At 32.4% G+C, this 132,068-nt stretch overlaps 11 protein-coding genes across 16 annotated transcripts; 7 read left to right on the top strand and 4 right to left on the bottom strand.

Moving 5' to 3' along the window:
• Positions 1–2,220: 2,220 nt before the first annotated feature.
• On the top strand, positions 2,221–5,195 carry LOC148226919 (inactive fucosyltransferase B-like). Its single transcript, XM_088202202.1, has 5 exons — positions 2,221–2,464; positions 2,532–2,674; positions 3,647–3,904; positions 3,987–4,220; positions 4,301–5,195. The coding sequence occupies exons 1-5, from the start codon at positions 2,264–2,266 to the stop codon at positions 4,746–4,748; spliced, it is 1,284 nt and encodes a 427-aa protein (XP_088058328.1). The 5' UTR covers positions 2,221–2,263; the 3' UTR covers positions 4,749–5,195.
• A 1,665-nt stretch (positions 5,196–6,860) lies between these two features.
• On the top strand, positions 6,861–9,930 carry LOC148226917 (inactive fucosyltransferase B-like). Of its 2 annotated transcripts, XM_088202195.1 has the most exons (6): positions 6,861–6,938; positions 7,578–7,946; positions 8,008–8,150; positions 8,208–8,462; positions 8,520–8,753; positions 8,816–9,930. In XM_088202195.1, exons 2-6 carry the CDS (start codon positions 7,731–7,733, stop codon positions 9,267–9,269), a joined length of 1,302 nt encoding a protein of 433 aa, XP_088058321.1. In that variant the 5' UTR covers positions 6,861–6,938; positions 7,578–7,730; the 3' UTR covers positions 9,270–9,930. The 2 variants fall into 2 exon arrangements, with proteins under 2 accessions (XP_088058321.1, XP_088058320.1); XM_088202194.1 differs by having other exon boundaries at positions 6,861–7,946.
• Positions 9,286–9,838, bottom strand: Lamtor2 (Late endosomal/lysosomal adaptor, MAPK and MTOR activator 2). Its single transcript, XM_088202246.1, has 2 exons — positions 9,718–9,838; positions 9,286–9,651 (listed from the first exon to the last, which is right to left on the bottom strand). The coding sequence occupies exons 1-2, from the start codon at positions 9,783–9,785 to the stop codon at positions 9,342–9,344; spliced, it is 378 nt and encodes a 125-aa protein (XP_088058372.1). The 5' UTR covers positions 9,786–9,838; the 3' UTR covers positions 9,286–9,341.
• A 2,635-nt stretch (positions 9,931–12,565) lies between the features above and the next one.
• On the bottom strand, positions 12,566–17,136 carry LOC148226916 (uncharacterized). The gene is made up of 7 exons (XM_088202177.1): positions 17,053–17,136; positions 16,422–16,486; positions 16,281–16,356; positions 15,261–15,346; positions 15,098–15,173; positions 14,405–14,496; positions 12,566–14,336 (listed from the first exon to the last, which is right to left on the bottom strand). Exons 1-7 carry the CDS (start codon positions 17,078–17,080, stop codon positions 12,669–12,671), a joined length of 2,091 nt encoding a protein of 696 aa, XP_088058303.1. The 5' UTR covers positions 17,081–17,136; the 3' UTR covers positions 12,566–12,668.
• A 2,126-nt stretch (positions 17,137–19,262) lies between these two features.
• LOC148226915 (uncharacterized) lies at positions 19,263–22,602 on the top strand. 2 transcript variants are annotated; one of them, XR_015811978.1, is made up of 3 exons: positions 19,263–19,469; positions 19,535–20,447; positions 21,138–22,602. XR_015811978.1 is itself a non-coding variant. In XM_088202238.1 (3 exons), the coding sequence occupies exons 1-3, from the start codon at positions 19,277–19,279 to the stop codon at positions 21,571–21,573; spliced, it is 579 nt and encodes a 192-aa protein (XP_088058364.1). In that variant the 5' UTR covers positions 19,263–19,276; the 3' UTR covers positions 21,574–22,602. The 2 variants fall into 2 exon arrangements, 1 of the variants encoding a protein (XP_088058364.1); XM_088202238.1 differs by having other exon boundaries at positions 19,535–19,832; positions 21,486–22,602.
• Positions 22,603–22,635: 33 nt separating this feature from the next.
• LOC148226914 (uncharacterized) lies at positions 22,636–26,437 on the bottom strand. The gene is made up of 4 exons (XM_088202229.1): positions 26,016–26,437; positions 23,863–24,102; positions 23,663–23,793; positions 22,636–22,938 (listed from the first exon to the last, which is right to left on the bottom strand). The coding sequence occupies exons 1-4, from the start codon at positions 26,328–26,330 to the stop codon at positions 22,863–22,865; spliced, it is 762 nt and encodes a 253-aa protein (XP_088058355.1). The 5' UTR covers positions 26,331–26,437; the 3' UTR covers positions 22,636–22,862.
• A 7,447-nt stretch (positions 26,438–33,884) lies between these two features.
• On the top strand, positions 33,885–93,789 carry LOC148226913 (uncharacterized). 2 transcript variants are annotated; one of them, XM_088202192.1, is made up of 4 exons: positions 33,885–34,148; positions 76,628–77,902; positions 92,136–92,270; positions 92,961–93,789. In XM_088202192.1, the coding sequence occupies exons 2-4, from the start codon at positions 77,414–77,416 to the stop codon at positions 93,726–93,728; spliced, it is 1,392 nt and encodes a 463-aa protein (XP_088058318.1). In that variant the 5' UTR covers positions 33,885–34,148; positions 76,628–77,413; the 3' UTR covers positions 93,729–93,789. The 2 variants fall into 2 exon arrangements, with proteins under 2 accessions (XP_088058318.1, XP_088058319.1); XM_088202193.1 differs by lacking the exons at positions 33,885–34,148; positions 76,628–77,902 and adding exons at positions 50,743–50,938; positions 82,341–82,701.
• Positions 93,790–97,243: 3,454 nt separating this feature from the next.
• Positions 97,244–101,496, bottom strand: STUB1 (STIP1 homology and U-box containing protein 1). Its single transcript, XM_088202213.1, has 7 exons — positions 101,319–101,496; positions 101,046–101,244; positions 99,070–99,211; positions 98,897–99,002; positions 98,776–98,832; positions 98,591–98,707; positions 97,244–98,532 (listed from the first exon to the last, which is right to left on the bottom strand). The coding sequence occupies exons 1-7, from the start codon at positions 101,436–101,438 to the stop codon at positions 98,407–98,409; spliced, it is 867 nt and encodes a 288-aa protein (XP_088058339.1). The 5' UTR covers positions 101,439–101,496; the 3' UTR covers positions 97,244–98,406.
• Positions 101,497–102,803: 1,307 nt separating this feature from the next.
• On the top strand, positions 102,804–107,718 carry Shmt (serine hydroxymethyl transferase). Of its 2 annotated transcripts, none has more exons than XM_088202186.1 (8): positions 102,804–102,881; positions 103,481–103,734; positions 103,837–103,952; positions 104,016–104,176; positions 104,247–104,442; positions 106,755–106,885; positions 106,946–107,306; positions 107,379–107,718. In XM_088202186.1, exons 2-8 carry the CDS (start codon positions 103,532–103,534, stop codon positions 107,615–107,617), a joined length of 1,407 nt encoding a protein of 468 aa, XP_088058312.1. In that variant the 5' UTR covers positions 102,804–102,881; positions 103,481–103,531; the 3' UTR covers positions 107,618–107,718. The 2 variants fall into 2 exon arrangements, with proteins under 2 accessions (XP_088058312.1, XP_088058311.1); XM_088202185.1 differs by lacking the exon at positions 102,804–102,881 and adding an exon at positions 103,139–103,214.
• Positions 107,719–110,724: 3,006 nt separating this feature from the next.
• Positions 110,725–121,935, top strand: LOC148226910 (neprilysin-4-like). Its single transcript, XM_088202167.1, has 13 exons — positions 110,725–110,851; positions 110,920–111,023; positions 114,510–114,980; positions 115,271–115,380; positions 115,445–115,613; positions 115,757–116,412; positions 118,690–118,840; positions 118,904–119,209; positions 119,280–119,672; positions 119,739–119,978; positions 120,040–120,157; positions 121,492–121,635; positions 121,702–121,935. The coding sequence occupies exons 2-13, from the start codon at positions 110,941–110,943 to the stop codon at positions 121,876–121,878; spliced, it is 3,018 nt and encodes a 1,005-aa protein (XP_088058293.1). The 5' UTR covers positions 110,725–110,851; positions 110,920–110,940; the 3' UTR covers positions 121,879–121,935.
• Positions 121,936–121,986: 51 nt separating this feature from the next.
• Positions 121,987–131,369, top strand: phtf (putative homeodomain transcription factor). 2 transcript variants are annotated; one of them, XM_088202175.1, is made up of 14 exons: positions 121,987–122,058; positions 122,414–122,496; positions 122,566–122,702; positions 126,281–126,489; positions 126,557–126,654; positions 126,710–126,784; positions 126,843–127,567; positions 127,632–127,739; positions 129,607–129,788; positions 129,855–129,964; positions 130,159–130,387; positions 130,446–130,541; positions 130,607–130,846; positions 131,152–131,369. In XM_088202175.1, exons 2-14 carry the CDS (start codon positions 122,477–122,479, stop codon positions 131,299–131,301), a joined length of 2,379 nt encoding a protein of 792 aa, XP_088058301.1. In that variant the 5' UTR covers positions 121,987–122,058; positions 122,414–122,476; the 3' UTR covers positions 131,302–131,369. The 2 variants fall into 2 exon arrangements, with proteins under 2 accessions (XP_088058301.1, XP_088058302.1); XM_088202176.1 differs by having other exon boundaries at positions 122,036–122,309.
• The last annotated feature ends 699 nt before the right edge of the window (positions 131,370–132,068 follow it).

Below are 132,068 nucleotides of genomic sequence, written 5' to 3'. Positions count from 1 at the left end.
AACAATTCTGTTCAGTGGCGTCCTTTATCAAATTTCAAAAATCCATTCTTACATTTTTATATTAAAGAATTATTTTAGTAATGTTTTTTATATTTTATTCTGTTTATGAAATTGAAATAAATGATTTTAATTACAATCGATAATCATAAATGAGGTTATTCAATCTTTTGCTTATATCATGGATGATTATCGAGTTGATTAATTTAAATCGTGTCAGATTTTATTTTTAACTTACACGCTTTTATAACATAAATTACAGTATTTTGTGCTTTGTGCAAGCAATTTTCACTGTAGGCTAAAATATTTATCTATAGCAGTGTACAGCACAGCTTCCATTTTTTATCCAAAAAACACGGACACTGGAACAAATACATTACGGTAGCAGTTGATAAATATTTTTTATTTAGTTTGTGCGAAATGTGCAAAAATATTATTTCTTATAGCCGGAAGTGATTAAGACGAAAAACATTGAAATGAGCATTGCCACTTCAACAAGTGAGACAACGAACATTCTCACGCGCATGTATCACTTCTCCTTCGCATACGTATCTCTACGTAAGCAATGCATTCACAAAAAGAATGACGATGCACGATTGCAGTACGAATTTAGTGACTTTTTGAAAATTGAAAATGAACTTCTTGAAAATTGAAAATGAATTTTCTTCTTGTACATCATTGGAAAGTGTTAGTCTTGTTATAACGAAACCAAAAAAACTGCCCAAAGGTGGTTTGTGAATTATTTTCTTCTTATTAGCTAAAACTTGTTTTTATTCATTTTAAGATTTAATTCCGCTTTTATAAAATACGGATTTCTCAATATCATACGATGAATCCAAAAATGTTATGTCAATAGAATAAGTATGGAAGTCATTTGCCCCTCTTAAATTTGACCAGAAAAATTTAATGAATTTTTTGTATCTTCAGGAAATATTTAAAAAAGGACCACTGTCTGGCGAACTTTTGCCCTTCCCCCTGGAAAAAGATGGAAAGACATCCCTGATTCTAAACCAGAAACCTCAGCTAATCTTCAAAAAAAAATAAAAAAAAAATAGTTCAAACCCAAACCAAACCTCAAAGAAGTTCAAAAACTAATTATAGTTCAATAAATTTTATTAGGTCAAGTCTAAAATACAAAATAAGCCAATTCATATTTTAGGGCAAAATAAACGGAAGAAGTACAGACAAACCTCGCATCTCGCACATTGCTCCATAGTTAGTCTGCACTTTGATATTACACTATGTTTTAAAAATATGATAGCTATCCTTGCTAATATTACTACATATGAAATTAGTGGTCAAAATATATTCAAACCGAATTTTGGTCAATAGGAGGGCGCAAAAACAATTATCACTTCTCAGAAGACAAAAATCCACGTCAAAGGCAATAAAATCGTGCCGTCGCAGTGGAAATGCTTGTTTATATTAAGACTGAGAATCAAATGAAGCACTTCTAAACCGAATTTTGACCAATAGGAGAGCGCAAAAAACAATTATCCCTTCTCAGAAGTCAAAAATTCACATCAAAAGCCATAATATCGTGCTTCTAAATTCGGTTTAGATGTGCTTCACTTATTGTAATATTGTTAGTATAGTTTGACCCTGCACCTGGAACATGACGGCACTACTGTATTGCTTTTGACATAAAATTCTAAACAGGGACCACTTTGAATTTGGCCATAAAAATGCATGTCATTTAATAACATATTATGAATCTTAATGGAATAAAAATATTAGTAGTGGGGTTGGAACGCGCTGGAACGCGGATCCTGTACATTTTTATATAACCGGAACGCGCTTCGGTAGGATTTGCTGAAAAATTTTCTTTTAGTTTAATTTAATGTCATAGACAATATATGTTTAAACAATACATTGCACAATCAAACTACAATGTAACAAACAACGTAACCAAGGTAATCGTCTTTGGCTTCACATCACCCTGAAGGAATATAGCGTTCCGGTACTTCTTTTTTTACCACAACACCACTGGAATTAATTAAGTCAGATTTGCTTATTGTAGAAGAATAAATGTATTCCAGGTGAATATATTTGTTTCAATCAAGCAGCCTTTCATTGTGAGTAACATCAATAATCAATAATATGATTTCGAGTGGATTTCGTTGGCCTTTTTTTGCCACATATTTATAAAATTATTTGTTAATCAATACAGTATTATTATCAGTGCTTTGATAAGAGTCTCGGAAAATATGAATCGCTACAAGCACGGGACGACAGATTACAAGCAGTGTGCACGTCAACTGCCGCAATGAGACTGCTCAAGATAAACTCGCGGAGGATGAGCTTCGTGTACGGGATGCTGATTGCGTTAACGATCGTCACCATCGTGGTTACCGTGGACAAGAAAAATTTGCGATTCGGCACTCCCTTGCAACTCACTTTCAAGAAGATGTTCCAGTTGAATGGAAATCACTCATCACTAGTCGTCAAGTATTTTCAATTGCGGGAGGTTTGAATTCGTTTTTGACAAACGGCGCCTGTGCATGACGCTTAATTTTATAAAAAGTGCATTTCAGAACGTCACCATGTCTCTGCTGGGAGATATTCTGTTCAGAAATATACCCACACCGGAGCCGGTAAAAAGGACATTTAAAATATTGCTTTGGAGGTGTGGACCGCATCTTGAAAACCGGCATATTAAGCGGTACTCGCAGGAAAGGCAAGTGGAGGACATTATTGAAATCCTTTAAGCTAATTATATTATTCTAAAAAGCTTTCACTTTCTTTAAGTCATACATACATTACATAATTTTTATACATAGGTTTCAATTTTATTTGAGAATTCTCCAGTACAAATTTAGCCGTGCAGTATGATTTTTTTTAATATGTTATTATTATGTTGAATAATGTACAAGCAAATTAAAAATATAGTATTGTAATTCCAAATAAAATTTTAAATCATTTCAATATAAATGGTTTATCATCAAATCACAAGTAAATTAATTGCGTATACACAGTGGAGTAGCTAGGGTATGTGCCGCCCGGGGCAATCCTAAAAATTGCTGCCCCCTCCCCATACATTTTTTTGCAGGGTCATAAAATCAGCATTTCTTAAAATAATAAATTGATTATTGTTAAGCTCTTGCTATTCGTAGATTTACATAAATTTTGGTTTATTCAGGGTTAAGAACCACACTAGACGATTCCATCGCGAATATGCCGCCCCCAAGCAAATTCCGCCCGAGGCGGCCCGCCCCCTCTGCCCCCTCCGCCCCCCCCATTGCTACGCCACTACGTGTACATCGTGCAAAGTAACTAGACTACACAAACTGCAAGGTAGTAGATTCCCTAGTCGCTATATTATACAGCGACTTGGGAATCATTACATTATAAAATGTTAAAAAGGGGCTTGACATTAAAAGTTTTCGAATAACTGCTAACAAATAACGCGTGTTGAAATTTAAAACGTCTATTATTTCGGAAATTTTACATTTTATTAAAAAATAATTTTAATTAAATTTTTACTTTGAGCGACAGGCCCTACGCAAGTGAATCGGTTGCGTATGCTCAGAGCCGGCTCTGACCGTAACGTAAGAAAGTTTAAAGAGATATTATACCTTTATGGGCTCTAGATTTATTATATTCTGCGTTGTTTGAGTTAACGGTGTGTTAATTTATTGTTTTTCTGTAGATTCGATCCATTCGAAGAATGCTTAGCGAACAACTGCAAAATCACTACAGAAGAATCCGAACTGGAATCTTCCGACGCCGTCCTGGTCCACTTGCATCGCCTAAAAGGCCTGAAAGACTTGCCAGATCCGAAAAGGAACCGTTCAAAAAACCAGCGATGGATTTTCATGACTGACGAAAGCCCTTATAACACCTTCATGATGTCCAAAGACCACTGGAGCAAATACTCCGGTATTTTCAACTGGTCCATGAATTACAAGCGAGTACACTCTACATGAGCTAAGCTGATTACTCGGCTACAGTTTGGTCTTCTGTTAATTCCGTGTTCTGTTCATTTTCAGGATGGAGAGCGACGTTCCGGTGCCTTACGGAAGAACGGTTTCTCTGGACGGCCCCAACATGAGTGACATCGCCAATCTGGTGCCGTATGCAAACGAGAAACAGCGAAAAGTTCTGGTGGCCGCCTGCATATCGAGCTGTGGAAAGCAAAACCATAGATTGCAATATATAAGAGAGCTGCAGAAGCATATGGATGTAGACCTGTACGGAAGATGCGGGGCTAAATTAAGATCCGCGTAATATATTATTTTTTGGTAAAACTTTCTGGACATAATTTTATAAAATATGGTCGTGATGGGACACGTTTCGTTTTCAGATGTCCTGGTAGGTTCAAAGCGGACTGTCTGTTGCTTAATAAGTACCATTTTTACCTGGCCTTCGAGAACTCCAACTGCGAACAGTACATGACTGAAAAAGTGTTTTGGAATTCGTATCACAAAGGAGCCATTCCGGTGATCATGGGGACCAAGAACAGCATTTGCAAGAAGGTACTGCCACCGGATTCGTTCATCCACGTCGACAATTACTCCAGGCCGGCTGATATGGCAAGGCATTTGCTGTATATGAACAGGACGTGGGGTCAAAGTTTCTTCATGTACCACGAATGGAGGAGGCATTTTCGAGTGCTGAACGAGCACGGCTACTTTGGCAGCAGATCTCGCCATTACTGCCGAATTTGCGAGGCTCTCAACTTTAACGATCCGAGACCTAATGTCTATAATAATTTAACGTCCTTCCTGGACGTCGATTTTAACTGTAGATGAGTTATAACACGTGACATTACATTTTCCGTTACTCGTGTATTTATTTCTGTACTGATTAAGGTCAGCCAGTTTATATTAAGATATTTACAAGAAATCTACATCTCAATTATCGTTTATATTTGTATTTAATAATTAGAAATATTAAAAAAAGGGCCACTGGCACGATTTTATTGCTTTTGACGTGGATTACAAACAGGGATCCCCTTGATTTTGGCCAGTTAAATGCATGTCATTTAATATAATACTATAAAATAACGACCATTGACTAGCCAACTCTTGCCCCTCCCCATTGGAAAAATCTGAAATGACGTCCCTGTTTGGACAGTATGTATATCTACGACTATTTCCGCTAAGTTGAAAGAAAAGCTGTATACATTTTTGATATTTTTTTGACACCCATATTATTGTAATTCAACTCTAGTCTAATTTCAATAAAGAATAAAATATTTCCCTCCAGAATTTCTCTTGTAGGACGTCTCTGGTTCTTGTGTTATCTCCATGTCTATTCTTGTAGCATTCGATAACCTTTGAGTTATGATATTTTTTAATGAAACGCACACACAAGTATCGAGTGATAAAGAAAACGTGCTGGAACAAATAGCAGAGCTACCAGAAGCCTATAAAGTTTTCACGCATTCGAACTTGATAACCGTGAATTCAAGAAGTCACGTTTAAAACTACTAAATGCAAATTTATGGCGCCACTTATCTGCCATTCGAGGGTCGACATTAAAGTTAGCAGTAAAAAATACAAATAACTATTCTTGAAATTGTGTATTTCTAGTGTTATCGAAAACACGTTTTTTTAGATATGATAAGAAGGAAAAACTTCAACGCATACTTAAATATATTATTATACGATTAAGCCACAGCTTAATGGTCTGATTTTTGAAATCTTACTACTGATTACTTCAAGTCTTATCTATTAAAGCCAAACCATTCACTCTGCTTTAATTAATAATGTATATTGAAATAGAAAAACGTTTTTCACGAAATGGTTAATGACATGCCTAATAATAACTATAATGCTATAACCCGGGTGTGTCTTAATTTTAAATCATTTAACGTCATAATTTAATCGTAAACTTATTCTTTTCTCTCTTGTTTTTATGTAGAATAAATAGCGAAAATATAATTTAAATTATTTTATAATTTTTTATTTAGGTGTTAATGAAATTATGTGCTGTTCTAAAATATCAATGAAACTCAATATTATAGTTGCGAAACATCTATTTCCAGTTCAAACCCAAACCTAACCTAATGAAACTTTCAAGAGACTAATTAGTTTTAGAACTTTCATTAGGTGAAGTCTAAATTACAAACTAAGATAATTCATCTCTCAAGGGAAACATAAGTGGAAGAATAAGTACAGACAGACGTCGCATCTCGCACATATCTATAGTAGGTATATGTTTTAAAATATTATAACTATCATTACTGATATTTAATGATTTCTGATATGAGAGTATAGTTCAAAGTGTATTCAGACCAAATTTTGGTCAATAGGAGGGCGCAAAAACAATTATTATATTAAAAAATCATTTCAAAAGTAATAGAATCGGGTCGGTGCCGTTGCAGTGGGAACACTTGGTAACGAGCGTTCCTACTGCGACGACGCTGACACGATTTCATTGCTTTTGACGTAGATTTTTGTTTTTGTGCTCTCCTATTGGTCAAAATTTTGTTAAAATGTGCTTCACTCGATTCTTACTTATTGTTAGTCGTAATATTGTCATAAATTTTTGTTGTTATTTATTTATAATTATTTTATATTGAATTTATAGTAAATTATAAAAAAATCAGTGATTCTTAACGTTTTATTGCTTTAATTTATTTTACTACTTTTTTGTATGTATACGTTTTAACTATTGATTTGAATACTTTTCTGTTATTAAATGTTGTTAATTTATTTTATATATTGTTTTTTTATATCAATTCAGAGACGTAATATGATTTTATAAAATGAATATAAAATATGTTCCTTTACGACCTATCCTTTAATTTATTGATATTATTTCTTAAAGAAATCGTTCAAACAAAATCAATTAAAAAAAATCATTATATAAATACAATTTATTTTATTTTAACGACGGATGGTGACTCCAGTGTTACCAGTTAAGTTTTGTCCATAATAAAGATGTATACATATAAAGGGCTCCTCACATTATTTATTATTTCTTCAGTTATATATGTAAGTACATAACCAGGCCTGCCGAGAGGGGGGGGGGAGGGGCGAGGAGACAAATTACTGAGGCTCGACTCTGGAAAACATCATAACAAGAATATATTTAAAAGAAAAAATAAAAACTGACCCAAACTTAACTATTCTGTATTCGAATTTAAATTGATTTCTGATTTATATTTATTGATTATTTGACATTTTTAATATTTGATAGCTGTGTTTAATTTCCTGATACATATTATTTCTGTTTATTGTAAATATTTGTACATAATTCTACACATAAATACATATGCATATGTATCTATTTCATACCTATTAATATTTATTTAGGAAATTATATTACGGTATTAAAAAATATATAAAATGCCTTTATTGCCATGGAGCTCGGAATTCTTGACGGCCCTTTATGTAACTATTTAGGGTATTTAAAAATAGTGAAAAATCAACCACTGTACATGTACGGAGATACCGTACAAAGAATTAAGAATGGAGCAAATATCGATTTAAAATCATGCTGCAATAGACCGGTATATCGCGATTGACTGGTTGGGCAGCCCTGATATATAACAATGCAGCGTTTGGAGTCGAAGCTATAGCTGCAACATAGACGGTATTTCATCAGTGAGTTTTTGATTACCTCCTCCAAAGTATTGAAAAAACACTTATGTTTAATATGTGAAGTAATTTAGACACGGTTAAATGGTTAGTCAGAGTCACATAATGTGGAAAAATCTATAAAAATCAACGAAGCATTTTATTGAAAGTGATATACGCAGTGAACGTTTCTTGTGTTGTATAACAATGAAAGTAACTTATAATCTTCATCTCGAAAGTCTCAAAAAAAAGTATATTTCACAATTAAAATTAGTAGTTTCTGGCTGTATTATAGTATGCGTCGTCGCAACGGCTGTCATTGTTTATGCAGCATTTTGTAAATCTCCCAAAAAGGAATTCATAGTTGTTCAATATCTTAATAACGACACGACCAAAGTCGACGAATACTCTGCTAAAAAACAGGTAAGTCATATAATATAAAATATTGTAATCTCAGTAAAGTCTTGATAGTATCTCATCGTAGAACATAAATCTGTCCAAATTGGGAGATATTCTCTTTAGAAACTCACCGTATCCAAAGCCAGCATCTGAGAGATTCAAAATATTGATTTGGAAGGAAGGTCTGACGCTGGAAAGGAGACATATATACTTTTTTACATCACAGCGGTATTGATATAGTGCATTATTAAATAAGCAACGGCTGCAACGGTCTGAATATTGCAGGCACAATCCTTTCGAGAAATGTTCAGTCGACAATTGCGAAATTACTTATGACGAGTCCGAGCTGTCGAATGCAAACGCTGTGGTTTTCTTCCTGCAGAGATTTCTAGGATTAGAATACTTACCGAACGGCACTAGATCGCCATCGCAGCGATGGATCTTTTTGACCGACCAAAGTCCGTTTAACACGTTTCGAAATAGAGACGAGAACGACTGGCGGAACTATTCCGGCGTGTTCAATTGGTCCATGAGTTACAAGTGAGATTTTATTAAATATTTATTTCAGCGGCGGAAATACATTTGATGATATTTTAGAATGGAGTCTGACGTTCCGGTGCCATATGGCAGAACTGTAATAAACTCGAATGAATCTTCGGAAGATGTTAAGATGTTGATCCCGAATTATGAAGTCAAACAGAGAAACATCCTCGTAGCCATCAAAACGTCAGAATGCGGACAAAAAAAGAAGAGAGTTCGCTATGTGGAGGAGCTGCAGAAGCACATGGACGTCGATGTCTATGGAAAATGTGCACAAAACCCTGAAGATCTGTAAGTTTTGATCGGCATCGGAAAGACTTATTTTTAAATAACCGCAATAATTTTTTTTTCAGATGTTCCAGTACAGTCAGAGAGGACTGTCCGCAATTAAATAAGTATTTATTTTATTTATCGTTCGAAAACTCCAATTGCGACGAGTTCATGACGGAAAATTTGTTTCAACTCTCGTACAGTAAAGGAGCAGTGCCCATAATCATGGGACCGAGCGTCGAAAACTGCGAAACGACGCTTCCTCCTAATTCGTATATTCACACGAAAAATTTCACGCCTTCTGAGTTAGCGCAGCATCTTTTGAACTTAAACGATACGTGGAATGAAGAATTGTTCGACTTGCACGAGTGGAGGAAGAGATACGCCGTACTGAACGAGCACGGATATTATGGCGGACGTTCCTTTCATTATTGCCGAGTTTGTGAAGCTCTGAATTACAACGACGGTGGCTCGAAGAGTTACGAAAGCTTGTCGGAGTACTTGAGCGTGGAGGACAACTGCGGAGATCGACGATGATATGAATGAAACGATATTCAGTTCTTAATAGTTATATTATTAGATAGATTGCTTTAAACATATAATCTAAGACTAGGAGTTGGCCACTTGCTTGAGCGGGTTCTCGAGATACTGAGCGAGCGCGTTGGCTTTCTCCTTCAAGAGTCCGAAGCCGACGTTGCGCTTGGCGTAGAGGCACAGCAGCAGGTTGGCCACTTGCGTGACGACCAGCTTCCCCTCGGCGCACTCCATGAAGACGAGCTGTAGCCGGTCCTCCTTGAACGCGTTGCGACCGTTCTTCTCGTACGCCGTCCACACGTTGCTAGCGATGGCGGCAGTCACACGGGCGTCCTTGTCGTTGTAGCCGGAGTAAGCGAGCAATGCGCCTTCGTGATTCAGCAGTCTGCGAAAGAAACGATAATTGACTCGACCGCGGGAAGGGCTACCGAACGTCGCGACGGTCACTTACAGCGTGTTTTCGATACCGCCGGTGTTAGCCTGGCTCAACACCTGCGTCAGCGCCTTCGGTTTCAACATCTTGGTTGTCAGTGCCGTATCATGTCAAACGTCACTTTGACGTTAGATCACTCGGGGTAATACCGAACGTTCGTTATGTGTATGATTGTAAAAATATTCAATTTGTCAAATTTCTATTAAAAACAAATTGCTTAAAATATAAAAATATTTAAATTTTATTTTATGCTAAAAGTAAACACATTATAAGACCAATTTTATTATTGATTAAAATTCAATAATATATTAATCTTTCACCAAAACGGTGACAAAATCTCTCAATACAGGAGTTCAAATAAACGTTGTATGTACAAATTTTGAAAAGCTTTTAAAAGCAGGGCTGTGGAGTCGGAGTCGGAGTTGGAGTCGTGGAGTCGTGGTGTTTTGGCCGGAGTTGGAGTCGGAGTCGGAGTCGTGAAAAATGAGCGACTCCGAGCATTTTTTTAAATTATGAAATTTATGAATTTTTAATTGCGTAATAATGAATGTGTCTAGCGTATGAATATTAAACGTGTAGAAAAACACCAAAAATACCTGATAAAATTAAACTTTTTTGAGTCGGAGTCGAAGTCGGAGTGGAGTCGTGTTGTTGGTAAATATCGGAATCGGAGTCGGAGTCGGAGTCGTGTTTTTTTTAACGACTCCACAGCCCTGTTTAAAAGGCACTTTTTTATTTTGGCGTAAAAATAGTATATTTTCTTATTTATACTGTTTTATTTTCTAGCTTTTATTTTAGCCCAATAATGACAAATAGTGTTGAAGATATTTTAAATACTCCATTTTCAAAAATAAGTTATGAGATTAAATTGAAGATAATTCAAGATGGCAACCCACGCCCGCCTCTTCCAAATTTATTTATAAATCATAAAAACAATAAATGTGAATATACAAGACATTTTTCATTTTCAACATATGAACGAACTGAGTGGTTGACAGGCTGTGAAGTTCGATCCAGACTGTTCTGTTGGCCATGTTTATTATTCTCCAAAAAAAATAGCGTGTGAGATAAAAGTGGGTTTGCTGACCTCAATCATTTGATAACGGTTTTGCCACGGGATGATGACGGGTGGCAATTAGACACAGATTGAGCCGTTGCAGTTATGTTTTATTGATGATATGAGTTGCTTACATGTTTACAAAGATGATGGCGCGCGTCCGAATCGCCTGAAGATTGCCAGTTGAGAGAATAACCGTAATGTTTAATCAGTCGAGCGAATAACCGTCAATGTTTACCCAAGTGCCACCAAGTTTTGGTCATAACAAAATCTAGGTTCTCACGCGACTCCCGCCCTAGCGATTTACAATTGCGATATTCAACTAGGGAGAGAGAATGGGCGCCTTGGCACTGCTGATAATTAAATGCTGGTGACACAACAGTAGCAAAGTCGTGACGTCTGCATTCTTTTCGAAAACGAATATATATTACAAGAGTTTGTAGCTAGAAGACTTATTTCTGTAGAGCCTACGAGATGGAATTATACATCAGGTTTAAGAATGCTTCGCGTTCGCTTTTCTGCGTGACGAAACTCGAAGGGCTCGGTGTATTACAAAATAAAAACGCTTCGCCACGCCTTCGCTTCGCTCTCTGTTTGACAAGGTCTTTAAGTAACACAGTTCAACAATACATAAATAAATTTATAGACTTATTTCGAGACGTCCTGAAAAAACGTGAGCTATGGGACCCCGATACCGTAATAAAAGCAAGAGGATTTCTTAGCGTTTTGGAAAATTTTCAAACAAGAAAACTTCTTCATATATTTTCAAAACTTTTTGAAATAATTTATGTATTATACAACATTCTACAATCTTTTGCAATAACCCAGGTATAACCAGGATAATACAAAGTGTATTTGAACGACAGGAGAACGTTTATTTGCATAAACCGCAGAAGTCAGCGATATAATTATTCGTGAAAACTTTTGCCCCCGAAAATCTTCTTACGTCGTCTTCGCCAAGTAGTACTCGTAATATTGGATGTAAACGCACATTTATTAATGTAACTTTAATTACAAGTGTATCATGTTTTGTTTGTCGCAGAGCTGTATGTCAAATGCATAAAGTAATAAAATGTCCGGATTGCTGGGCATTAAAACATTTTTTTTATAATTTTTGTATGTTATATGTTTATAAATGTATGTTTTATTTTAAGCAATTTGTGTTTAATTTTTATAGATATTGTAGGGGGCCTATTTATATATGTATTTATTTAGGTTTATTATGACCAAAACTTGGCGATACTCTGGTAACACTGGCGTAACGAACTCTCTTCTCTTGTCGACTCTGGCGGACCCCGTGCACTTAAATAAAACACTACTGCAGCGGCTCAACCTGTATCTATTTGCCACACATCGCCAAAACAACTCTCTGATTTACATTTCTGTCAACATTGGAATTCGATCAGCGTGTATAAAAATGCGCGAATAATACTATTAAAATCCGGAACAGTACTCAACCTTAAAAAACTCAACATCATTCAGAAATAGTTGGACAATTAGCTAGTAACGACGAGTTCCGATAAAATCGTTTCAGTTATTTGTTATCAGTAGAAGAAAATTGGGTAGCTTCTGTACATAAGTGTACACTTTTTTATTATATCTATTAGAGAATATTTACCTATTCACATTTTTTTAAAAAGATTATCGATTTATCGTAAATCTTACCCACAACGATCAACTAAATTTTCATTAAAATAGATATTAATCATGGTTCAAATTATCTATGGGAAATTTCCAATAAATTTGAATTTATAAAAATAACGTAAAAAGCTTTATTAAATAAGTTTTATATATATTTCTTTTACATTATTATGTATAACATTTAATAAACTTATTACAATAAAATATGATAATTTAATAATACATATATAGAACAGTATTTGAATTTTCATACATATTTTTACATTAATATTTATAGTGATTTGAGGGCATGACTATGAATTTTCGTATGACGTGAAAGAACTTTCTGGGTTTTAAATGTTTTTTCACATTTACTACAACCAAAACTGTAAGAATCAATATGAATCTTTATATGCTCTGAAAGATTTTTTTTACTTTTAAATGCTTTTTTACATTGATTGCATTCAAAATCAAAAGTATCTCTATGAATTTGCATATGTTGTAAGATACTGCTTTTTAATTTTAATGTTTTTTTACAAATTTCACATTCAAAGTTACGAGCCTCGTTGTGTGTTTTCATATGACGTGTAAGAATGCTTTGATTTTTGAATGTTTTTATACATTTTTGACATTTAAAGTTACGATCATCACTATGAGTCTTCATATGATGCGAGAGACTGCATTTAGTTTTTAATGCTTTTCCACATTTACTACAACCAAAACTGTAAGAATCAATATGAATCTTTATATGCTCTGAAAGATTTTTTTTACTTTTAAATGCTTTTTTACATTGGTTGCATTCAAAATCCAAAGTATCTCTATGAATTTGCATATGTTGTAAGATACTGATTTTTAATTTGAATGTTTTTTTACAAATTTCACATTCAAAGTTACGAGCCTCGCTGTGTGTTTTCATATGACGTGTAAGAATGCTTTGATGTCTGAATGTTTTTATACATTTTTGACATTTAAAGTTACGATCATCACTATGAGTCCTCATATGATGCGAGAGACTGCATTTAGTTTTGAATGCTTTTCCACATTTTTCGCATTCAAAGTCACGACCATCAATATGAGTTGTCATATGTTGTGTAAGATTGGTTTTAGTTTTAAATTCTTTTCGACACTTAAAACATTCAAATGCGAATGAATCAATGTGAGTTTTAATATGTTGAAAGATATTGGCTTTAGCTTGAAATGTTTTACCACAAATATCACATTCGAAGACAGAATGAATTTTCATATGTCGCATAAGATCAGATTGAAATTCGAAAGCTTTTTCACATTTATCACATTCAAAGTCACCAGCGTCACTGTGAATTTTCCTATGGCGTGTAAGACTGCTCATAGTTTTTAATGTTGTTCCACATTTTTCACATTTATATGCAAAAACATCACTATGAATTCCCATATGGTATAAAGTCGTAGTTTTGGTTTTGAACGTTTTTCCACATATATCGCATTCAAAGTTACGAACATCGCTATGAGTTTTCATATGGTGTGTAAGACTGCTTTTAGTTTTGAAAGCTTTTACACAATTTTTACATTCAAAGTCACGACCTTCACTATGAATTTTTATATGACACAAAAGACCAATATTAGTTTTGAATGCTTTTCTACACTTTTCACATTTAAAGTCACGGTTGTTATGACTTTTCATATGGTGTGAAAGATTAGCTTTGGTTTTAAATGCTTTTTCACATTTTATACATTTAAAATCTCGAGAATGATTATGAATTTGCTTATGTCGTGATAAACCAGATTGAAATTGAAATGTTTTTTCACATTTTTCGCATTCAAAATCATATGAAAATCTATAATTTTTCATCGAGTGTAAAATGTTGCTTTTAGCTTTGAATGTCCTTTCGCATATGTTACATTCATTTTTGTTGGAATCACCATGCATATTTAGATTACCATGTTGAAAACAAGAACACATTTCATTTCCTTTTATTCGTTTCTAAAAATTAATTATATTTATTAGATAAGTTGTAGATTATTAATATAGTAAATTCAATTGAATATTACTTCTGTTTCTATATCGGCATTTGAACTAGGTTGAAATGAAATTTCCACTTGTATAATATTCGCTTTAGGTCTATCTTTATTATTGTGTATTACTGAAAACAATCAATAAATACATATTAAGATATTTGCAAATTGACAAATATTTTTTATAATTTATAACAAAAATGAAAAGTTTTATTATGGGAGTTATGAAAAACAGAATTTAATCTATGATATAAATTTATTCGACTTTCAGCTAGAAAACTGTAGTTGATTCCAAGACTTGAGCTAAATAAATGTGTAATTTAGTCTCGTTATTAATTAGACATTTAAGCATTTTTTTAAATTTAAAAAATTATATTTAATTAAAAGTAAAATATATTTTTTCGAAGGGCTCGTGTGACATAACCCTAAATATTTTTATTGTGTAAATAATTTCAAGTCAATAATTAAACTAAATATATCTTAGTCAGTTTAATATAATTTAACAAACTAAATTTATTCTGTAAGATAATATGTAAACGATGAAAGGAAGCAAGAAAGAAAGTCGCCGGATATGCCCGGTACATATGACCACGTCTGTCACATGTGATTTTAGTAGGTGCTAATAACTCTAGATATTCTAGGTGTTTTTAAAAAGCAAACGAAAGTACAACTAATTTCTGACAAAAGTCTATTCAAGTTCTTGACTTATTGTATAAAAAATATACAAACCTGCTACTAACACATCGTTAACATCTATAATATTATTATCTTCACCTTTGGTATTTTCTTTTTTTATATCTTCAAACTTGAAAATAAATGTAATTTTAATTGTATTTTTTATATTAGTTATAAATATTAATATATGTATAAAGCAAATATATTTTACAATTACCTTTGTTTCCATATTTGATATTTGGTGGGACGAAACTTCCATTCCTATATTATTTGCGATAAGAATATCTTTAACATCGTGCATTTCTGAAGTCATAAAATTATCATAAAAAAATAATCGTTAACTACACTGTTCAACAATTCTTTTATGTTATCACAACAGACGAAATATTATCACGTCATAATATTAACATTTATATATGTAGAATAAGCAGTAGGATTAAGGCCGGTTTCACACGTGCCGGATGGATTTGCCCGGCACCGTTTACAAAGCTTTCACACGTGGCCGGTTTCTTTCCAACCCGACCTATACCCCGTCAACTGATGCCAGTCATTTAAGATTAACGGCTTCACATAAGTCCTTCCACGCATTTCGCGTTAGGATTTTATTTTTGTATGCATTCTATTAAGATAATTAAAAGATATTATATTCATATAATTCAAATTTCGAGTTCTATTTCTTCCGCTATTGCCTAAACATGAGGAATATATTTAATAATTTTCTTACAAGCTACCACAGTTGTAGTGAGCGCGGCCGGCGACAACCCGGCAGCCAGCGTCGGACCGGCGCCGCATGGATTCATCTGGCACGGCTGAAATGGTAGGTACTAGCCCATACAACACCATCCCCACTACACGGCGTCGGGTGAATCCATCGGGCACGTGTGAAACCGGCCTAAGTTAATATATTGGGTTATGGCCAACATAAACATTGTCAGGGCTCTCTTGTTTCTATGGCAGCCAGCAATCGTGTGGTGAGTAATTTATTATTAATTTTTGTCTTTGATGTTTATATTATTATTGTTTTTTTTTGAACTGATAAAACTTATTTGAAATAGAAAGATTTGGAATTTTGACTTTGAATTATTTTCATTATAAAGTTTTTGTGTAATACAACACTTGTTAAATATAAAATTGTAAATTTTATAATATTATAGAACACATGTTTATTTATATAGTGGTTAAGATTATGTCATTAACGATTTGTCTGTTAAAGTTTTGTCATAACACCGTTACTAACCTATTTCGAACATATCTTTTACATTTTCTATGTTTTCCTCTTCACCTATGTTATATTCTCTTTTGATATCTTCAAACTTGAAAAAAAATATAAAATGTATTTTCAAGTATACAGATGAATTAATATGTTAATTTAATTTACCTTAACTTTATCTACAATTCTATTACCAGAATCAAATGTTTCTTTGGTGTCTTCACTGTAAGTTTCTAAAAAGAAAAAATGTAATATTACGCAAGAAATTGAATTTCGACAATCTAAGTTACTAACTAGTAATGATAAAAAAGCTAGATAGCAACAAACGATTCAAAATAATTTTTAATGAATAAAATATTGCTCACTTGAAATAATATATACCAGAACGATCATTTAACAAATTTTTTTTCACTAGCTCCGTTCTAAATAACAAAGTAGTCAATAGAAGTCGCATGTTGATAATTCTTATTAAGTCAAACCAATATCAATATTTATGGCCATCCTGAGGATGACCTGAATTATTGCAAAACGAAAACATTTGTTGAACACTCGCGCAAGATAATTTCCATATCACTCATATCACTCAATGCAATTGAAGGGTGTAAATTTTTCTTACAACCTAATTTACGAATAACAACTCCGTACTTCGCATTACTTCCAACTTTACTTCGTTACAAAAATTCAAAATTCACTCACGTTCTCTCTACTTACGAGACATCTATACCTGCATTTTGAACTTTTGATCTGTACAAGATAAACTCCCAAACATGAAATGTAATAATATAGACTGGAAACATACCAGGTATAAAACTATGCAAAAATTCCATCGCAGCAATAATGCGTTACGGATTGTAAACGTCAACTGGCGTTATTTTTTTGGTCTAAGCATTACATGTTTTTAGCAGAAAAATAATAAAAATATCTGTAAGCAATTAAATTATAAACTCAGATTATTTATTTTATTTTGTATTTGTTTTTACTTATTTTTGCTTACTATCGTTAAAAGAAAATTATCTCAAATTTAAATGTAAATTTTATATTTTTTTATTTACTTAACTCTAGTTATAAAAAACTATTATGTTTGATTATTGTACATACATTTTTTTAAAAACCTTGGAAAAAAAGTATAAACATATAAATTATGAAGGAAGTAATACTAATTTCCATCTCCTGTCTTATTCATATTATAAATACTTTAGTTTATTTAGAATATGGTCTAGATGAGTCAGCAGCATCTCGTGCGCTAGAATCGTTGTCTGGCAGCAGTCGTTGCGACTGGTTGTGGAGCTGCAATCTCACTTGATGGTTTTTATTGTAAATCATCGAGTGAGATTGCAGCTCCACATGTAATCACGCAGTGCCCGCGCGCACCTGGCTCGCATCAAATACATATTTTCGATACGGTCGTTATGGTCTCGCATGAAGATCGAAACAATGCGTCTAGACTTATACAGGAACATTTTAATAAAATTCAAAAATGGCTACAATTCTAGAGAATCAAGGCAAACGAGCAAAAACCCATCCATGTGACATTTACCATAAAAAAGGACACATGTCCACCTGTCCAGTTAAATAATATTATATTACCACAAGTAGGTAGTGACATATATCTGAGGATGCACATGGAAAAAATACGCATAGAAGACATAAATGGACTAAACGCAAGCGATTAGGATTTGCTCTAAGAAAATACTATTGGCTACTAGGGAGAAACTCTCAGTTACCAGTTGATAGTAAATTGCTCGTATACAAGGCCATCATAAAACTGATTTGGATATTCGGAATACAACTATTGGGCTCAGCAAGCAACTATAATATAGATATAGTTCGAAGATATCAAAATAAAATGCTAAGAATGATATTGGATGCTCCATGGTTTGTTCCAAATTCATACATCTACTGGGACCTGAATATAGCAATGGTAAAAGAAGAGATCTACTAGACAAACATAAAATATAAAGAGAGACTGACGAATCACCCTAATCTAATATTATGATGTAAATAATACAATGATTTCTTCAATTGCGAAGTGAATTGCTGATAGGCGACTCACCACCTACCTGCTACTAAACGAAGAAACAACTTGTTTTATGTCCCATAAGAACAGATTACAACTTTTATACAAAAAAAAACTTATTATTACATGTTGACCTCTACTATGAATAATCACTAATTTTTGCATGCGTATAGACTACACAACACAGTAACGCACGGATTTATTTGGCACGATTCTTGAGGGAAGAGGTATTACGATGACGATATTGCTTGCTAACGAGAACCCGCTTATTAACATTCACACGCCTATGCTACACTAGGTTGTCAGAGAATTTCGCAAGAGAGAGATGGGTGAGTATATTTTCCTTTTTCTTTCGCACGGATTCACTTGTACGCGTGCGAGCGAGATGCACAAGTGCGTGTGACAGAGCAAGAGAGCTAAGGCAATGTAACTCACGACGGTGTTTCAATCATGTGTCAGTATTTGTTTGCCTGTCGTCGGGAGAGCTACGTCAAAGCGCAGAATATTCCTGCGTTTAATAAAATTAATTTATATACTCTAAAAAGATTAGTCTACCACTGTTTATTTATTTTTGATTTCTATTCTTTGTAATAGTTGCATTAAATAAACAAAACATGCAGTTGTGGACACTGGTCGATATTGACCAAGAGGAGCAAATGCAAAATGCCGAAATACAGTAGAATTTTACAAACAATGTGTAAAAATTTGGTGTGGTCTAATGTTTTAATAAGTAAATACTTTTTGTATGTTTTTAATTGAAATATATTTGGTCGCGTTCTGCATGATGTTGCATATTTACGATAGTCATTTTTTATAAATAAAATCCACAAATAAGCGTAAATATTTTTATTTTTGAATTTGGAAAATTTATGCATTCAAGGGTTAATGTTAATGGCATAAAAAGAGATGTGAGTGTTTTTGAAATGATAGGCCGCTCTAGAATCGAATTACGACGTAAAAGGGAAAGTAGGCGTGCGATGGCAACACTTAGTAGTGCGTCGCGAGCATGGCGGTGGGCGGAGGCGTGTATCAGCCCACGACGGTGACGTACGAGCAGGGGGCGCAGGGGGGCGGAGGCCTGCGCTGCCTTGACTGCCTGCGCTGCCCGCCGAGGGCTCCGTGCCGCGGCGCCCACCGCTGGTCACCTTGGCTGGTGCCGGCCGCTCTGGCCGTCGCGACGCTCATCTGCCTGCCCCTAGGTGAGGTACCCCTCTTCCCTCATTCCCCAAATCTATCTGTCTAACCACCGCTTCTCCTCGCGCAGGACTCAAGCTGCTCGTCGACGGGGCGCTCGGCGCAATCGTTGTGTCGATCTTGATCGGAGTTCTCTTCACTCTGGTCGGAGCCGCCTCTCTGGGCTTCCTGCTGAGGATTTGGTTGCGGAGACGAGGAGGGTGGCCGGAAGGGAAACAGGGCATCGAGGCGGGCGGAGGCGTCGCCGGCGCCGCCCTCGGAGCCCCCAACCCGTCCACGGATCCGCTGGTCGCGGCGCAGTACGCCCCCGTCAGGGACGCGCCGCCCGCTGACGACGAGCGCCGTCAGCTCATGGACAACAAAGAGTGGTGAAAACATTACCTTACATTACATTAGATTCTAATAATACCTTTTTAAATTTGATCATGCTATTTTTTATAATACTTTTGAAAATCTGAAACAGCTTAATAGCATTATGCGAATTGCTCGTCGAAATGTATATATTTTGTCTCTTATTTCTGTGATACGTTCGTAGACCTTTTAAATGTGTAGCAGTCAACTTCTCGTGCAGTATAATTTCTATTTACCGTGGTTATGTTACCCAAAAACTGACCCATAATTGTAACAATGCCAACATGAAAAATACACTTAAATTATTACTTTTTTGCTTTCCTTCAAAAAAGATAAACGTTTACTAATTGGGCTGTGATTACATCGGAAAATATGATGACGTTTCATATTAATGTTTTACCAATACTTATGAGAAAAAAATGTTTTCTTGCAGTTTTCATTTAAAAAGTAATTTAGATGTTTTCGGACACCATCTGTTGAATTGAAGTTTTTTTTTCCAAATTAATGTTTCATATTTGTTGGATTCGAATCAATGAAACATTCGATTCGAATCCAACAATGTCATGTCAGTAGAATAAGTATGAATCTTAAGAATTTTTTAAAAAAACTTTCCCCATGAAAGCATTTCCACTGTGACGGCACCATCTTATTGCTTTTGACGTGGATTTTTTACTTTTGAGAAGTGATAATTGTTTTTTGTAAAATACTATGAATATGAATGAAATTGAAATATTAAAAAAATGACCACTGACTAACCAACTTTTACCCCCCTATTTATCTATTTTATTTTAATAAATATAAAATACTTGGTTTACTGAATAATGAAGCTAATGCAATAATATTTGCTAATTAATTTGCTTAAAAAAATAATCATCAAAGGACTCACTTGTGAGTCGCTGGCGTTTAAGTGGTTAAAAACAACATTTCTTTTCGCTTAACCTAACATAAAAAAATTGAGTCAAAATAATTAGGTGTCAATCATTTCCAATGACTTAAGAAAATATTACAATCAAAATCGAAATGGTAATTTAAATCCGATGGATATTGAAGGTGCAAGAAATATTTTAGCCTAACACTTGAAAATTTTATATTTGCGAAAAATCCCCAGCTTTTATGTAATAACGCTGGCGCACAATTAAGTGCTTATCACAGTCGATCACTAGTTATTATTTTTTTAAAGATGAACAAAACAGGAAAAGATTTAAGTAATTTTAATGTTAATATTGTCTGTGTGCGTACATCCGTTCAACATTCTTATTACAGAATCATAAAAAAATCTAGAACTTCGATAAAGCAAAACCAAATCTCATAGAAAAGTTCAGTTAAAACTTTCTTTACATGCTGATTCTACATCTCAATACTCAGCCAGTTTTTTCCAGGAAATATGGCGTATTTTATATAAAACAAGATTATCTGTTCACATGTTTTGGGAACTTTTACAAAAAAATTTAAGGATTATGATGCTTTTATATTAGATTATAAGAATCATTTTAGATTGCCTTAATCCCTAAAAAATGTGTACTTTGATGTAATTATAAGACAATATCATCTATGTTTTATGTACCACTGCAATATTTCATAATTAGTTATTCTTTATTATACATTATGAGTCACAATCTCACTTTATATTTTAATTAAAAACCATAAATAACATAACATTCTCGTTTCAGCTTGAGCAGCGCCGAAGAGAGCGACAGAATGCTGGAGCCCGATCCTCGGATAGTGTTGCGTCCGTTGAAGAGCGCGGACGACGCTTAAGTCGTAACCGTCCCCGAAAACAACACATGCATATAATCACAAAGAAATATATTTTGAAAAGTCGAATATAAATTTTTACGACACGTACGTACGACGGGGGAAAGGCGCAGCGCAGTGGATTTAGTATTCTTAGACACATTCCTAATTTTAACGTGCACAATTTTTCGTTAGTCCGTTTCGTTTTGACTGATTTTCTTATGATTTTACACGTGTTATTATAATATCGTAGGGCGCACACCGGTGGTGGTGATGATTTCGGTTTATAGTTTTTGCAAAATAGATCTCGACGGCGATTTTGCATAGGTTTTTTATTAATTTTACGTATCGATCGCTACGATACGTCGTTGCCATAGAACAACGTGCGGACGCTTAGGTTATAAGTTCTCTTAAAAGTTAATTTACGGACTGACGGTGCAGCGTTTCACCCGAGGGCGCAATCTCAAAAGAGGAAAGAGTATATCTCGGAGTTGTGACATATCGCTTCGCGGAACTAATTATTTTTTCCGACATCCTACGATAAGAGAAATTATATATTTTTATATATCGTCAATATAGAGACTCGATTTATTATTATTTGCTGCATTTATTTATGTGAACTTTATTCGAGTTTATTGTGTTTATTTATTTTTTTATACTCTCTTTTTTATTTTACAATTTTGTATCTTTTTAAAAATATATTCGATATGTTTATTTATTGCTTTATTTTATACGAAAAATATTAATTTTAATTATACAGAGCCGTTTATTTCGATTTGAGGAAAAGTAAAACCGACTAGTATTAAAAGTGACATATGCTGTTCGGAACTGCCAAAATTATATGTATATATATATATATTTTTAACGATGACTAACGGACATATGATATTTAACTTATGTTTATGCAACGATAAAGTTCCGATGCAATAGCTAATCGGAGTCTCTACACGGTCGACGTACCGGTCCGACAGTTTTAAAATACAAAATGGAGCTTAACGTGTATATTGAAAATGTAACATGTATAAATTATCGTAATAAATAATATATATGCAATTTCGGTCGTTTTTTTAGCAATAAAATACCAACTATCTGTTATTTTTCAATTTATAATACAGTAATAATAAAATTACACAATCGATTCAATATACATACAATATTTTACAATAAATATAATTATATATAAAAATAATGTCAAGGTCGCGCTAACGAGAAATGTACCCGTAAGTTTTAATATTAACAGTCTGGCTGAGATATAGCCTTTTTTGTAAAACAGTATCAAAAATAGTGCACGAATATGAGTATTCGATCGATGGTCATTGCCTCCGCCACCAAGGGACTCCGTTGATCTCTTCGCATTGGATCGAATCTGCTTCGCGCCGTCTCTCGGGCCTGAAAAATGTAAAATTTGGAATTTCGGCATTACAGTGAAATTACCGTCACACTCGAGTCGATCACGTTTTAGTAGCCAATTTGCGTGAAGTTTGAAAGTGGTTTACTTTCGTTTGTGCTTTCACAATACTATTACATAAAATATCATAATTTAGTTCTATTGCAAGAGATTTGGGCATAAGTTACAACTAATATGTGACGTTAATTAACCTTTTGAGCGGTGGTAGATTTTTCAGTTTTGTGCTATCCCAATTAGTTTATTTACATAACCGAAGAAATAATGAATAAAAAAACATTGATTTGAATTAATGTAAATGATTTCTATAGAAAATAATATCAATAAAACAAAGAATACGAAATAAATTAAAATAACAAAAAATATTTAAAAAAGTTTTAAAACAAATTATTAAAACATAGGAATACAAAAATAGTAGTAAAATAAATGATTTTTTCTATAATTTACTGTAAATGCAATAATAAATAAATAAAGACAGAAATATTTTTATGGAAAAATACCTACTAAGTAATTAACAAATGTGTATAATATACAACTCACTATTCAAAAGGTTAATGACATAAATTACCCAAAGAAACTATGGAACGTTTCAACACTATTATAATTAAGACTTTCGTGTTGAAAGATTCTCAATAAAAATACGCCAATATGTAACGGAAAAGTCACACGAGTAAGAAACATTGTAGAAATATTGCACGCATGTCTCACCTTATATAATAATTTCTAGGCAACGTAGAAGCAATCATCGGAGCCGACGGATGCAAAAGAGGTTGCATCTGTCTCGAACCGCGGTCACGTGGCGGAATCGGCATCGTATTGTGCTCGCCGACAAATATATTCTGAAAACATATAATCTAACGTACTTAGGATCCGTTAAATTGCATGCGCATAGCTAAAAATTTACTCACCGGAATAGTGTCCAAAGGTATACAGTCGGGAGGGGCAGTTCTCATCCGCATTTGTTTGCAGCGCTGCTTGTTCTTCCGTCGCACGCAGCATTGCACTCCGAGCAGAACGGCACATACCATGGCAGCCAGACAACCTATGTACACTAAAACGCCCAAATCGCCCCCGCGATTGCTCCTCCGCAAAACGCTACCGGCGATGCAGAGCGATATTCCAGTCAGTATTCCGATAACGAATATGATCTGAAACAAAAAAGTCAGAGTTGATATCGTAACGTAGTATTAACGAAAATGAGCGATTCAGTTTCGAGGTACTTATTTTATATATTATATGAAAACTTCTTTAATTCTGTATATCTTCGGATGTGATTATTTAGGAAAAATGGGGGATAGCTAAACCTACACCGTAAAGTAAAGTAATTTATGTCATGCAGAAGATTATGAATCTTTAGTACAATTTATAATAAAATGATGTACAGGCGGCCCTCGACTTTTGCACAATTCGCTATTTCGCACATTTAAGAAAAAGATTTTTTTTTTAAAAAAACGTTCTGATAGCGGTGAATCTTTTGCTTCAATCGGACGTTCGTATGATACAAACAGGTCTACGATATGTTCAATTTTGCAAAATAAAAATATAAAAAAAAGAATACGTTCAAAATTGTGGAAAATAAAGATATATTTCCACAATTTTTAATATGTTTCCAAAAAAACACAGCAAAAAAAAAACATGGATGAAATGGAAAATCTTTGTCATCGTAGATCGATGACTAACATTAAAAAGATTTCCCTCTGAGTATTTCAATTATTCAAGCAATAGCTCTTAATTTGCACAAAGATTGGAAGGATAGATTAGTAACGGTTGGTTTTACAATTTTAAAATGAGGTATTCTTTTCATAATATTAAATTTACTGGAGAATCGGCTGATGCGGATAAAGATGCTGCAAAAGAATGTATTTCCTAATTATCCAAAATTTTGAAGATGTAGAATATTCCTGTAGCCAAATATTTAATGTAGACGAGACAGGTTTATTTTGGAAAACTTTTTAACAATGAAAAATATGAATGAAGCCTTCACGCACCTTGACAAATTTTTGAATATAATGGAAGATTGTGATCCCAATGGAGAACGCATATCTCTAGTGCGTGGGGCGATCAATAAAAACATAGCATGTTATAAAATAGTATATGAAGAAAAGAAAAAGAATAGTGAAAAACAGCTAACTCTTGATAACTTTTCAAAGGAAACACCCGCATACCCCACTTAAACGTGTCTCTTAAACATCTTATATTTACTTCCTTCGATTTTCGTACATTCAACATTCGCACACATTTTCAGGAACCAATTATGTGCGAATTTTAGAATTTTAAGAAGATATGTTCAGTCTGATTGTTTATAAATTTTGTTCGCATTTATTAAACTTGTGATAATAGTAAAACAATAGTCTGAGACAATATCAGCTTTAATTTTAAAAGAAAAGAATAAATGAATTGTTTGGCTGAATGACGGCCAAAGTATTAAATTTTCACGTTTCTCTGAATAAGATTGCATTACGGTCTCATTTTGAACATTTTATCATTCAAAAACATGATAAAGTGTATCAAGATTCATTATTATTGTCGCCTGAAATTGTACAACAATGCGGACTGAACAATTGGTTGACGATTGTACACGCTTGTGTACAGGGCAATAAAATATAAGCCAGCACACGTTAATTGAAAAATATTGTCATACTAATAGTATATCACGTTATAGATCACAGAATTTTCAAATGTAAAGGCGAAGAAGGACATTTAAATCCAGTAAGTTTATTAATTTAATTTTTGTAAGCAATATTAAATATAGTAAATAGACTTGAGTAAAAACTGCACGTGTGAATGGTACTTTAGTAACTTTTGAATGCAGTTACTTCGAATCTATATATATATAGATATAAAAAAATTGATTTCTCAGAATAATACACACTAAATCTGTTATGGTGACAAAGGATGCCATGGTTTTGAGCAGGTATCCAAAAACGTCAACTATTAGAACCGAGAGAAAGATTGCTATTTATTAGATGTTTGTTAACTATTGGGTGAAGATTTTTGGAAATAGTTTTGGTTTGACATTAAACAAATGTAAGTAGTATGCAAATAAACAATTATCAAGTACCTGCAACACGTAGTAGCAGACGTACTCGAAGGCCGGGCAGTGGCCCCCGCAGCCTCCGGGTACTCTCACGTCCGAGGGCGCGGGGCTTCTGGCAGCAGGCGGCAACTGCGGCGGGTACTGCGGATGAGGGGGACTGGGGGCGACGGGGTAAGGCGCGTGGTAGACCGGGGAGTCGGGGCTGCGCGCGCCCCATCGCGGGGGCTCAGCGTACTGCGACTCCTCGGCTGAGCTGTTTTCGAGCCAGGGGTACTTAGGGCGCGGGGGCTGCGGGGGCGGACCCGTCGTCTGGTACGGGTGCGTCTGGTGGCGAAACATCACTCGGCGCCCCCCGAGACGGAGGGGGGCCAAGCGGCCGGAGGGCTAGCGCCCTGCATAACCGCTTTACACCGACGCTGGCAACACTGACTACACTACTACAATACTTCATGCCCAGCTATAATATTCTTATGTTCGAGATATTTAGCTTTTTCTAAATTTACAATAGATTCCTCTATTTTTTCATATCATATATAGGCGATTGTAATATTCCGCACATAAAAATATTTATTTTTTAATTTGTACAATTATTAAAAAAAATTAATTGACCTATGAATACTGCTACAAATGTAATATAAATATATAAAATATTCTCCATATTAATTTAAATATTTTGTAACGTATGAATATGAACAACAAACATCACGCGCACGTATACATGCGAGTAATAGTAGTGACCGTAATGTTATAGTTAGAAAGAGACAAAAGTTAGTAAATCCTAAAAAAATAAGTTAATATATTTACTAATATCACCTAGATAAAAGTGTGCTGGAATAATTTCATAAATTTATTTTAAAAAAAGGGGTTTAAAGCTTGCGTGTGGTGTCACTGGTTGTGCAGGGTAAATATTCGCGGCTCGTGGTGGTCATTGTTGCTGAGCTGTTTTTTTGGTTTTAGAGGCCCGACGGGTGTGTGAATTTGCAGCCAGAAATAGACGTTGAAAATTGATAACGATTTATTTTATATAACATATTGGAATAAAGTGTTATGAAAGAGTATTGCTTTTCTCAGAGCACTGGTGGAAAAGCGATGTCCTCAGGATGGTTCTCTAAAGTCTGCAGATATCTCGTTGTCCGTCTCGTAGTCTGTCTGCCGGTGTCTGTTCTTCTTTGCTTCTCTCGATCTTTCTTTGCGCCTGTTCCTCTCTGTCTGGTCGTCCTTTGGGGACCGAGCTTATACTATATATCGAAGGTTGGAGAGCTCTCCGACGAATCACTAAACGCGCTACTCAGTCGACGCCGAAAGTGATGAACTTCAATGAAGCAACACATTGGACAGTTCACAAAATATTGCTGACGGTTTTGCGCAACATTTTCGTTTTCTTTTCTAGAAATCTTTTTCGCCTTTTGATCAGTGGCTTCTTTATTCTTATTCTTGGTCTACAGTACTGACCATCAAATAAACTGAGCGTTCAGAACAATACATTGAATTGTTGATGACCACCGTGACGCATTGGGGTATCTTGTTAGGTTATGATGGTCTTAATTTAATTTAAATAAATAAATAAAATAACAATGCAGCGATCATTTAGTCAAATGTTACACTTTTTTATTTGAATGTGCTTGATGGACATTTTCGAAGGTCAAATTATGCAACGGACTGAATATTAACGATACTCTGTCGAAGTCACTCAATACGCGACGAAGAAATATTTTTTCTCTGCATCCGAGGGTAGTTACATAACGAGGGCTATTGTGGTGGTTCGTTCAGTTATATCTAAAAACGGAACAAAATTTAAAATGTTTGACTGCACTTGAGATACTACTGTCTTACTGATTTTATGTCTTTCTGTAAAATACTTTAATTAAATTCGGATAATATTTGATTGCAAAAAGATACCACCAGTTTAAATGTATTTTGCTGCCTTCGATGTATTTTTTCTGTTTTAATATTAAGTTTTGTTAATGTTTCTTGTAAAATATTTATGTTAACTTTTTTTGTTTTTCTAGTCCTAATATTTTCCTAATATATCCAGCATCTTCATAAATAATCTAAAAAGGCTTTTCATCGTCAACCTTACACACGTATATTCATTAGTTATTTTATCGCCTGAGTTGACCGAATTGGTTATAGTGTAAAATAATATCCGTTTTTTGTCACAACATGACTAACCTTTACTCTGTTAAGAGAAATACTGCTTTATTTTGCTGTGGCATAAGTGTTTGGTTAATATACATAAATGCAAAAATATACTATATACAAATCCTTATTTTGTTGGTGAGAGCTACTGGGGTGAATCATCCCTTTTATTTTTTGCTGAAAACCATTGAAAATCATTGTTGTTATCCAAAAGGGCGTTAGCTATAAGTAACGAGGTAAAACATATAGTTTGTTACACCTCTGTTGGTTCCATATTAGGATTGAACCATATATACCACTACCCGGATTTCCTGGTTCATTTCTATGCGATTGTTCACCATGAGTATATGTGCTATAGAAGAGTCATATGTTTATGCAGAGTTTGGTCTTCATAAACACACGTACAAAATGTTGGCCAATGTCCATCCACAGTTATATTTGAAACAGTGTAATTTGACTTAAAATAAATTTATTAAATACGTTACGTATAGCTTTTAATTTGTTCCTAGAAGCATTAAACCTTTTCTTTATTCTTTTTATGTCGTCAAACCGGATATTACTAAATATGTCGACGAACCAATTTTGAGACATAGCTGCAGTAAAAGATTGGAATATTAATCCGATGAATGCACACAACTATTTGACAAAAATTGATTCGATCCCCTTTTCTAATAAAGGACCTGATTGATGACATTTTTGCATGTCAGATTTCTTTCATTATTTATTCAGCTATGAATAAAGAAAGCATTTCTCTTATAGTAGTTGCTGTTCTACCATTAACGAGTCCAAGATTTTTATTTTTACTATTGCTTTTTCGATTAATTGTGAGTACTGCTTGTAATGATTTCCATTCAAAACCAGAATAAATTCTATTAATAATTTATTCATATCTGTATTATCTAAATCTTAGACAAAATCTTCGGTCAGTTATATCTTTATTTCAAATTATATTCATATCCATTTGGCAAATTTATTCCAGATTAAAGGTTATTAGCTGTTTATTAGAAATATTTATAGAGATATTCATATAATAATATGTCATGTACACTCGGTGTACATTACAGAAAGCAAAGGTAAAAATATATTTAATTAAAAAAAAACAGTATTTTTACATAATTTTATGACTTTATTAAATACATTTTACATACAAATTGAGATTAAAATAAAATAATAACTCTTATTTAAAATATTATTAAATTTATGTAAAAGTATTATAAACAAATATTTTTTTACATTTCGGAAAAAAATATGTATAAAAGTAAGATTTTAATGAAAATATACAATATACAATTTTGCACAAAACAAAAATAAATAAATTTTCTTGTTGCAATAAACCTGTTTTTTATGTTATATTTTTACTAAGGAATGTGAATGAATTGCATTAAAAATTTAATAGTTTTCCCTAGAAATTTGATACTTTGCATTATAAATTTCATACTTTGCACTATAAATATTTTAGCGTGCGGCTTACCTTTACATTTGTTGACAATTGCAAAACCAAATAACGAATAAACCAAACTCCAATAATATAATGCATCAGAGATGTCATTTGTGTGTGGATCGGGGGGGGGGAGGAGCAAGTGGAGGCACCCCCCCTCCCCCAATTGAACTTGGACAAAAAAAGAATTTAATGAAATAATATGAATTCTAATAAAATCAAAATAAAGACAAAATAAGACAAACAAATACATATTTTTTTGGTATAGAAATTGTATTTTTTTAAAAAAGATTGTGCTTAAAATTCACAAAAAATAAAACGGAAAATATATAAGAATAAAAGTATTGTAACCGTAGCTGTGGTGTAGCTAGGGTACGTGCCGCCTAGGGCGATCCTTAAAATTGCGGGCCCCCCCATATATTTTTTGCAGAGTCATAAAATCAGCATTTCTTAAAATAATAAATTGGTTATTATTAAGCTCTTGTTATTCGTGGATTTATATATGTTTTAGTGCATTCAGGGTTAAGAACCACACTATACGATCCCATCGCGAATATGCCGCCCCCCCTGCTTCTTCATAGCTACGCCACTGAACCGTAGACATAATTTAACTAGAAAATATCGAAAGACATTGGTTTGACATGTGTTTATGGTGGGCACTTCAGATACTTACATAAGCACCAAATATATTCCTTTGTGAAAGTGTATCTTTTGTAGCTATTATTACGTCATAAACTAAAAATACCCTGCAGAAAAATCAAATACTTCTAGAAGTGTTTCAATCTGAATTTTATTACATGAAATTACGAATTGGGCTGGTTATATCGGTACATTTACAAAACTATATTTAGGCACAGACATTAATACGCAGCAGACCTCTGATGATATTTATAGATAAAATAGTTTCTAGTTAATATATTACGCATTACAGCAAAGATATTGACTATCAAGAGCGACGGTTGTTGCGAAACATTCTTACTTGTACATTACTATTTTTCAAAGTCTATAGAAAAGCATGTTAAAAGCAAGTACAACTTTTTAATTATAAATTATTATAACATAAAAGTTTTTAAATTCGCCATACAATATTTGCAAGTATGAGTATGTATACGTGATTGTTCTCGTCAAAATACTGCGTCACGAGTCTTCAAGTCGTATCGAAGAATGGGTTGAACTCTTGGGATACATCCGATACAGGTGACTTCTTAGCTGGACTTTCTCTGGCTAATGAGAGTAGCTTCAGTCGATTCTTTACAACCAGTAATAACTTTACAGTTTATTACTGGTATATCCTCATATTCATTTAGAACAGCCATTTTTATAGATATATTATAATGAGTTAACAAGTATCTAATTAACAATCCACTTTCTGCTATTGAATAAAATGGCTATTAAAAGATAATGAACGTATTTCCTACAAACGATTTTTTATATAAATCAAAGTGTGAAATTGACAAGGATTTTTGAAATGTAATAATTTATTATATAAAATAGTAACATTGTTATTTAATGAATTACTATCTGGCATAACATGTGACAAAAAATTTTTAAATTATTATTAAGTGAATATATAAATATTACATAAATAATTATGTTGATAAAGTTATAAATATTTTTTATATTTTATCAATGACCAAAATATATGGAATGGGTTCCAATTTGTTAAAGGAGATAGATTAAAAACGGTTTCGTGTATTAAAATAAGTTGCAAGCAGATGATTTAGTCAGATCGCGGCTCGCGAGCCACTTACGGCTCTTGAGGTAAGCAAATGGGACCCAGTGACGCCATTATTTTCCCTTTTTCTCGACAATGAAAAGTTGTTATTTTCAATGATACTGAAAAAAATGTGGTTCTCAGTCGCTCATCGTGTGATCGTTTCGATTCGTAAGTGAAACCGAGAAATTAATTTATAATTTCCATTCTACAAAAATAAATACATTTTTCTTCAAATAAAAATGTATTTATATTTATATAAAAACGTAAAATGTATATTATCTAGTGAATGTACAGAAAATATAATTTTTTTATAAAATATTGTAAAGTAGAATATTAAAAATATAATTTCTCTTTGCTGGGGATGAAGTCCTGATCTTAATTAGTCGATAACAACCATAATACTAGCAAAACTTACACTAGACAGAAAATTAAATCTCAAGCAAATGTTTGCCATATTTTCCCCATTTTTAAATGTAAAGTTATGGATATAATTTAAAAAAATGTTTTTTTTTAAATCTAGTTTTATCGTATGTACCTATTATAAGGCAACATTCTCTTTTTTCTTATTATATTAAAATTATTACCACCACACTAATATATCAATTAAGGTGTATAACTAGTCATTTACTACTTAATTATTTGTTATGTATATTAAGTTGTACATGCATTATGTTGATTGGTTCAATATTGATTCATTTTATAAAATTTTATGTCAATGTGTTTCTGAATATTAAATTAAATGTTTCAATTTGGGTTAATTACATTAATTTTTCATAAAAATAAGTATATAAATATGAATATATACTTATAGCAAACCTTTATATTATGTTTGTTCTAAGATGATCTTAATTTATTTTCTGATATTGTTCATTTGTAGTCTGCAGTTTTTTCTGTAATTTTAATATGGAGCTAGTGATATTTGAAATTGTTTTTTTAAATTCTCCAAAGCGTTCAGATAAGGAGCAAAATTAATAAAATAAGTTCCTAGCTCTTCTTCTAAATGTAGTTTTTTATTTAGATTTTCTAAATTTTTTTTTTTTTTAGACATTTTAACCACTTTTTCCATTAAGCCCAGAAGTAGATTTTAATTTTATTGTAGACCCTCCAATAACACGGTAAATTGGGAACATGCTATTTGGGTGTGTGTAGTTGGGGGACTAAAAAAATACTCATACGTACATACATATAGTAACAAGTACCCAAATAGCACGTCCTCAATTTACCGTGTTATCATCGCTTTCATCGAATCCTTTTTTTGGAAATAAGCAAATATTTTTTAGGCTTTTTGTTTGATGAGTTGTTACTTCAACGGTAAGCTCTTTCCGTTGCAATCTTTAATCGATTGAAATAAGTTTCTGATAATATTTTTTTTCTGTTTCGTTGAATTGTAAATTTGTAGATTGCTTTATGCAGATTTAATTCTATTAAAATTACAAAAAAATTATCTTCTTGTTCTAGTCGATCTAAAATATTTATTTTTTCTTTGCAAAAAAATAACTTTCCTCTTAAATTTGTTTTTGCATGCCATTTAAATAAAAATTAAAATAAATAATATATAAAAGTTGATAATCTCTGCCGTATCATTTAGAGCCGGGACACAAGGCCATAACGGACGGCAGTTAGAGGCAAACATATAGACATGAATACAGAATGCATCGAATGCACGTGGTGTGAGAGCAAGTGAAACCAATGTACTGATTCAAGGCCATACCGCACCTCATTCTTAGCTAGCTGGTGTGACGTAGTTCGTGTTGTTGGGGATGAATCGCAGATTTTCTCGGGGTATAGTGCTCACAGGGAGCGTGTTCTCCGGGAGTCTACTATCTTGTATTATTTAAATAAATATTATAATTTATTTTAGTAAATTCTAGATTTGAGAAGCGGGCCGCTTGTTTGACTCCTACTTTTTGAGACTTTTTGGTACGCACCGTACGTTTCTTAATAGTACCCACATCAACACAGTTTTTAGTGATTTACTATAAAAATAATAAAAACGGATTCAACATTACAAAAATGTAGACTGGAAAGTAAAATAGATATTATCACGAACATAATAAAAGAAAAGTTAAAATTTATAAAATAATTTTCGTGACTATCAAATAATATGGTTTAATTTCTAAATACCTATTATAATGTTTGAGATTTGAGCTAAGATATACGTTTAAGGTGAGATCAATATTTAAATGAGTATGAAGTTTCAATTAAAATATTTTTGTTGCTGTTACTTTTATTGTATATTATTTTATTCTATAATTTGGCTGTTATTTTTAAGTACCATAATATGATAGTATATTAAAAAGTAGTATAAAGCAACCAAAACTTTATATGTACTTTTTTTCATACATAATTCTAAAAATATAACTTTTTCAAATCTGTCCAAATATAAGTAGTGTTACCAAACAAAACAATGGTTAACAGTTCATCGGGTTGCCACATGTCTGCAAATTATAAAAAATCATAAAGGTATTTTCGCTGAAATACCGGATAGATGTAAAAATTCCTGCCGTACTTTAAAAATCCCTCTTTGCATCTTGTCGTCAAATTTGATTTAATTGATAATAAGAAGACAAGCGGGATGAAACGGGAAGTAGACGCTCGCAGAGTCGACGAATCGAAATCGGGGGCGGAGGGGTGTCGAGAATTCGGGGCGCAGGCGCCTTCGTGCGAATTCGGGCCTCGTGTCAGTCGCGGGTCGGGCGCCTTGGCCCCCGCACGCCGGGCTGCGCCCTCGCCCCTAGCCCCCAGCGACCGGCTCCGATCGGACGAACGACTGAGCAGCCGCGCCTAACGAGATGGACTTCGCGTCGGTTTTCGCCGGAGCGTCCGGCGCAGGACTCCGTCACCTCGACGTCGGCGTACCGCCGTGAGTAACTTCATCCCCGAAACTAACTGCCCGCCTGTCAAAGAAACGCCCTTCGTCGTCGACCCTCCGGTGGGTGCTTTTTATCCGTTTGTCCCGTCCTCGTTATGTAAGTCGTCGATTCGCATCTATAGACTCGAAACGCTCTTCGCCTTATCTCGGAGTTTATCCCGAAACGGATGCTGTGTTTACGGACAGATTTGCAGACTATGCTCGTTAACGTGAAGATCTTCATCGTAAACAGCAAACGTATCTAAAAATTGAAACGAATCGTCACATGATTTTGCTGTCGTTCAATTTTAAACTTTCCCGCTTGAATGAAGGCTTAAAAGATAAGCTTTCTCCATAAAATTTAGAAAAATATCTCTGTGATTAGCATATATTTAAAATTGGAATAATTGTTTTCTTAATTTCATTATTAATTGATACGTATTTGTATTAACTAATTTATAACTATGAATAAAAATTAAAAGTAAACGTCAACATATTTAACTAATAATACCTCTAAAGCATAGTTTTTCAAATATTTTTAGCTTAATTTTCCTTTTAAAAGAAACTTTTTTCGGCGTGCTCCTTTAGATAAATCTTTGTCTATCTCAAATATTTCATAACCAAAGTAATGCTAAATTAGAGAATCAATAGTACACGAGGAGAAAGCCTTAGATTTTCAATTTAGTAGAATAAGTCGGTCATTAATGTCCGATAGATCTGTCCTATCATATTTGAAGATTGCATTTAGTGATCATTATATAATTATAGATTCGATAAATCATCACAAATTAAGTTTTCACAGATGTTTATAATCTCATGGATAAATATCGTGATCGTACATAGTGACATATATTGATTGTAAACTGTAATATTCGTTTTTAATTAATAAAATAAATGTCACTGATTTCATTCATGTGTTTCACCACTACTGTAGTTGATGATTGTGTTAGCCCCGTTGTAACGTATTGGGTTAACGTTGCATGTTGCAATAAAATAAATCAATAAACAAAAAATTCTATTTAGGCAAGAAATTTAATTTAATTAAAAAATTATTTTAAATTTCAAAAAGCTATTTAAGTAATACAACTTGATTATGAAAGTAATTATTTAATAAAATATATTTTTAAAGTAATAAATATAATGTAATTAAAAAATAGCAATTAAAAGCTAGTTATTTTTATTATGTGTATGAGCCATATTTATGTATATCGAAGGCCTTTTCAATATCTAGCATCAATAATACTGTATTCATTTTTCATAAAAGGTGCTTCTGTATTATCTTTTTGGATTTCGATAATTTATGTGTAAAATATTAAACAATTCTATGCACGTCCATAAAAGCATTCAATATCGACGCTTTCGTTAAATAATGTAGCAATTTATGAAAAGAATCATCAATTGAAAACGTAACACGAACAACGATGTTCGTGCAACATTTTGCTGAAAGTAAGATACAAATTTAATAGCCATATCAATGAATCATAACGATTTTTGTTATGTAATACACAATTTAAACAAATACTACTATATGTATACTATAGTTGTAGATATAAATTGTGTTTTAAGAATGACTTTGAAGTAATTTATAAATTTATTTTATATTTTTTTTTAATATGTCATTCTGGCGATTAAACTTAAATGCCAAATACAATATTACTAACAAGGTAAGAACATGTATTTTTAATTGACATATAAAAAATAGCAAACGTCAAATTTATTTTATCCTTTTTATATTGTATTTTAAAAACGTTTAAAAAAAAGTACGGATCAAGCCGCGTAGTGAGATTTTTTATGAAATGTTGCTAATTGTCATTCCATTTTCAGAATACAAAGCATATTATCATAACATAAATTGAAAAACAGAAAGGTTTATATGAACTTTGAATTGATGATTTTGTAATCCAAATATAGTATTCTCCTTCGTATGAAGAAAGAAAGCTGTATAATGTATGTAATAGAATCACACGAGGCGCGAGGAGAAAATTTTTATACGCTTCTCTCCGAGGGCGGAGCCAATGAAGCAGGTGTGCAAATATTGCAGCGCCAGCGCACACAGCGGGGGCGTGCGTTATGTTGACGAACGTTGATTACAAAACAGAAATAGAGTTGATTTCTTTGGAACATTTTTAAGTAAAAATAAAACGCTCTTTTGGTGCGAAACTTGGCGGTGCACGTTTTTATTTTAAAGCAATTATTTTTAAATTAAAGATTTCAAAATCCCTCGTACAATTTATGTAATAAAAAAAATACGTATATGCTCACACTATTGCACCAAGTCATATCTCGGAAGATCGAAAGTATTTGAACGACCAACATTTTTTTGCGATTTTTTATTAATCTAACCGGCCGGCGGATTTATCTTTGCTTTGGTGATTTAAGAGCTCGCTCTTTATTTAGGGATATTTTTCTTTTTCGATAATCTAAAAAGGTTTTTTTAATTAATTCTGGTCTAACAGACGAGATAGCAACATTATGATAATGATTTATTTCGCTATGATTATACATTTTATGCTTTTATTGCTTAGAGTGGTTAGTGAGTTGCATTACATTGAGTAGTTTCCCACGTAAGCAATTTATTTGAAAGGTATACGTACGTTATTTGTACACAGTACATATTGACGGTTGAAAGTAAAAGCAACCCTTCGGATTAGTAGACTTAATTTGTTAGTGCGAATTGAATATTTACATCCGCATCGTAAGAAGGTAAATAATAAATTTGACTCAGCGGTCAAAGCGAGTCAAACGTGGAACGATCGAACTATGAATATTTGAACGTCACGCGACTTTAGGAACACCCTGTTGTTTCGGCGAAACGCCCTCGATTATCCCCACCGGCACGCACAAACAAACGCCTTTATCTTAGCGACCCGCTTTTCTTTGGCGGCACGTTCAAGAAACCGCGGAACTGCAGCACCTCTAGATAAAATATTGTTTACGATTCAACCAATAGGTTAGGTTAGTATCTCTTCCAACTTACTATGCCCAGCGTCTTCCAGTCTTCATCCACACACTCAATCCATCGCCTTCTTGCTCTGGCCCTTGGACGCTTCCTCTGGGATTTCCATAGGATCATTATCCTTGGTGCTCTGCTAGTTAGCATTCTTATCAGATGTCTAGCCTGTCGCAGGTCCTCCGAGGACCATCCATTAGACATCATCCCTCCGCCAGCTTCTCCACTACTGCTCAGAGAAAAACAATAATCGCCCACCATAGTTTGTCGCAATATATGTAATATTAAATAATAATTTATTACCAGTTTCCATCGGCGTCTTTCTGGCTGTGAAGTCACACCCCTTAGGGTTAGAAACCTTAAAATCCAAATAGGTTAAGCTATTCACGCCCTCATATACGCGTCTCTTGGATGGATATTTTGAAGATTGATCATAAATTCATCTTGCCCTGTTTATCTTTAGCCCATATAGATGAGAAACATCTTTTATTTTTTCGCCATATCTGATGATGCTCTGTTTACTTTTCAGCCTTTAAGTGTTGTTTTAACCAATCTCACATATTTATCTGGGATGCCTAGTATTTTCAGAACATATAACATTATTTTTTTCTATGAATGCTATCGAAAGCCTGTTTATAGTCTATGAATAAGTGGTACAGTGTTATATCATATAGGTAGGATTTTCTAATTGTGTGAATATGATCTATGATAGACCTGTGGGCTCGGAATAGAAACTGATATTCTCCCAGTATTTAATTGGCATATTTTTTAGCCTTCTAAAGGATGTTATTTTTAAAGATATAGAAGTTTATATCGACAATAACGCGGCGAATGTTGGCTTCCAAGTCATCCAACGTCTCTGGATTATCGGTGCAGACTAGCGAATTCACATATCTCCACAGAAAATTCAAAGATGTTAAATCACATGATCTTGGAGGTCCAATTACGCGAAATTATGCGCTCATCGAATATTTCCTTCAATAAATTGATGGCGCGCGCTGTGTGGCATATAGTTGAAACCAATGCTCTTCCACATTAATGCCATTCATTTGGAGAACGAAATAGTCTATAGCGTTCTCCGTCGACTGTAACATTCTGCCCGCATCATTCTTGAAGAAATATAGACCAATAATTCCATTAGCCCAAAAAGCATACAAAACAGTGACTTTTAGTGGATGTAACGGCGTCTCAATAATGGCTTGTGAATTTTATTTACTCCAAATGCGACAATTTTGCTTGTTGATGTAGCCATTCAACCAAAAATGAGCATCATCGCTGAACAACATTTTGTGGCGAAAATGAGGATCAAGATTTCGACCCATTTACCGAACGTACGATAGTCAAGCGGCTTCAATTCTTGCACTAGCTGAATCTTGTAAGCTTGTAAACTGAGATATTTCTGCAAAATTTTCCATAAAATGGATACACACATCTCCACCGCTGTGTACGATGGCGCTGTGTCTTCCTTAATACTACGCTCCACAGCAGAAATAACTTCTTCGGTCCGCACTGTACGACGTCTCTGCGGATGCGTATTAGCAATTAGAGTATGCGTGGTACAAAAACGATCAATGGTCGACCGTAAAATGAACGTAGTGTACAGTAAGTTTCGTGAACTGAACCACGATTTTCGAAATAAATTTGCACAATTTTTAAGCGTTGTTCTAGCGTACATTCATAGTGAAATGGCAAACCGATCACAAAACAGCTGTCGCTGAAAAAAAACCTTTAAAAAAACACCCTTTATATATATGATATTTGAGAATACTTTGAGATCTGATTGTTAAACTTACGATAACAGAGTTTTAATAATATAAACTAGTGTAGTGTGTATAAAATGTTGTATACTGTATACCAAATACGAGTAGACGGATTTTACGAGAATGCAAAAAACATACATATAGCATAAAAAAGTTAAAAAAAAATTGGCGACTATAACTGATTAGAAACGGAGTATGACAGTTACTCACTCGACGATTTATTTTTACTGATATGGAAATGTAATTAATTCTTTGTATAATTTATACATAGAAATCGTAAAATGTCACCGGAAATTTCATTCAATCGCGAAGCAGAGCATAAAACATATCATAAACTCACCTTTTCTGATTTAAAAAATAAGCCGCAGATAACCGAAATTTATTATTTAAATTAATTTTCACGCAAGAAGCAAGCCACTGATAAAATAATTTAATTGATGTAACTCTGTGTTGCGCGAAAATCACGCAGCAAAAAATAACCCGTCAATTAAGTGCTAAATGAATTGTATTTCAGATTTTAGTCTAATATTGTCAAGTGACATAAACGGACACGAACTCTTATTATTTAAATATTCTCTATTGCTTAGTTACATATAATTTATTCAAATAACAATTTGCATTTGTTTTCAAATAAAACAGATTTTAATAGAACGCTTATAACACCGGAGAATTAAGTACGCGAATTAAATAAAATAAGTGAATTAAATAAATCAAACGATTTAAAAATAAACGAATCGAACGTGACTCAAATGTTATTAATAAAGAATCTGCATTAAAGAATTTGGCCGATTGTTTGGACGACAGATATGCAAGGTGAAAAAAAATAATTGTGGATAATTAGTGAAAATGGAAAAATTAGTTGTTTATAGTGTTGCAAAGTAAAAAATCTTTCAATGTTAAAAGTTCAAGAATGTATTCGAGGGCTTCTCAAATAAAATAACTGAGAACAAGAATTATCGATCATAAGAAAGCAAATGAACATTTGAGTGCAGATTTTTTTCAAAAAATATTTCAACAACAACCCATTGAAAAAATAATAGATACTTTGAGTAATGCGCAAAGCAAATCAACTAATAAAATTTTCATAATTGTATATTATATTGTTAAAAACAAAAGGACAATAATGGACGGTGTATTCCTTCAAATTTAAATCCACTAATAAAGTGTTTAAGAACAGTGCCGTGTAGTTCTGCAAAGTGTGAAAGAGTGTTTATATTTATTTAATTTCATGGTCCACCGATTGTGATGTGGAACCCAAAACTGTGTCAAGAACACATCAAGCAGCAGTTGAAACACAGACATCCGTTTGCAAGGTCTAAGATGTTGGAGAAGATGCAGTATGGAAGTGTTTTTTGAAATATAAAAAACCATAATTTCAACAAGTAAGAATATTTATTAAATAGCATTTTATTTTTCTCATTAACATTTAAATTACCAATTTGAGGACATTTATATTTTAAATACCAAAAAAAGTTGGAGAGGTTTTCGGGTTAAAAATTAAATACCTCACTGGTTATTTTTTGAGATCCCCCATTTTCCGTTTGGGGACAATAATTGCCGTTATTCAATCTTTTGTTATTATTTAGTTTAATTTTAATTTTATTAGTAATTTTGTCTACCCCTGGTGCTTTGTGATTTTTAAAGCTTTTCGTAGATGATCTTACTTCTTCAATAGCGTGGTCATAAATGTTCATCTCTGCTGAAAATTAGGATGCTTTTCGGATACATTTTTTTTTAGAGTATTGGTTAAAGTAGATTCAAACCGAATTTTGGTCAATAGGAGGGCGCAAAAACAATTATCACTTCTCAGAAGTCAAAAATTCACGTCAAAAGCAATAAAATCGTGTCGGCGCCGTCGTAGTGGGAACGCTCGGTAACGAGCGTTCCCACTGCGACGGCGACAGCACGATTTTATTGCTTTTGACGTGGATTTTTGACTTCTGAGAAGTGATAATTGTTTTTTGCGCTCTCCTATTGGTCAAAATTCGGTTTATATGTTCCTCATTACATTTGTAATATTATTATAAAAGTCGTAGTGTGAACGCCAGATTACCGAGCGTTCCCACTGCGACGATGTAGGCACAATTTTATTGCTTTTGATGTGGATTTTTCACTTCTGAGAAGGGATAATTGTTTTTTGCGCTCTCCTATTGGTCAAAATTGGGTTTAAAAGTGCTTCGTTTGATTCTCAGTCTTAATATAAACAAGCATTTCCACTGCGACGGCACGATTTTATTGCTTTTGACGTGGATTTTTGACTTCTGAGAAGTGATAATTCTTTTTTGCGCTCTCCTATTGGTCAAAATTCGGTTTATATGTTCCTCATTAAATTTGTAATATTCTTATAAAAGTCGTAGTGTGAACGCCAGATTAATAAGCGTTTCCACTGCGACGGCTTCGTCACGATTTTATTGACTTTCGAGAAGGGATAATTGTTTTGTGCGCTCTCCTCTTAGTCAAAATTTGATTTGGCAAAGTTCGGTCTTTCTTGCCATTTGTGAGGAAAAGATGCGCGATAGATAATGCGTTATACCACGAGCAAGCCCTTTGTTAACCAACTTTTAAGACGTAAACACATTTTATACGTTTTTCCAAGATGCGATACAATTGGCACGCCAACATTCCTACTGGCATGGTTTTATTGCTTTTGACGTGGATTCTAAACAGGAACGTCTGGGGGGGGGGAGGGGCAGGTGGAGGAACTTAAAAATCTTAATGAAGTCGAAATTTTTGCCCATCCATGGAAAAAACTGAAATAATGTATTATAACCTCATAATGACTCGTGTCTTGTGAGTGGTCAATTTTAATATATCGAACCTTATTTGATTTACAGCTGTAAATACGGGTCTAAAATATAAAAGTGTATTATTATTATTATAGTTGAGCAAAATGTCGCCCCTGTTTTGTTATATTGAAGCTTAAAAACAACTTTTTAAACAAATTTGTATTAATTTCGTGCATCCGGTTCTTTACCTATGGGTCGTGACCCAAATTTGGGTCGGTGGCATATTGTGTGAGTTGCAAAATATATTTAACAATAACACTAGTAACTAGTTTTACCGAAGCTAACAAATTAAATGTAAAAATTACAATATATATTCATGTACATATATGTATTTTAAGTTATTATTTAAAATAGTTTAATTGTTCGCATGTGTTGAATTTCGATGTAGTACTGCATTGCGTAGTTTTAAAGTCGTATCGAAGATCAGTTTGAACTCTTATGAGTGTCTGCTTCTCGCGCTTCTCAGAGTCGCTTCGGTTAATTAGGCGTAGCTCCGCTTGGTGCGAGTTCAGCTCAATCCTCGTTATTCCAAGCTAGTTATAAGATGAGAATAGGAAAGTCATTAAGCGTAGAAATTATTTGGCTTATGAAGATTCAACGTCCCTGCGAGTTTTCGATCCTCTGATTGATTTCGATGCGATAATTCGGGACATAACCAGACTCTTTGCTGTTGTTTAATATAATTTTTATTAAGCTCCTTGCCATTTATAACGGCATAACGGAGTCTTCATCTTTAAAAATACGTAATAGGATTTAACATTATTAGTGGATATTATGAATGGACATCCACACAAATACGCATAATGATTTGCTTGTCATGCCGACGATCATAAAAAAATCAAGAGACACAAATTCATTAGTTTCATGACCTTGTCATTTTTTATTCGAGTTCGGTAAGAGTTTATAATATAAGAAAATAGCAATAGTATACTTATAAATATAGTAAGCCGACGTTAAACGATATCTTACATTGTCACATGTATTTGTAAAACGTCGGCGTGACGAATAAACTTGTTCTGGAAGTCGAAAATACATTTTCAGCGATTTTACAAATTTTAATGTATGGTATTGATAATACAATACTAATTCCTTAATAACTTGAAATATATTAGAATTCAAGACTGAAACCAAATTATAATAGAAAATTATGCCATTTTCCTAATTGAGGATTATGTAATGTCTTATTAATATTTTCTTGGCTTACCAAAATTTACATTAATTTGAACTGCTACTTTAAAAGGTTATAACATAGTGTTAGGGGATTACAAAATTATATTGGGTATTTTTGTAAATTTTTGTGTGAATGTTTCCAATGTATTGGTATTTATTTGTAGTTGAATAAAGGAAATAGAGCGGTGGAGAAAGGGGGTGTAAAGGGTAATAAAATTAAGTAGCGCTTCCATACTTTTTTATTTATCGCTGATGGTTGCCTTCTTACGAGTGAGTAGCACGAGACTGTCAGTGAAATATTGTAGAATACATTTCTATCGAATAATACGCGTTATAAGTTAGCTACGCAGAATCGAGTTCTTTTACGTAAGTAAATGATATACGGAGTTAGCCTTTTATATGTATTATAAATTTGTTATATAGTATTTTTAATCTCGCCGAGTGAACTCGCACAAATAAAACTTTCCGAGTCGACAATTTAATTAACTTATTTTAGGCAAACGGACGGAAAATGCCTTTATAAATACTATTTACTATACCTACATACATAGGTATAATGTTATAATACAATCGGTGAGATCGTGTCGATAATTTACCCCGAAAATAGTATGTATTTTGCGTATAGGTAATACATATAATAAAGTATTGTTTATTTTTTGTTTGCGACAGTTTTAGTATTACGTTCAACCGGGAAACTTTGACATTTCGATGTTGAATGTCAAACGTAGAGACCTTATTATTTTTTCTTCTTCTCGAAAATGCCATGATGTTATTTTCAATGGTGTATTGTGTTTAGTTGCAGTGCTGAAAAAAGCAAAGGTCTCGGCCGTTCATCGCGTGATGGTTTCGTTTCGAAAGTGAAACCGAGATTTTATTTTGTAATTTCCACGCGCAAAGTTTGAAGATATCAATTGCACGAGCACCGTACCTGTTGAAACAGCTACGGAAATCTTAGTAAAACCAAATATTACATATACACAATATTTGAGAAACACTGGTACTGACCGCGGATCAAATCTAGAAATATGCTTACGATAAGGTCATGATATTTATACTTAAAATAATTTCTTATATTTGGAACGCATCGGCAAACCACGGCTCGTGAGCCGCAATCGGCTCTTGAGGTACGCGTGTGCGACTTTTCAATAATATTTTTTTTATTTACGTCGTTTTGTATGAGTAAGAAATAACTCATTCTATAGTTTCAATTTGATACATTAAAATTATAAATATAATACATATACATTTAAAAAAATATAATAAGTACACTTAAAATATTTAAAATAAAAATAGTATGCATGGTACAGGAAAACGTAAATAATAATTATATGTATTATTAATTAACTGAATTTTATTTGATGAAATCATTAAAAATATATTTTTTAATTTCTTTGCAATTATTCTTAGCTGATTTTAGTAAATCATTTAAGGTTTAAAAATCAATACATTTTAAAGAATTTGGGCCAAATTTCACAGAAAATGCTTGAGAGTTGTGTAAATATTTTTTTACACATCTTCAAGCAAAATTTCTAAATCTAAATTGAAATTTATTATAAATAAAAAAATTCCACCCTGCAAATTATTGTAAAAAGGTGTTTAAAATATATATATTTTAATATAATTTAAATTTTATTACCTATTTATAGAACCTTTTACTTTTTTCTCTAGGATTTTTTAACTGGAGTAAAATTTTTTTGTTTTGTATATATAGTTTTTTTTAGTTCTACTTTTTTATATGTATGTTAAAATTGTTCACCCTTGTTCTAACGCATTGCACTAATAAAAATATGTATTAAACATATAAAAGCCATCACGACGCATTAGAGTAACCTAACTAGTCATGAGTCAGACTTCTAAAAAATCACTTTTACACCCCCATCAGCTCTACTTTTTTCCATATAATATTTTATTATATAACGATATTTTTGAGTAGCCAATATTTTGTAACAATATGTCGGATCAGACTAGCTAACAAACTTAGTCGAGATATTTACGAGGTCTATTTTTAAAACAAGTTATGTCGATATATTAAATTGTGTCATTATTATAAATTATTTTTTACATTTCGTTATAACCCACAAAAATGAGAAAAAATGTTTAAAAATACATTGATATATGTTTATTTTAAAACATGTTGTTTCGTTTTTAAATTGCCACCATTTTGAAACAAGCTATCGTGTCCTCAAATTCCGTTATATCTGATATACAAAAATGACAAAAAAATAAAGAAAAAAACAAAATTTTTAAAAAAAATATTTTAATTTCAAATTTTAATTAGTTATTTTTTTACATTTTTTTAATGTAGAAACCATTTTTATTTAATTTTTGAATAGTCGCTACTTTGAAACAATATGGCGGATCAGGCGTTTTTATTAAGTTAAGTACAATCTATGAGAAAAATTATACATTCAAAAAATTATTCTTTTTCATAAAAATATGTAAAATATGCCTTAATTTTTTATGACTAGGAAAAAAAATATTTGACGTTTTTTCGCCCATCTTTGAATATATACTATGTATGTAAACTACCATTATTAAGCATGAACTATATAAAGAGTATATTGAAAAGCAAAATTACCAATGAGATCTTGGAGCCGTGCCTAAAAGTAAAAGCTATATACACACCCAAGTATATGCAAAGTTTTAGTTTAGGATCTTTTTCTGAATTTTTACTTAATTAAATCATACTTGAAGAAATATATTTATGACTAGAAGTATCTGTAATGGTTTTTAAATAAATATATTTTGCAATGAAAACATTAATATACTTTATATTTTAAAAAATAAATATCTCTTAAAAAGTGCTCCTTAATTGATGAGAATATATCACCTTCTTGATGCTGAAAAATTTTTTTAGCGAAGATTAAAAAAATAACGCAGAATTTTTTATTTATTTTTTATTTTAAATTTTAAATTTGCTTTAAAATATTAATGGGGTTCATTCAATAAATTTCAATATTCTTTTATTTATATTTAAAAAAAATATTTAGCTTGAGCTTTTAATTTTTTTGCAAAAGATTATTAAAATATGATTTTTTAATTTAATGTGTTGCGACCTACGTTTTGATGAATGAACAGAGAGTTATTCTCGAGTTTGAAGTCAAGGGATAGACAGATTAGGTTAGAGTCTCGGGGAGGATAATTTGCAGGGGTACTCTAAATTAGGGCTCCACTCGGGGATATATCGATCTGTGCGTCTGTGACCTATTTCGTCGGGTCGCAGCCCACTTTCCCATTCACCAGATCGATTTTTACACCTTTTCTAACCTATTTGCGTAACCTATTTGTTTACCGGCGAGGAGTCGACTTTCAAGGCCCAGACTATCACTCGGCTCGAGCTTTATCGATATCGTTATTTTCGTATTGTGCCTACATAATCACTTTATTCGACTTACGTATTGTGGTGTTTGTATTACTTTCGCCCCCGCACCAAATTGACCGATTATTAATTGCATTTTAATGAGTGGAATTTGGAGTGCTAGATTGTTTTAGACGTAGGCAGTGGTTTCCGACCTTTTGGGATTTAAAATGTTCAACAAAACGTTGCAATTTAAATGTTTATTTTTCAATAGATATTTATTTGTATTAAATATTTTAATGTTGTATGATAGCTATCATGAGATATTGATAAAACTTTTTAACTCATAAATGCAGTTAAAAAAATATTTTTGGTCAAATTTATCTCCTACAGAAATTTGATTAAGGCGTATTGATATTTTTATTAAATGGATAATTTTAAACGCCGCGCAGTTATTAAAATCATAAGTTTGGTTAACATTAATGTTAACTATTTTATTTTCTATAAAATTAAAATATAATATAATTCTATTGAAGTAGACATCAGCCAAAAAATACGTCTATGTTCAGCGTGCGGTCGGTTCTTAAGTGCAGGGCGGAATTACTGTCTCTATAGATCAGCCGGCAGGGAATTAATCACACGCCAACCGACCATTGTAAAGGTTCGATGTATGTGATTATATTAGTCTATCTATTTATATTTTTTGGAGCTTCGACGGACTATATATACTACTGCAGCTTTCACGATATTAACTAACGTTCTTTATTTTTGTTGGAACTGACTGATGACGGTTTCAAACCCTGAATGTAAATTTGCACGATAGTCATTTCTTAAGAATATGTTAGATCCACGCATCCGGTTGACCGAATATGCAAGATTTTGTCTCCCGAATCTTTATATGCATATTGATTGTTTATTTCTTTGATACAAAAAAATATTTGTAAAATTCCGCGTTTATCTCAAATTAGATTAGCTTAGCATGTGTATACATGCGATTTGACAAGCTTAAGGATATAGCAGTGTTATGTTATTGTATTTTGATTTTTTTGCAGTCTAAAAAATTTAAATAAGTATACAAAGAAGAACTTCCACAGATTATTTTCGAGACGAATTGCCATTTATTTTTATTTGTATGAAATAGTCGTTAGAATGAGATCTAAATTAATTGTGCAGGTGGCTGAAATCCCATAAGATAATATCTATACTTTATTTGTATATTAATTTCATTTTTATTGCCTGCTTATGTGAACGATAGCCATATTAACTGAAATCGATTTGGGATAAGTATTTGTTATAAAGATAAGCTTTCTCTCGGGTAATTGTCTAGTTAAAACGAACAATTACAAATCATTTCGGAAGGCTTGGATTGCTCTTGTATAGACTTTTTGTCTATGTTGTTTTTTCCCCTAGGCAGAATCTTCAAAATTTCGATTATATATCGTTCGATGCGTGCGTCTAACGACGTCCATTAGTAGCTTCATTATGAATGAAACTATTAGTATGAACGGTTCCAATCTGGGGGCCGCAATAAAACGAAACGACTGAAAAAGCACGTGACGCGCGTCAATCTCACGTGACGGGCGTCAATCTCGGTTCCAGGCTTTCAATTTGCGGTGCAGTAATTAATCAATCGGCGCAATTGGATATCTCGGCGGTCGCAAGCTGCGGTTCTCAAACGGTGTCTCATTAGAAAAGACGCGCAGCAACAGGTCGCGTACTATTTATAGTCTTGCAACAAGTGACGCCTCCCGTTGTGCCAAAACTGTTGCTTCTTCGTCTCCAGGCGAAACTGGAAAATTTGTTCAATTGCTCGAAAATAAATCACTCGGCTTGCCAAGTGTTTCTTTTGTTGTAGAAACATAGCAACTTTCGCGCCATATCTGCTATTACCTACTTCCTTTTGTGCCTTGTATACACAAATATCGATCGTTTCAAATATTTCGGCCCCGTAGAATCTGAAAAGACACGAAAGTGAAATATTTAATCGTTATCTGATCGGTTTTGTATGGAGCGAACGTATCGCAAATACAATATCAGGGTGCACGATTTCTATTCGGAAAATACCAGTGAGCTGCAATAAAACAATGATGGCGAGGAATATATTTTTAACATAGAACGTTATCGATCTGTTTTTGTATCAAGATTTAAAATGGGCGGGGAGTTTGTTTTTATATAAAAAATATTATTAATGAAGATAATAAACTTATCACACTACCCCCGGAATCAAGATAACAAAGATAGATCAATCGCCGTTAAACATTTACATTGTTTATTAGGTTCCAAATTGTGTACATAATGATTTTTTAGGGAATTCAAATAAACGTTATATATATAGATTTTGAAAAGGCCTTCGACAAGATATGTCATGGGTTATTATTAAAAAAATTATCAAACCTTGGTTGCTCGGATGATTTAACTTGGATCGTAAGCAGTTTGTAACCTATGGCGGTCGATTGTCGAAAGAATATTTCACCCCTTATGGAATTCCTCAAGGGTCCAACCTGGATCCTCCGCTCTTAATGTTATTTATTAATGACATAAACACGGCAGTTACAAATTCAAGTTTTCTTATCTACGCAGATGATTTAAAATTGTATAAATGCATCGATCTGTTGCAGACTCCTCTCCATAGAGTGATTTAGACTCTATGGAGACGGACTTCCGTTAACTGTCTGCCCTTTAGTGTCGGAAAGTGCCATACTGTGTCATTTTCTCGATCCCGTTTGCCATCAGTTTATTTCTACGATCTCAATGGGAACATTTTGGCTAGAGAAACTTCCACTAAAGATCATCTAAATCACTTTTGAGAGCAAGTGGAGGTTCTTTCTACACACACACAACTTCTATAATAAACGCATTACAGTTTTACGATCCATAAAATAGTACAACGATCCGTAAAATAGTAAAAAACAACGACTGAATGATATTTTTGATATTGCCAATATTTGTCCCCCCCCCTGATACCTGGAAAAATCTTAAATGACTTCTTTCACACTAAATGCATAAATGGATCGAGTGTTCATTATTTAGTGAAACAACATAGCTTCTACTTTTCAGGCATAAGCGTATTAAGCGTAGCAGATAATTAGGCGATTTGTTTTTGTGTAATTTATGAATCAAACCGTCATGTCATACTGTGTCGAAAGCTTTATCTATATCTAATATTAAAAGTCCTGTACTCTTTTTCATATTAAAATTAAAATGTGCTCCGTTAATTTTGATTTTCGCGGAAACCAAACTGTTCGTTAATATTTTTATTCTCCAAAGATTATTTTAAACGCATAAGGAACTGCGTCCTTTATATAGCCCATTGGAGACAGGACGTCCGCACTAGCCGACTAGCATATCGTGACACATTTGGGTAACCATAGGTCACAATTCAATATTAAAAATTGTATTGCATGATTTTCTATATTTTATCTAAATGTTTAAAGAATGTTATTTTAAAAATGATTGAATTTAATTAACAAATCTTGATAAAATCTCCCCTAAATATACTATATAATGTATGTGGCACAGTGTTTTGGAAATATATTACTAAGTACATACAAGTATAAGTTTAATTTTGCAATGATAATTCGTATTTATGTTATTTCTTATTCGTTCTATGTAATGGAGTAAAACTAATTTTGGGAATCGCCTTTTTTGTTATATTTGTTTGATCGAATTTACACGACAGAGTATATACATAGCTTTGTATGGTTTGTTTGGGATACGCATTACGTATTAACGCACGATAAACCATTTGATAAATTGGGAATTCTTCATAAGCAAACACGTTTAATTATTCACGCGGAAGAATCGATACGGAAACTTTTAATTCTTATCAAATTTTCAAACTAGCTGGTAGCGCTGCCATCTAGCGGCGGCGCTGTAAAGTTTTTATTGAAAATTTCATTCGGGAAAATTGCGAATGAAAATTAGGTTTGCGACTTGGATCAGATGAATAATATTTTAATTTAATAGTTTTCTTGCTTGCCGCTAGATGGTGTGAATATGTTGTATGAATAACTTTGTTTATATTGTTGCTATTTGGTTATACATTTATTGTTAATATGATAGTATTGTATGGTTAGTAGCGTAGTTGAAGTGTGTTTGTGTGTTGTTTAATTGCTCGAGCTTAACTCAATTTGTATTATATATTTAATCAAGTTTAAGCCGTAGTTATGCATAATTTATGGTTTTCGCTATGAGATGCAAATCCATCTCGTAGATGGTTACCTGCAACGGCCGTTAAGTATTCAACGTCGAGCCGAAAGCAGGGTTGGAGTCCGCCCTGTAAATTATTTTCAGTCGTTGCTTGGTCCGCAAGGCCGTTGCTCGTCTTCAACACAGACGCGAAATGCGGGAAAGGTGGAAAATCGCGGGAAACGCTCTCAACATCAAGCGACAAATAATAATCAACAAATAAAATGGCTTAACAAATTAACGCATAAGCGATTGTACTTTGTGTATATAAATAATATAATATAAGAGTAATAAAATATTAGATGTATTAATTTCCTCAACTCGTTATCTTTCGTTCTTAATCGATAAATAAATCGCTTTAATGCTTAAATCGTTCTGTGATCTATTCTAATGTCGCTGAAGTATCGCTTTCTTTCGGGGACCAAGTATTTAAACGATTACTATTGAATATCGTGTGCCTTCTCCGTTTATATAAAATTATAAACGAACGGCTTCTCTATCGCGTTTTATCGTATAAAATAATAATTTTAGTCGGATCGATAAAGCTAGTGTCTTGTGCCGTATATATTATAATAATGCAAACGAAACAAAAAATAATAAAACAACACCGCATAAATCCGTCGTTTGGGCCAGATAAGAAACAGCGATAGGTTTGTGCGATTTGTGAAATTTGTTTGTTTTGCCGCTGCTGAAAAGACCGTTGAAGCTATGATATTTCACCCGAAACCGAATTCGTCAGCGAAGCGTCGAATAAATGAACTGTACTGAACAGTGTGAGGATCGATTTTGCATATTCGCCGGAGGATTCGCCATAATTTATTAATAACTATTCGTGTGTTGTGTCATCGCCTTTCTGATTATCCATCGATCGAATGCCATTCGTGCCGTTAAAGGTTGACTTTGGATCTAGCGCTGTGTTATGGTCGTTGTTGAATGTAGGGTTTAACATCGGCTTATCGACGGAGCGACTAGTTTCAAAGTATTATAAAAATGTTTTAAACTACAGTAAAATATTCATCGGTAAATGAAAGCCCGACTTTTAGGTACTTGTCGTGTACTTAACCCAATTTGAAGTTAGATCGTGTGGCGATAAAAATATATAACGAGGCCTATTTGAGTACTTTGATTCGTAAGTCGCTCGGAAAATTGATTTTTAGTAATTTGTTTTTCAACGAAAGCATTGAAGGCAAACTATTATAAAAAATCTGTACACGCATTTTGTGTTAAATTCGATTCGTTAAATCTGATACGTATTTTTTAGTAACGCGAGCGGTGTTTTTTTTCCGGTTTTAATCGGGGAAATTTGAGTGGTAATTAACGTAAGTAGTAATTTTGGTTAAAATTAAAAATAAAGTATGTTCTTAAATTTTAAAATGTGTGTAAACCTGTGTCATTAGTAATATAAGCATGATTACTTTAAAAACTAATATATATTTATATATATAGATTGGCAAAGTACACGTTGGATTCTAAACACTTTAGTAGAAATCTCATTTAGAAAATTAAAAATAAATTATTTATTTATAAAGCTGCGATTTCGAATGCTTTCCTAGTTTAGGGATAAATAATTAAACTCGTAAGTACGCAGTAAAACAACAAACCCAAAAAAATACTTATGTTCCATGTTTTTTTCGAAACTCGATTAAAAATAGATTATTTTACAGACTATTTTGATAGATAGATAAATAATATAAATATATAATACATAAAAATAAATTATTTGAAATTATCAATTTCTAAATTTTTTTGTAGAAGTTTATTAAAATTAACCTTATCTACGAAAAATATTTTCGTACTCTTCTCAATAATTCATTCCTGATTTATATATTTTAATTTAACATCTGTATTAAAATCACAGCACTGCAAAGCGATTTTTTTATTTAATTATAAATATCTTATTTCCATTAAAAATACTGCATATTTGGTGTATAATAGTTCCATTATTTTCTCATTTAAATATACTGATACAATATAAATTCTCTCTGTTCAATTGACACTTTTTCCTTTTGCTAATATTTAAATTGAAAATTTACATACAATTCAATTATTGGAGTTTCATAAGTAGCACTTAATATGTATGATACATATATTTGATATAAAAGTGTTTGTTTTGCTTATATGAAAATATAATATACAGTAGTTTTATTCGAGAAAGAACACTCAAAATTATTTAAAAAATAAAATGTTGCTTTTCTTCTTTGTTGGTTATCACAATAATAAATAATTATTACGGGATTAAAAAATCTTTCTTTTCTGATTATACAATAGTTGTGAGTTTTCAATACGGCAATTTTGATTTGATTTAATATAAAAGTTTTTGTTAATACCTCAGCTAAGTTTGATCCATCATAATGTTTAAAAATGGTGGCTATTTAAAAAAAATTGCGTTGAAAAAAAACAAAAATTGTTTTTTAATAGAAAATATAATCAAGTAAATTTTTTTTTTAATTTTAAAAAAGTTTTTAGCTAATTTTATATTCCACCTTAATTTAAAATATTAAGAAAGTACAATTTCGTTAAGATTAACGTAGAAAAAAATAAGAAATTAATATATATTTTAACGAAAATAAAAAACTTTTATTTTTGTATTATTTTATATTTGTATGGGATATTTTGTGACTACGATAAAAACTGTTATAAAATTGACTTTGTAAAACTCTCAACTATTTTTTTAGCTGGTTTGATATGTCATCTAATTCAAAAATGGCGGTATTTTAAAATAGTATAGCTCCATTAAAAACAACGAAAAAAAGTTTCGAATCTAATTCTTTTTTAATAAAAATTTAAATAAAAATAGTTTAATTTTTAGATATTTTTATGTGATTCAACTGTTTTTGTGACGACGGTAAATGGTGTAATTATAATTAGTTTTGTTAAAATTGACTTTGTAAATATTTCAATTATGTTTTTAGACAGTTTGATAGCCGTATTGTTCCAAAATGGCAGTAATTCAAAATATTTAACAAATTAATTTTGTTACAAAAGATCCTATATATGTATATATAAATAAGAATTTAAATAAAAATAAAAATTTAAGTGATTATTTAAATTTTTAATTAAAATTATATGGAATATAGCCGTTTTTGTGATTATGATAAAATCATAAAATTGTTTAATAAATTTACATAAATTATCTCAACTATTTTTTAGTCAGTTTGATATGCAATCTATAATAGTTTAAAATGGTGGTAATTTAAAATAATAATAAAATTATATCTTCGTTAAAAAATATCGAAATAAAAATAAGTAAAATAAAAAGTGATTTTTCTCGAATTGAAAATTATAAAAATACGTGATATAGCGGTTTTTGTGACAACTGTAAATGCTGTAGTTTTAATTACGTTTTCATAATATTGCTCTGTAGAATTTATTTTGTAAATTTGTAGTAGTTCCAAAATACCAGTAATTCAATTTTAATATAACTAAAACTATAAAATATTAACTTTGTTACAAAAAATCTTATAAATAAATAAGGACATAGATAAAGAGAACATTTATTTTTTTCGATAGAATTTAAAAAAATAGTATGTTTATTTAATTATGTAGAGTGATTATTTAAATTTTTAATTAAAATATATAAAATACAAAAATATTTTCTAAATAGAATTTAATATAAAATAAAAGTAGAAGTGATTGGTAATTTTTATTTAAATTATAATTATATGGTATATAACGGTTTTTGAAACGACTTTGATTTTGTAAATATCTCAACTAAGTTTAACCCTTTGAGTAGTGAGTTAATTTATACACATTTGTTACACCTAGTATATGGGAGTGAGTTAATTTTACGTATTTTTTCATAATTATTTATGCTAATATTATTTTTAATTTCATTTCTTATAAATTATACAAAAAACTAGTAATTCTCAACGTTTTATTGCATTGATTTATTTTACTATTTTTTTGTATTCGTGTGTCTTAATAGTTTATTTTAACACTTACCTATTATTAAATTTCGTTAATTTATTTAACATATTTTTATATATTATTCGACTTCTATGGATTTTTTTAATCAATTCATAGACTCTCAATATTCTTTATAAAATTAATACAAAAAATTTATATTTCTTTTTTTATTTCATACTCTTTAATTTATTAGTATAATTTTCTATATAAATCATTTATTAGTTCTTAAGTTATATATGTAAATATGATATATAACTATCTGCAGCACCTAAAAATAGTAAAAGATCGACAACCGTACATGTACGGCGATGCCGCTCAAATGGTTAATAGCTGTATTGTTTCAAAGTGGTGGTTTTCGAAAATATTAAAGAAAAATATAACTCCGGTAAAAAACATAATAAATATAGAAATAAAGAAAGTATAAGTTTTTTCAGTAAATTTAAAATAAAAATAAAAATTAAAGTAACTTTTTTTTATAATTTTATATCACAAATATATGAGATATATATTTTTTGTGACGATGATAAATACTGTTGTTTTGATCAGATTTTAATAAAACTGTTCTTTAAAATTAACCTTGTTAATATCTCGCCCAAGTTTTTTAGTCTGTTTGATATGCCTTCTTGTTTTAAAATGGTGGTCATTCGTCATATTAAAAATCACTGTTAAAAAAAGTATAAATCAAAATATGTTTTTTTTTTAATTTTATGTAACTTTTTAAACACAATAAATGTCGTATTCTCAATTCAATCTTCATTAAAAAGTACCGTTTTTTGTAAAAGTACCGTTGGCCAGTCCGACTTGTCTAAAAATTAAAAAATATAAAAAAACTGCAATTCCGCTATAAAAATAAAATAAAACATTTATAAATACGATAAAAGCAATAGTTTTATTCAGATTTCCATAGAACTTCTCTGAGGAATTGCTCTTGCAAATATGTCAAATAAATAATTTTTTTTGTTAATCTAAACTTCTATATTGTTGCAAAATGGCAGCTTTTTACAATATTTAATAAATCATTTATAACCGAAATTAAAATAAATAGCTTTTATGTCACACATATACATGTATATGCTATATACACTTTTTATGATCACGATAACAGCAATAGTTTTGAAAATCATAAACATCTTGGCTTAGTTTATTTGTTTAGCTACCTTGATCCTAAAATGGCAGTCATTAAAAAACTCATAACTTTGATAGAAAAAATAATTAAAAAAAGTAAAAAAACATTTTTTTTATATTAAATAATCTCGAAGTCATTTGTTAATGAAATAGAAAAATCACATTTAAATGTTCATTTTTATTTTTATTATTTAAAATATGAGTACCTTATAAAGATATATCTCCCACCACTCTATTTTTTTTTAATATAAACATTAAATTTTAAAGTCTCTGATGCAAAATATTTCGATAGCTCCCTTTTTACATCGTCCGTATTTTGAATTTAGTTGGAGCAAGGTTTGGGTGATTAGCCAAACAGGGACGCGCATTGTCGTGTTGTAGAACCATTCGACTTCTGTTGGCAAGTATGTGTCTTTTTTACTTCATTGTGTAAACGATTCAGCTGATCACAATTAAGCTTACTGTTATTTTGGCAAGCTTTAAGAGTTTCATAATTAACAATCCCTTTGCAATCCCACCATAAACAAAAAATAACAATGAGCCCGAGCTTCAAGTTTGCGTCTACGACAATTTTTCACAAATTTTTCATCTTCAGTAAAATAGCAAATTAAATGATCAGCTTCAATATCTAGAAGCTCTTGGGACGTGTTTCCTTTGCTCGCTCAATTTGTGTTGAACTCATACACATTATCTCCAAACCTTCCCAGTCTTCTTAATGTGTTTACATTTATGCACTGTTGAATCGAACTAGTTTAGTTTCTCTGAATAGCTTTAGTATGATTCGCTTCGATTTCTGCAGCCAGTTTATCATCGTCTATCTTTGCTGGTCTCCAGCATCCGGGACTATTCTTGATATCGTAATTTCCCATTCGAATTGCCAAGCCATCTTTGATATTTATGGATGAATTGCTTTTCTTTTCATATATTATAAACATTGCTTACATGTGTCTTTGGACGGTCAATATTATTATTAAAATCTAGATTTTTCCTTTAGAGTTAAACTTAAACATTATTAAGTTTGGTTCAAATCCAATGATATAACCATTTAAAGTCGCAAAATCTCGTATATATAATAGTTAGGAATTCCTATAAAAAATCACAAATATCACTCAAAAGTTGACCTTCGTTAATAAAAACAGTTTATGTACATCGTGTAATGAATACTTGGTGTAATGTAAATATATTATATTTCCTAGCAAACAGCGTATAACCTGTTGGCCGTGAATTTATCAGAAAGGGTAATTAATTATTAGGATGTGTTTTTTGGTGGATAATCGTACGTTAGTTATTTTGACCACTCCCAGTGCTGAAAAATGAACCGTGGGCGTTGTTAAACTTTTACAGCGCTTTTATGTCATCCACGAACAGCGTCTTTTGCCTCGCCTTATTTTCCGGACTCCATTGTTCGAGCTTTGGTCACGTCAAATTAAAAAAATACACAATACAGCGATATGGTTAATAGAGAAATATTTTCGGGTTATTAATGGTATTTATTTTATTAATTGAAAGTGGTTTGGGGCTCGATAAACATACCATTTTATTATGTCAAAAATCTTATCATTCAGTGATACTTTTAAATTTAAAAGTGTACTATTTAGCTGTCATTTATAATGTCGTCGATAATGTACCATTCATAAAAGCACTATTATGAGTATAAATTTACGGTAAATAAATAAAAAGCTAACACAAAATAGCGTGAGAGCTTAGGAAAATGTCGAGGCTAGTTTTTTTTATAATAAATAATGTTGGTATTACATAATATTAATACATTATGTTACACATTCGAATAAATTAAAATGTAATTATTATATCGCATTGTGAGTATAAATATAAAGTAAGATTTTATTAGTAAGTTTTAATAATTATTATAAGCAATAAATTAGTAGTAAATAAACATTTTTTTTATTAAAGCCAGGGGTGTTTATTTTAGTTTTTAATGCAAATTATATATTGCTTTATGTGCAATGATTGAGATCGTTTACGTATTGTTTGTATATATTACTTATACGTGAAGTTTACCTCGTGTCTTTCGTGTCTTTGCCCAAAGGATTCAGTCGTTTTCGACGCAGGTTTAACTCTAGATTTCTGTTGTTGAGCTGGACCAAGAGATGCGAAGAGAGAAGCGGCGGCTTCTGTGCTCTTCGACGGTCTGAAGTTGGGTTGGCCTTTTGATCAAACAGTGGATTTAAGTTAGACAGCTCTTTTAAGCTTAATATTTTGAGGTCAGGAGAAATGATCGTTTAAATTCATGGCCCCTTAAAAGGATCGAGGACTTACCTAGATTTTTTGAGGGTCTATATACTTCATAATAAGAAGTGTTAAATATTTTTAATATATGTATGTGGCAACATCGTCTTACGTTGTATTATATAATATAATAGTGTAGATAGTGGGGAAATGGGGGGGTATTTTTGGTCATAGTATTCGTAATGTGATTTTAATTTTTTTCATAGTATATTTGTTAATATGTTTGTGGGGTGGAAAATTCAGAGATCGTCCCAGGCGGCACAAATTTTAGCTATGTTACTGATATTGTCTCTTGTTATTAACACTCCGTACTAATCGGTATACGCTAAGCTCTTGTTTTTGTGCTAGGTACCTGCTGAAATTTATGACTTGATATCGTAATATTTAGATTCTTACGCCTGAATATAAATTAAACGTTTAAAAATTGCCAAAATTGATAATGGTAAAATTTATCAATTAAAAGATTAATTTATTTTGAATTTTTAATTTAGTCAAACTTTTATTATTATAAGAGACAGGTCTTATATATACTCTCAAATTACTAGTATTTCGGTATTTTTTAAATACCAAAATACCGGTATTTCAATATTGCTGTATAGAATCCGTATTTTTATGCTAGAAGTGTTGATTAATTCATTGTTAGGGGGTGGTGTCGACAATCCGTTGATGATCGGTGATTTGCTGCTGTGTTCTGTAAAATACCTTAGACTCTAGGACCTAGAAATTTACAATTGCGTCTCTTTCCATCCAGCTTTTTAACAAGCTTCAAGTCACAAGTATGTTTTCAGCGGTAGCTGCAAGGAGCTGTAATTTTTTGCTGTAGTGTTCACATATAATATCTTATAATAATCGTAAAATAGGTGTACTAACCTAACCGAACTTAATGTGTATTAAATTAGGCACTTTTTTAAATTGTACATTTATTGTTATTTGTCTGCATTTTTAAAGCTATTTTTTAAAATATAGTCAAACTTTCATTATTATTAGAGACAAATCTTATAGATACATATAAATTACTAGTATTCCGGTATTTGGATATTATCGTATAGTATAGTATCCGTATTTTTATGCTGGAAGTGTGGACAATTCATTGTTAGGGGATGGTGTCAACAATCCGTTGATACTCGGCTGCGGTCTGTTAAATACCTATTGCAACTCTCTAGGGCTTAGAAGGTTGCAATTGCGTCTCTTATTCTTCTATTACACGATCTGTATTTTTTTTATTAGAGGAGCTGTAAATTTTTTACCGTATTGTTCACATATAATATTTTATAATAGTCGCTTTCTTGTTGTAATAAATAAAAATAGGTGTGCTAACCTAACCCAACCTAACACAACATAATGTAGCGTGTATTAAATGAAGCACTTTTTGAAGTTGTTGGAGGGTGGTGTCGACAATCCATCGATATCATTTTTTTCATGTTATGGTCCACAAATAATATAGTATTATTTTTTTTGTAGTAAATAAGAATATGTTTTATAAAGTGCATGCATTTGTACATATGAGTTCATATTTAAACTCACGTGTAGGTGTGTAATATGTGCATAAAACATCTAGTAATGCTAGTCAGATTTGTAATAAATAATTAAAATAAAATATAATTGCAGAACCTTAGAATCTATGAATTGTAGTAATATTTACTGAATATAAAAAATATATTTGGTAATATTTAAGTCTATAATCTGTCTTTAAAATAGATAATAACAATCGAAAAATTAATTAACAACGCGAAATAATTTGAATAAACATTATAATCAAACATGTATGATGTTAAACCCAAAGACAATTCACTTTGGAATACGTCCAAAATATAACGCCGCAAACGAGCTAACATAAAAAATATTATGACCCCTCACAAAAATTACTTTTCACCTTAGAGAAAAAGGCGGAGGCTTTTGTATTTAAAGACAATGTATATAATATTATAGCTAAGTAAAAAGTAGTTTTTAAAACATATTTAGATAAATTCAAACCTAGTACAAAACGAACTTGAAACAATTAAAGATTGCTAAATTACAAAGCTTCTGGAAACTGTAAAGACTCCACTATTTTTTTTTTGTATTCAAAGTTGTATTAAATGTTTTTTACTATGTAATTATAAGATAGAAAATGCATAACTAATATACACTCTTTTGTTTTATTTCGTTGCAACATGACAGGCGTTAGTACAATGGGTTGCAACAGGATAAGCACAATCAATACTACTAAATATGTAGTGAGACACCAGACTGAAATCAAAATATGTAAATCAGTGACATATGTTTTATTAATTGAAAATTTTTAGTATAGCTTAAATTTTATTTTAATTGATCATCACGATATTTATATGTAAGATCAAGTAAATTTAAAAAAACTGAGTGAGTTTTGAAGACATCATATATGATTTGAACACATGTCTTTCAGGTATTAATTACCGACTTATACTACTAGTCTATCGTGCTGGAATGTTTTTTCACAATTATAACTTGATATGGGTTTGAAACTAGTATGTTTTTATAATATATGTATAAAAACAATGTAACAATGAATAATCATTTTTTCTGTTACTTGAAACGCGTTATAAACACTCACTTAACAACCTATTTTCTATTATATCGCATCGTCCAAGTTGAAAAAAACATACACAGCGACAAAAAAGAGGACAGTTTTGCGGTAATTTTCCATATATTACCTACATTTTTTTGAGTGTGTTTTGTACGTTAATCGATAAGTATACACAAACATAGCTCAGTATAAATATCGTATTGTAATAGCATGTAACAACGAAGTTCGTTTTGGGCTTGGCGTCCTTGAAATTCAAATGTTGCCAGTTAATCACGGTTTCGTGTTGCGTACGAAACGCACGACCCTCCCCGCGAGTTTGTACTTTTCGAATTAGATTTAATTATCGCTGGATGATCGCGTTTTAATTGAGACTTTTCTTCAGGGAAGGAAGGCATCGTCATTGACAATCGATCGCCAATCTTTGTAGCGCTTTTTATCGGCCGACAACCGCACGAATGCCGTATCGCGTTGGAGTCTTTTGTCATTCGCGGCCCGGAAACGTTCCATGACTGCAAATGACCAGTCGCAGGTGTAACAACACAACATGAACGGGGAGAGGCATCGATTCGAAGCTAATCCATACATGGCAGCTAAGCCGTACAAAAGTGCAATTTGATTATATCTATATAGACATATGCTTAATACGTTTGACATATATAATGTCCAATGTATACCATTTTATTATATTTTTGCTGGTACGTTGTCGTGGTGCAAAATAAAAGATTCATTTATTTACAATTATAGTCGCTTGTAAGATTAAACGACCCATATACGACGATACTGTTAAAATTAAATAAAACAGTACAAGAAACCTTGACATATGCTCTAACTTGGCGTGCTTTTCTTGTTTTTGGCTTTTGAGTGCGTTTCATTAAGATGATCGTACGCGTTGGAACAACTTTGTGTCATCAGCAACAATCGTTTCATGCTAAACTTGGCAATAAAAATCACTGCGCATGAACCATATAGAAAAGCAATATCTTCAGTAATTAATATAATAGTCATCATGCGACTATCAATTAATCCATTACCACCCACTGTACACGCTTGTGTACACCTGTTCGAAGCGTGGTTAAGTGTTTTCTTTCTATAATTGTTATGGAAATAATTACTTATTTCGAAACTATATGGTAGTAGTGAACTATAAAAAAATAAAACTTTCCAATAATGCGTAAATAAATGTCATTGGTTTATCATAAAAATACGGATTTTTAAAAAACAATATTATTTAGTTCAGATGTTTTTATCGTTTTTTATTATAAATAATAAAATATTTTGATCTGTTTTTTTTTTATATTAATATATATTTAGACTCTACTATAACGTGAGATACTATTAGTATGACAATATTTTTCAATTATAGTGCGTTAGAATATATTTTATTGTCCTGTACACAAGCGTGTACAATTGGCATCTAAGCGTTCAGTCTGTTCAGAAATTGATGCGCTAAGCCGTCTGTCTCTATCTTCGACGCATTTCCCCCCCCCCTTTAATTTGGCCATGATAATGCATGTCATTTAATACTATGAATTTGAATGAAAACGAAATATTAAAAAAATAAAAAATAAAAAAAACAGTATCGAATCTATTTTGAAAATATTTTTAAAATATAGCATTTTAGTGAAATAATATCAGAATATATTTTAACCGATAGATATATAATTTTATTAGTGAAAATATAATTTATCTAGCAGGTGCTAGTAACATTATATGATTTTAATTTTTACGTAGTAATGTATACATTTACATGCTTATCATTATTTATTGACATGCGATGTACAAATGTTAGTGTGAATGTATATTTTTCAGTGAAGTTATATTTTCACTAGTGAAATCCAAATACATTTTATCAGTCGATATATATTTCTACTAGCGAAAATATAATTAAACTGAAACTGAAAAGTGCAAAATGCTAATAAAACTCAATTTGGCAGTTACGAAACGTATATTTACTGTTTAAACCGAAACCTAACCTAATGAAACTTCTTCTGTTCTATACTAGCAAAATATAATTTAACTGATAGGCGCTAATGAAATTATATACTTCTCTAAAATAAAATCTAGGAAACTCGGTTAACAAGCGTTATAATGGGGCGTCAGATTAGTTATGCAATTGTGGTATTGAATATTTTCTTATTGCTATTAGACTTTTTGTTCGTTGTAACTTCCTTTTGATTTGAATGACCTTTATGTTAACTAGGTAGACTTCCCCCAACATCTTTGGTAAATAATTATATTTTATACATAAAACAACTACTTTTAAAGCTTGTTATAAAATCAATCAATTGTATATTTTTTTAAAAGTTTTTTCTTTTAATTCTTTCACCGCGGCAGATATTTTTGCGCACCATTCCAAAATTTGTTAATATGTCGAGGGGGGGGGGTACCTATTTTTGCCATATTTTTTTTAAATATTATGGTTCAATAAATTCAAGTGATTTACCGCCTTATATTATACTAAATAATCATATTATAAGGCTCAAAAGATTATGTCACCCTTAGGTGCCTGATGAGTACTGGCGATTTTCTTGATGACTTTTACAGAAGCCATCCGCAGTGAAAGGGTTAAACTATAGGACCAAATTTTAAAACACATTTATGGCAAGAACGTTTAAACTGTTTTTTAGACATATTTGTGTAATATAAGTATACATTTAAAAGAGCATACGAAACGAAAAAATATATAGAAAAATATGTCAGTTCATATTAATTGTTGAAAATAGTTTAATTGAATTCCATTTTTTTCATATTTAAACATGTTATATAACTCCTCCCCTTTTTTGACAATAACATATAACACAATGAGATTAGTAAAGGTCAGGTTACTATATTTATATTTTTCCCTATAACAATATGTCCATATTAATGTCTCACACCTTACAATTTATAACCTTAAATAATAGCTCCGTGGCTAACCTTTTAGGCGCTAACGTTGTTATCATACTTAAAAATCAACGTCGTTACAAATTACCCCCGTGTTATTTCCTCGGCCGAGTATTTAAACAAGGGACGTCATTTCAGCTTTTTCCAGGTGGGGGGCAAAAGTTGGCTTGTCAGTGATTCTTTTTTTAATATTTATATTTCATTAAGATTCATTGCATTTCATTAAATCATATACACTTTCTCCTTATATAAGTTTAAAATTCATATCACAAAATATATTTTTTTATACAATAAGTGATAATCAAATGAAACATATCTAAACCGAATTTTGGTCAATTTGCGCAAAAAACAATTATCATTTTATTAACGCTCGTTACTGAGCATTCCCACTGCGACGGCGCCAACCCGATTTAATTGCTTTTGACGTGAATTTTTGACTTCTGAGAAGTGTTAATTGTTTTTGCGCCCTCCTATTGACCAAAATTTGATTTGAATATACTTTAAGCAATACTCTTATATAATAAGTCATTAGTAATATCGGTAAAGATGGCTATCGAAGTTTTAAAACATAGTTAATATGCGAGATGCGACGTCTGTCTGTACTTATTTTTCCGCCTTTTCCCCTCTAGGAGATGAGTTAGATTAGTTTGAATTTTGAACTTGACCTAATAAAAATTTTAAGACTATAATTAGTTTTAGAACTCTCATAAAGTTAGGTTTGAGTTTGAACAGCAAATGGACGTTTCGCCACTGTAAAATTCAATTCCATATACATTTTAGAGCAGCTTATAATTTCACTAGCGCCTATCAGTCAAATTTTTGCTAGTATAGAACAGAAGAAGTTTCATTAGGTTAGGTTTTGGTTTAAACAGAAAATGTACGTTTCGCAACTGTCAAATTTAGTTTTATTAGCATTTTTGAGAATCAGTTTAATTATATTTTCGCTAGTAGAAATATATATCTACTGGACTTCATTAGTGAAAATATAATATACCTTAATTAAAAAATACACATTCACATTAATACATAGCATGTAAATAAATAATGATAAGTATGCATATTATTAAAGTACTACGAATGGTAAAGTTGAAATCATATAATAAAACTAACAACTATAAATGATGCGTATTCCAAAGATACAATAATATATCACGGTCTACAACAAGGGTCTAAATTGAGACCATTACTGTTTATATTATATATTAATGATATAATTATTAATATAAAAAAATTAAAATACATCTGTTTGCAGATGACACATTAATACATTGCTTATGTAATAATGTTAAGCAAGTTTTAGATGATTTAAATAATGTATTAAGTATAATAGAAATATGATTAAAAAGTAATGCACTTAAACTAAATGCATGTTTATTAATTAAAAATGTATGTTATATAATAATATAAAATAGTTATAGATGACTATATTATATAAATAGTCGATAATATAAAAAAATTAGGAGTAATTGTAGATAAAAAAAATATATTTTTAGGAACATTTTAATTACATATTAAAAAAATAGTAAAAAATTAGATATATTATCCAGGATCAAAAATATAGTAAAGTAGTATTATATTGCCCTATTTAATTATTGTGCAACATTATTATACACGCCTAATAAATTAGATAAATGAAGTTGCAAAAAATTCAATAAAAATTTAAATTTAAAATAATAAATAATAAAAAAAAACTGCCAGATAAATTATATTTCTTTTGTTAAATATATATATCTACCGGTAAAAATGTATTCCGATATGATTTCACTAAAATGAAATATTTAAAAAAAAAAATTATTGTCATTTTAGCTTTATTTAGGGTCGGGAAAAAATTGTCAGTCAGTGGTTGTTTTTTATTATTTTTATTTCAATAAGATTCATAGTATTTCATTAAATGATATGCATGCCGAATTCAAGGAGGGAAAATGCCCCCACCTGCCCCCGCTCTCCCCAAATAACGTCCCTGATTTAAACATTTTAAATTCAATTTCCACATATCAAATATTTAACGGTCAATCCTTTAAATTGATTCCGTTGACGCACGAACGCTGCATCGCGTGAACCGGTGTTGCCACTGCACTATTATCGATGCTGCATTATTTGAATAATTAATTAAGATAAAAAATAATAGTATAGGCGCAAAATTACGCGTTATTACCGATGGCAGGTTGCAAACGTAAATATGGATCGCGGTTTTATTTTCAGCGAAAAAGTAATTTGCGATAAAATGCCCACGCGAACTCAAAAATTAATTTCAACCGGAATGAACCTAATTACGAACGTATTTCTGATGGTCGTTCTTTTCAATTTATCGACTAGGGTTGCCAGGTCGCAAAAGCCGGGTAGGGCATTACGGCGGTCGCATTGTTTGGGGAAATTATTAATATTGTAAGAGCACAGGTGTTTTGCTTTCTTTTCGCCCGGAGGCGATGTGTATATTTTGTGAATAAAATATACATATACATGTAATGCTTAGTAATAAATGCAGAAATGTGTAATGAATATGTGGCATGTCGCTCTCGACGTGTGTACTTAGCGTCGGAAAGGAATCGTTAAACAAAAACTCGGCCAACTCGCTAATTGGCGTTTGAATATTAAAACGGCACGAAACGTTGGTTATTTATCGACTTTGAGCCTTGTCAATTACCCTGTTGATTTCACATACATATTCAATTTCCAATCTGAGACACGAGCTCGAGAAAACTATCGCAAATTATTTAATACAGTAGTTGTGATTAAAGACAATGGCGCTGTTGTCACTTCGGCTCTGTCATAACAAAACTTTTATATAAAGTTGTTTCATTCAATACATTTTGTAAAAATAACTTGTAGATGGTCTTCTATATATTCAATTTTCTGCTAGTGACTTTATTTAGTAGCCTAACGCAGAGTATTCCATGACTTTCTTAAAAAATGTTTAGAGTATTTAATACTATCTTTATCTTCTCTAACGTCACAAAAATTTATTCTTTCAGTGCCTTACTTATTTGTGGGAACAGGAAACAATCACATAACAACATATAATACGGTAGCTGCGGCATCACGACGATGTCGCTTTTGTCTAAAAAAGTGCCCACAATTATGTTCTTTTCTTCATATTACCTCATAAAACTGCAATATAATACTTATTTTGTTCGTACGACCTGATGGTAATAATTCGCAGCTGACGAATAATCGATCAAGAAGAACCTTGACATTTGATCGAACTTGGCGTGCTTTGTTCGTCTTGGCTCTTTAGTTCCTTTGTATCTATGTTATAAGCATACGCCTAAAATTCTTCACCTTTTTGAGTAATTCTGGGTCAACGACTGTTTCGAAACTAGTTTAGCTGCTTTTAGTTTTACGCCTAAATTGTCAAGATTGCTTTTCATGATCGTACGAGCCATCAACTTCCTTAGCAGTGATTCTGCTATTACTTATAATAAACAATAAGAACATTTCTCCCAAACACTTATGTGTTTGTGAGATCAGAATTAGTGATTACCATTATATAATTTTAATTCCGATCGAACATCACAGATTAGGTTTTCCTAGATTTTTCTAATCTCACAGAAGAATATGATAATTATTGCGTCAAATCGAGCTAGGCTAATATATCTAATAATTATATCATATGTATTAAAAAATATTGTCAAATGTCTGTCTTGTTATTTTGGATTTATTTACAGCCTTAAGGGAAACGCTTATATTATTTAAAAATCTTCTGTGCATAAAACATGCAATGTTCTGTGAATAAAACAATTATTTCGGCAAAGACCGCAAAAATTAGGTAGACTTCTGTACATAAAGTTAATATATTATTATTGATTTCTAAATTATTTTTGCAATGATGAAATTTATTTTTTTAAATAAAAGAAATGGTCGACTTGAAAACCGAATTTATAATGTATTACTCCTTGTCATAATATCCACATGTTAATTATGGTGTTATACGATAGATTTCAATGGTATTATTTTATTTCTGAACAGCCCTACATACGTTAGTCGCCCGATCATTGCAATGGGTAAGAGAGCGTTTCTATTCATGAGTCGTCCGATTGTTATGTTAAAAAATATACCATTTAAAAACATTTTTACCGCTTCGATATTTTTAAAAGTTCCTTTGTTTTTTTTTTAAATAGCTATTTAAAAAAACAATTGAATAATAATTTAATTTTTATTTCTATTGTCACACATTTTTTACCTTTTTTTCTTGATAAGTTGTCGATTGTACAGCATTTTTTATGTAACGATGTAGGTTGCTAAAAATATAATTAAATTTATGTTTACCTTGTAAGTATACCAGAGTGTAAAAATGGATATATTACTCATAAATTATATATTAAAAACTATTCTAATAATATATTAGAGTATTCTTGAAAAAATAGGGAATATGTTCAACGGTGCAACTTTCGTTGCCATAATATTTTTTCTTAAATTTCTTTGCACAGCTCTGTCTGATCTGTCTAAAATACTTGTCTAGAATTGTGGTTTCTGGCAAAAATAATTGTTAAAGTTCCGTTTTTATTTTTGAACTATATAATATAAAAAATAGTTAATCTATATATCGGGATTTTTCGTCTCACTCTTCCTGCTTTTCACAACATTTATTTAATATCTCATATACAACGAACTGCACAGTAGTCTAACCATTATTTTTATTTCCTCGAATATGATATATGTTTCAGATGAAGAAGTATTTCTCTGACATATTTATTTTAAGACAGCAATTTTATTATTTACATTTTAACATTTTTATTATACGATCATTTCATTAAAACGAATCAGTATAATATAATATTATTAAATTTTAGTTTTAATTTAATGCGTATTGCTGTCATAGATACTTATACCTTCTTCTTACCTATAAGGTACAATATGCTAAAATATACCTGAATGTTCATATTGTAAAAAATACAAAATTGTTTTCACTTTTAATATAAAAAATACAAGTGGGTCACTAGACTAATAAATAATACATATAGCTTACTTTTATATATACATACGTTTCCTATAGTTCAGAATAAAATAGCACATTTAATACTCAAAAATATTACATTTTTATTCAAATTATATCTACCAGGCATCACGTAGAAAATATGCGTCTGGGGGAAGATAGTCTTTAAGGAAAGAATCTAAAATAGGCACATGGGAATTGAGAGGCTTACTGGAGAATATCGAAATAGTAGAAAAGTAAATGCATAACCACTATATAAATATAATGGTTTTAGCAGATATTACAAAACCATAAACAGCAAATGGTAGTGAAGTCATAATTATATTAATAACATGATAATTTTATTTACTTTTATGTTGCATTATACGTAGGGTTACCACTGTGTCTGCGTAGTACATATTTTGGCCATAACATTTGTAAAGGGCATGAGCAGTATAAATCAAAACGTATGCTCATGTATCAAATAGTGAGATAACAAAATTATTAGGATTTAATATACATGTTTAAAATAAGAGAAAATAAATTATTGATAATGTGCATGCGGTTATTGCAAATCTTTCTGTTTACATGACAGATGCTAGCTCAATGCTTTACACACACTAAAATAAAAGTATTAATTAATTATATTTTATTGAATTATATATCATGATATTCATCCGTGAGATTATGAAAATCTATGAAAACCTGAACTGCGATGGCGATCAAAATTATAAGAACTCCCATAGAAATTGCAAAATGCTACGGGATTCAAACCCAGTTCTTTCAAGTATTAGACGTTTAGCAACGACGTTGTGTAATTTCAACACTTGATAAAACTGATAAAAATCTAGTAGGTTTATCGCTTCGTTGCGATAACTGCCATGCAACGCTTTACAGAAAAGTTTACTTTTTTTATTGACATAAAGCAGAATTTCCATTAAATCGAGGTTAAATATTTATGATTTTCTTATTATGTAAGGGCGTAGGAAAGTCGTAAAGTGCGGCGCTGGATTGGTCGGCGAAAATCGTAAAAAAAGTCGAAAAGCACACAAAATGGACGGGGAGAGGTATATGCAAATGGCGGAGTATCGCGTGCTGCTTCAGCTTCGATTGGTCATAATGACCCGGCGCCGTTGAGGAAAAAACTCTTGTTCCATTATACACCGCTATATATTTTGAACGTACCTATCGATCTGGCTCCACAGATTCGCGCTCTAAAGATCCATTCAAACGTCCACAATGCCCAATTTGGTTAAGTGCGAATTTAAGTTCAACTGTTGCTCGACGTTTGATTTATTGCCTGGCGTTAAATTATTTCCTAAAAAAATCCCGACGTGATCCTCTTATACTGTCACACACGATATGCGATCGTGAATCACTCGTGCGATAATTCAAATTAGCAATAAGACCTTATGGTTATTACCGGAAGAAGAGGAAACCTCCCCTGAATCTTCAAGTTCGTCGCATATCGTAAATCTAATGTAATGGAATACGAAATTACAGCAAAACTAAGTAGTCTATCGTAAAATATACTTATATAGATAATAAACGTACTCATTAATTAATTGGTCATGAGTAAGGGTCTGACCGTGGATTATTTTTGATACCTGTTCTAGCAGCGTGATTTTTGTAGAACTGCTTGTTTTTCATTTTTATTTGTGTCTTTATTTCCTCTGTGTTGTCACCTGGTATGGTGTGTTGAAACAATTCTAGATATTCAATGACAAATCTGGTTGCTATTCGTTTTACACTCAAAATGACGACTATGTTGGTCGATGTGCTAAACCTTTCCATTCATCTTCGTTTTATTTGCGGTCCTAAACAAGTTTAAACTATTCATAAGCCCTTCATATAGACAAAGCATTCTCGTTAAAAACTAAATAAATATTTAGTTTTATCTATTTATCTAGAATTGTTTTCTTGTTCGTCAATTTACTAAATAGATTAAATTATATTATATGATTAATATATTTAATAATTAATTTAAATGTAGTTTAATCTGAAATATATATTTTTTAGATTTAATTAATTTACAATAATTGCACAATTTAGTAAATAAATATAATTAATTTTTATTTTTTATTTTCATACATTTAATATATTTTCTATGAGCTAATTAGAATATTTTCAATACTAGATGTGTACGACCTAGCAAGTTTTAATTAATCATCACGATATTCATCCGTGAGATTAGGAAAATATAGGTAAATCTTATCTATCATAGATAAGATTTACCTAGATTTTCGCTCGATTGGAATCATAATTATATAATAATCACTAATTGCGGTCTCCCAAGCACGATAGGAATTTAAAAACATCAATAAAAAATATGGGATTCGAACACAGGTATTTCTAGTCAATAGTCGGAGATTTACACCACTCGTCTAACGTGTTTTATTTAATTATATTTAATGATTAAGAAAAAAATTGATAAATATATTCATTTAAAAGTAATAATCAATTTAAATTAATTTAAATAAAAAATATTTAGTTTTATTTTAAACACAAGAAGCGTGACAAAATGCATCGGCAAACACAAACTACGCCAAACACAGTCAATGAATAGAACCAACGTGAAAAAAATATCAAAAATGCGAAAGCAAAATCTATCGTGTCTGGAAGATCAAAATTAGTGATAATTATAAGTCACATCGAAAATTTTCTAGATTTTCTGAATCTCGTGGATCAGGGACGTCATTTAAAGGTAGCGGGGGAGGGAGTGAAAGCATTTACCCCCCCCTTGAATTTAGAATTTGTTATTTAATGAAGTGTTATAAATCTTAATGAAATCAAAATTTTAAGAAAACGACTATTCACTGGCTTTTAACCCCACACCCTGATTCCCAACCAGAAATTCTCGGGTTATCTTTCAAAGAAAATCGTAAATAAAACAGTCTCGAATTTATCCCAAAAAATGAAATACTATAATGTTTTATAATGAAAACGAAATATTAAAAAAAAGAACTAATGATAGTTTTAGAACTTTCATTAGGTCAAGTCTAAAATATAAACTAAGCCAAATTATCTCTCATGAGGAAACTATCTTTCACTACGACGGTGACGGCACGATTTTATTGCTTTTGTCGTGAATTTTTGACTTTTTTTGCGCTCTCCTAATAGTCAAAATTAAGTTTAGATATCCATAATATTGTTAGTCGTAATATTGTTTTAAAAATACTCGCTTTTATTGCATTTTTTTCATCTTATCTCTTTTGACTGTATGCTATAAAAGTAGTTAATACATCATAAAATAGATGTCATTTTTATACAGACTTTAATTTCAGTCGGATGTCTCACTACTGGTTTATTAGCTCTTATTTGTATTATATTTACCACGTTGTAACACATTGGGTTAATTGACTCATGATCCATTTTTCAAAGACAAAATTTTTTATCGCCCATCTTTGGAAAACATTATTTCTATCTCATTTAATAATTATTTGTAAACGTAGCAATATCCATACATTTTTTTTTAATTTGGCCAAAATAAATAAATTGCTTATGAAATTTTAAAATTTTATATAAAAAGCTTAAAAATAAAACAACTTAGAATTACAATTACAAAATTATTAAATAAAATAAAACAAAAAAATTCCCTACTATTTTTGCTTAATTTTAGAGAAAGAATATTTTTTGCTACCTATATAATATTTTGTTGCTATTTATACAGCGCTAGTATAATAAATATTTGCCATTTTTATTATTATTTTATATTTTTATTTAATATTTGCTACTTATAAATTAAGAAGTGCTATTTATAAAAATAAGATTTGCTATTTACAAAAATGCTATTCACAATTTAATAAAAATCAAAATAAGTAAGTAACGTAAGCAAAAGATATTTACTGTATTATGAATACAAAATGCCTAAAACATTTTCACACAACATTCTTTTTTGAACAAAATACTTTTTGCCCACTTCTCCGTCCCCTTCTAAGTAGGGTTTCCAATTATTTGTAGTTTTCAACTATTAGAATATTACATAAAAAGTGAATGAATTATTTGATTATTAGAATATATTTGTATTTTTTTCTCTTTACAACTAACAAACCCATATTTTTAATCATATTGAAAACTTTACGAAAAATCTATTTTGTGAAAATATAATACGTATCGGTATCCTGCAAAAATCTTTAAACGTATTGCTTTATGGTACAATTTAGTAATTATTTCATTGCCTTAAAAGGAATATACATTTCTTGATGAAAGACTCGTAAAATTACTAACGCGATAAAATATATGTTTTCTTTATATAAATCGGAAAATATCTTCATACACATCTTAAAATAGTAACTTTTTAAATATATAGAAATTGTATGTCGAAAATGGCCTATGAGAATAAAAATTACATGATTTTTATAACTGTGACAAATCTCGTTTATTGCATTTCAACCTTTTTTAAAAGCAGAATATAGCACATAACACACAAAAATATTGCATCAATTGGTCAAAAGAAACGGTATTCTCAAACATACCCTTTCTAAATAGGCGTAAAATGAAAACAATTAAATAGTTTAAAAACACACTATTTGATGGTATATTTTGCAAAATTAGACCAATACATGCTTTTGTGTAATGCTGCTTACTGACTGTGATTTCTAAACAGAGTATTGACACTTGTATTGCTTGAAACTGTATTTTTATCAAGCTATTTACATATATTATTTTTGACAAAAATGTATTGACTACATAATATGTAAGTTGTTTTTGATTAATATTTTTTCTATATTTGACTTAAATAGCATGATAAATCTATCATATTAAACTATCAGCATCGTATCTGTGAGATCGAAATTAGTGATTATTATATATATGTATAATTTCGATCGAACATCACAGATTAGGTTTTCCTAGATTTTCCTAATCAAACTGATGAGTTAGGTCATGCAGAGTGACATATATTGATTATAAGCTGTATTATAAAATTATCACTGATTTTAATCTGAGGTCTTACTACTTATATACATAATAGTTGTTGATTGTGTTTACTTTGTTGTAGCGCATTAAGTAAATTATTTAAAATTTTATTTAATTTAATATATGATATAACAATTTAAATTTTATTTAGTTTAATATATAACAATTTAATTTCAGATGCGGTGAAATGTTTAATATATGAAGTTAAGCTTAAAATAATGCAGTTTTAAAAAGCTTTCCGCAATTGCGGACATTAATAATTATCCAAAATAACATTTTAACTTATCATAAATACACTTTAATAACAAAGAACGTTGTTATTTTCACAGTAGAATTAAATAAAGATGATAAAAGCAAACTCAAATATAAATATAAATATAAAATTTACATTTTATTAGAAGCATAAATTTCAATTTAAAGTATATTATACATAAAAGACTAGCCGATTTTACACGTAGGCTGAGTCGTTCGATCTTAAACCTGTGCGTGTCGTATTTCTCATAAAAGTAAGGTCAATTGTTAATTTATATTACTTTAACATACATGGTTTATTACTGACAATCTCAATATTAGAATAATCAACTGAAAGTTACCTTAACTGATTATGTAACTTGTGTTGATTTTTCAACGGGTATTATGCTAGTTTAACATAAGTACCGACTGCAAATATGTAACTTTCAGCTTTGTTAAATTCTCAATTTCGAGCCCAATTCAAAGCCATTTTAAGTTCAATGTTTGGGTTTCTAAAGTGCCTGTGATAATGGTAATTACTTTATTTTTACATTAGATTATCTCGCAATGAAACGTTGACGCCGAAATTACATTTTCGTGTATAGAAACATCAAATGACTCCCTTTATGATCATAATCTTCTCTGACCCATTTAAACCTCTCGTTTTGATATTAATGAAAAAGGTGTAGTCCCATATTTTTTTTATAATTTTATTATAGCGCGATTTAACCATTTAACTACATTTTTATCATCAGTCGGTTGGCGATGATAAAGTATACCAATAAATTTGATATGTGAGAAGCTAGAAAATTATGAACCGCCCCTTTTAAAAAAAATCGTTCATTGTAATTCAAACACGTTTTCCAGGTCACGGTACATATCCTTGTCGCGATATGGAACATAATGTCTTCATACCCTCTTTGGCATCCCTCCAGTACTTTCCAGATAATGTCCTCAGTTGAATCTCGAGATAAGCGAACCTCAACCTCAGTAGCGCCGTTTGGCGAATTTTTTTTTTAACTATTATTTTTAGTGGGCCTTTTTAATTGATTCCTATTTCGGCCGTTCGATCGTTGGAATCACGCAAGCAAAGAGAGGCATTAGGCATAGATTTTAAAGTCAGATATGATTTTATAAATAACGCGGATCGGCCTTTACTACCATTTCGGTCGCGAGATAACGAAGTGGAAAATATCAATATTTAATAACTTGAACTTTCACTGTTTTCAATCACGACAGTATCGACTGCTATTGAGCACTCTTCTTTGCGAATCTCAATAAATATAAAAGTTGCATTGCGTTTAGGTACAAGGCCATTTGTGATATTAAAGTCCAATTTATCGTCAGTACAAAAGCCGGAATTTGCAAGTTATTGTGTGTTAAACAACAATTTCAATCGGTCGGTGTATCAATCATCTACATTGTGTACTGTACAATCAAAGCTAATAAAAATCGCCGATAAACTATTGCTCAGCACTTTTCACCCCTGAAATACGTACATAATGCTACAGTACATACATAACTAAAATAGTTATTTTGAAATTCGCACACTCAATGAACTTTTACATTTATGATATCAACGACTTTTCACGTCAATAGCCAAACCATTAATGACTATTAATGCGTGTTCTTGTTAATATACTTTGTGATAATTAGGGGAAGGATTTAGACATCCGGCCAATGCGACGATTTGGGGCAGAAACAGATTATTTGTTATTGTCTATATAGGCTATATTTTTAAGATGAATAAAAAATAAAATAATTGCAATCCATAATATAAGTTTCAGGGACCTATCGATATGTATGGATAGTATCTTTTGTTCAGATCATTTTTTAAAGCGTTTTAAACTAATTAATATATGTCCACTCAGTTCGGATTTGTATAATGTCGGCAATAAGAAAACTTACTAAATAACGCAATTTATTTAGTGTGCTTTCAGCAAATTATTGCAAAAAATTTTGTCGCAGTAATCTAGGCGATTTCACGCTCGATTTTAATATTATACTACTACCCCGTTCACTTATTAGGAGCCATGGAAAAGCTTGTCTACGTTCGGTCAAAATAATTGAGTCTCTTTTTTCCGCAATTTCCGAATATAGGTCTGTATATAAATATTTTTAAATTTTATTATGGGATGATGATTAAAAATATATTTATCTCTAGTAAAAATTAATTTAATTTTGATTACACCGCTGTATTTAATACCAAAACTATAACTAAAACATTATTTTATGTCTTAAGTTTATGTTAAATCATTTGCACAAATTCTTAAATTAAAAATACTATGGTTAGTCAGAATGTTAAAAACATGCTATATAAGAATGTCAAAAACATGATACATCTGACTCCCATAGAAATTCCATTTTCGAGCGATGAAACTTTTAATTGAAAAATTACATAAAAGTATATAATCTGTTCAGAAATTACTTTAGAAATTATTATAGGCAGCATTTTCAAAAAGTATTTCATTTGTCTGCTTTTGCTGAATATGCTCATTATATACTTTTTTCAACTATTTCGTTGTTTTTTTTTACACCTTACTAAAAAGTCCATATTTGATAATACCGATCAAAACTTTGTTTCCAAATGTATTTTTATTGCTGTGTCTGCTTTTTAATCATAGTTGAAATGTAAAAAATATATCAAACATATACGCATATATATATATCCTAAGACTTTAAAAAATGAATAATAACAAATAACTTTCAACATACATACTTTTTATAAAATTGTTTAAAATGTAAAAAAATGAACAAATTTACGATGGTTATACCGATTGTATTTAAGTGCCTTGTCTTGTAAGTTGAATCATAAAGGTGCAACTCAAATATTGCCATCTCTATCTTACTTATAAATATTACCGAAAGAGATTCTGAATCGTGTATATTATTGTACTATGTTGCACACAATATCAATATATTTTTATTGACAATGAAATTAATTGAGCTTTTTTTAATAATATGCAATGATAATATCTAACAATAACAAGTTTGATTAAAAAAGTTTGGATAAACTAATCAATGCTTTGTTTACATAGAGTGATACTGTAAATTTATTATTTATTTATATTGAAATATTTTTTTTAGTTTTGTATAAATAGGTTAAAATAATAAATAGGTTAAAATATATTCATATGTAAACAAGTTTCGAGTCTTAAGATGCGATTTGACGACTTAATACGTTTAGCTCCTGGGCGCTAAACGTTTAGCCTCGAATGGAGTTACCGCGCCGTCATATCGACGAGCTGGCGACAGTCGTAAGAGCTAGTCGTCGCGTCCATAAACGCCGATAGCGTCTGAGAAATGTCGTGCGCGGTCGTAAAAAAACGTAACCTCCGATATCGAGGTGATTTTCTCCCAGTACATTATTTATGTATTTACTTTTGCAGATATTAATTAAACGGAAACGCGCGATTCGATTTATCGCAATCGTTTCCGCAATAACGCGATATGTAATTGATATTAATTTGGCGTTTTGGCGGCAGTTAAGCGCTAATATAGCGCCGATTCGGCACTAAATCCACCTTTTGCGATTTAATTATGAAAATGTGGGTTGTTGTATTTTTTTTGCAGAAACGGCGACTCCGCATGACGACGGCGGTTGGAAGACAGCCTTCGATCCTTCCTCGTCCTCCAGAATCGATCTTTTCGACTCTTTTCCAGAATCTCGACACTTCCTGACCCAAGCTCTGGGGGCTCGATTCTCGGCGCGGTATAAAACGATACGGAACAACAGTAATAATCGATAGTGATAATAAATAAAATAACAATAATTGATTTCGAGCGACTGTTTACACAAAAATTGTTGATTTTTTTATACATTATACATTATTAAATTTATGACTAGTATACAAAAGATTTGGTTTTTTCGGTGATTTTTTCACAATCGGACAGGGTCTCTTGCTATACAATCTTCTCATTCGTGGTTCTTCCGTGTATCGAAACCCCTCCGAGTCGGAATCCTGTTTAGAGCAATATTAGCGATATATTGTGCGCGACGAGATATCCTTTCGTGTCTTATTAACGAGGTGGTCGATTTAAGGCGCTACGTTTAAATAGCGCCTTTTAGCTCTCTCTGCCAACGTTTTTATTGCGGAACTGAAACTTGAATAAAAATAAAAGCAATACGCTACGCGAGTTGTCAAACTTAGACTGGATAATCGTTCAATTAGTTGTTCATAATTGTATAATTAATCAAAATACATAATCATTGTTGAGAAATATATAAATTATATGTATACATCGTTAGACGGAAGACAATATATAGTGTAGGGTTGCCGGCGTTTAATCGGATTTGCATCGGTAGCCCTATAGCAGAGCGGGCGATGGGCGACTCGGAGGGATCGTAGAGCGGTCGAAATGTACGCGGCCGCCGGCGGTGCCTCCATCGCCAGCAGAAAGGCCCGCCAGAACAAGGCGCTGATCAAGGGGGGTGCCAAAAAGCCCGCCGCTAAGGCAAAGCCCGCGCACAAGGCTACCGAGAAACCCCAGAGCAAGCAGTTTCACCACCTGCCAGAAAACTACCACAAACATGCGGAGTCCCTCGCCCCTCCCGGCGAATCCTTGCATCATTCGAGGTCGCTCACGCTCAGGGGAGGCGAGAATGACCCTCCGGGGCTCAGGCCGAGCAGGTCGGCACACGAACTGCCTTCGGACCCGGGCCTGGAGCCCGGAGTCGTGGGGCCCAATCGCGACCACCTCCATCACCTCCACCAGCACGGTCCCCAGCCGGTGGGTAGTCCTCCCAGAGCTTACACGTGTCCCCATTGGGAGTCCAAGCTACAGAGGACTCCCACGGACAGGATCGTCGCCTTCGGGAGCACGGACGTACCCTACGCCGTTTGCGAGGTATTAGTTACGCGTATTCAGTGTTTGTACAAACCCTCGAAGTTCTAGGAATTGTCTCATTTTCATGTAAAAATATGCTTTTGTAGACCCCTTTCGAATAACTTTTATAAAGAACCCACTCATCGCTCTTTGAATTTTTGCGGATCTACGCAAAATGAGCGCTATTGGTAAGAGTCAACCGCACAGATTTCCTAGTCACTTCTAGATCACAGTTTGTCAAGTGGTCTAATATTTGCCGTTTAAAAGGCAATCTGCAAAAAATATACGATCACAAACTCAGAATATCGTGATCACTATATATAAATATGATTCGGAGCAGAAACAGGCCAGAAGTTGTATTTGACACCGACCGTATCTTTGTTCAGATATTTTTCGCAAGTGGTTTCAACCCGTTTATTGAATGTCCACGTCTCACGCGTGAAACATTATAATTAAAAAAATAGTTCTGTATCCTGTTTATTTCAAATGGTTCAATATTGTTGGAAAAGTGTTAACGTGAAACGTTTTTAGCTCATCACTATCCACATTGGTCGAAAACGTGGCTTTTTTTAAAGATTAAAATCACTAGATTAGAGCTCCTCAAACCATCGTCATTTTCATGCCAAGTACCTAGTTTATATTTATTCCACATTCTACGATGGAACTTATATTTGAAATTACTACGACTTTTTCACTTATCCATGGTTTCACATTAAATGATCTAAAAAATATAAATCTAAACGTTAGCTTGAATAGTGTATGAACCTTCGTCATTGAGCGATCATGCAGAATCTCTTAAACTTTTATAAAACTGCAAATATGCTATCTTGTAATTGCGTAATAAATAGTAAGCATTTCAAGACTTGTTCTTAAACGCATACGATCCGTCTGCTAATTGAATAGCAGAATAAAATTCCTAGAACTTTGTAAGCATCCCTCGTATATGTGTGTGATTGATTGAGTAGCATTATTAGATACGTATATTATATATTCTAAGCTTAAACAATATGGTATATAAAGCACTCGTGCATAAATAAAAATAATTCGATTACTCTAACTATTGTTTTTCTTATGTCAGAATAACCATAATTATATATAGGGCGTTAAAATATGTTAATATAATATAATAATCTGTATTTATTTAGACTAGTCAATCGATTATAGTCTTAAATTAAAATGTAAAAAAAATACATTTAAGGTGCGTGCATAGATTACACATATGTATATACCTGAAGTTGTGAAGTTTATTTTACGACTAATATAAAAAGTTGACCTTATTTTAACGATCACAATTATTTTTTTTCTAATTTAACCACTAAATGAATCTATTGTAACAATACGATTTTAGTTGTTAGCGTATTGAATAAATTTAAAAAGTCATTTTAATATTTTTAAAAGTGAAATTCCCTTTTGAATTCACGGAAAAGGGTCATAATGAAAATTACGACTCGGACCTTCGCCCCGAGGCGAATCACTGGTGTTTCTCGACACGAAAAGTGCCCAAAAATAGACCCGTTGTTTCTCTGCATGCAACAATCGACAATAGAAACTCTAAAATCGTTTGCTACAGACTAATTAAAATAAGAACATCGCGCGTTTTAGCCGACGGCTGTTGTTGTGCGACATGCGAACGTGTGACATCAGCCACGTATACATTGATTTTTTTATATACACGGGAAAAAACTCGAACTTTGTAAAACACACAGTCGGCCAGAATCGAACCCTACTCGAAACTGTACAATTGTGTGTATCTCAATTTAGCGCTCGTCGTTAGCGCTTTTTTTGACAGCGCTCGTACGGAACATTACTAATTATTGTTAGTGATGTTTCATACGATACGCGTTCGATATTACCTCGCAAAAAAAACAAGTTTGCGTGCAATTCGATAATAGCTAGCGATGATTTATGGACGGTAATTATTGTGACTTTGTAAAAGCTACCGTAGTACGTGTTGAAAGTTTGACTTTTAACGTTTTTATTTTAAGGTAAGACGAAAATTGAATTGTTAAGGCCGATTTATAAATATCAAAGATATTTGAATATATTTTTTGTATGAAGACGTAACATTGCGTGTGTTATTAACGAACAAACCGTTTAACTGCACAGAATACATTACTTTTAAATTATGAAGAATGACGTTTTTAATTCTGTAATAAGGCAAAGGTTAACCAGTCGAATGGGGTTTCTTTAATCGGATTACGTTATTAATATGATTCGGTTGGCGCAGATTGAAAATTCGATACGAAAGCGACGCTATAGTGCGGCACGAAGGAATAGTCGTTCGGAGATGGTGAGATAGCAAATTGACACGCTCTCGGCTGCGATTCCCTCGAGGTCGCGCATAAAGCTGCATTTGCACCGATATGCATATGCTAAATTTCACCCGATCGACGTACATAACGTGTCTAACGTGTCGTTTTTTCGCTGGAATTGATTTTTTCCACCGGTCTGACCTCTTTGAAGTTTACGCGTGACGTTCCGCTTTCAAATGGCATAATCGATACGCGTCGATTGTCCGACGATCGAACTTTTCGGTTTCCGGCGGAAGCGTGAAAAAACGACGTGCGCGCTTTTTGGCCACAACACGCTCTCGCAGCGTTTCTAACGTCACGCGCGCCGCTTGCGTTTAACCAAAGTATAAACCGACAATAATTGAAATAATTATGCGCGGTGATATTGTTGAAATGCTGCAAAAGTGCGCGGGTGAAAAATTGACGTTCAATATTACCCCGTCACTCGCTAAATTTAGTTTGGGCGTTGATGATTTGACACGTTAGCGTCTCAGTGGCGCTAAAATCTGATAATGACATAATATTCGGCCGGAAAACACTGTCGAATTAGCCGCGATTCGAGGGGTGCGTGACGGATATTTACGCTTATCTTTGACGAAAAGCGCTAAAAAGGGGCGATTGATTTTTCTCTCTAGATCTGAAGTATAATATTATACTCAGGGTTTCATGTGGCCGTCGAGTTCGTTAACCAATTTAATGCATCGGTGTCGTTTTTTACTTTAAAAATGGGTCAGTTCGTCGATTTGACCGACCGTGACGGCGATATGCTCAAAAACATTTCGACAAAACGTTGCAAATTGACTGAGGCGAGTTTTTCTTTCGATTTAAAAAGAAATATTATCAGATAATGCCTTGAACTAATTATTAACTGTATATTTAGATGCGAAAAAATCGATGTTTAGTGAAAGTGATTGTCATAAATGAAATTTTTAAGCTTTAGGATAACATCAATATTTTCTTTACTTTGTTATAAAGTGCAATACCTCCTTCCTAATTGTTTTTACTTCTTAACATTTTTATTCAATCATTACTGATTCTAATCCTTAATTGGATATTATTAGATTTTTATTGAGTACTAAGGTGAGGTGCTAATTCACTATACATAATCACTCTTGCTTGACAATATTTGCAACATTCCACTGACAGTCATCTCTTATGCCTTTCGTAGCCAGTGACAATTCTAAAATTCAGGTTAATGTAGTCTATACCAATTTTCAAAAAACATTCAACAATGTTTGTTATGAAATTGTTCTCGATTGATATTGATAATTATGCCTGCCATCAGTATGTAGCCTTTGGTATTATTTTATTGAGTATTTTTTTACTCTAGAGTACCTCAAGAATCCAATCTGGGTCCTCTGCTCATTCTACTTTTATCAATTCAAAACTAAAAATATTATTATATTAGCTGACGTGCGGATTCTATGTCTTCACAAAAAGATCTGAAGCTGCTGGAAAATAATCGATCTACAATCGTCTATTATATCTCATTGCCCTGCGGAATTCCCTAAGCTTAAAGGGTGCTCTAATAAATACGCAGCTTTATCGAAAGAACGGCTTCTCAACCAGAAGCCGTTCTCTCGATAAAGTTGTTTTCTCAATTTTCGTTTCCCTGCAGGTGTGTGATTATTATATACTTATTATAGACTTATTGTAGATTTGTTTTATTTATGCGTTCATTTTGAATCGCCATTTTCTTAAGGGAATCTTTCTCTTGGTCATGCACGATTAGCAAGTGCGCAAAGGATCGATGATTTTGTTATGGGGATGATATGCTTTTAAAGATTGCCACCGATTTAATATTTGTGTGACATAATATTGGGCATATTTATAACAAATAAATAAATAAATGTAAAATTTTACAACACAATTTATGTTAATCGGTTGATCTTTTTTGATTTTGAATTTAAGCGGTTTGTTCGTAAAGTCTTCGATTACTCCCCTTTTAAAATTTTCGCGAAACAGGTGGCAACACTGATTTTGTGATAGTTTTTTCATCTGCATTCGTGCGCGACGCTATCTTGATAATTTTATCGGCGATTTGCGACTAATCTGAAGTTTGCATGCTGGCAACCGGTGGCGAATTCGGAATCGGGCATCAAAAAAGTAGCCGAAACGGTCTCGAGCGCAGAAGCGGCATTAGAAACGAACTTAGAACAACTTTTCAGATGGAGTTCCAGTGTCAGTGTCTCGACGAAACGGTAGTACGATGAAGAAAAAGGACGAAAAGTGGCTGACGGCGTTCAAGTCGAGAAGAAAAGGTCGCTCGACGTAGCGACCGGTCCAGATGCTTCCATTTAGGACTGTGTAGATCGGTAGAATGTACCCAATTAGCCAAGTCCTCTAACACTGTCTGTTATCGGCGTATGACCTCCGCTGTCTGCCAGAATGCAGGCGGCGTTGATGATCAGGTCGAAACAGCGGATGCGCAGGCAGGAGAGGCTCAAAAGGGGCTTTAAGAACGAGTTGCCGAGCAATGTAGCCACCAAGGAGATCGGGCCATTCCCGAGGTATCCGCCCCAGTCATGGGTATGTCCTAGCAATTGGTGTATACTCTTACTCAACTAAAGCACGCCGCCGCATCAAATCTCCTCCGGTCGTTAACTATGCATACTGTTCAAAATTTTACAAGGGCTGGTAATCTTAGGTATTGCTCCTTCGCACCAAATCAAAATATTAATAATTAAGCGACGGCAATGAAAAATGTTACGAGACGATTGCGGGCTTCCTTCGCACATTTTTTCTCTGTTTTCGACGTCGTACGTCCATGTGTCTATCTGTCCGCATTGTAGCACTTTTTTGGGTTCGTCAGTTTTCACCGTCTCAATGTACACGACTGGCCCACTTCTGAGTTTGCTAATCTCTCGGTCACTGCTGTATTTCGTTTCAATGTTTGTAAGCACAGGCAGAATGCATGAATATATAGGCTATTTAACAAAAAAAGAATACAGCTTATCGAAACCAATTTAAGCTACACTAAATATGTAATCTCTCTTGCTTGTAAAGGATACTCTCTAAACAGTTTTCAGATAATAGGAACTTCCTTTATCTAAAAAATATGAAACACATAATTAAGTCAAGTGTTCATAATTAGAAAAATAAAAATAAATACCCTTAAAACTATTTTATTTAATTTTATGAAATTTAACCAGCTACACAGATCAAAATTTCTTTTACTGTTTAATCTATGCAAAAACACGAATCCAATGATGATAGAAAACATATTATTAATAAAAAAACATATTTATTCTGGCAATGATTTATTTAAACAAATCCATGACTAAATTTATAAAATAAATAAAATTTGACACATCAAAAAAATAAAAAATATTTAATTCAAAATACAATAATTGTTATCTCACATTAGTAATTAAAGTATTCTAGACTATATTTCAATATTTAAATACATATATTTTGTAAAGAGACTCGATTTAAATGGTCCACATAGGAGATTCCCCCCTAACTACTACTTAAAAAAATATTATTGACGTTTTTCGAGATTTAATTATCCACATATCATTATTTAAAAAATATTATTCTCTTTTTAAAGTATAAGTAAATGCACACTTTCAACATTTCAGGAGTGAATTATTAAAAATTAGATAACTCAAAATATAAACTTTCGACAACATTGTCTAGCGATGACTCGCATAACAACAACAAAAACTCACGACATGACTTTAACTCCGTCATTACCAGTCTCTATCAGACGTCGTGATGTCACCTATTTATATATCTACTACAACAATATAAACAAGGATAAAATTAAAAACCACCCTGCACTTTAAAATCCATTGTCAAATAATAGCGTAGTTTTTTATTTCACATCAGTAATTAAAATATTACGATTTAATTATATTTTAATATTCCAAGCTCTATAAATCATGTTATTTATCCTGTAAGACGTAATTGTTATTTTAAATTTATATTCGGATATGTTAAATTTAAAATCTTCCAGCATTTACCTTAACTATGATCCGGATCTGCAGTACTTTATAATTAAAATTAATATATGATTTATACTCTGTAAATTATCATTTACGTTAGAATTTCTCCCAACTTATCCTCAAAACATTTTTAAAAAAATATTCTTTCTTTAAAGCATAATTAATGCACAATTTTAGCATTTCATGGTTAATTTATTAAAAATAGGTATTTCAACATAAATAATGTGGCAGACAAATATCATTTTTGACAATTTCGTCTATGCATTGTCTAGCGATGACTCGCATATTAATAACAAAAATGCACCTCCTAAGCTTCACAATCGCCGATACTCGCCTGACGTCATGATACCGTCTCTTCATTAAAATTACATTGTAAACCAGGGCAACTATCCATAAAACTATTTTGTAAAATTAACTGTATATCTTAGCTAAGTACTATAGTCTTATCCGCTAGTTTGTAGCAAAATGGAGGCAATTCAAAACATTGAAAAATTCATAATAACGTTAAAATAATAGAAATTAAATATATATAAAAAAAATTCATAAACTAAAACTATCTCTTTTTTTTTTAATGAAACTATTTGCTGAAATTGACACATTTTAAATATTTTAGCTTAGCTTGATAGCCATTTTGAAAGAAAATGGATATTTTTAAAATTACAAGAAATGAAACTCAATTTACAAATCATTGCAAAAAAAAAATATTATTTCATTTTTTTCGTACCTTTGTATCTTTAGAATCTAGTATTTCAGTTAACATAGTGGAAATAACATTGTGGAAAATCGATTTTACGCCTGCACGAACCAGAATACATTTTTACTTGCTATATTTACAGAAAAAGAGGATTAATAAGGATTTTATGCTATTTTTTTTTAAATGGTTGACGAAAATATAGAATAACATTATTTTATGCTTACAAAAAATACCACTATAAAATAAAATTAGTTCTTCTTCTCTCGAATCAAATATAATATATTTGGAATACAATTGATTTCGTTGGCATGGTAAGATTTCTTATCAGATTACGAACAAACTTTACAGCAAATTTATCTTACAAATATCTCTGCAAAGTTTTTCGAAACACCGTTAATATTGGTATTATAAAAAGTAGCGTTCCTCGGTGTTATATAACAATTTTTAAAAGACAAGTTTTTCCTGTTCGATTGTAGGTGTTGCAGTTTTCCACAGCCATTTAAGGTCATGCTAAAATGTGTCGGGTCCTAAATTGCCATTTATGAGGTCGAAACGAACGGATAATCGATGCAATCCATCATCCGCGGCGATTCGGTTTCTCCAAGTGTGTTTACCGCCCGCCTTGTTCGCCAAACAAAATGGGGTGGCAGGTGCGAAGTGACGCGGCCCCTCGGATTCCTTTTCGCAGATAGCACTTTTTCCAGGGAAGAGAAAGCGAATCGTTAAATATTTCATATGTACGGCGTACAGGTCGATTGAACCTGGTCGACCTCGTGAACCTGCGTACTCGCGACTGCTATCGCTTGGATACCTACTTGTGCACTTTATCGGCATCGCTTTCGTTGTAACACTGTTTTACCAATAATACACACATCACAGTAACTCAAACATAGTTTTTCTCTTATAATTCGATTTTCCGGGCAAAGCACATACATACAATCACTGGAATTTGATAGCAATGCAAATTGGATTCTGAACTGTCAATCGTCTGCCTGATTTCACGACAGATATCAGATCATAACATTAAATCATGGAATGCTGTTGGTTGAACGGAATAATGATGATTTATTTTGTGTATTGAATTTATTTCGTATAGGAACTTTTCATTAGTTAAATCAATGATGCAAAGGGATAAAATTAATATCAACATAAACAAGTCGTAGAGGATCATGGAAAATATGAATTTAACTTATATCACGTATCTTTTTCCATTTGATATAATGTGACGTTTAACTTCCATACTTTGTTATAAAAGCATTTCATTAATCATCTACGTATTGTTTAATATTCATCACGAGTCGCATTTAGCTGGTAATTCAAGCTGTAACATTAGTTTTTCCGTATAATGTCTCATTTTTGCTTTGACAAAACCCTGACAAAATACTAAAAATTCTGTTTTAATTACATTTTTGTAATATATTAATAAAAACAATCATTCTCAGTATATTTTAAATTATTAAAGCTGAGTTTTAGACTCGTTATAATTATATACATATATTAATAAAAAGAGATCTTTAAAATAAAAATCACAACAGAAAAATTACCTGTATTTATTAGGTCGTCAATTTTGTTTGCCTTTCATACGAATCAAATTAAATTTAACAGTCAGTAGTTTTATTAAATAATCAGTAATTAATAGGCAACAGAAATGTCAGTATATTTTTGCTAAATAGTCAGAAAAACTACATATTGGCTATTAACTCGTTATAGCGACAATAATAAAGCTATTTTTTTATTGCATACTGCAATTAAAATAATTATATATAAAAATATTTTAATATTCAATTTCTTTATATCGAAATCTATGGATATATTTAAATATATAATATTTATTAGGCGTAAGCCCAGTGCGTTACAACAGTGTAAATCTGTATCAACTGAGGGAGTCAATCAGAAATAATGAATTCCTGCATACAAATATGAACCACCAGATAAAGTCTGGGAATCGGTGATATCTTTAATAATAATTATAAATTATTATGCGTGATATAATTTATAACCAATAGATGTCACTACAGTTAGAGCCGTTTTTTTTAAATAATTGTGCATTCCTTTATAAATAAAAAGAGTGCCGTTGCTGGGGCTCGAACCCGCAACCTCAGAATTACTAGTCTAAAACATTACAGACTATTCCGTCCTTATCATATCGATAATTAACATTTTCTAAAAATATATTTCGGAATAATCATTAGCAAATTTTAATCAAATTCATTAGCCAGCCTCGTCTGCCATCTTGTTTAAATATGACGAATATTTAAACAAATGAAAAAATTATTAAAAATTGAAATTTAATTAAAAAAATATTTTTATTGTGAACAAAATAACTACGGTATTTTTAATAATATCGTCATTATACTTATATCTTGTAAATTTTTCGACTAAATTTGTTTGCCATCTTGGTTTAAAATGGCGAGTAATAAAAATTTTAACTTTGTTAAGAAAATAGCTTTAGAAGAAAAAGTATAGAAAATAATTACTTTTAAAAATATAAATTTATATTGTAAAAAAATAAAAAAAACCTATGTGTGAGTTTTTGCGTTCACGATATCTACGGTAGGCGCATTCCCATAATGCATGCATTAGGGCGCCATGTCGACGTCACGTCTCGCGTCTCTTTCTAGCGTCGTCTTGGAGGCGCCTCGCTGCCGCTCGCGCCGACTTTTACTAAAGAACCAAACAACCTAACCTTTTTTAATGATATTGTATTGATTTGTTCTCATTTCGGTATATCTTGTAATTTTCCAGCATCATCCAATCTATGACTGAGTATTTGTGGAACTGATTTCGGCGCCGGCGTGAAACGGCATCGTGACGTCACTGTGGCGCTCTAACGCGTGTATTTTGGGAATTCGCCTACGGTAGTTTTAATGATATTAGCTACGTTCGTTAGCCAGTCTAATCCGCTAACTAATTTCACAATAAAGGTGATTAAAAAAAAAATTTTTTGAAGAAAGAGTAAAAATAGCTAAAATATTTAAAAATATAAATTTTTATTAAAAAAAAATAAAAAGGTTTATTTTACATTTTTTAATCATTTATGTGGGTTTTTTGAGGACACGAAAACTAGCATAGTTTTAATGATATTGTAATTAAACTAATTCCAAAAATATAATAGCGTAGCTCGTAACGTCTCAGACTAGTAACTCTGAGGTTTCGGGTTTGATAATTTTTATTCAAAAAAAATGCGCTATTATTAAAAAAACGGCCCCAGCAGCAGTGACATCTATTGGTTATAAATTATATTACACATAATCGCTATCAAAGTTTTTTTTACTGATTTTCAAAAAAGTAACTGATCATATATTAGTAATATTACCGACAGTTTTATTTAATATTTACTGACCATTTAATTTTTTGCTGTAAAGTGTTATTGTAGTAATGTCTACTACTGTATTTTATGTAGGCAAACTTAATAGCTAATATCTACATATGTATAAATGTACATAAATGCACTAACAATATTTTTTTAAAACTATATACCCTAAAAATATAATGTCATCTTTGAAATTAGCACATATTTTTGAATACATGTATGTGACAATAAAAGTTAATGTTATCAATAATATTTAAAATATAAAAGCAATAACTTTAAAACTGACGGAAAATTAGTGCATATTTTTTTAATTTATAGCATAAATTTAGACAGTCAATGAGGAAACCAATAAGCATTGCTACAAATCTGCCAATCTTTTACCATCACTATTGCATTATAACTGAGCCGATAAACTGCACAAGTACTATATTTAAAAAAATTCTATAGTACGTTAAGTAAAAAAATTATCGATCGAAATATTTGAGATTAGTATATACATTATAAGTTATACTTGGCATTAGCTAATCTGAATTAAATTTCCGGATTCGTTATCAAAGCGGTTCTAACAGAGCCCTGCAATCACCGAATCCGGCCCTGGGCGAACATTTTTATGCACAGCGCGAAATAAACAATATGAAACGGGAAAAGTTTGCGAAAATAAATTGGGCAAAGTTGCGTGTTACAGCGATGTTAAGACGTCTCGCAAAAGGTCTACTCATAATCACAATATTTATACTATTCGAGAATATACCCTTAATGGTAGCTTATGAAATTACTATGTGACAAAAGCTCGAGTATCGACATTCGGAGAAATTAGGTACCTAGCTCACTATGGGATTTTTATTATCTGAACAACTAAGCTTTGCCTTTCCTTGTTTTTATTTTTCTTAAGTTGTTTACGTCTGCCTCTACATATTCCATAATCAGTTACACTGTAATTCAGCGATTCTAAAACTGTGGATCACGAATGTTTGCAATTTACTTCTAATATAAGGTCGTTTTTGTGCTTGAAACTACTTCTGGGTTAATATGCTCTTGCGTAATATTTTTATAGTAATTTTCGTTATAATTACATTATATATTCTTTTTATATTACAAATGTATTACTGATGTTACTCCACACCGAGCAAGCGTATTAAAATTATTAACAGCAATCTACCAAAATTGAATTAATATCTTTTTAAGATTGGCTTTCAAATTGATAAGCCCTGACGTATAATGCTTATCGATCTTATGTAAAAATAAAGATAAAAATAAAATAAACCATAAGTTGAATAGAAACCTAGCGTGAGCTATTAGGACATACAGGATTTCATGTGGTCGGTGCCGGGATTCGAATCACCGACGCCGATCATCATAACCGCCCGTCCTACCCCTCTTCGGTGTAATGTGAAAGGTTCGTGTTGGTCTAGTTCGGCGTTTATGGAGCACATAAAATTTAAAAACATCTTAAACTGGGTCATAGGGTTACAATTTAAAATGTTTCAGATTTTTTACTCATGACCTTTATTATACATATGCGACACAAGCGAATATAATAAATTGTTTGTATAAGGTTAACTAGCAGCGGATTGGTATTGTGTCATCGGCCCTGGAGTTTTTGTTAAATGGTACACCGAAGGTTTTACCTTTCAATATAAATTTTGACATTTTCTTTATAGTTTTTTAGCTATACAAACTTTGAAAAAACGGATATGCAGTATAAAAATAAAGATCGAAGCTCTCAATCAGACAACTAGCGTTGTGTGAACTTATATATCTATATAATTAATATTTAATTTTAGCGATCTATAAAAATATATAAATTTATTATATCATATTATACACCTACGTACGTGTTTTGTACTTGCATATGTAAAACTCATTTTAAAAAGCCAGTTGATTTTTTTTCTATACAGTTTGACACATATCTATGATATATGTCAGCTGTTGTGAAGCTTTGTCTCGAGTCACGATTGTTGTAAAGGGGAAACGATCATTACTTTTTTCAATTTTCGTTTAACAGAATAACCTCAGACCATACACACGTGAGTGAATAATTTTGAAAGCCGTTTTCAAAACCCTTCACGCATGAGCCGTGCCTGGTACACTTCTTATACGCTGGACATCGCCGCATAAACTTCAAGCTATGTTGTCCATATGCGTGCATAAATAATTGGCGAATTTCAAAGCGTTTGTCCTGTCGCAGGTGTATCCCGCGGCATGAGTCAGCCCGATGTCAAATTGGCCGTTTTTTCGACAGGACCGAGTCACGTGAACGGGCGCGCCCATCACGCGCGAGCCGCGAGCAGAGGTCGCAAACCTTTCTCAATCGATATGACAATTATTATTGCGACAAATCGCTCTGTAGCGTGATGGAAAACGATCGCTAATCGCCCGTATCTGTTAGCTTCGCGTCGGGGCGAATTAGCGCCGCGACGCTACCGAGAGGGGCTATTCAAAAAGGTGAAAACCAACCAACATGTGCGACTCAAATCGTCCAAAATAATAAGCTAACACGCCAGGTCGCAAAATTCAAATTATGCGTCCCTTCCGACCGGCACGAAATGGAGATTTTAAGAATCTGATAAGGGGAAAGTGAAGGTCGCGTGCATACGCCTTCGATCCAATGCAACTTCTCTGAAAAGTGAAAGATAAAGCCGAGGATCAATTTCTCGTCGCAATGAAACGAAGCTTTTACGGTTTGAGTAACGTCACCGGGTCACGAGACACTCGTAATATATCGACATGTCGCATTTGGCGAGTCGTAAAACGACCATGTCGTGTCATGTTATGTTATGTTACACTGACATGATGGGGTATCAGATTTAAAAAAAATCAAACGTTGATAAAAACGAATTTTACTGTTTTATTTGTATCACTATAAATCAGGAGTTATATTAAATATGTTATTAGAAGTTGGGGGGAGACTTCAATAATAAGCATTTATATCGAGGCTTTATGCAGGTTTTTTTAAACATTACAAAAGTAATGTTTTTAAAAATATATATAAAGTCTTATAAAATATACATGTTCATTTCTAGTTTTTTATATTCAGAGACATCTGTTGAACTGAACCATAATTATTAAAAAAAATACTTTTATAGTGAATTTGAGTACATTAAAAAAAGGAAAAGATTCAGATATTAGGGGGAAGGTACTGTGTGGCTACTATAAAAAAAGGGTTTTTTAAGGTTTGTAAGAGTAAAAACTTTAATATTGGTATGTTTAATAAAATTGAAAAGAGAATCTAGATTGTAAGATCTATTGTGTAGATCTTTCGACCAGGTTTTCTTTTTGGATAACTCCATTAATATTTAAATCAGGTAATATGGGTTAAATTCTCCATGCTCAGGTGAAAAAGTGCATGTCAATTATTGTAATGTATGTGGAAGTGTGCGGACACTAGTCTGAGAAACATATTTTTTGTTTGCTTAATATTTGTAGTATAAAAAATATTCTCATTAGTATACGTGTCCGCACACTTGATTGTTAATGTCATTAGATATCAAACTAAATAGATATTTGAATATTGATATTTAAAATCTAATTATCTTACTTATATAGTAAAGCATATTATCTTTGATAGTTTAATATCTAGCGATACAATTTTTATTTAATATTATGTGTGTTTTGATTTTATAGAATAGACATTTTTGAAGCATTTATGCGCTAACGGTACTGATTTTCATTTAGTTTAACTTTCTTACAATTTTCATTACAGAAAAATATGTTAATTCATTCCGTTAACACTAAATGCAGCATTCATATTTGTTTTGATGTTTTCACATTTATTTTATATTAAATAGTATTCTTGTTTCTTTATACTGTTTGTATCAACGTGCACTGAGATGAATGACAAACTTTGATACAGATGGGTGTTACAATCTAAGAAGCGAGAATGTTGTTTTTCATACACGTTCTTTTATGTTGTGAAATGTTGGCTGAAGTTACTGTAAACGGGGCGGCTGTTCCTAGAGGAGACGCTCCGTGGAGAATGTTGAATGTACGTCAGTTTGGTGTGTTTCAGTGCGCCCAGGGCAAAGCGGCGTGGCAGGAGGCAGCCGCGGGCGCCGCCAGACGATGCTCCGTGGTGGCCGAGGGGGCTGGGACCCATCGCAACAAACAGAACGAAGCTCATCTCAGATGGATGAAGAGAAACAGGGTATGTAGTACTATGACAAACAAATTTTAAGTTCTATTAATTCAGAAGTATCTGTAATTTCAGAAATCCATTTCCCTTACTATATACAATAGACAAAAAGCTTCCCAAAATCAAATATCTTAGATATTAACAACGAAATAGCAAAATAAATTAAAAACTACTTTGTAAAACCTTTAAAAAAATTTCAGCGATTGTCATCAACTACATTTTAAACACTATAAACTCATCTCTTTATTGTCTATACTTTCCAACAGCGTGGAAGCAAGCAGATGTTCTTGATTGATAGTTCTTTGTAGAAAAAAATATTATCTAATCGCCCCTATTACATATGTGTCTTAGTATGCCTTTAAAAGTATAAAACAGCGGCTAGAATTTAAAACTTAATTTATGAGTTACAAAGAAAAATACGCGATGGCGATGTGACATCATGATATGACGCCATATCGCGAGCGTGTTTGAGCCCGACAACACTATAAAAACATCAGCGTTACCCGTCCGATTTTATTTAAACCACTCTCTAAACACTCCCGGCACTAATAAGAATAAACTGTGAGCTTTTCAGCGAAATCGTTCCAGAAGTTTTTGAGTCTATAGAGTACACACATACGAACATTGCTTTTTATTTATATAGAAGAAGAAGATATACGTATAAACAAAACAAAATAATAATTTCTATTAATATGTTTTCAGATACGAGACCTGTCTTATGGAGGGTCTTCGTCCGACGAAGAGGAGGGTCTCGGGGCGAGGGCGGCGAACGCCTTCGGTGGTCTCCTCTACGTAGGTCTCGGCACCGTAGCCCTCGGGTTGGTCATCTCGTTCGTAGGTACCGGAGACAAGGGCTTCAAGACTCCGGAGCTGAGGTGGACGGGACCGGCGCTCATAATCGCAGGGCTGTTTTGTTGCTTTGTGAGGATCGTCGCCTGCTGCTTCCCGAGGGGCTGCCGCCCCCCGAGACGGAGAAGCAGTCCCAAGGAGCCGGCGGCCGAGAGACTGCTGCTGTCGGAGAGGCCGCCATCGAGGCCGCTCTCCGTCAAGAGACTGCCGCCGCTCCCGGTGGACGCCTCCGCCCTCTCGTTGAGGGAACAGCCGCCGCCGCCGCCTCCAGCGCCCACCCCGGCACCCCTGCCGGTCCCGGTCTTGCCGCCGGCTCCGGTGCCTACGTTGCTGCTGTCTCCGACCACCCCCGAGCCGACGATCGCCTCCGCGTCCAGCTTCGACATCTCCAGCATCTCGAGCTGCGAGACGAGCGGCGACGCGGCCACGGTGGTGGAGGCGCAGAAGAGCCTCAAGCTCAACAGGACCAGGGAGTCGGTGCACGGCAAGCGGGGCTCGGCAGGCTGCTCGATTCCCCGCACCGTCACCTTCGCCGACACCCCCAACGCGGCGGCGCCCCCCAGCGAGGCTCCGCCCCCGGCCGCCGAGATAGTGCTCACGCCCTCGGGCCTCTCGCGCTGACGTGAACTTTTCCGCGATGTGAAAAATGACTTTGTCCAAATAAAACACTATTCGCAGTAGACGAGTGACTTTATTTTCATCATATTATTACACAACACCCTTGATTCATACTTCAGACGTACGATGAGAATTGTAGTATATATATACCTATATACCAGTAGCAGTGAAAGAATATGTGTCTTGATACAAGAACAACCAATGACACAATACATGAATAAGATATTTTACATAGAGGTACGTCATTTCAGCATAAGTTGCCCAGTTAGCGGTTATTTTTAATATTTCCATTTCATTAGGTTTCGTAGTATTTTATTAAATGACATCGTATTTCATTAAATGACCGAATTCAAGGGGGCTTCTGTTTAAAATCCATGTCAAAAGAAATTCAATTGTGTCATCGCCATCGCAGTGGAAACGCTCGGTTATCTAGCGTTCATATTAAGACTTTTTGTAACATCATTACGACTTACAATAAGTGAGAATGAAATGAAGCCTATCTAAACCGAATTTTGAGCAATAGGAGAGCGCAAAAATAAGTATCCCTTCTCAGAAGTCAAAATCCATGTCAAAAGCAATAAAATCGCGACGGACGATTTTATTGCTTTTGACGTGAATTTTTGACTTCTGAGAAGTGATAATTGTTTTTGTGTCCTCCTATTGACCAAAATTCGATTTGAATATACTTTGACCAATACTCTCATATCAGAAGTCCATAGTGATATCGGTCAGGAATACTATCACATTTTTAAAACAGTGTAATATCCAAACACATACAAACTATGGAAAATATGTAAAATGCTACGTCTGTCTGTATTTTTTCCTGAGAGATGAATTGACTTAGTTTGTATTTTGGACTTGACCTAATAAAAATTCCAAGATTACGATCAGTTTTAGAACTTTCATTAGGTTAAGTTTAGGTTAGAGCAGCAAATGGACGTTTCACAACTGCCAAATTGAGTTTAATAGACACTTTAAAACAGTTTATAATTTCAGTAGAGCATCAGCTAAATTATATTTTCGCTAGTGTAAATATATATCTGCTGGTGAAAATGTATTTGGACTTCACTAGTGAAAATATAACTTTACTGAAAAATACACATTCACTGTAATATTTATACACCGCATTTAAATAAATAATGAAGTATGTAAATGTATGTATTACTACATATGGAAAAATTGAAATCATATAATTTTACTAGCACCTGCCTGATAAATTATATTTTTAGGTAAAAATATATATTTACCGGTGATAGATAATATATTAGGATTTGATTACACTGAAATGACATATTTTCAGGATAGATTAGATACGTTTTTTAGATTTTATTTAGACAGGCGGAGAGCTCGCCTATGTTGCTCTTGACATTTACCTACTTACAGAATCATCCAATGCGTGGCGCTTTGTTGGTCGTTGGCCAGTCGTTAGCACATTGAATACCGTATGCACAAATTTGTGCGTTTCGGCATTTCAACTTCATATAACAAAATCACACGTTAAACTGCATATTTACCGTAAAGTATTCATCTAGTGCTCTAACCAAAGATGTTACTAATACTATTGATTTCTGAAATTCCAGAGGCTCAAAACTTGGGTAAAAAAAATTTTTTAAAAGCAATGCTTACATATTTTCTTCTATGAATATATCCCACATATCATATATTTGTAATAATTAAATCAGTTACCATAACAACTGTGAATCGCCTACCAATAAAATAAAAATGTATTTAAATATTTTTGAACACTACTGCGACGGCATGATTTTATTGCTTTTGACGTGGATTTTTAACTTCTGAGAAGAGATAATTGTTTTTTGCACTCTCCTATTGGTCAATATTCTGTTTAGATGTGCTTTATTCAATTCTCACTCGTAATATTGTTATAAAAAGTCTTAATATATTACAAACGCTTGATAATTGAGCGTTTTCACAGCGATGGCACGATTTTATTGCTTTTGACTTGGACTGAAAATTCACTATATGGCAACAATGAGCAGCAAAGAAAACACGACTAATTATCAGTAGATATTTTTAATCATTTCTAAAGCTTAATTAAAGTATTTCGCATAAAATATGATTTTGGAATATATGTCTCAACGGTAGCTAATTTTTAAATTTATTTGTAGCATTGAAAGGGTCAACTCGTACCTTATATTATTTATTTAAGAAATTATGTTACGATGATAAAAAATATATAAAATACCATTTTTGTCATGGACCCGTCAGAATCATTGTTTTCTCAGGGCGCGGGCTCGCTCTTGGTGGCCGTGCTTATAAGAGGTGATAATTACCCACAATTAATAAGCAAAGAGTAGTTATTTAATTAATCATTCTTAGCAGACTTTAGCTCTTTTCAAAACAAGACATTCATTTTTGTACTGCATTTATAAGGATAAAGGCTCGGCCACACAGAAAGCGGTCTGTCGCAGTGGGAAGCGATATCTGACCGATGTGGTCAGGCGGTCTGGTTGAATGATGCCATGTTGCATCATCACATCATTCAACCAGACCGCCCGACTGCATCGATCAGATATCGCTTCCCGCCGCGACAGACCGCTTTCTGTGTAGCCGAACCTTTATCCTTATAAATGCAGTACAAAAATGAATGTCTTGTTTTGAAAAGGGAATATTTAGTTATCCTTGAATAATTAAGTATTCCCTTTTAATGAAAAAAATAAAATAAAAGATTTTTAAGATGCCTTTACAAAATGACATTTGAATATTATCCGTTCTTATATCCCAGCGCCTTTCTTTTAGGAGTGTTGGGATACGAATCGCTGAGTTCTCACAGATAGTTGTATGTTGCTAAGAATTACTTTAATTTACTGAAGGATGCTGTTGACAAACCAGCTATTCTCGAGGAATTCCAGTTTTGGGTTCCAGAACATCTTCGAGAATCACAATCGCGTCCTTTTTTGATAGTCGTTGGGGCTAGAACGTCTGCACTTACCTACTCGCCTATGACTGTGGCCATCCAGCTCCTTAATATGCTGGCATTACATATTGACCTGTTTAATGTTAGCTACGAGGAGCTGGTCCAGTTCGTATCACTTAATTTTGATGTTTTATTGTATTATTTTAATTATGTTTATATATATATATATATATATATATATATATATATATATATATATATATATATATATATATATATATATATATATATATATTTTCGTATTAAATAATACAATTATTGTTTTCGACCATTGTAACAATTTAATCTAAATAAATAAGTACCAATAAAAAAAAAACTAAGTCAAAGTTCTATTCCATTCATCTGTTAGCCCTTTACTTGGTGAAATCAGTTACATTGGCAAAAAATTTCCAGATCAGAAGTCGTAATTGAAGAATGAATCGAATACATTTTTAATGCACTGTATTTTATTTATGGATAAGAAACACTTTTTCATAAAAAATATAATTCTTTATTAGGTAAAAAGTCAAAATTTAAATAGTAATCCTAAAATGCTCGACAATCAAAGTCAGTAAGAATGAGGTATTAAATAAAACAGAAAATGTATAGATAACCATAATCAATTACATGCCGATTTTATTGCTTTTGACGTGTTTTTCTTTTTCATAAAAATGAAAAAATCTATACAGTTGTGTAAAGTCATTATATGATGATTTCGTTTTTTTTAAACTCCAGAATTAACTAATATTTATCAGTAATACATCTCATACGTTTGAAATAAAATCAAAATTACATAAAACCATCCCAATAGACAATTGTTTATTTCAGTTTGAATTGTGTATAATAAAAAGAGAACTATATAAAGAACGAGACAGATTATTATTGGTTAATCAAATTTAGCTATCACTGTCACATGTTCAATATACCTGTACCTATAATGTCTATATCCAGAACTGAAAATTGGTATTTTATATTAGTATAGTTAGCACTGAGTGCTACTTACAGCTTCCGCACTGTCATTACTATATATCAACAGCTATCGAATGTGGTTCAACGATAATCTTACAGTTTTATAAAATTAAGCATATGATTCGAATAATGCATAATAATAAGGGAATATCGTTAAGTAAAGATTGAATCAGTATGAAAATATTTATGTAAAAGAAGCAAGAGCGAAGTCTCGAACAATTAATAATCTGACCTGAACCGTCGTACCAATTGTCAACGTTCTAGACTTCAAACAGGTATGTATCAGTCACATTTACAAAAAAAATGTTCATATCCGATCGAATGAAAAAATACAATTACATATATCCCATTTAATAAACTATCATATTAGAATCAACAACGAGCGATCAATCAACAAATATAGTACAATATATCGTAGAAAACGGAAGAAATAGCAAAACGTCACCTCATATTGTCTGATATTTGAATGACTCGAGTCCGACCTAATTTCTATATAATAAAGCCGAAACATTCAGTTCAGCATTGTCATTATTTTGGCAATGATAGAAATAGTTTCTGCGCTCGTTTTAATAATAGTATACTCATTATAAAATTTAACTATCGAAATCTACAATATTATATACAATTAAAAATACGCATTAATAATACATATTTATTTACGCTAGTGTCGGGATAAGTATAAATCCTCAAAAATTATAATTGGATTGTACGTTGACATTTTATTTATACATATACTTTTATGTTTTCAGATCGAACTGATATATATAGCACGATAATAAAAATTCATCATTTCCTTCGTTAATAATCATGAGCCCATTCATTTTCTTGAAGGAACGCGTCCACAACTTCCTTCATTGTGAAGTTCGGAATCAGTTGATCTGAAGTTAATTTGACACGAGTGACTGGATCGAAATGGCCTACTCTCTGCAAAAATAAATATATTTAACACCAATGAGACGAAGATGAGAATCAAATCACTTACTTGTAAATGCTCTTCGATATCTTTACGCTCGTATGTTATTCCGCTGGGAGTGATGACCGGTTCGTTGAGGATTTCGAAGCTTATTTTACCGCATAAATAGTCTGGCACATCACGTTTCTAAAAACAATATTATAAATAACATATAAAAAAAATCAAATAATATACAACGAAGATATGACACTCACTCTTCTCCTTTCGTCAATTTTGGCAAATAGATTATTCAGTTCGCTCGTGTAGTTGTTCTAAAATAAAAATTTAATGTAGAATTACATTATAATAATCACAGACAAAAATGTGAATACGTACAGATTGCTCTTCTACTTCTAAGATCTTCTTTTGTAAGTCTTCGTCAGTGAGGCTGCTATCGCATCTCAATATCGCGATCTGTTTCTCTGTATCTTCGTTAATTAATCTATTTTTAAATAAGGCATATTATAAAAAATATTAAACGGTAATAATGCAAAAAAAAAATTATTTACTTATTTATATACGACTGAAGCACGATTTCTTGAGTGATTCTCTTCTCCTCTTGAATGTTCCATCTCTTCTTTCTAGCGATTCTTAATTGTAAAGCTATATCGTCGCCGAAGTTTAACTTTTGCTCTTTAGCTAAATCAATAGCTAAAAATAGTACAAGTTCAGAAATTGTAAGGTTTCAATTTAATGTGCCGTTCTATATTTATAATTTATAATGAAAATAAACCTTTTATAACATTTAATAAAATAATTTGTAACGAATAATTTATATTCGCTTGCAATATATATTTATTTAACGGAGATGTTATTTTTTAAATATGCATTGTCAACTTGTCAATTGTCAAGAATGATATTGCAAACCTGAAACCTATGTATTCTGAGAAACAATCAGTCAGTCAAAATGTTTATTATTGACAAATACAGGTATAAACATTAAGCTAAAACTTATTTTACAAAAATCAGTTAAGAAAATTAGAGCCCATTTAAAATTACTTTGTGTACTATTATATTAAGTGTCTAAAGCTAAAAATGCACGCTTGCGTTTACACAACTGAGATAATGGCAGTCTCTAATTTATTATCTTAAAAAAACATATTATGCAAGTAATAAAGTAGAATACTATTTAGAATAAGCTTTTTTACAACACAATAAATGACCCGTTCCTAGCAAAGCTTTTAAATTTTTTTTTAAGACTGCTTTTAATTACTATTTAAATATTATAAACTTGTCTTGCTTGTTAAAACCTTCCAACCGCTAAGAAGTGAGTTAAGCATATAGTTTGTTATTAACCGAACAGTAAAATATATTAATAATAATAAAATATTGCTTGATGAATAATTTTATTTCAGATGTGAAATATATCCTCATGTCCTCTAGAGGTATTTCTAAACATTGTTAAATTAATTAATTAAAATTATTTGTAGAAAATGAAAAATATTGGCATTCTGAAGATTAAATTTTTGGACCCTTGCTCTTTACAATATTTACATAAAAAAAGTACAATCACACTATTCGCTGGGGATAATTTTAAAAATAAAATTTAATTACTGAATAATGGTTAAACAAATAGTCACTGCAAATCACTAAAAGTTCACCAATAGAAAGAAAATAGTTTCAACTCAAAGAAGTACAGGAATCCCAGCATTAGCAGTGGGTTCCAGAATTTTCCATATGACAAAACGAAGATATTCTTTTTTAAGAAGCGTGTACAAAAAAAATCTCTTCATACATTTTTTATAGATCAACAGATCGCTTGCACAAAAGTATCTGTTTGAAGAAGTATATATATATTCATTGATGAAGTTTTATAATAAAATGTTTGTAAGCAATTCGTTACACCTATGGACTCGTAGGAAAATAATCATTTAAACCTCATGTAAATTGAAGGGGCTAGAAATATTTTAGCGATTGCGCCATTGCGCAATTTCCCAGCAGATTAAATGTCAAAAATAGATAACATTATCAAAGATGATATTAAATTAAATCCAGTGTTATTGTGAAAATTTGCACAAACGACATAAACGACCATTTTCGCACTTATGCGTTTTTACTATTTATTAATGTTATGTTGTATATTGATTAACCATGAGATTTTTAAGTTAGAACTTTGTAAAACATTTGAAAATAGATATGTAGCTTAGTCAAATATCAATCATAAACAATATCTATTACACATTTAAACAGAAAATGATTTTTTACCTGATTATCTAGAATCGTGATTATATGTGATTACGTAAAACTCAGCCTATTTGTATTGTGTTTAAAAACATACCATACATATGACTTGGAAAAAACATTAGTTAACGTATAATTTGATTGATAATAAAAATCCAATTAATATGATTAATTATAATCTTATCTATTATGTAGTCGATTAATTTAACTTTTGCGGCGGAATGTTAATACGCTGTTGTAACAAATTTATAAATAACAAGGTACGTTTGTAATTGAAATTGATTTATGGTAAATTAAGCGTCACCTCTGTGCAAGTGCTTGATGGCCTCGTCGTAGAGCTCCTGCTCCAGCAGCGCCTGACCCAAGAAAAAGTGTCCTTTGACTTGATTCGCGTCTATGTCCAAGGCCCTCCTGGCGTCCTGGCAAGTGGACTCCCACTTCTTGAGCTTCAGATAGCAGAGAGCCCTGTTGGTGAAGTAAACGGGCACCGACGGGTTCTTGATCTAAAAGCGCAATAGGTGTAACCCAAGAAAACCAAAACCGAAACCGACATAAAAATAATGCAGTTCATACTCACGATAGCTTTGGTGTAGCAGTTGATGGCGTCCTCGTACTTCCTGAGCGAGTAGAGACGATTACCCTGATCTTTGAGCTCCTTGTCCGTCAAATTCACAGTCGAATACATATGTTTGCTCATCTTTAGCTACTGAATCAGACCTCCGACGTCCGCGCGATCCGAGCCTCTCGCGTCAAACGAGCGGGCAATTTGCGAACACCTTTCGTGCTCGCGGATCCATCGTTTAAGACAAAGAGGAAATTTCACATTTTCTTACTAATCTGTCTATAACAAAAATCAAATTTATCCGTATTTATAATAGTATTCAATAAAATTGGTACCTTGCGTGTAGGTCCTTAAAATAATATTATAATATTTTATGACATATTTATTTTATTTATGTACATACGAGCAATAGCCAACAAGTTACTTTTTTTATTTATTTTGTGCAAAATAGACCAAAATCTTTATTTTTATAGCTTAATGTGACACAGACGAAAAACCTTAAGATGAGCATTGCCGCTTCAACACGAATAAGCGAGACAACAAATATTCTTACGCGCATGTATCTCTTCTCCCTTACATAAATTTGTATAAGTAAACAATGCATTCACAAAAAAAATGCCGATGCACTATTGCAGTATAATTTTTTAATGTATCAGTTAACAGCAAACTGTATTTAAATTCGATACTCTCACAATTTTTCATAGAGATTTTTTAAAAATTAAAATGAACTATACACCAATTCTTCTTTTTCTATATCATTAGAAAGTGATGGTATTATTGGAACAAAACTAAAGAAAACTGCGCAATGAGGTTTGTTTGACATTATGTTATTATAAAATGCTTGGATTATTTTCTTTAATAATTTTAGGATATAATTCCACTTTTATAAAATGTGAATTTATCTATATCATACGTGGTGGAGAATGCCATGTTAAAATAAGGCCGTTTTGCTATTAACAACTATATAACACGACAAATGATAAAACAGGCTAGAGATTATTTTACACTTATGAATATCTGTGTAAAGTCGACAAGAAAATGGCATTTTATTTATGGTGACGTTGGATGTATTTTCTATGAACGGAAAAATATCCCGTTTGGTAATAAAACAACAAAAATTTACGTAAATATTTTATAAAAACACTTAACACTTAAATTGGCAAAACCTAATAATTAAACAAAGAAAATAATAAAGTAGTAGCATATCAGATGGAGCAAGATACATTATAGATTCGCATAATTTTATTTCATTTGAAAATAAAGAAAATTTAAAACTGGTAAATAGCACGCGATATTCGCCGGGCATCTTAAGGTCAGTTTTTCAAAAGCAATGGCTCACGGTAGGTTTTTTCCTGATACCCAATGAATTTACTTATAACAGAACTTTTATTACGATAATTGTAATTAATATTTTGAATCACTAATGTTACACATTTTAACGTGTATAGTGAGTTTTGCGTTGAAAGGGAAAAGTTTATAAAATGTATTTTTTTATTGACTGACAAGAAAAGATTTTGTTTTACATGGCAACATTGATTTAATTTACAATACGGTGGCCTGTTGCATTGGCGCTTGTAGGTAAAGTATAAAATTAAAAAGTATATATTACGACAGATTGTTAATAATATAAAATCACTGTTAATGCTAAAGTTACAAAGCGAACACAGTTGGCGAAATTTATTTTCTAAAAGTTCCTTGTTTTCAAGCGCAAGTTCATTAATGCGCATGCGCACAATGACGAACTTCATTTAAACGTCACTAATGACAGATAAAAGCGCGCGCGCTTTGGAATGTGCTAATCGTAATGTTGGGTCATTAGCGTTCTATTTTATTTCACTATACTCCCGTTAGTGAGATATGGCGGTGCGGTTCACTCGCAGGCTCGTATCTTGCGTCGGTCTCTCGAGATCGGTGAGCTATTTACATAACCTCGAAGAAAACTTTTTCAGCTGATGTAAATTCGTTTTGTCAATCATCGTTCGAGCGTGAAAATTCAATAACAAAAACTCAATAAATATGTTATCGTGTCGTTCGCGAAATGGTAACAAACATGTTTGTATCGATAGTAAAAATTATCAATACCCCCCACTGTCGATTATAGTATAAATATAATCGATTTTTTCTATGTTTGTCCATTCTGGGAATTGTCACAGCTCATTACGCTTTTCTATTTTTAGAGTCCGGTTATAACTCGTGTTGACAATTTGATAAGAAGAACAGCATTCACCATGAGCTCTGACATGAGTAACCACCTCAACGCCGACCTTTGGGACTCGGATCCGGAACTCTTCGCGATCATCGGTAATGAAAAGCGGAGACAAATGGGCGGGCTCGAAATGATCGCATCAGAAAATTTCACATCTAAAGCCGTACTCCAGTGCCTTAGTTCTTGCTTGCATAACAAATACTCGGAAGGATTGCCGTTAGCGAGGTATATTTTTTTTTACATATTCAGCTTCAAATATCTGTTTGAGTTGTTAGATAAACTCTCGACCTTTCGATGATAACCCTATAATATTATTTCATTTTTTAGATATTACGGTGGAAACGAATATATAGACGAAATCGAACTGTTATGCCAAAAGAGATGCTTAGAAGCCTTCAACTTGAATCCGGAAGAATGGGGCGTAAACGTACAACCTTATTCGGGTAATTAAATTGAACGAAATCGATTTGAATGCGCAAATAATAATATTAAATTAATTATTATAGGTTCACCTGCAAATTTTGCCGTTTATACCGCTCTCGTCGAACCCCACGGACGCATCATGGGTCTTGATTTACCCGACGGTGGTCATTTAACCCATGGTTTTTTCACTGCCACTAAAAAGATATCTGCTACTTCAATTTTCTTTGAGAGCATGCCTTACAAGGTTAATATTATTTTATTGTTGTATGTTATCTCTGAGTAAATGTTGTGATTAATTTTATTTTTAACCGTAGGTTCATCCGGTGTCAGGTTTAATCGATTACGATAAATTGGCAGAAACTGCGAAACTTTTCAAACCTCGCTTGATCATCGCTGGAGTCAGCTGTTATTCGAGATGTTTGGATTACAAGAGATTCAAGACTATCGCTGAAGAAAATGGAGCTTATTTGATGTCAGATATGGCTCATATATCCGGTTTGGTTGCCGCAGGTAATTTATTATTTATCGTCCGTCCATAAAAACATTAAATTTAATTACATTTTTATTACTGATTGGTGCGCTCTGAATTATTTTGTGATTTCCATCATTATTTATCGTGCTTAAATTTCATTTTTTCTACTTTCAAAATTTATAATTAAAATTTTAAGCTCAAAACTCAGCTTTGAATGAGCTCAAATTTTACTATCATTGTAAATTATCTATTAAAAATATTGTAAAATGTACAAAACACAATGCGACATTGATTCTTAATTGCTTCTTATCCTATATATATATCCCCCCCAATAACATGGTAAATTGGGGACGTGCTATTTAGGTGCCTGTTTTTTTATGTGTGAGCGAACCAAAGGGATGATATCTCACCACACGCGCCTGATTCATACGTATGTATTGCAAAAAAATGTATGAATTTTGGTCAAAAGGAGAGCGCAAAAACAATTATCGGTTCTCAGAAGTCAAAAATTCACGTCAAAAGCAATAAAATCGTGTCGGCGCCGTTACTGCAACGGTCTATGAAACTCAATTTGACAGTTGTGAAACGTCCATTTGCTGTTCAAACCCAAACCTTACCTAATGAAAGTTCTAAAACTAATTATAGATTTAGATATTTATTTAGGTCAAGTTCAAAATACAAACTAAGCCATCTCATCTCTTAGGAGAAAATAAGCTGAATAAGAAATATAAATAGATGTCTTGCATATTGCTCTATAGATGTAAGACTGCTTATCAAAGTATATTCCAATCACTTCTAATATAAGAGTATTGGTCAAAGTGTATTCAAACCGAATGTTGGTCAATAGGACGACGCAAAAACAATTGTCACTTCTCTGAAGTCAAAAATTCACGTCAAAAGTAATAAAATCGTGTCGGCGCCGTCGCAGTGGGAACGCTCGGTAACGAGTGTTTCCACTGCAACAGCGACGACACGATTTTATTGCTTTTGACGTGGATTTTTGACTTCTGAAAAGTGATAATTGTTGTTTGCGCTCTTCTATTGGTCAAAATTCGGTTTAGATGTGCTTCATTCTTACTTGTTGTAGGTCTTAATTTGAAAGCTAGATAATCGAGCGTTTCCACTGCGGCGACGATGTCAAGATTTTATTGCTTTTGACGTGGATTATATAAACTGAAGTACAATGAATCCTAATGAAATAAAAATTTTAAAAAACGACCACTATCTTGCCAACTTCAGACAAGATTACGAATTTATTCAAAATTATTTTTTATTAATTATTAAAGATTATTGTACTAGCTTAATTTTTCAGTAAAACAATATTTATATTTATTTAGAGAAAGAAACAGACGAGTGTAGAGAATAACTGATGACTCGCTAAAAAGTCTCTGGCGTTTAAAGGGTTAAAAAAACTTTTATTTTAATCTCTGTTTTAAAATTTTTTAACCTCCTTTCGTTTATCTCTAGGATTTTTTTAACCAAGTAACGAATTTTTTTAATAGCCGCGATATTGAAACAAGATCAGGCTGACTAACAAACTTAGCCGAGATATTTAATAGCTCCATTTTACAGAACAGTTTTATGGCGATATGGTTAAAACTACTGCAGTTATCGTTTCTTCATAGACTCATATAACCCATATATTCTTTAAAGTCGCAGTCCTTCTATTTCTTAAGAAATATACCTAAAAGAAAACCACCAGAAACTAATAGGTTTACATATAAATAATTATATTGTCTGCTAAAGATTTTGACATATTTTCAAATAAAATTCTTGTGTGATTACATTTCTATTGCTGTAATTAACATGGTTACCATCTTTTAAATCTGTAATATCATTCAGTTCTGTAGCTATTTAATACAAATAAGATTTATTGAAACAGTGAAAGTAAACCAGAGCATTTTAATATCTGAAAACTTCATGCAGACTTGTTTTTTTTTTTTATTAGAAATCGTATTTTATACATTTTTTTTGAAGTAATCGCTCGAAATTCATGATTGAAATAATATCATGAAAATCGTCGCCATTATTATTTTGATATCATTTAAAGGTCTGAAACATTTGTATACTAAAATAATAAAAACATATCGTAAATATACATTTTGATAATCTGTACGCACTATATTATATATTCGATATCAACTTTCCTGTTTTAAATGACCATTATCTCTAGAATTACAAACGACGCATAAGTGCGTCAACTATATTATAAATACGATATCAACTTTCCCGTTTTAAATGGCCATTAACTTTAGCATTACAAGTAAAGCATAAGTGCATCAACTACATATATATTTTATATTATTTATAATGATTTTTTAATGACGTGTATTATTTTTTATTTAATCAGGAGTTATTCCTAGTCCATTCGAATACAGCGACATTGTCACTACGACTACCCACAAGACCTTGAGGGGACCAAGAGCCGGTGTGATATTCTTCCGTAAAGGCGTTCGCTCCACCAAAGCTAACGGCACTAAAGTATATATCAATATATTATATTTAAATCTTTATATCAATTAATATATTATTACCTTATAGGTAATGTACGATTTAGAGACCAAAATTAACTATGCCGTTTTCCCCGGTCTCCAAGGAGGTCCCCATAACAACACAATAGCCGGAATAGCGACGGCAATGAAGCTTGCAAAAACGGACAAATTTGTCCAATATCAAAAACAAGTTTTAGCGAACAGTAAAACATTAGCAGAGGCTTTGAAAGCTAAAGGTTACGATATCGCTACGGATGGAACTGATATCCATCTCGTGCTTGTGGATTTGAGATCTAAAGGTATTCCTGGAGCTCGCGCAGAGAGGATTTTGGAAGTCTCGTCTATTGCGTGCAATAAAAACACTGTTCCCGGGGATAAGAGCGCAATGAATCCATCTGGAATTAGATTAGGTGATTATTTAATCCGTTTAACTCTATTATAATATGTTAAGTTATTTATGATTATATTAAAATATGTTACAGGCACTCCTGCTCTAACTACTAGAGGATTAACAGAAAAAGATATGGTAAAAGTAGTCGATTTCATCGATCAGGCTTTGAATCTCTCGCATGAAGTGGTGGCTGTTGTCGGACCCAAAATAGTAGATTTTAATAAGTGCTTGGAAGAGAACGTAGATATCAAGAAGAAGGTGCAGGCTTTGAAAGAGCAAGTAGAGGCTTTCAGTAATTCGTTCTCGATGCCAGGATTTGCAGATTTTTAAATACATTAAAAATGTATTGCTATATTATATATCTTTTTCATAAAAAAAATAAACTGTTACGCATTTATAATGAAAATATAAACTTTTGATATAAAAATAAACTTGTTTTTTGTTTTCCTATGAAATTCCTTTTAACCTAATATATAACTAATATTAGTGTTGGCAATATGCTATATTTTTTATTTATTTGGTATGTGGGAGTTCCAACATAATTGCTTTCTAGAAAGTTGTTATAATCAGTCATCATCGAATTGTGGTCGACAAATAGCCACCTGTAAGTTAGACTTTCAATAGTAACAAAAGCGGGTGTTTCAAGAAAACAAATTAGACCTGTCACTTGGTCACATCATCACTAATTCAATTGTAGACATTAAGACACTACTAGCTGACTGTTAGAAACTAGAAACTACTGCAGCATGTCCATATTAATCAGAGCTTTGGAGTCAGAGTTGGAGCAATTTAAGCGGAACCAGAAAAATCGACCGACTCCTTTTTTAATCCTTTCCACCCCGACCAATAATTTTTTAATTGTTCGTCGTGCCTTTGCGTTTTAAGTCGGTAATATGAAGTAAACAAAAGTTATTATGAACATAATTAAATACCCAACAACAGCCGACCGGCCGACGTGTTCACACACAGATACATACAATGGCGCGGCACTAATCCAAGTGAATGACATCAAGGGTCATGTTTCTACACGGGTCATATTTACATTTGACATATTAAAAATAGTATGTATTTAATTATTTTTTGAAATATTATTATAATTATTTTTTGTTTTTTCTTCTTTGTTGCTATTTACATGATAAATAAATAAAATAATAAAAAATAAATTTAATATTTTAAGATTATCTTATCGAAATTATTGTCAAATCATTAAAATTCTCTTGACTTTTCTTGAAAGTTCTTTCCCTTAGCAGCTGAAACGGGCAAAGTAAAACTCTCGATGCAATCATTGCTATAAGTAGCTTTACCATAAATATGAAGCTCTAAACCGAGACAGCTAAAAAGGGTCACCTCGGAAATTTTTCTTCATTTTGGGGCGTTGAGATGTGCTATACTATATTTGCGTTAACACTGTCAGTTTGAGAGCTATCCATTTCATCAATATTCAAAATTGGGAAAGATGACAAGTGTTGGTTGACTATTAGGTCTAAAGCACACAATACGGATATACGTTCGATATACTTATTATTTATTTTTATAATTAATCGTGTTTTCTTTGCCGCTCAGTGTTGCCATATAGTGAATTTCCAGTCCAGGTCAAAAGCAATAAAATCGTGCCATTGCGGTGAAAACGCTCGACTATCAAACGTTTACATTAAGACTTTTTAAAGCACATCTAAACCGAGTTTTGACCAATAGGAGAGCTCAAAAAACAATTATCGCTTCTCAGAAGTCAAAAATCCATAAAACATATTGTAATATCGAAATGCAGACATATGTGAGGTACGACGTCTATATGTACCTCTTCTTCTGTTTATTTCCCCATGAGATATGCATTGGCTTAGTTTGTATTTTGGACTTGACCTAATGAAACATTATTTGGTTAAGTTTGGGTTTAAATGGCAATTGGACGTGTTGCAACTGTAAAATTGAGTTCCATAGACATATTAGAGAATATCAGTTAAATTATATTTTCGATAGTAGAAGTATATATTTACTAGTGAAAATGTATTTGGACTTTACTAGTGAAAATATAACTTTACCAAAAAATACATATTCACTGTAACATTTATACATCACATGTAAATAAATAACGATAAGTATTTAAATGTATATATTACTACCTACATATGGATAAGTTGAAGTCATATAATTTTACTAGCACTTGCTAGATAAATTATATTTTCTCTGGTAAAAATGTATACCTACTGGTGAAAATGTATTCCGATATGATTTTACTGAAATGATATACATTTTTTTTAAATATTTTTGGGATAGATTCGAAACTGTTTTTTTTAGATTTTCTTTTAGAAATAACCACATGAAATTGAATGCATTATTTATTTATTTATCTGCATTAAATTCAGTTGTCTAGTTACCGATAACACAATCTATAAAAACATAAGAATTTATATAATTCAGCTGGTACTGTTGTTGATTTTTCGTTATTTCTTTGCGTCTTCTATTCGATCCGAAAATTCAGATCGAATACCTAAATTTACTACTAATTTACATTCGTTGAATATTTCCTTTCGTGTATAATATTTTTTAAACGTTCAAAAAGCGATCAAGTCAACAATAATTTGCAAAGAAATTTTAACACAAACGGAGCCGCGTCAAAAACTTCAATCTGTCCTACCTAAAGTACTACATAGAAAGTGGTGCTTTTGAAGGTAATGTTCTTTTTATTTCTTGTATGCATAAAAAGGGCTGAAGGAACTTATACCTGAAATACATCTCAAACAACTGTAGATTCAGATTCATTATTTGAAGTCGATTTTTACATTTTTATGAATATATTCTTGCTATAATTTGTCCCCCTCCCCCCATACCCACTCTTGGCAAGCCTGATCGTACAAAACGCGAATCATTAATAAATTGTTATTGACACGCTCCGCATAACGAAGTCGAGCATCTTAGACGTCTTATCGCAAACTTTGGCGATATGCGTACTAAATCTATATCCCCACGTAAACGAAATCTCCAAATGTATTTTAAATATAATTAGATAATTGTATTTCTGTTTAATATTAAATATGTCAGTTGATAATTATGTACTGAATAAACATAATATGTAGAGAACTAGAAATATAAGATATATTATTAATAATGATAATAAAAACGTTGTATAATTACTTGTATACAATATCCATCAGTCGAAAACATCAAAAATATATTTACTGCTAACGCATCAATGTCTAAAACGTATATAAATAAATATAATTGGTGTTCATGACAGTAATCGGTTTCCGCGCTGTTAGCATGGATCACTTTTAAACTAACTAATATTAAAACTGCTACTCCTAGATTGAGCTGCTCTAGAAGCTTAATCTACATATCTTGTTAATTCGGCAGCAGGGGTAACTAGACCTCTAAGAGTTTGGAGATGAGCGCGCGCTGATGGATAGTGATCCCAGCGGCCGAATCTCAATAATTGCGATATTGAGCGATTTTTTTTACATAACACTCAATTGATCTAAATTGGCTGAATGAGGCTGACTGCTTCGCTAGCTAAGAGTTCTAGATAGACTTCCTCCAAGAGCGAACAGCGTCGCATCGCATCTGAATGTAAACACTGCGTGATATACGATTTCGACCAAGAATGTGTGCAAACTCAAAGTAAAAACTTCGTCCAGGAAGAGACAATCGACAGAGCGATGACCTCGCGGTCGCTGGTGCCGTTTTTGGAGCAGACCAAATCCAGGGAGGAGGACAAGAGCCAGAGATGCGGCAGAAGGAGGTGAGATTTTCATTTTAGTTTTTGTACAATGTGGTTCCAAGGTCCCAAAATCGGCACAGATTATCTAAACGGGTGGATTAATCAAGTGAAACTGACCTCTACGTTGTCCCATAAACAGTTAAGACTGTACCGCGGAAATGAGTGTCTTTGTCGCAATAAATACATCGTCATGAAATGAAAAACAGTGCTGCTGTGGTACTCTTTAAATTTGCTCTGTTGACCTCTCGCTGTAGATAAACAAAAACATGCGTAGCTCAAGGCGAACCTTGGCCTTTTAAAGATATCTGTGCCTTATTATTTTAATACGCTTTTAGGTTTAAATCTTTCCAATCGATCAGTGCTTCCTAACCTTTAGAAGCTTTTTAATTTGCGTTCATCTGACAAGTACACAACGATCAAACTATAATGTAGTTCAATCATAATATTAATTAAACTCTGTATTTATCATTTATTTATTTATTTAATTATTTGTCAGTAGTATCATATTGCAAAACATTTCTAAAGAAATACTAGCAATAAACATAACTATATTAATAACTCTTAATCGACATGCAATGTTTGACGATGATGTAGTTTTGTTAGTAGATGGGTTAGTATTTTGTTTTTAAGGTTTTCTAATTAACTTTTGATATCATTTTTAATTATCACAGATCCCAGATTCACATTAGATACTTTTATCAATCTATAATGACGTATACCATTGATTGCTCATACTGGTTACTTTTATTATTAACTTAGGCTACGGGTGGTGGTGTTAACAATCCGTCAATTCTCGCTAATTTTCAGTTGTGAACTTTAGAGTGACCTAGTGGTGAGAAAACTATTTTTATTTCCGCTCTCCTATTTAAAAAAAAATATAATAACAAGTAATACATAAATATTTTAAATACACTTGTTTGCAGACGACATTTTAATTTATTGCTGAGGTTGAAGAAAAATGATTAAATTATATTTTACTTAAACTAATGTATAATTAATAATTATAAAGGTATGTTAGATAATAACATAGAAATATTTATAACCATATAAATATTTTTAACTCTATTATAAAAATAATTGATAATATAAAATATTTAGGAATAATTGTAGATTAAAAATTGAAAAAAAGTGGATTTTTTCAATGGAATATAGAAACACATTTGTACATTAAAAAGTAAATTATAATATTATATTATTTTTTTATTCTGTTTATGTTATATTTTATACATATGTTTTATATAGCTATATTAGCTAAATAAATTAATACAATAATAATCACATAAATTACTATAATTTTTGTCATTTTTATTGGTTTTTATTCTTATCAAATTAATTTCTTTAAACTTTGCGATCCAAAAAAGCTTCTGTGCCCATGGTTTGCGTAATGGGGTGGGGTATCTTTTTATGCCAAAGGGCATTTGGATATTTATAAAATTATCCGCGGGCCATTCAAAATTCACTTTTTTTGTCATGCATGAACATCAAAATACTCATAAAAACATCATAAATCTTTGGTAACCCCTAACTTTTTATAGTCTATGATATTAAAAAATCATTCAATAATTTAATTTAATTTTTTAACATTAAAAAATGAATAAGAAATTAGTATTGTTGCGACCTCTCCCCTTTGGAGATGGCCGTCTTTTCTTCTCGAAGGACCACCGTCTCTCGACGGATTTAAACGCCTCTAACTATAGAATGCTTTATTATCAGAGTTTACATCCTCAGAATCCTTGCTGACGCACGACCACACGCCGTGACAGCTGAGGCGCCTTCAGGTTATTTATACACAAAAAACCACGCACGGCCATAACACACTTTTATTCGGCCATGCATAAATACATGTAAAAATTGTCAGAACAAGTATATTTATTGAATTTTGAGTTTCATCTACGGCGGGCCAACCCAAATGAACTCGCGGGTCGTATACGGCCCGCGGGCCGGAGGTCAGCGTCGCGGCCAGTATATCAGCGCTAGATAATTCTTCTTAACCTTCTCAAAGAGCTTTCAATAGCTGGAAAAAAATATATGGGAATATGCTAATTTATTTATGTGTGCACTATTGTCGTTTTTTTATTAATCAGTGGTATAATTTAGCACTTTTAATACTAATAAGTATATTAAAAAATAATTGTATGTATATGAGCAATAATAAACATGATGGTCAATATGACGCATTGGGGAAACCTGTCAAGTCATGATGTAATTAAAAATTAAAAATCTGAAACCGAGCTTAAATCAAAAGTTTATTTTGTACAATATTTCAATATTTTTGTACAAATTAATAAATGAGTATTTTCGATTCAAACAAATTTTAGATAATCTGTAGTATCTGTAATATCTCGGATAGCACATTCGCAATACAATTCGGATCATAAAAAACGAATCATGGTCGCTTAAACTTACAAAACTATAAAATAAAGATAATTTGCTTTGGAATTTACAACCGTATTAAGGATCCGGATGGCGAAAGCCATAGTCGAGCCGGAAAGTGCGGACGTCGTAGTTCCAACGGCCATCAAAAGAGGACGTTGGAAGTACGACGTGGTTCTCGAAAGAGTTCCGGAACCCAAAACTATAATTAGCTGGATTTATCATATATTCGTTATAGTAAAATCATTTTTCTAACATTATTTCACATACAGATATTTTTCTGGTGATTATTCATAGATAGCTCATTTTTTTCAATCATAACCAATTGCAAATGTCGTGCTTAATGCAGAAAATAATTTTCAAATACCAAAATATTTCATATATTCTGTAAAATAATAAACAGACTATATTTTTTAATACGTTCTCAAATTGCCTTTGCCAAAGACGGGGATTTATTAGGCAAACTCTTTAATGGTATTTATTGTATTGTTTAGTACAGGATTATTTTCATAACATATTAGTATTATGTTTAAACGTGATTTCGTTTTTCTATTATTATTTTTATAAAGTAGACTACTTTTGCCCGTTTCTTTTGCTTTGGCTCCCACAAGCGGGTGCCTGCATTGTCTGTGCCATACGCCAGCACTCGATTCGCTACTAGCTATAAGCAATGTTGTTTCCCTAAATAATGATCTCGTTACCGGACAACTGCAGTTTTATTGTTCTTTCTTATTAAAATTATAAAAGGTAATGCTGGAGTGACGATGAGTCTTAAATCTCAACCATTTGTGACAAAATAGTGTACCTAGATTACACTTCTTTAATTTAAAAAATGTATGTTATTATTTAATATACTTAATAAGACCTGCGTGATATAGCTTTTAAATTTAAAAAATAAAACTTTGGCCGCTTCTTTAATTTGGCCGTCACAGGCGGGTGCCTAATATGCCTGTGCGTAACGCCAACACATGCTACATTTAATATGTTCACACATAGAAGTAATGTTGCTTCCCTAAATAATAATATAAAGATCTTATTAAAATTATAAAAAATAAAAGCAGAACATATTTCTATAAAATCTTACTATTAGGCATAATTCGGTATTTATTGTAAAATATTTTTTGCTGATTTTAGGGTGAAACAAGTCGCAGCCCTGATAGTAGTGCTAGTGATAACTCTAACTTGCGCTATTCTAAGCGCTCCAAACGTTACAGCTCCTTCACAAATGCGAAGAATCCCCGCCACATACACCCATCCAGAAAATTTAGCTCCAGAAGACAGAGAATTACTGAAAGACATTCGCACATCGTTCGTGCCCACCGCTTCCATAGTTGTGACTTCCAACGAAGAACTCCAAAACGCATTGAAGAGAAGCGAAGAGTTTTTAGCTGGAGTGGAAGATTCTTCCACGAGTTCTGACCTCAAAGTGGATGAAATCATCGAAAGCATCACGGTTTGGGGCAGCGGTGACAATCCAGATTTTCTCAAAAACGAACACGAAGATGCGAGAAGCAAGAGAGGAGTAGATTCAGCTAATCTGACCAGCAGTGCGTTGATTTGGAAGAAGCCACCGTTGATTGCGAACAAGTCTGCCAGTCATGAAATGTGAGTACTCGAAGGTATTTCTAGGATTTCCGATGACCCCTTTTGATAATACGCGTCTCGCAGAGGTCTCTTAGAATTCGATTGTACTAGCAAATTGACCTATTTGTAAGTGTGCGCTTAGAAATAGATCTAGTCATTATGTAGCGTAATTTCAATTGTACCAAGCGGTATAATCTCAGGTCGAGATTGTATCTTTTATTGTGAGGGGTATGAAAACAGAAGTTGTTTAAAGAATAATTTATGGAAGATCTGTAAAATTCCATCTCAAAACCCTTTAAATTATTTTTCAGATGGGACGGGGAAACTGCCAACGACTACGATCCCTTGGAGTACGAAGAAGATGGAATGAAAGGTCATTTAAAGCAGGACGATCTGCACGTCGAAGTTTCCATTTCTACTAGTAAACATATATTGTAGTAAGTTAGAGAATATAGGCTCATGTGATAAGTTTGTCGATCGGACAGGTTTCCAGTCTTTCTGGAAGGGAGAAGGAGACGCGGAGAGCATTAGAAGGACTCAATCTGAGATAATGCAGCAATACATGGACTTCACCGCGGATCCTTGCGTGGACTTTTATCAATACGCTTGTGGAAACTGGGCTTTGAGGAATCCCATCCCGGCGGATAAGGCAGGGTATGATATGAGATTAGTATTTCTATTTCAGAGTACGTAATGGGATTGATTAATCAGCAACTTGCGTTCAGAAGGTTAAATCGATCAAATAAACGAGCGTTGATTCTATCTCCCCGAAGCAAATACGTTCGTTTTGATTTCAGGTTTGATACTTTCGAAATTTTGAGAGAGAACCTGGACATGGTTCTTAGAGATTTACTTTCCGAGAAAAGCTGCGTTAAAAAATCACTAGGAGACGATAAACCTCAAAATGTGGATATTGAAAATAATTACTTGCGCACAGATGCGTCAGTAGCTAGCGAATCTAAAACCTGTATAGAAGGAATAAGGAGTACGCGAAGAAAACGCACACCGTTCAAGTCTAAGAGTTTAGAAATAAAACCAATGTTGAATTCAGAATTGACGCTCTTGTCGAAGAATAGTAAAAAGCAAAGGGGCATTAAAGCCAGAATACGAAAGCAAAGGAAGAATTTTTTTGACTTGGATAAAAGACGGAGCAAAAGATCGTCCATAAGCGATGAAAATGAAGACGCAGAATTAAAGGCTAAATACTTGTACGCGTCTTGTATGGATCATGGAGTATTGGAAAAGAAAGGCAGTAAGCCGCTTTTGGAATTGCTGGACTCTTTAGGAGGATGGCCGGTGATCACTCCTGATTGGAAAGCCGAAAACTTTGACTGGTTGGAATTGATGGCCAAATTGAGACTGTATAACAATGACATTCTCATTTCAGAATGGGTAGGACCAGACATTAAGAATTCGGACGAGTTCATCATACAGTTTGATCAAACAAGCTTAGGTACAACAATTTTTACACTCAATTTACCACAAAAATATAAAATAACAAGCATTTCAGTTGTATCAATAGTTTGTATTACTTGTTTTATGTAGATTTATTTTACTAAAAATAGATCTTTTGGCTAAAAATAATGTTTTTTATCTCTACATTTTATTCGGTCATTTTTGTGGGTTTTTGGAGATCGACGACTGCCGTGGTTTTAGAGATATTGTCATGAAACTTTTAAAAATCAGGCCTTCGAACCGTTATTTTTTTCATTTCGGTTTACGATACGATTCAATTAAAAAAATATATATCGGTTCGCTTCCGGTTTTTCAGTTTTCGGTACAACTTCCAGCGATTAATTTAAAACAATTAAATGTTTTTATTTGTAATAATAATTTATTTTCTGCCATAATTTAGAACTTTTTTAACCCTTCTTTTATAATAAACATACTACATGAATTAAAGGTATAATAATTAGAACTAGAAGTATGTATTATATATAATATATAATAATAATACAAATTTATCTAACAAAACCTCTAATTATTAAAATATGTTTCAATGTATTTTCTTAAACTATTTAAATTGCAATTTTGTATAAGGAAATGAATTTTTATTTTCCCCCAAAAATTCTAAAATATTTTAGATCTTTGTACATCGTTGTTCAATATAAATTCAATGACCACATCTGTAGAACTAGGGAGTCTATGTGTCTCTATTGACAATTCTTTATTTCTTAAAAAATCCTTTTAATTGTCTATCTTTTCATCGAACGTTTCACTAGATGATGGTGCTTATTCATTTGTGATTCAAATTTATTTCTCCAAAAATTGTAATTTTCTTCCAAAAATTGCTCAAAATTTTGCACAATTTGTACTTTTTGTGATTGCGTGTTTGAACATGTACCGAGCCGAAATAAACAGATTTTTTTCGATTTAGCTCCGGTTTTCGTTCCGACATAATGAGATAAAAAACTAAATTAATCAAACTTATTTTATATTTTTTGTGATATATGTTTATATGGGAAATAATGAAATTTCGGGACACTAAAATAAAACTTATAATTATCTTGACTATAATAATAATACTTATATCTCGACTAAATTAATCTACTATTTTGTTGCAAAATGGCGATTATTCAAACAATTAAAAAATTGTAACTTTGGTAAAAAAAAATAAAAACGCTTAAAAATATACATTTAGCTTAAAAATATATGTATCAGGCGCGTACGGAAAGATACTTTCCCTTTCGCTCGCTTGCGTGCTAAGTGACGAAAGTGAGTGAGAGATAAGCGAAAAGGAAAGTATCTCACTACGCGCCTGATATATATTTAAAAAGTCAAAAATGTTACAGAATTAATATTAAAATTAAAATAAGAACATTTTCTTACACGTTTCTATGTACATAAATCTATCTAATTCTTTACACAGATTTTTTTTATTATAGTGATGCAAATTGGTTCAAGAACAAAGCGAGTCAGGAGACTCGCCGTACGAAAATTTGTTGTTCTTGAACCTGGCGGTGCACGTGTTTCTTTTTATGAGTACAAAGTTTTTATGTAAATTATTTTTAAATCTTGCCTTCGTTGACACAAAGTCATATCGAAGATCGAGTTGAACTCTGGTGGCCCTGCTTCTAGGATCGTTTCAGTCGATTTATCGTAGCTCCGCTTAACGATTGTTATTCCATGCCGGAAGCGAAGTGGTGGAAGTGATTGAGTACGGCGGTGTTCCGAATTATATATATTTGAGATTTGGAGGGAAGTTCATCGTCCCTTTCAGTTTTCAGACATCTGTCCAATGTCGACAGTTTGGAGTGGAATCAGACTCTATGTTATTGTGTAAAGCAGATCTTATCTGATTCTTCAGTTGATTCGAAATTAATAAATTGCCAACTTCATCATTCTATTGAATGCTTAATACAAAAATGATGAGAAATGCACCGATCCTTTTCTTTGTTTAAGTAAGGTCCCCGATTTATTAGTATTTTAGAACTGTTAATTGACCGTTAATAGACGCCGCTCTGAATATATGTTGATACGCAATATTGCTTGTTTATTTGACCCAAGTAAATTAATTTAATGATGTCTTTAGCGACGTAGCGACACATGCATTATAGTTAAGATAGTGATTACCTGTACAGGTTTTGGTTACAATAAATTGGATTTAGCGAATAAACAAAAAAACTGATACAGCTGAAATTGCGTGTAATTTTAATTGATTTTTGAGGCAAAAATCTGTTCTAATTAATTAATTAAAAACAACCAAAATATATAGATAATATACTTACAGGTCTACCGACTAAGGATTATTTCCTTCAGCAGAGCAATAGTGTTTATTTAGAAGCTTATAAAAATTATCTCATAAAGATATGTACTTTAATGGGAACAACAATCGAAGACGCTACTATCACTGCCGAAGAGTTAATCGCTTTTGAAACAAAGTATTAATATGCTTACATTTTGGGTTATGTTCAATTTTTAGTCGTATAAAATATATCTTTAAGGTTAGCTAAAATCACGTCGACACCAGACGAAAGGAGAAATCTAACTGAACTTTATCAAAGATTGACTCTAGGACAGTTATCTGCCATTATAGAGAAAATCAACTGGAAGAAGTACCTCTACATTGTGTTAGATAAAGAAATCGATTCAAACGAAACTGTAGTTGTTTTTGCTTTGAAATACATGAAAGATTTAGTGGACTTAATCGATATAACAGAACCGAGAATCGTCGCTAATTATTTACTGTGGCGTTTTATCAGACACAGAGTCAATAACTTGGACGATAGATTCCAAGAAGCCAAACAAAGGTGACTTTGCAATTATGACCCGGATTAATCGCGTTAAAGTGGAAATATGTACATATTATATGTTTTGCAGATTTTATTACATATTGCTGGGAAGAGAGCAGGCTCCGCCTAGATGGAAAAACTGCGTCACTCAAGTGAACTCCCATATGGGAACAGCGCTAGGATCAATGTTTGTCAAGAGATACTTTGATGAAAACAGTAAAAACGACACGTTGGTGATGACGAGAGAGATTCAGAACTCTTTTAGGGAATTGCTGAATCTGACTTCTTGGATAGACGACGAGACGAAAATACTCGCTGGAGAAAAAGTGGATTCTATGATATTGAAGATTGGCTATCCAGGTTATATACTGGACACTGAAGAGCTCAATAAAGGATATCGTAATGTTACATTCCATCCGGATACTTATTTTGAAAACACGCTGAAAATTCTGCAACATCTGTCTAGAACCGAACATTCTAGGTATGCCTTATAAGAACAATGAAACTGTAGCACCTCTTCATAAATAAAGTATCTTTTGTATTTAAGGTTAGGTCAACCGGTCAACAAAACCGTTTGGAACACAGCACCGGCTGTAGTTAACGCATATTACAACAGAAATAAGAACCAAATACTGTTTCCAGCGGGAATTTTACAACCGCCGTTCTATCATCGATATTTCCCTAGAAGTTTAAACTACGGAGGAATAGGGGTGGTTATAGGTCATGAAATAACACACGGTTTCGACGACAAAGGGCGACTGTTCGACAAACAAGGAAATCTACAAAGGTAAGCCATGTAATTTGATCGTATATAGTGGAACTATTAATCCTAATGTTTAAAATTTTAGATGGTGGCACGACTTGGCGATAGATATGTTTCATAAGAAGGCAAAGTGTCTCATAGATCAATACGATCTTTATACAGTATCTGAAGTTTCTATGAGCTTAGATGGTACCAATACCCAGGTAACTGAATGATAAATAAGATCTAAAATTTAAACAATTCCCGCTTCCATTTGACAGATGCCAAGTTTTAAATTTTGAGCATAGCAACAAAATATTTGAGCAATTCATCAGTATTCCTATACAAATTATAAATACTAAAATTAGTATTGAAAGTATTAATTATTATATAATTTATTCAGAGATCGAATTGAAACAAAATTATCCATAAAAAAAACACTTTAATTATATTATTATTGACAAAAAATAATGGCAATATTGATATTCGCTTGTGGTTAAAAAGTAAAAAATATATATTTTGCGTTTATTAATGTTTTGACCATGTCATAAACCATAATCTTTGACAACAAATATAAATATTTTCAATTCCGATTCCGAGTGACGTATGTACAATAATAAGCTTGAATGGAAAGAATTTTTTGTGGTTATTTCTAATTCTGTCATATCTTATACTAGAGCAAAATTTCGAGAAAAAAAATTTCCTTCAAATGGATTTTAAAATTTCTGTCAAATCGTAGACATAAGTGTAGGGTAAGTCGATGTCGAAATATTGCACCAGGATGAAACGTTGTCATTCATTGGCCGAGTCGAAATTTGCGGCAATTCCAAAGCTAGGATCAATTCGTTCTCAGCTCGGAGTCGCTGACATTGATTTGCGGCGTTCAGTCGCATGGTCGAGACCATATCAACCAACCCTTGAGGTCGGTCGACGAGGCAATTAACCAGTTGAATGTCTTCATCTTCCGTGCTTGAGTAAACAATGCGGGTTATGAGCTGGAAAACGTATGGTATTAGTGCACTTTGGACGAGCTATATAAACGAAATTCCTTTTTGTACAAACACTCAATATATATTTAACTCAATTTATAGACTATGTTTTTTTTACCTGCTTAACTAGTTTTAGTGGATGTCTATATTGAAAAATATCATCCAGATTTTACATCGTTAATTATTAGTAGAATAATATATGCTGTAACCAGGGACATCACTTCATTTCATTTCTGGGGGAAAGGGGGGGGGCAAAAATTGGCCAGTCAGTGGTCATTTTTAAAAATTTATGTTTCATTAATATTCATATCATTTCATTAAATTTTCTGGCCAAATTCAAGGGGGTCCTTGCTTATAATCTACATCAAAAGCAATAAAATCGTGCCGCCGCAGTGGAAACGCTCAGTTATCCAATGTTCATATCAAACATTTTATAACAATATTACGACTTACAATGCTTAATGAATTGAAAAATTTGTTTGTACAGTGATAATACATATGATTAGTTACTATTATTTGTTGATAATACAATTATTGCACAAATTACACAATAATTATTATTTTTCCAGGGGGAAAATATTGCTGATAACGGTGGCATCAAACAAGCCTTCAGAGCCTATAAATATTGGCTAACAAAAAATGGCGATCGCGATGAAACTCTTCCGGGCTTAAATTTGACCAGTACACAGCTGTTTTTCTTAAATTTTGCTCAAGTATAAATATTTTGCTTATTATCAAATATTTCATAAATGGATTTAAACTATAATAAATTTGTTCAGCTATGGTGCGGCTCTATGAGACCGGAAGCGATGAAGAATAAATTGAAAATAGCAGTACACAGTCCAGGAAAGTTCAGGGCGATCGGAACGTTGTCGAACTCTGACGATTTTGCGCAAGAATATAACTGTCCGCTGGGGAGTCCAATGAATCCGGAAAAAAAGTGTAACGTTTGGTAGAAATAAGAATGTATAATAAAATTGTATATTTAATAAATTTATTTTTTATTATTTTAATTTTATTTATTATTTCGGCTGGGGAAAATTGTTTCGACGGAAGGAAAGCTCGGGTGAGTATTTATCGTGCGGCAACACCGACTGCAGTATACTATCGGTCAGTTCGATGTGCTGTTGTCCTAAGTTCGTATGCCTTTGATTTTGATCTTAAATCTGACGCAGTTGCTTTTAAAATCGGGTAGAAAGCTTCTACCTGCATAGGGAAGTCTACGCGATCGATTTTCATTGTCGTTTCCGAGTTTTCTATAGCCACATTCCCTTTTTTCCATTCTCTATATATATAATTGTCGTCCAATGGCAAAGTTTTAATAAAAATAGACGCGGAAGGGCAAATTACAGTCGCAAATTTGTCAGCCAACGCATCTCGCACTGAGGTCGACTTTGTTGTGTTATTTTTATCACAACATTGATGCTTATTTTTATAGTCATAGAAGTGGCCATTTTTTATACAGAAAATATAAAAAACGCTTTCTTATAGGTCAGAGATACGCAATCGCTATGCGATTCAAGTGCTGAAATAGTATTTTAATACTGCTGCGCGATGGCAGAACTTGCTGCTTGGTAATTCAACTTTTATGTGATAAAATTTCATGTGAATTATGCTTACTTTATGTGTTCAAAATTTTACAGGTACCAGAAGAAAATAGGCAATTATGACAAACAAGAATGGGAGACTGCGATCGAAGATAGGATCACTCACGGACGACACTTTCCGCCAAAATCTACCAGATTAAGACCGGATCTGATCGATGTCGATTTAATCAGAGGTATAATTGCTAAACTGACTACATGTGAAAACCACATTTAGATATCAAAATGTTAGTCATACATTATTGAAAAGAAGCAGAGCTCTAATCTAAAACCTAATCAAATATGGATAATAAGACCGTTGTTAATGAGCGTTTCAAACATATATTATTATAAATACTTCTTATTTTGACCTGAATCTTATCATCTTATGACACAAAGAAAAAATTCTCTAAAATGTGTTTAAAAACTACATACTGCTGAAATTGTATGATAATCATATTTAATCATTTACTTTTTTTATATTTGATCACAAAATATATTATTTTTATTAAAGTTTGGTCGAGATCAAGAGAAATCGGTAGATATATTTCTTCATAGATGTATAAAAAATATTTTATACAAATAAAAATCATTAAAGGGTAAATTTTCAATTCTGGGCAATTTCATTGAAGTTTATTTATTTATTTAAATTAAATTAATGTTACCCCAATGCGTCAAAAAACAATACATAGAAAGAAATAATAAAAAAATCATGAAATTTTAAAATCAAATGATATGAACCGAAGTTCCTCGTAGCTGGCATTAACACTAGATTTACTGCACCCATTAAATTAACGAGTTTCTAATTTGTATTTATTTATTTATTTTTTTAATAATTATTTTGTGTTAGATAGTAAATTATGACAGTGATTCCCAACAAAAGCCTTTTTTAATTTTTGTTTATTCTACTATTCTTTTACATTAATATGTATACAGAAATTTTAGTAAAATAAAATCGGCTTTCAATTTTTTACACATACATTTGATTGTGCTAGGGCCATCTCATAAGAAGAAAGTCGTATAAGTCACACGTTGGCATACTTCGGCGAGTTTATGCAGAGGTCGATAATAAACATTTCAAAAAATTTATATACAAATAATAGATATAAATTTGCATATGTACAAAGAAAATTAAAAAAAGAATTTATTTATATTTAAAAATACAATTAATTACATTTAAAAAATAAATATTCTAAATAAAATCACCGTTAAGTTGGAAAATACTAAATTTTTCAAGTCATATATTTATAAAAATATTAGACAAACTATCAACTTCCTTTTGTACAGAATCAATCGATATCCTCTTCACACATCAGATACATTATTTTATCATTAATAACTAGTTCATCAATCCTAAGCATAATTGTAGATGAAGCAATTCGAAGAGGTGTCTAATTGAATGCAATTTCTATTTTTGTTTTTTTATTGACACCATTTTCGAGAATGTTTGGTCACAGAGATAAGTTGTTTGGAATGGCACTCACTATATTCCTCATTATCACCCATTTTGATCCAAAATACATTCAATGATTCTTTCTCAAAAATTTTTTTAAAAGTTAACTTGCAAGATAATTCAATCAATGCATTTTCCTGATACTTTTATATACAATTAAAAAACAGAAATATTGAATCATACACCTATAATAATTATAGGTGTATGATTCAATATTTCTGTTTTTTAAATTTGATTCAGATTCTTTTTGCTCTTGGTGCATGAGACTGTCATATATATGTATATATATATATATATATATATATATATATATATATATATATATATATATATATATATATATATATATATATATATATATATATATATATATATATATATATATATATATATATATATATATATATATATATATATATATATATATATATATATATATATATATATATATATATATATATATATATATATATATATATAAATTATTCATCTTTATAATTATTGTTCAAAAAATATAGGGGACGATGAACAGAAGCAACTGAATTTTTATAACATTGTAACAAATAAAACTTATCTATAGATAAAGCTGAGATGATTCGTCTAAAATTTTATTTTTGTGATATTCCTGCACACACAATGAAATAAAACGTGCAATGCACATAAACATCGTATTCTTTCTTCTTTTGTGTCGTTTTTATGTATGCTTGCATATATAGTATTGTCTGCGTTTTATATCCCCGAGCTCTAGTTTCAGATACTGAATGTGGAAAATGTCGTGCCGTAAGTCTCGTTGGACTCTCTTGCTTTTCTGCCTCCAATAGACGATGGTCTCGCCTTATGATATTGTTCATTTATTTCTGTGATTATACTTTAAGGTTTTGTAGCCCTGTGTGACTTCACAGCCAGTAAGACGCAGGTGGAAACTAGTTAGAATTTTATTAGATTATATCACATAGTGCGACAGACTATGATGGACACGCTGGTTTCTCCCAGCAGTGGTAGAGAAGCTGGCGCAGGGATGATGTCGGTGGAAGATACTCAGAGGTCTTGTAGGTGACGTGACAGCGACAGTATAGCGGAAGATCCTTCTGTTGCAGTGCTCGAATGGTGTAGTCCTTCTCAGGATGTGAGTGCCCTTGACAGTATTTTGTCCGCAGTCAAGCAGGTGTCTGCTGTACGCCGGAGTCTCATAGTGACTACTTGTGACTAATCACAATCATGCAGCGATTGTCCAGCCAATAGATATTCACATTTAGTGACATTGAAAATCTTGTGGATCCGGTGATTTATTGTTTCCCATAACCTTTTCGCAACAAAGAAATATTCTTTCAATGATGGAGAATTTGTACAGCAAAAACACTTCAATGTTATTTATGTGATTCTTTCTGGTCATAACGAGGGCTTTTGTGTGGTCCCATCCTTTACCTTGTTTCCTTGTTGATGGATGATCATTTTGGTCACAGTAAATTAACACGAGTTTTAAGAATAAGACTTCACATTACGAAGCCGAAAGTCGCTAAATTTTGTTTTTTCTCCTGTCTTTACTTGATAAAGATTGTATGCATTTAGTATAGACATAGGCGGAAGAAAATTAATTGGGAAAAAGATTCCTTGAAAACAAAACGACTATATTGCTCAAAACTTTCAGTAATATTTGATTTGTTTTTTCGTCGAAGTTCATCACTTTCGACGTCAACCGAGCAGCGCATTTGGTGTTAATAAATTTTTAGAACGCTTTGGGATCATTAATAATTTGTTTTTGGTAACTTCTGTAATAATTTCGATGACGGGAAATCGTCAAATACTTAACGATCGAAATTCCCAGAGAGCAGACGGATGTCCCTATCTCTTCCATAACTTATGAAAGGTATGCTTTCTTTTTGTAATTACTTATGAAATTACCTCAGTAAAAAATCATATGGGATATGTCACGTCAAGCACGCGAGCACGCTTTCGAGTAAAATACTGATCGAATGCACAATATAGCACCTCATAGAAGGTCAATAGGGAAGATTTAACAACACGCTCACTCACTCTATTCTAGTCCATACTTAAAAGTAAATTATTCAATAAATTAAAATTACATTATTTCCAAACGACCATCCGCATACATTCCGATCGCTTACGCATTCATTTTTACCTACATTTATCTTCATCATTAGCGCCGGGTGATAATTATCTACCAGCACTAATGTGAACTCGCTCTTAAGTACTTAGCAATTACGTCTAAAGGGCAAAATGCTTGTGGTGTTTGTGTTACCTATATATTGTTAAAAACTAAACATTTTGTAAATAAAATCAATTTTAAATATTTATTTTTAGGATCATCATTTCCAAAAGCTAAACCGTTGCAAGGTTCTTGGAAAGTTATGCGGTTAGCTTTGGCGCGGGTTCTGTTCCTTCCGTTTTGGACGCATTGGTGGACTGTTCACACTTCGCTTTTTGCTGCGAGACTGTTTTTCGCACTTTGGATATTGCAGTTGTTTAACACCATATTATATTTTATGGCACCGTCATCGGTTAACCTTGATGTAAGAACATCTTTTATGAAATAGTATAGTTGCAGCATTCTGACACTATACGAACATTTTTTTATAGATTTCTTGTATACTAGTGCCATTCTCGCTTATGATGGGTCTAGGTATTGTACATTCGTTCATAGTGAGCACGGCACATCAGCATTCTAACAATTTGAGGTATTGTTCACATCTATTATTTACTCAATCGATTATTGATAATGCTATTTTTTAGATGTTTGTCTTTGAATCATGATAGACGACGGCAGTCAATATTTACATCAGGACAAAGCACTGAAGAAGCATATCGGTTAGTTTTACATTATCTATATATTATGTTAACAATTATTAAAAATCTTAATTTATAGCTCATCTAATAATACTACAACGAGTGATGTTTTCAATTCTGACAAATCGGAATCTGTTACAAAAAAAGAAACACGTTCAACGCAGACTATTCCAGTCGAAGCAGAGGTTGATAATCAAAAATGGCAAAATTTTCATTTACCGAAATTGAGTTTAACGCCTCCGCCGAATAATTGCGTGAAATTCAAGGTATCACCGTTATTGTTGAAGAATAGAGAGACCTCCGGCGATGAAGATAGTCCGATCCGAAACCCAAAGGGGCGACGAGTCGGTCGAGTCAGCACCGAAGACGACGGTTTCGAAAGTCTCAACGGTAACAATTCAAACGGAAGCGACAACGGTGACGATTCGTTCATAAATAACCATTTGGAATCCGATAATGAGATACTTAATCTAAACGACGAGGTCAAAAAAGACGTCGAAGTGAAGGACAATCTGGAATTTTGGAAGAACAACTCCAATGGTAACACCGTGCGTTTTAGAAAACCGTTGTGCAGTGACGGCGGTAGTTCCACAAATCTTAGCGGAGAACAGTTCCGGGAGAGCGATGATCGATACACTATAAATTGGTACAAGTTGATAGAGCAGAACGGGACGAGAACTGATATGCGGGCGAGAAAGTCGCGAAAGGAACGAGGTTCTCATATTACGTCTTCAAGTGACGACGAATGCGAAGCTTCGGCCGGAGTATCTTCGCAACACGGCGACTTTATAAATCCGTCTCATGGTAAATAATAATATTTAGTGATTATGTTGTAACGTAGATTGTATATTAATTAATTCTAAAATAGGAGAGGAGTATAGCTATTGTTCGGAACCTGATGAGTCGGATTTGGAAGGCTTGGAAGGTGATTCTGCTTGGGAGCCGTTTGATATTTTGAATCCGGCAAGCGATAGAGGTTAGTATAATTAATAAAGATTTTATTATATTTTTATTATCCTACAATCGTTGCTTGGCTGGATTTTTTTATAGTTCTCCCCTAACTCGTCCAATGCCGCAGATTTGAGTCGTAGACATGTAACATTTTTCATTTGAGAATATCTTTATCTTGTTTCTACATTGTTCCTAATGACTCCAAGTTTTCCATGCTGTTGTTTTTGTTATCAACAAGCATTCTTTATACACAATTGATCAGTATAAAACGTCAATTGAACAAAAGTGCTTTACCATACAAAACATGAGGATAGCTGTCATTTCTAAACAGCCAAGAATTTTAAGCGTTATACATACAATAGCAACTCAGATTTTCCACAACAATTTATGTTAATTAGAGTAACAAACACCAAATTCGTATTTTAAGTCAACGTTTGATAAGAGACCACAATGGTTTCGCCTATAAAATGCCACCCGGAAGACATAATCTTGTTTCTTCAGAGGGGTTCTTATATTAATATGTATCCTGCCACATAGGTAACTTTGACTACTGTGCTATGTCAATCACCCATTACAATATTTATTTTGAATTGCCTGCCGTGGAGCGCCGGCGGTCACCAAAACAGTATCAGAATACATTAAAAATTGTATTTATGCAAAAAAATAGTCCTTATATATTTTGAAAGAAATAACTTTTGGAAAAACCATTTTCTCCTCCAGGAACATACATATTTCCATATTCGGAGCACAAGATGAAAGATAAAATTATAAAAAAATATTTAAATACGTAATTTTGACATATTTATGTTTAGTTTATTCCACAATTATGAAAGGGGTCTTTTGTAAATAAATATTATTCATTATTTGCTCTGATAGTTGTAGGCCTAGATAGTTGATAAAGCCCGAAAGCGTTTTTAAAGCTTGGAAAGGATGGAATATTAAAAAGATACCAACGAAACAAATATATAATTTCAGTTCAAACTGCAAAAGATTTTTTACCTTGTTTTAACAAGCCACAAAACTAAATATGTAATATTTCATCTTCAGGTCGATTAAAACGTAGAAGTGGAAGAAAATCGTAAAAGACTTGTTCATATTATTGATAATATGTAATACTTGGAATACAAAACATAGCTTTTAGATGTCATAGAGATGATGGAATTTTAATAGATACACACAGGGCTTTTTTTTAAACAAAAAGGTACCAGAACTCACTTTGTGTCAAGCTTTTACTAAAGAAAATTATGTTCAAATATCATTTAAATTTAATTTAAAGCAGCTTTTCTTATTCCACGAAGCGCATAAAAAATAAAACAATTTTTTTCTAAAGTTTTGTCCAATTCTCGTCTGACAAATCGTCTCGATTAATTTTTTTAGTGTTGGTGTTTATGGCCCTATGAAATCTGAGAAACCACAGATCAACATATTTTGAAGGATCGAAAAGTGGCAAAGCTGGTCCGATGAGTTTGATGAACAAAAATGCTGAAACTGTTGGTCTACCAATATTTTTAGTCAAGCACACGAGCCCAAAGTGCAAACTCAACATTTTTTCTATTTAGCATCTTTTTAAATTGACTCTTTCAACGTGGAATAAAATGCCCTTCCTACATATATATATGTATATACATATTCAATTTAATTTGTAAATTGTCGCAGTAAGTCTTTTATCAAAATATACCGTGGCAGGATACGTGTTAGTACGTAGGGTTTATTAAAATGGCGATTGGTCTGAATATTCTATTTATACTAATAATTCTCTTTACATTGGGTCACATCTACATATCTGTAATTGGAGTTGAAACATGTACCATTAAAAAGAAGGAGAGACTAAGAACCAATGCCTTCTTATATATATAAATCTATTTCTATTAATATTTGTGTGCTCAAATTAGTTTCCTGTACAATATGGGAAAATGGCCACGTGCTCAAAAATCAGATGTCCGTCTTGGATATAAGTCACACGATAGTCAAAAGAGCCGATCAAGTGTTGAATAGAAGCGATGGAACACAATGGCCCAGCACAATCATTGCCACTTTACTAGCCGCTTTGCTCCCCACTGTCCGGTTATTACAGGTACGTATTTTATTAATCAAATTACCAAATATTAAAATACTTCTCTTACAATTGATATTTTCTTAGATTTTGGTCGATATTGGCAGCGATCAAGTGACCATATGGGAACTTCCCGTTATATTCTTGACAAATTCGCCGATTAATCTGATATGCTCAGCTTTTGGATCATCAATTTGGTATGTATACGTTACAGTGAATTTGTATTACCATTGAAAATATAGTTTTACTGACATTTCAGTGACATCATATCTGAATACATTTTAACTGCTAGATATATTATATTTATATTAATTAAATTAAATAATTGAGTTTCTCAGTCACAAAGTCAATTGTGCTTTATATATTATTTACATAAATATTTATTTTTTAGGGAACGCTCCATAAATCTATTTTCGACTCTTCTCCGTCTCGGATTGGGCACTCTGATATTCTTCCTCTTGACTGTTGCTCAACGCTCGTTCAATCAACGGTTTCTTTACGCCAAACTCTTTTTACATTTGACGTCTGCTAGAAGAGCACGGCAATCTTCGTTGCCTCACTTCCGTTTAAATAGAGTTCGCAATATTAAAGCGTGGCTTTCAGTTCGATCTTATTTGATGGTAATAAAAATAGAAATATTTATTAAATCCTTAAATCAATATGATGCTTAATTTTCAGAGGAGAGGTCCACAAAGATCTGTAGACATCATTGTATCGGCGGCTTTTGTGCTTCTGTTAGTTCTGATTTCTTTCCTCGTCGTTGATCTGCTTCAGGTAGTTGAAAAAAATATTTCTTATACATATATAAAATTTTATTTATAATGCTCAATTATTTTTAGGAACAAAGTCAATGCGATTTGCCACGCACGGCTGAAACCTTAGGCTGGGCTGTGGCTTTAGGAACTGTTCTCTTGAGGCTGGTGGCGCTCGGTACGAGGGCTAGTCGGAAACAGCGTTGCTTGCCAGTGCTATTGACGGAACAGATTAATTTACATCTAGCGATGGAGCGACGTCCAGCTAGCAAGGATCAGCTCTCCGTAGCTAACAACGTGTTGAAATTAGCGGCCGATTTGCTCAAGGTATTATTTATTATGTATAATTTTGACATAATGATAATATACATGTAAAAAGAAGTGAGATTATATCATTATATTCAAAAGAACCTTGTACGATAGCTTAAGATCAATTAAATTGGTAATGATGTATCATAAAACATTCATAAAAAATGTTAAATTATTTTAAAAACAACACTGCTTTTTATCTGTAGGAGGTTATGTAAAAATCAGTTGTATGATCTGGCTGTTAATCAACAGTTAAAAAAATTTTATTTGCATTGTCTCATTGGATATAAAAATAACTAATCCCATATTTATTTTTGTTTCAGGAACTGGACAGTCCCTTCAAGATCCCTGGACTCAGTGGCAATCCTTATCTTTACACAATCACAAAAGTCGTAGTCCTCTCCGCACTGTCCGGCGTTCTGTCAGATCTACTCGGATTCAAACTGAAGCTGCACAAAATCAAAATAAAGTAGAGCGCCACGACGAATCGAATAGTCGAATTTAGCAAAATATACATAGCAAATTTATTGACGTAGAAAAATATTTAGGTTATTAGCGCATTTATCGACTCTGATGACACCTTGTTAATTACTCAATTGACGTACATATATAAATCGTTACCTGTTTAATAGATACGTATATAGTGCAATATCATCAATATAGCGGCCGTAGCTTGAAAAGCTTCCCGTAGATGTTGATAAATTAGATTTGTGTATAGATCATTACACACTTGAACAATTAGACGATTAAAAATTGAAAGTTGTGATCTTGTTATTCATAAGTCTATATAGAAACTTTCGTTTATTGGATTTTATACATATTTTTTAGGATATAGAAGAATCTATAGTTCTTTAATTATATATATATATATATATATATATACATATATATATATATATATATATATATATATATATATATATATATATATATATATATATATATATATCGGTTACATGATAAGATAATATAATTTTATTTACCATTCCGTGTTAGTGATTATAATTAACGTATATTCTCTACTACTGATTTTATTCATTATGAAGATAAAGAGAAAACGTTTGTTGTGTTCCTGAATATTTAGTTGAATTATGTAGAATGGCTGTGAAAGTGATTTATTGTCGAATAGAAATACGTATATATTTTTCTATATATATATATTTTGTAACTTGTTCCAGCTGAAAAGAGTTATTCGATCTCAATAATCTGAATTATTGGTTCTTTCAGGGAATTTTTTGAT

The sequence above is a fragment of the Plectrocnemia conspersa genome, unplaced genomic scaffold (assembly GCF_051122295.1).
Source record: "Plectrocnemia conspersa isolate PC_06_02 unplaced genomic scaffold, ASM5112229v1 ptg000013l, whole genome shotgun sequence".
NCBI classification, from domain to species: domain Eukaryota; kingdom Metazoa; phylum Arthropoda; class Insecta; order Trichoptera; family Polycentropodidae; genus Plectrocnemia; species Plectrocnemia conspersa.
The sequence above is the reverse complement of the archived record's forward strand: the minus strand, read 5'-3'. Positions and strand labels throughout refer to the sequence as shown.

Excerpts from the sequence above, each read along its gene's own strand:
- LOC148226916 (XM_088202177.1), bottom strand. The coding sequence starts at position 17,080 with ATGGAATTTTTGCATAGTTTTATACCTG. Across the intron at positions 14,497-15,097 it reads TAACGATGTGTTAGTAGCAG|TAATACACAATAATAAAGAT; the intron begins GTTTGTATATTT and ends GATTGTTTTCAG. Across the intron at positions 14,337-14,404 it reads ATGCCGATATAGAAACAGAA|AAACGAATAAAAGGAAATGA; the intron begins GTAATATTCAAT and ends ATTAATTTTTAG.
- Shmt (XM_088202185.1), top strand. The coding sequence starts at position 103,161 with ATGGCGGTGCGGTTCACTCGCAGGCTCGTATCTTGCGTCGGTCTCTCG. Across the intron at positions 104,443-106,754 it reads ATCCGGTTTGGTTGCCGCAG|GAGTTATTCCTAGTCCATTC; the intron begins GTAATTTATTAT and ends TTATTTAATCAG. Across the intron at positions 107,307-107,378 it reads TCCATCTGGAATTAGATTAG|GCACTCCTGCTCTAACTACT; the intron begins GTGATTATTTAA and ends AATATGTTACAG.
- LOC148226919 (XM_088202202.1), top strand. The coding sequence starts at position 2,264 with ATGAGACTGCTCAAGATAAACTCGCGGAGGATGAGCTTCGTGTACGGG. Across the intron at positions 2,465-2,531 it reads AGTATTTTCAATTGCGGGAG|AACGTCACCATGTCTCTGCT; the intron begins GTTTGAATTCGT and ends AGTGCATTTCAG. Across the intron at positions 2,675-3,646 it reads AAGCGGTACTCGCAGGAAAG|ATTCGATCCATTCGAAGAAT; the intron begins GCAAGTGGAGGA and ends GTTTTTCTGTAG.
- LOC148226915 (XM_088202238.1), top strand. The coding sequence starts at position 19,277 with ATGGCGGTGGGCGGAGGCGTGTATCAGCCCACGACGGTGACGTACGAG. Across the intron at positions 19,470-19,534 it reads GCTCATCTGCCTGCCCCTAG|GACTCAAGCTGCTCGTCGAC; the intron begins GTGAGGTACCCC and ends CTCCTCGCGCAG. Across the intron at positions 19,833-21,485 it reads CTCATGGACAACAAAGAGTG|CTTGAGCAGCGCCGAAGAGA; the intron begins GTGAAAACATTA and ends TTCTCGTTTCAG.
- LOC148226913 (XM_088202192.1), top strand. The coding sequence starts at position 77,414 with ATGTACGCGGCCGCCGGCGGTGCCTCCATCGCCAGCAGAAAGGCCCGC. Across the intron at positions 77,903-92,135 it reads TACCCTACGCCGTTTGCGAG|TGCGCCCAGGGCAAAGCGGC; the intron begins GTATTAGTTACG and ends GGTGTGTTTCAG. Across the intron at positions 92,271-92,960 it reads GATGGATGAAGAGAAACAGG|ATACGAGACCTGTCTTATGG; the intron begins GTATGTAGTACT and ends ATATGTTTTCAG.
- LOC148226910 (XM_088202167.1), top strand. The coding sequence starts at position 110,941 with ATGACCTCGCGGTCGCTGGTGCCGTTTTTGGAGCAGACCAAATCCAGG. Across the intron at positions 111,024-114,509 it reads CAGAGATGCGGCAGAAGGAG|GGTGAAACAAGTCGCAGCCC; the intron begins GTGAGATTTTCA and ends TGCTGATTTTAG. Across the intron at positions 116,413-118,689 it reads GTTTGATCAAACAAGCTTAG|GTCTACCGACTAAGGATTAT; the intron begins GTACAACAATTT and ends ATATACTTACAG.
- phtf (XM_088202175.1), top strand. The coding sequence starts at position 122,477 with ATGGCAGAACTTGCTGCTTG. Across the intron at positions 126,655-126,709 it reads CAGCATTCTAACAATTTGAG|ATGTTTGTCTTTGAATCATG; the intron begins GTATTGTTCACA and ends GCTATTTTTTAG. Across the intron at positions 130,847-131,151 it reads TAGCGGCCGATTTGCTCAAG|GAACTGGACAGTCCCTTCAA; the intron begins GTATTATTTATT and ends TTTTTGTTTCAG.
- STUB1 (XM_088202213.1), bottom strand. The coding sequence starts at position 101,438 with ATGAGCAAACATATGTATTCGACTGTGAATTTGACGGACAAGGAGCTC. Across the intron at positions 99,003-99,069 it reads CTTCAGTCGTATATAAATAA|ATTAATTAACGAAGATACAG; the intron begins GTAAATAATTTT and ends ATTTAAAAATAG. Across the intron at positions 98,833-98,896 it reads TAGAAGTAGAAGAGCAATCT|AACAACTACACGAGCGAACT; the intron begins GTACGTATTCAC and ends TTTTTATTTTAG.
- LOC148226914 (XM_088202229.1), bottom strand. The coding sequence starts at position 26,330 with ATGTTTCGCCACCAGACGCACCCGTACCAGACGACGGGTCCGCCCCCG. Across the intron at positions 24,103-26,015 it reads TCTGCTACTACGTGTTGCAG|ATCATATTCGTTATCGGAAT; the intron begins GTACTTGATAAT and ends TTTTTGTTTCAG. Across the intron at positions 23,794-23,862 it reads TACCTTTGGACACTATTCCG|AATATATTTGTCGGCGAGCA; the intron begins GTGAGTAAATTT and ends ATATGTTTTCAG.
- LOC148226917 (XM_088202195.1), top strand. The coding sequence starts at position 7,731 with ATGAAAGTAACTTATAATCTTCATCTCGAAAGTCTCAAAAAAAAGTAT. Across the intron at positions 7,947-8,007 it reads AATACTCTGCTAAAAAACAG|AACATAAATCTGTCCAAATT; the intron begins GTAAGTCATATA and ends ATCTCATCGTAG. Across the intron at positions 8,151-8,207 it reads TACTTTTTTACATCACAGCG|GCACAATCCTTTCGAGAAAT; the intron begins GTATTGATATAG and ends TGAATATTGCAG.
- Lamtor2 (XM_088202246.1), bottom strand. The coding sequence starts at position 9,785 with ATGTTGAAACCGAAGGCGCTGACGCAGGTGTTGAGCCAGGCTAACACC. Across the intron at positions 9,652-9,717 it reads GGCGGTATCGAAAACACGCT|ACTGCTGAATCACGAAGGCG; the intron begins GTAAGTGACCGT and ends TTTCTTTCGCAG.